Source organism: Mytilus edulis, chromosome 8 (genome assembly GCF_963676685.1).
Source record: "Mytilus edulis chromosome 8, xbMytEdul2.2, whole genome shotgun sequence".
In the NCBI taxonomy this organism is placed as follows: Eukaryota; Metazoa; Mollusca; class Bivalvia; order Mytilida; family Mytilidae; genus Mytilus; species Mytilus edulis.
In genome coordinates, this window is record NC_092351.1 from 48,784,400 (window position 1) to 48,906,295 (window position 121,896).

Below are 121,896 nucleotides of genomic sequence, written 5' to 3' on the forward strand. Positions count from 1 at the left end.
TGTTGGTTTTAATCTATTTGTACTGATTTTGTGTCCTGGATGGATACGTCATATCCTTTGTTTTTCAATTGAACATTTTCTTTAATTGTCTTCGTGATTAAAGTTTCTGTTGCTAATTCTGGCAAGCTTTCTTTTGGAAACTGTCTCATGCTTTTGAGGTTTTAAATGTCCTATTATTTTGAAAGTTTCCAAGTATGGATACACCTTTGTATGTTCGCCAAGTTTGTCCCCTTCATCTTGATATTTTTTTTCATTTAGAAATTTTTTGTTCGCATTTCAAATAGTCGTTAGTACGTTATTTTCATTTTATACACTACACTACACTACACTACACTTGTTTATACATGGCAAGTAAACATTTAGAAATAAATAATTAAAGTACTTACTTGTCATATAATCAAAGTATTTCTTGTCAGTGTAAAGCTCCTCCAATAAATTACGCCATTTACTTTCCGACCATCTAAGCCTATTTGGATCATTGCCAAGTTTTAAATCCCCACCAAATTTGGCAAGGATGTCGGACCATAGTTTCGGATTTTTCTTTCTATTTACTCTTTGGAGCGGAGGTAGGTCTTTTAATTTCGGATCTTCAAAGAAAAGCGGTAAATCCAAGTCCTGCTCTTGTGTCCAAGTATTCACCTTTGCACTCCTCATTGAGGGGAAACTCCTGAGGGACGATAACGACTTTCTCTTTGTAACAGGTGGCGCCAATGTAGATGGACCTTTTTTCTTTTTCTGAAAAGAAACATTCTTTCAATCTCCTTTATGAGTAAGGTTAAGTAGATGACGCGTGCAAACATAAATATATTTGTTAGATATCGCGTGCTTTGATATAACGATGTGTGAATTAACAAGTGGTAACCAATACATATTGGATGCCAGTGTAATCTGAAATGTCTTTTGTGAATTTATTTAATATGAAATATACAAAAGTAATGTATCTATACATAGAAGCTAAACTTACATTATCCTGATCTGTTTCTGTATTGTCAGGGCGTAAGTTTGGAAGAATTAGTCTTGGCGTAGCTATTTCCAAATCCATTTCCACCCATTGAGCATCTTCATCGTCAGTATCACATTCCTATTGGACAACAAAGTCACGTGAGAAACTGCTTCCGTGTCACGATATGACTCTTACAAAAAACTTTTTGTTTATTTTTTTTTAATCTTGTTTCAAATTAATATTACACCAACATCCAAATTCTGTGACATTGTGTATTAAAAGTGTCCAGTAGTAGATGTGAAATGAGTACTGACAAATATTTACATTAGCTTAAACGAATCATGAATGTGAAAATTAATGTGGTGTTAGACATAAAAGTTAGATTTGAAATGTTATCTATATATTGAGAATACATCATAAAACAATAGATCCAACAATTCGAGTAACACGTTTGTTTCAATTTGGCAAGGACAATTTCCATTCTCATCTACTCGACTCTGTTTCCATTTTATAACTGTTGGAAAATGGGAGCGACATCTAGGTACATGTAGGACAAACTGTAATTCTTTCAAAATGACTTATAAATGTTTTGGTGCACATTCGCTGTCATAAACAGGTGTGCATCTCATTGCAAAATCATTTTTACATGCTTTTTACATTTCATGTGCATATGTAATGCTCTTACGAAGTCAAAGCGTTTTTTTTTTACTGAGACCTCGGATAATATGTAATAAATTTGTTCCATTTCCTTAGAACAGACAGGGGCACAGTTTGTCATAATAGAAGGTTATCTCCCTTTGCAAAAAAATGGAAACCGGTCGGTAATGAAAATAGACTATTATCCTATGCCATTCGACTTCTGTGTTCTAATATGAATATCAGGATATATTGTTTCAGTAAAAAAAGACCATAGTTGGCTACCTCAACTCGACTACTTTTCCTTCTTCGTAAATGATTAAAGGAATCTATTTTACTAGTGATCTGTTTGAAAAGAAGAAATATTTGCTTGTGTATAAAACTGATTGATTGTCTATTAATCTTAAATATTTGGAATGAGAGTTAGATATTCAATGTAATTAACGTCAAAAGTATTCAATTTGAAAAACCTTTCTTTAACCTTTCAATTGATAAAATTTGAATTATTTCTATTGAATTGAAACATGAATACTTGTATATTTTTATAATATTTCAAATTATTATGTTTGTGAAAGTCCTAACTTACGCATTTATTTAAAATGTTATCAAACTATGAACGACTTATCATAGATGAATTACATCTATTCTTACCTTTTTCTTCTTTTTCTTCTTCTTCTTTTTGCCTTGTGGTTCCTGGTCCACTTTTCTGTTTGCTAAAACATTCCTCTGTGCTAACACTGGTCCAATTCCTCCATTCCCAGAAGGCATTTCTCCTTCCAAATGTTCAACTTGACCTGGTAGGTTTACATCGTCTTCGCCATTTTCGTCTCCTTCAAAATCTTCGTCAGATTCCCAATCTTCGGCATCGATAGTTCCAAGGTCAAGGACTAACCTTTTCTTCTTTTTCACAACATTGCCGTCGGCGTCCTTTTGGCTCTTTTTCTTCCCTTTACCTTTCGATTTTCCACCTTTTCGTTTCTTTCTTTTTATTCTGCTTCGTGCAAGTTCCTTGAATCTTTTCATAAAAGACGCGCTTCCTCTTTCACTGCCTTCCATCTCATCGATAGGGTCGAGGCGCTGACGCTTGTCTATGAACAAGGAAGCATCAATCTGCAAACAAAACATATTTTAGTATATAACACCTTATACATGTACAACAATTTTCGTATGTACGACTAACAAACTAAGGATAAAATTGTATTCCAATGATTAAAACCTTAGCCTTGTTATGTAACGTAAATTAAATACACAAATGTAAGCTTTTTGATCTTGTGTAATCTTCTTCTGGTATAAAATCTTTAGAAAAGTCGTGAGAGGTTAGGCTTTTTATCTTTTTTTCATAAATATAATACGTGTATTTCAAGATTGATCACTTTTTAAAGTCTCTTTTAATACTTTTTTAATAGTAGCATATGATGTCTCCGTCAATAAAATATCAACACAACAAAGTTAGTCTTGATATCGATATAGATATTGCTCTAAAATCAGTAGCGGTACCAAATTTCCTGCATTTTAAATGCGCATTTCGGCCATCAATACCTCTTCAGTGATGTCCTAATTACATTCTGAGACTAAAAGTATCTTTTTGTACCGTTTCAATCTGTAACTCTGAGTGTGACGTTTGAAATTATATTTCTTTTCGTTTCGAGATTTCTGTTGCGCAATACTGAGTAATTCGGTTTTCGGACTTTGTATACTGTTTTACGCGCCCTTTTCATTTCATCGAGATTTCACACAACAAACTTGTTCGACAACTTTATTAAAATTAGAAATGTGATATTGTGCTCTGTATGAATCCTATTTTTTTGTATTTTCTTTTTGTAGATATTAGTATGAACAGTTGAGAGGATTATTATGACGCATGTATGAAAAATATGGACTTTAATATTCAAGTGATACATATGTTTTTTGAAAACAAATGTTAAATTAAAACTGTTTGGTGTGTATCTCCTGCCATATTAGTCTTTGTTGTTTCTTTATATAGAATATAGATATAGGAAGATGTGGTGTGAGTGCCAATGAGACAACTCTCCATCCAAATAACAATTTATAAAGTAAACAATGATAGGTCAATGTACGGCCTTCAACACGGAGCCTTGGCTCATACCGAACTAAAAGCTATAAAGGGCCCCAAGATTACTAGTATAAAACCATTCAACCGGGAAAACCAACGGTCTAATGTTCGGACGAGCAAAGCGAGGTAGAACATAAGAGTATTTAATCGTGTGGCAATAGCGCCTTAGCTTTTAAACATTTGCTCAATAAAAAAATGGACAATAGCGATTTTTCTACATGACATTTGAGCTTCTGAGTTATATGGTTTTCATTTCGATGTAAAACAAAGGAGTTTTTTTTTGCATCCTACTCGTTATACGATTAAAATGAAAGTTCAAGATTAATAGCAACGTACATGACATTAAGATGAAAGAAACATTTAAAGAAAGTACTCAGTCAGTCTGTACTAACTTAAGTACAAGTATTTACATAAACGATACTTTATAAACATTTTACCATAACTTTAAGAATAATCATGACATTTATATTACCCCTTTTATTTGGTTATTACTGTTTGTATACATCCCTAAACAAACAGCGGGCTAACAGACTGCACAGATATTAAATAAATCAAGATTATGAATTTTATTTAAGTACAAATGTATTACGTTTACTCATTTACGGCAGTGACAGTTTAAACTGTCGAAGAGATATAACATCAGAAGAAAAAATCCAAAATAAAATGCAGATCGAGAATTATTTGTTGGAAAGTAAGAAAAATATATACGAAACCAATTTTACTGCCTCAGATGCGGATTTCGACAAAAAATTGTTAATTCAGGAATTCTGGGAGGCAAATTAGATTGAAAGCCTAAAACCTAAATACAAACGTTGAAAAGCTGATGTTATTAAAAGGGATATGAAGAAAATCTGGGAGCCAAATTAAATTGAAAGCCTAAAACCTAAATACAAACGTTGAAAAGCTGATGTTATTAAAAGGGATATGAAGAAAATCTGGGAGCTAAATTAAATTGAAAGCCTAAAATCTAGACTAATTAAAATACAAACGTTGAAAAGCTGATGTTATTAAAAGGGATATGAAGAAAATCTGGGAGCCAAATTAAATTGAAGGCCTAAAACCTTAATACAAACGTTGAAGAGCTGATGTTATTAAAAGGGATATGAAGAAAATCCGAAGTCCAACCTTTCTTTTAAATTAACGTCCAGTGAAAGATATTTCATAGAGGAATATGATTTATAGATTCATGCATAAGAAACAGAAGAAATTATTGAAAGGGCCCGTTTCCGAGCATACACATATATATAATATTAATTATACAATAATTGTAAGAATATATTATATTAAAAATAGATGATTAGATAACTATACTCACTACTAGATGGTGATTGAAAATAAATAAAATAGAATATTGTGGCTCTCTTATACATAGACAAATAAAAATTTAAAAAAAAAATTGCAACATTACTACATGTATATTTAGTTTTTGGGAGTGCAAATTTCCTTTTATTCAAAACAAGTACTTATACATCTTGACACTGAAATGTTAACCTTTTCAGACTCACATGACATCAACCAAATAAATTGTTCATACTTTAAAATATGAGGGAAATTTTTACATTGAAAGCTTGCTTCATTAGGAATAAAATCTAGTTCTTTTTTATATGCAGTGCATTCTATTGTTCAGGAGGATCTTACCTTTGTATTTTAGCGATTCAGTTAAATTGTGCCCTTGTTTACAAATCAACAAGTGCGCTAAGTCTTGTTTACAAGTCAACAAGTACACAATAAATGCAGCCATTTAAGGACAATTTCCACAGATTTTTTTTTTAATTTCTAGTAAAATACTCTTAAAAGCTATGTCTAATATCAAAATAGTATCAATTAAACTTCATTTTAAAAATCCTGTTGAAACATTAAAATGACAAAAATTCCTAAAAAAAAACATTTGTACATACCATATTTTGTCGAGTAAAATCGTCCATGTAATCATCATCGAACCCATCAAATCCCTGTAAATAAACAAATTATTCAAATGTAAATAAATAAATTATTTAAATAATGGTTAAGTATATTATCGCATTTGTAAACAAAGACTTTTAAACGTCACCTTTCGTTAACGTATAATAGAATTTCAATGTTAAACAACTGTCCAGAGATGTCCTTGCTGGTTTTCTTATATTTAATGGTATCAATAAAAGAAAATACGTCTGCGTGTTGACGTCATGAAAATCAACTTTTGAACAATTGTCCAGAGATAGAATTACTGATTTTCTTCCTTTTATTGGTATCAATAAAAAGATATATGTCTGCATGTGGACGTCTTGGAAATAAGATTTTAACAATTGTCCATAAATGGAATTACTGATTTTCTTCCATTGAATGATACCAATAAAAGGATAATTATTCGTCTGCATGTAGAAGTCTTGGAAATTTATCTAAACAAGGGTCAGAAGATGGGATAACTGATGTTTCCTCCCATTTCTTTATTGAATTTATAAATGGAGAAACAAGGTAGACTTCAATGGGACGGCGACCAAGAAACACGATTTAAAAAAACATAAGGAGACGTTGTAGGATTACCATTGATACAATTATCCGTTTAATACCAAAAGAACTGATGTTAACTCAACTAACGTGTACTATGAATATGGGGAATTGAAGGATATATAGCAATGAGCGAAAAATATAACAAACATAATGAAGACATTTATATTCTTAACAAGTTGAATTGGATTACGAACATGCAAAATCACAAATGCACAAAATTGATCGTTCGTCCTGAACATCAATGAAACATTTGCCACTGGACACAATGCAACTGACAATCAATCAATCGGTTAGTCGTAGCATGCAACAATAGCTCTTTGGTACAGTTTGTGTATATCTTTAAGTCTTTAACAAACTCATACGAAATCTATCTTTATTTTATTTTACCTCGAATCCTTGGGATCTCAATCTTTCAATTTCTATATTTGACGGTGTAACCATTTTATCATCGCTGTATATGAGACGATCGATGTTATATTTAGAATCGTCCGGAAGTCCTAGATCCATTTCCGGTCTCAAATCAGGGTTTTCTATCTTTTCCCGAATAGTATTCTGTCGAAGTCTTCTCTCTTCTTCTTCCAATTTCTTTCTTTTTTCTTCTTCTTTTTTCTTCTTCCACATATATATTGCAAATATGATGGCGATTATGATAATTAGAAGTAGAATTACGATGGCAATGTAGATTCCAATACTAGCTGCTGCTACCGTCTCAGGCACTAGTTGTGAGAATAAAAGACAAGGAATGAATGCATGCATGCTGAATATAATTATAAGCGTACATTCAAAGAATTATAAAGTAACTTTTTGTGGGTTTCTTTTCCACTTGTTTTTTTACTGCGATTCTTGTTCACGGCAGTCTGTTATTTTATCTATAAAAAAAACCAATTCCTACACGAAAATAAGAATGTTGCGAAACATATTTAATTCTGATTTTTACTTGAATTTTAGAACTGGAAGCTTTTTGTAACATCCAACGTTGAAATTAACAACTTTTCTGTTTTGCCCTTTTCTACAGAAAACACATTTGATTTAGCTAAATGGAAATAAGATCTATTAAAGAGATTTTACATTTTGTGACGTAAACACATGTTAACCTAAAAAATATTAAGCAATGATATTTATACCAGTTAAAATAAATAAATTTGATATAAATCCTACCACAAATAGATTCTGCTGTTAGTACAAGGTTTCCACCAGTGGCATTAACATTTGTGGCATTCTGTCCATAATGACAATCCTGTGGATACTGTGTAGCATAAACAACGCTATTAATTGTTTCAATTACCTGAAATAAATATATCGAACGAAAATATAAACAGTATAAATATGCCATTGAAAATTTATCCTCAGATAAAATATAACGACTAAAAATGCAGAATACATCGAACGAAATCATAAACAGCATGCGTATGCAATTGAAAATTCATCCTCGGATCAAATATGGCGAGATAAAACTTTGTCATTTGGTATAAATTAATGAATTGATTAAAATACATTCATGAGTTTTAAACACATTAGTACTGTACTATTGTGATTCCTGTAAATTTCCCGTGACTCAGTTGTGACTTTTGTGAATCAATGAGGTTCCTGTGACTCGATAGCGATTCCCGTTACTCGATAGCGATTCCTGTTACTCCATAGCGATTCCTGTTACTCGATAATGACTGTCGTATAATGATTTCTGTGGCTCGATGATGGTAACGGTGTAATAATTCCCATGGCTCGATGATGAGTGTCGTACAATTATTCCCGTGTGTCGATAATGATTCCCGTAGCTTGATAGTAATTCAAGTGGCTTGAAACATGTAGTTATTTCAGGTGCGTAAAAGCAATTCCCATGGATCGATAGAATGAACATGCATCTGATAAGCAATTTCGAAACAAACGATGAGACGATTATTGCGATTGTGTTCTACAGTTTGCGATATTTAATCTGATTAATTATCAATGGTATATTTACACTACTTGTATCAATGTTCAAGTGACTAACTGAAACCTATTGATAAGTTCGTTCGTAATTATTATTTGGTTAATCGACTTTCAACATCAATTAACTTCGGAAAAAATAAGTTCATGCAAAACCTTTGAAACCAGTTATATTTAAATTGTTAGAAAGAGATATTTCTATCAATATTTACTATCAGTTTAGTAAAATTCATTAAACATGCCAAACATTTAATTTCTATTTGTAGTGGAAAATTTGCCTTTTGTTTTATTTTCAAAAGTTAGAAAATTGACATGCTATGATATTTTAATAATTCGTACTGAGGAGAAAAGGCTGTTCGATTTTCAAATATTTTATAAAGAACAAAAACTATGGTGGTACCTAATTAAATTGAAGTAAACATGCAACGAAAGATTTAAGGATTAATTTTATTTTGCATTTACTAACTGCACACTGTTTATTTTTAGAAGTACCTGAAAAGAAGATCCAAAAAATGGGACAAATTAATCATTTGAAAAAGTATGATGCATTTGACGATATGACTTATTAAAGAATAGTTAATAAAAATAGTCCAAAGAATTGCACAAACAACATCATAATAAACTCATCGTAGATGCCAGGAAAGAAATTTCATATTTGCGCCAGACGAGCGTCTACAAATGACTCATCAGTGACGCTCGAATTAAGAAATGTAAAATAAATAGCTGCGCCATGAGCGCATGATACGCCCGACGTCTTGTGTGGAAGTTTTATGCAATAATCATAAATAGTTTCTGAGAAAGTTTTAAGCAATAACCATATATTGTTTTTGAGACACGGCGGGGACATGTGAAATCCCCAACCCAGTTTTTTTTTTACAAAAAACTAAATTTCACTAAAATAAAATTTTGAATCAAAACCAAAAAGTATACAGATCTTTAGATTAATATAACAAAGAAGTGTGTAAAGTTTTAAGCAATAATCATAAATGGTTTTTGAGATACGGCACAACATGTAAAAAACCCTCCCCCTTTTTTACAAAATACTCAATAACTCAAAAAAGAAATTTTGAATCATCACCAAAAAGTATACAGATCTTCAGATTAATATAACAAAGACATGTGTACAGTTTTAAGCAATAATCATAAATCGTTTTTGAGATATGGTGCGACATGTAAAAAAAACCCTCCCCCTTTTTAAAAAAAAACTCAATAACTCAAAAATAAAATTTTGAATCATCACCAAAAAATATACAGATATTAAGATTAATATAACTAAGAAGTATTTAAAGTTTTAAGCCATAATTAAGAACCGTTTTTGAGATATGGTGCGACATGTGAAAAAAATACACCCCTGTTTTAGTTACAAAGTGCCGTAACTCAAAAAGTTTTAATCTTATTTTCACCAAAAAGTATACAGATCATTTGACCATCATAAGAAACAACTATGTTAAGTTTCATGAAATTTGGATAAGTCGTTCTCAAGTTACGGTGCGACATGTTTACGCCGGACAGACAGACGGACAGACGGACGGACAGACGGACGGACAGACGGACGGACAGACAGACGGACAGACAGACGGACGGACACCGGACATTTGTATACCATAATACGTCCCGTCAAAATTTTGATGGGCGTATAAAAAGGCCAAAATAAAGTACGACGTTGAAGTGCATTAAGAATCAAATATTCCTAAAAGATTTGCCAAATACAGCTAAGGTAATCTATTGCTGAGGTAAAAAAAAAAAAAAAGCCTTAGTATTTCAAAAATTCAAAGTTTTGTAAACAGTTGAATTTATAATAATGTACATATCAATGATAACTCAAGACAACATACAAGCGATGGCATTTACCCAGTGGTTGTAAATAAACTCATCATAGATACCAAGATTGAAATTTTATATTTCCCGAATAGTATTCTGTCGCGTTTCCTATACAAAAGACTCATCAGTGATTCTCAAATCAAGAAATGTTAAAAAGTCCAAACAAAATACGAAGTTGAAGAGCATTAAGGAACAAGAACTCCTAAAAGTTTTGCCAAATACAGTTGAGGTAATCTATAACTTAGGTTTTTCTTTCAATGGAGATAACTAATTCCTACTTAAGATATTTGAAAAACAATTACAACCGAACCCATAGTAAATCATTTTCGTATATTACTTTTTTGATGCGGGTGATCATGCCTCAATTGACATAGTTTGCTTTTAGATTTATGAGTTTGACTGTCCCTTTGGTATCTTTCGTCCCTCTTGCTTTTAAAAGTATACCAAACAGAATTTTACCAAAGGATAAGCAGGATAGGATGATATTAAGTTTTTATCAAATTCATTTTATATCTTTCATAAAAATTTGCACACAATGTATGTCATGGCATTCGAAATTAAGAGGTAGTCGACTCCATCCGACGACATCAAAAGTATTTTATAGCTCTTTCGAAAAACCATAAAGGCAATAAATAATCCATTACTCTTAAATATGTGCTGTCATCTGTTTTAGAGTTTAAGTTAAAAGACGTGAAGCATCATACTTACATAACACGTGAATCTATAATATGTACTTTCATTAATTGAAGATTCTAAGTTGAAGACGTGAAGCATCATACTTACATAACACGTGAATCTATAATATGTACTTTCATCTGTTGTAGAGTCTAAGTTAAAGACGTGAAGCATCATACTTACATAACACGTGAATCTATAATATGTACTTTCATCTGTTGTAGAGTCTAAGTTAAAGACGTGAAGCATCATACTTACACAACACGTGAATCTATAATATGTACTTTCATTAATTGAAGATTCTAAGTTGAAGACGTGAATCATCATACTTACATAACACGCGTGAATCTATAATATGTACTTTCATTAATTGAAGATTCTAAGTTAAAGACGTGAAGCATTATACTTACATAACACGTGAATCTATAATATGTACTTTCATTATTGCAGATTCTAAGTTAAAGACGTGAAGCATCATACTTACATAACACGTGAATCTATAATATGTGCTTTCATCTGTTGTAGAGTCTAAGTTAAAGACGTGGAGCAATGTAGCAGACCCTGACGTAGAGGAGTACAAACAGTTTACTATTCCGCCAGCTAAAACAGGAAAACATAAGTGCGTATGGTAAATGTACTATTGCATCAATTATGGTTGCAAAATTGTCGATCATTTTTAGCTGGAATGATCTATTCCGGTTTTAAATCTCAAGTAATCAAAACATTTTGAGAAAATATTCCAATCTGGATAATACATAAATCTTAGACAAAAGAGATAATTGAAACGTCAAAGTCCTAAATAAAATATAGTCGACTCTCGTTATTGTTAAGACAGTCAAACCAGAAAAATATTTCGAGATACCCATAGTTCTGCTCATTTGACACGACTCATCGGGAATTAAAATACATATAGGAGCATGTGAAAACTTCAACTTAATATCAGAAACTTCAAGTCAACCGAGTTTTATAAAACAACGAGAGTTAACTATAGTCAGTTGTTACCTTGGTTTATGTAATAATTGTTTTATATTCAAAATTAGTATAGTATTACGTAAACAAAAGTATTGTCTATTTTTTTATACTCATTCAAATTTAAAATGCCTTCATTACCCATCATAGTTTGAAAAGCTACACATTACATGGCGTTGATAAATACCATTGAACAAATATTCATAATATATTATGATTAAACAAGATAAGAAGAAAGGAAATGTGTGAAATACGTCAATGAAACAGCAATCTAACGACGCACACATTCAAAAGGTATGTAAAGGTTACCAAAATTATCAATCTCAATCCCTCTTTTACGCCACCCACCCACACGCACAAACACACACACACACACATTTGCTTTGCGAAAGAAATAAATTAATCTAAAGTAAACAAATAAACTTATGATTTCTATACGAGACTAAATAACTCACCAGAATAAGCTTGGATCTCGGAGCATAGTGAGTAGTCAAATGTCATTGTTGATTTGTCTGTACAAACGTCTAATCCACTGCTAGCAGCACACAAATTTCCGCTTCCTGTATCGTAGGTATAATTAAACGTTCCCAAAAATGAATCTGGACATTGAATTTTTTGACTAGATATTGTGTCTGAAATATCAATACAAAATAACAATAAATTTCCTGACTAGACAATGTGTCTTTAAAATTGATACAAAATAATAATAATGTATTTCAAACAGATTGTATCATTTTCATTTCAACGTTCTCATTTTTATTATTATTATCTAGAATTTCAGTTCCGATTAACATAGCATAAAAATGATATCAACAAATATAACACACAACAGGGTTGTATTTCTAGAATGAAGGATATAAAGTCATGCATAGAACAAAAAGTCACTGACAAACAAGAAATCTAGGAAAAAAGTCAAAGCATTTTATTTTTTTTTGTATTTTCTTAGACTAGGATAAGTACTAGTAAAGCAACTCTATAAACAAAATATATTCAATTGTTATAAAATTCAATATACAATTTGTAAACGTGGCTTCAAATTGGTAATTAAATGGCTTCATGGTACCTCGAAATATCCTCTGCGTGGTAAAACTGTAAAATGAGTATACATGATAAAAGTAATTATTCCAAGAATTTTGTTTCTCTAAAATATTCAAACAATTATTATAATTAATCAAATATGTGTGACTTTTTGTCATATGAAATGTGTAACTTTCTGTCCTGCAACTTTTTTCGCGGTATTCTAAATTTAATTTCTTTACTTCAACTACTTGTCACGTGACTTTCTGTCTGCTTACCTTTTTTCCCAATGGATTTTTTTAACAAAACATAGAGGGAAAAGGGAAAGATAAACTCACTATTTTTAAGAAGCATGTGATAACTTAAAGTTGAATAGTCTGACAGCTCGCATATTGTACTGATGTCGGAGACTGTCACTGTATTATTTAGGTAGATCTTTAATCTGGCATATTCCGCGTCTTTCAGTTGTGCTGCAATTGTATAAATAAAGATTAAGATTTAATATCAGTAATATGCAAGGGAAGTTGTGTATGGTATAAATAAAAGGAGGTATGAACCATGACCTAATAAGTGAGCTCGGCAGAGACAAATATAGTTCTTACTGACAAAAAGGTCTATAAGGGTAGTCTGAACTTTTCTGCGCAAAAAAAAAAACACTTTATAATATCGATTCACATGTCGAAATTGAAATATTTGATCCAAAAAGCTGTATTTTTTGCCACTGTCTTCATTTAAATGGGCCTTAATAAGACATCGTATCGCAAAATGTTAATTAAGGAAAGGCATTGAAATGTAATGATTATATAAACGACAATAGCTGTCTGAAAATAAAATTTATTTGTGCAGTCAATACAAATTTTAATTGCTTCAAGCATGTTGAACCCTTAATACAAATAGGTTAGAAATAAATCATTAATATAAAAAATGTTATCTGACAAACGAGTGTCTCTGAATTATTTTTTTGCATGTCATTTTTAAAAGTCCCCCTTTTCCCCAAAAAAAATCATCGACCTTTTCAGTGATTGCTAGTTATACCACTTACTTGTTGCCTGGTAGTAGCGATACTTGTATCCTGAAATGGCGGTTAAATCCATACAAATATAGGCAACAAATGGGAGGGCAAACACGTAAAATACTTCTGAACTGAAAACATAAAACAAACATCCAAAAAGTACGTTAGAGGTTATATACATATATTAGTGCTTCATAAGCCTCTAAAGGCTGGCTGATATGGTATACTATTGCTAATGTATTGAAATGCAATTGTAATTTCATGTATATTGTATCAGGTTGCACTTTAAAAAAAATAAAATCTAATCATATAACCGCAACATAAATTTCACTACTGATAGGCTTTGTTTTTGAAAAAGGCCTAAAACAGAGCCGAAATCGACTGGTTCCCGTAACCATGGTAACGCACTAAATTTTTCCAATTTTTTTTTCTTGCAGTAATGTTATATGATGAGATGAATCATTTGACAAAGTATGACTGAATTCTAAGAACATTCATTTCCAAGCTCCTATTTAAATAGTATGGTCCTTACAGAGAATTGGTATTAAAATGTTCACTTTCGGGCTACGTATTTCACATTCAATTCATGTGACCACCTTCAAAATGAACAACCACCAGAATAACCTATTTAGTTCAAAATTTCTACTTTGCATTTAATGACATATTATAATTGATTTCAAGAAGAATTCTACTACCATTCCCTCGCTAGAAGTTTCTGTCGAGCTTTTGTGTTAAAAAGTATTCCTTTCAGAATCAAAATGGGAATAAGTTATTTTATATTTTTAAAATATGTAAAAATATGAATAAAATGCTACATGTTTTTGAAAATGTATACGATACGATAAGTGACTATTATTATCATTGTTTTAAAAAATATATGATGGGCACTTCCTTTCGTTTCTTATAATCAATATAAAAAACAGCATTCAGTTCTACATGTATGATAAGCCCAAAAGTGAAAGAATTTCAATCTTAAAGGGCCCATCGCAGATTTTTAAATGAAGTCACAAAGTACAGTTGTCTTTTTTGAATATGATATTCGTAATTTGGCAATCGCTTTCGTACCAAACTGATGGTGTATTTGAAAACTTTTCATATAAATAAACTCATCATAGATATCAGAACTAGATTTTGTATATACGCCAGACGCGCGTTTCGTCTACAAAAGACTCATCAGTGACGCTGGAATCCAAAAAAGTGAAAACTTATACTTAATTTATTACCCTTATCTTTCAATACATTTTATATAAAACAAGCCTTAGGAAATATATGATTGCCACTGAGACAACAGTCCACAAAAAAAATGAAATGGATGATGGCAATTAAAGGCAACCGCACGGCCTTCAACAATGAGAAAAAAAATACCGAAAAGGCCTCAAAATGAAAGTTTTGTTGACTATGAACAATACATGTAGTTCCGTTATATTTACATATATAATCGGATAGAGACAAGCATTATCTATACTCTTTGATCTATATTGATATTTTGTTGTCCTTAACTGCAATATATATTAATTCAGTGCTTTTATTCTGCGATATCTTTCGTGGTTCATTTTGGGGGTCAAACGTCGTAAAAGGGTGAAGACCCCTATATGTCAAATCCATTTTTTCATTCGTTTTTACTCGTTTAGAACTAGTTGATACTACCCAAAGCTCAGTTCTTCATTGTATATATATATATATATACAGAGAGAGTGCTTGACAAATAAATTCCACTTAAACCGATGCTTGAGTTGCGCGTTTGCATGGAGTTAAAGGCTTCCTTATATCTTTGAGACAAAACACATTCATTAATGCCCTACTTCGTTTTGGCTTATTAAAAAAATGACGTGTGTATGAGTCTCTAATATTTTACTATCTGTAATATGGTCTAGCTTGCTTACCTGCTTACATATTGTGTGCCGCTACTCAATTCACATGAAAAAGTAAAAGAACCGAATGATGCAACTTTGAAATTAGAAAATGTATTTGATGTGAATGTCAACTCTCCTCCATTACTACTATACCAATCACCAGTTAAGGCGGATGGAAATGTACAAGTGCCATCTGAAATATAGAATTCGTTCTCAAATATGTACAGAAAAGAACAATGTTTAGAATACAGTAATCAAGTTACATAACAGCATAGTCATTTATTTTGTTTTTAAGATAAAACATGTACAAATAATGATTTTTCTCTTGACTATCAATGATGTCTTTACACTAAATCAATTGGATGGTGGATGTGTACTGATTGATATTAAAGTCTAAGATACATTTTGTTTTTGTTATATGTGTTTCTACTTGTATCCCTTTGATAAGTAAACCGATTTCAACTGATTTTTTTTTTTTTTGTATTTTGTTCAAACATTGTTTGCAAGTTACCCCACTGTCCTATGTAGCGCCCACAAACATGTTTAACCCCGCCATATTCTTTAAGTGCCTGTTCCAAATCAGGAGACTGTATTTCAGTGATTGTCGTTTTTTTGGTACATGCTTGTCATATTTGTTTTTCGAAAATCGAAAAATTGTTTTGTTATGAATTAGGCCGTTACTTTTGATGTCGGTTTTTTATTGCCGACCTTACAATATGGGTTTGTCTCATTGTTGAAGGTCTTGCGATTGCCTATCATTGCTTATATCGACTTCATTTAAACTTTGGTGGATAGTTGTCTCATTTGCAATCATGTTTATAACATCTCCTTATTTTAATATATAAAAAATACAGAAATGAAGCTCCCTCATCCATACCCAAAGTAAACAACTGAAACGTCTGTGATCGATGTTATCTAGATCATTTGAAATGTAATATAGTTTGCGCAGTGAAAAAACAGGTTCACAGTCTAGAAATAAAACTATCAATTCAACAAATATGACTGGAAATTAGCTAGCACAAAAACTACGATTGCATTTATTATATAAATTGAAACTCTTATTCTATGAGTACAGAAAATCCGATATTAATGTTTTAATATGTTCAGCACAACTGCGAAATTTAATTCACGGCAAGTAATCGGCAATTTCGATTTCGTGAAAATAAGTCGACAAGAAAAAAAGTGCATAAAACATACAGTATATAACAAAAGAACGCATCATAAAAGTATCAATTAAAACTGTTACGACACTAGTTTCGGGATTTTTTTCTTAAGAATCTTACCAGTATAAACAACGGCTCCCAAAAGAATTATTACAAAATACAATCCTCCATTTTTAATATGTAGGCATTCCATATTTGTTTTATTAAATTGAAAACTTTATTTTTATCTCCATTTTAGAAGAATGTCATTCTTTCTGATGCGGAAAGTTAATTCCATGTTTTTCTGATAAATTCACATATTCAAAAAATTAATAAGAACTATAAAATAACAATTATTGTAGAATTTCAGTCCAAGTCGAGGGTAAAAACTTCCCGATCTGTATTCAGTTGGTTTCTAAGCGATTAGTGTATTGAACTAATCTTTTTAGGATTATCTTAATATTATAATTTTTAAAGCATGACCATTTTGGCAAAATTAAATATATCGGTCATTGCGTTATACGGTATGTAAAAAGGGCTAGTAAATATTTTGGAAATTTGTCAGTAAAAATTGAGTAATGTTTTAAGCCGATTCTTTTACAAAGTTCAGTTAAATGTTTTACCTCGATATGACTTAATCATTATAACATTAAGTTTTGATTCATGATATTATATGTAATTTTAGGTATTTTACTATACGTGAATCTTTCTTCATTTAATGTATTCAAATAGGTTTTTGTATACTGATTCATAAAGTGTTTCCAATTGACTCTCGGCCGTTAAAGGTCCAGTGGCCTATATTACAATAATATAATTGAGAGAGAGAGAGAGAGAGAGAGAGAGAGAGAGAGAGAGAGAGAGAGAGAGAGAGAGAGAGAGTTTGGTAATATCAATTTGACGTGAGTCTGTACTTATACATACCATCTTTGTGTAATTGTTCTATGATAATCTTTGTATTTTTGTCATTCATTTTTGCTAAATTGTGCGTTGTTTATATGCCTTTTTGTGTTTCTTCATACATGTAACGTGGCTCTGTACTTATACATCCCGTCTTTGTGTTATTGTTTTATTATATATAATCTTTGTATTCTTGTCTTTCATTTTTGCTAAATTAATGTGCTTTGCAATTGTCTATATGCCTTTTTGTGTTTCTTAATATCTGTGACGTGGCTCTGTACTTATACATCCCGTCATTATGTTATTGTGATATGGCAAATGCTTGTATATTATATTCTTGTCTATAATATTTGCGAATGTGCTTTGTCTATATGCCTTTTTGTGCTTCTGTGTTACATATTTGTTTGTCTTTATAGTGATTGAGATTATAGCAAAATGTTAACCGCTGTATTCCTATTTTTTTATTTTTTTTCCTATTGTGTCTGTTTGTTTTGTTTACACATCATTGTCAATATAATGGAATTTGATGCAACTGTCATACAGGTAAGAGGTTTAGCCAACATTAAAACCAGGTTTAATCCACCAGACGAAAATGCCTGTACCAAGTCAGGAATATGATACATGAAGTAAGATATCCATTTTTTTAAGTGTTTGTGCTTTTGATTTTGCCATTTGATTATGAATTTGTCGTTTTGAATTTACCTCGGCGCTCAGTATTTATATTTTCCCACTTGATACATGTAGTCATCTGACCATTCCGAAAGAATTTCTAAATTTATTATTAATTTCGTTGAGAGATAGAAACGATTTCCTCTATACTTTTTTTCACTAACAGGAGGAAAATCTAAAATGTGTCAAATCTTATGAGAATTTGAAAAGTTTATATCAAAAACAGTTTTAAAACAATTTATTAGTATACATTTCTTTACACTCTATTGTTTTTCGTCGCAACAAGTTACATCTTATTGTTGAGGTTATGAATATTGCATTTGCAAATTTTACATATTTTGTATATAAAATGTATATGGACAGCCATTACCAAATAAATCAAATTGGTTTGCAAAAGACTATTCACATATCATTTTCAAGTTTTAGTTTTGATTTAGGATAATCGTCTTATACTTAAAATTGATCAAAATCAGTCAAAACTGCAGTTTTTAAACTATCGTTAGGTCATAAGTTCATTATTTTGTTGTTTGTTTAAAGATAATCTATATAATGATTAGGATCTGGGTTCTAATCTTTTTTCATTTTTCGCTTAGGTGTTTTCGATGAGTGGCTTGATGAAAATATCTAGGTTTACCAAGTTCTTTATCTTGATATCTAAAAGTACATACACATACACGGTACATTTAACTGCGTTTTAACCTGCAATTGGGTGTTCTACTATACAGATACAGCCCTACAGAACTCGCATTCCAATGACGTATTTATTTCGAATTAACTATTACTTTTATACGTTCTGTTTGTTTTCAAACATTTCTTTAAAGCAATAATAATCACACCAATTTTCTGATAACATACACGCATGAACAGCAGTCTTTTCTACGATCGATGACTAATTTCGATTTCAAACTGTAATGTGTATAAACAACCATGTCTATTTCAGCATGCATGTTTAGTGAATGTCAAGTCTGAAGCGTAGGACAACTCGTACACTCCTGTTTCAAATAAGGCAATGCTTTGTTATTTGTTTTTACTGTTGAAATTAGTTCTTATGTTAAAATAGATAATTATTCACCTTGGGCGATGTATTATTGGTGACCATTCGAGATTCTTTTTTGCGAAGCCGTCTTCAGAATGTGGGATTACTGTATCGTATTCCTACACGGGCCACTAGGGGTTTCAAATCGGGAAAAAAATGCAAAACATGTGTATTTGTGTCTTTCAAAACTCAAATAATACATAGAATTAATTTCAGGATAAAGACAATAATTGTTTATTTCGTCTTCAAGCCATTGTTCAACTACTAAATTGTCTATTCTTCTTACCAGCACACTTGGTACAATTAAAAACCTGATAATAAATTGTTCAAATAAGGCCTTCGAAAATAGTGGAATAAATTACTTTTGGAGTGTCAAGAACTCGTTGGAAGTACTTGATAAATTGCATGCTTATATTGGTGATTTTGAATCTGTTCAAAGTTTTGATTTTTCTACCCTGTATACCACATTACCTCACATTCTCATTAAGAAAAAATTCACACACCTAATTAAATGGGCATTCAAAAAATCAGAATGTGAATATATATGTTCAAACTCTTTTAGGTCATTTTTTAGTAGCAATAAACAAAAAAACTATGTTAATTGGACACTTTTGATACTATATATGCCCTTGAATTTTTACTAGATAACATTTTTGTTCGCTTTGGGGATTCCATATATCGTCAGATTATCGGAATTCCAATGGGGACTAACTGTGCACCACTTATTGCGGACCTGTTTTTGTATTGTTATGAGTTACAATTTATGACAAAAATAAGCAAAGACCCATCGAAACAACATCTGATAAACAAATTTAATAATACTTTTAGATATTTGGATGATATTTTGGCTCTCAATAATGACGACTTCAGTATGTATATTAATGAAATTTATCCTGTTGAACTTACTTTAAATAAAGCTAATACTAACAATGACCACTGCCCTTTTCTCGATCTTGATATCTATATCACTAATGGAAAGCTGAATACTAAAATTTATGATAAAAGGGATGATTTTTCATTTCCTATCGTTAATTATCCGTTTTTAGATGGTGACGTTCCCTTGTCACAATCTTACGGTGTTTATATATCTCAACTTGTACGATTCGCTCGTGTATGTAACAATGTTTTAGATTTTAACGAGAGAAATTTATGTATTACTGAAAAATTATTACACCAGGGTTTTCGATATCACAAACTAGTCAAAACATTTACTAAATTTTATCATCGGTATAAAGACATTATTCGTAAATATAGCTCAACATGCAGACTTTTAATACGTTCAGGTATTTCACATCCAATTTTTTATGGTAATATTCTTTATATAGCACAAAGGTGTCAGTATTCACCTCAGAAACTTACAAAACCTTTGAATAGACTTATTAAGAAGGGATATAATTACGATACTGTTGTCAAGTCATTAAAGATTGCATATTTTGGCGTTAATATTGAGTCACTGATAAGGTCTTTGCATCGGAACTAAACACATTTATTCTAAAAACAGTTGTTGGCATGATACGGGTTATGTTCTTCTCATATATGTTATGATGGTATGATACTAAACCCCTAACGGGAAGGATTGTGCCTGATGTTCATATGATGAAATCATAATCTTTCAATCAGTTTAGTTGAAGTCTGGAGCTGGCATGTCAGTTAACTGCTAGTAGTCTGTTGTTATTTATGTATTATTGTCATTTTGTTTATTTTCTTTGGTTACATCTTCTGACATCAGACTCGGATTTCTCTTGAACTGAATTTTAATGTGCGTATTGTTATGCGTTTGCTTTACTACATTGGTTAGAGGTATAGGGGGAGGGTTGAGATCTCACAAACATGTTTAACCCCGCCGCATTTTTGCGCCTGTCCCAAGTCAGGAGCCTCTGGCCTTTCTTAGTCTTGTATTATTTTAATTTTAGTTTCTTGTGTACAATTTGGAAATTAGTATGGCGTTCATTATCACTGGACTAGTATATATTTGTTTAGGGGCCAGCTGAAGGACGCCTCCGGGTGCGGGAATTTCTCGCTACATTGAAGACCTGTTGGTGACCCTCTGCTGTTGTTTTTTATTTGGGCGGGTTGTTGTCTCTTTGACACATTCCCCATTTCCATTCTCAATTTTAGTGTCTTTAAATATCAGCTGTATTTGTACTCGGCTCGAAACAGATGTAGTAGCTCGCTAAAAGCTCGCATACACCTTGTTTCCAAGCCTCGTACAAATACAGCTGATATTTAAAGACATTAAACAGTTATTGTCTACATATTAAACAAATATAAGGTTAATAACCATATACATTAATATCCAATACGACCTAACGGTTGCTTACAATTTCTTGCATCCACTTCTTTTGAACGTTGGTGGATAGTTTCGTAGGCAATCATCCCACATTTCCTCCTTATTCTTAAAATCATAGCTTCTGTGACTTTATATCCATGATGACATTTTCATGACCTAACAAATATTTGATGTGTACATTTTCGAAACCTCAGAACAGAATGTGAATCAGAAATAGTTGAATATTAAAAATATTTTGTTGATGTAAAATTAAAATTTTCAGTTTATGATTTATTTGAATTTATACTACTTTAAATTGTGCGAGATTATGATATTTAATTTTTACAAACATTTAGATATTTAAATGTAAGACCTTTTGCTATCGGCCTGAGCAGTACGTTATATGCATATATCGTTTTAAAGATTTTAATCCCCTTAATCCAAATCACCATAGCATGCTTAAACAATAGAAATTGCATCAAAGTTGTTATCCGTTTAACTGTTTCAATATGGCAATTCAAAACAAAATGGCTTCCTATTAATATCGAAGAAAACAAAGATTGTTTAGAGAATGTGATGAAGTAGCGCGCTTTCTAGCGATGTGGATGATTTGGGTTGCTGTCCTCTCCATTTTAGAGATCTATTATGCAGGTAAGTAGTATTGAACAGCTGAATTATCATTTAGAACAATGAATAAAAGGTAGATTCAGGCCTTGTTTGGCTTTGGATAAATGTCCAGAATCTGACGAAGAAAAAGAGACCGTTTAAATCAAAAGCATAATAAAATCATATTAGAACATTAGCGTTCCTTTAAGACTACAAGTCATATAGGAGGCCGAAGGTTAAAAAATAATAACATGAAAACATACATTTTTTGTTTTGTTTTGGGGGATGTTTAGTTTAGTCTGGAATCAACAAGGAATATATTTTAGTACACTTGATCTTGAACATTAATAATCATAATTGTGTTGGGAAAGAGGACTAGATGGTATTCCGTAATGGTTTTATATCATTTCAATCAAACATTATTACCTACTGGGAATGGTAACACATCGTATATGTAAAAAAAAATGATTATTTTAAAACCTTTTTATGTCTTTTGGAAATTTGGTCTGCAAAAAAATATTCGAGACGAAAGCAAACGAAACAATCGAAAATTAACATTTACTAAGGATGCTATATGTTTTCCGTTAAAATGTTAATCTATTGGTTTGTCACGTAGTAATATTTGTTTATACATCTGATTATTTCAGAGGCGGCATGTACATTTCCGTCCCAGCTGACTGGTATATGGCATGGAAGTGATATTGGTCAGGCAGTTTTCACCAGTTCACAGTTCACACTATCAAATAAACTTATGAAAATTGACTCAAATACTCAAATAATGTCACAATTTAATGCTGTGACTTTCAACTGTGAAGATACTCTAGGAAACATCTTGTATATCAAGTAAGTTCTTATTTAAATCGTTTTGGTAAGGTTTGCATTGTACTCTCAGTGCAAATTTTACCTTAAATTATCATTCAAGGGTGAACTAGGGAATAGAACTGTTATTATCCGAGAGTCTTCCTTCGACCGGAGGTAAAATCTTTGTCTACACGTGGCATCCATGCGACTGTGCTGGATATATAAATTCGCATCCACGTACTGTCATGATGGAGACGTTAACTGTGATGCCTCTTGTTAGAGACATTACAGCAAGTCTTTGGTTGGTCCTCAGAGTCTCTACTGCAAATCTAGATGACTGTATACCTGTTCTATTTACCACTATTGTCCAGAGGCATTCCAAAGTTATAATGGTATATCAGTTATCGAATATCTTATTACAAACAAAGGGTATTTTAAAGTTTTGTTTAAACATTTGATTTCATAAGATTTAGCTTTTTTGAATGTCAGACCGGAACTTCAATTTTTCATTATCTGAGGACTACAGTAAACTCATGGTTTCCTAAGTACTTGTACCTCAAAAAGAGGGATGGAGATCAACTCAAAACGATCGAGTCGAAGCAATATACAATTCACATATTTTGGGAAAGATCTATAAGAATGAATGTTTATGCTATCAAATAAAATTTATAATTTCTTTCTATTTCAGATCCGATGAGTTCACCCAATACTTTGCACAATTCCGTATCACCATGTGTTGGAATATAGAGTCTTCAGAATCATCCAAAATTGTGTATAACAGCGCCCAGTGTAAGATTTATTACATATAAGTGTATAATTTGAACAGCAAATACATGTGTATCTGCATTTCGACTAGAAAATGCCACACCACCTCCAATTGACAAGAGAAACTTAGTTTATATGCATTTTCACCATATTTCACCATTTTGTAAAGTTTTTTTCTATGCCCTATTTTTTATTATGTTTTATGATCTTATATCAAAGTTAGGATACATATCTTTGTTCCTTCTTATGAAATATCATATGAAAAGATTTTCGTTCAAAATATCATAGTTTTAGTCAAAAGTCTTTTGCGCAAAATAGTATATGCATTTAAAGAGAGACATTGAAAGTTTATAAAAGACACACACAGATTTATATAGTTCTTCCTTTCCGTTAAATACCCATCTTTAATCAGAAATCCATATATATTTTTATCACGACAGCTGTAATGCTCAACACAACAAATGCCAGATTTAAACTACAGTCAGCCTCAGCAACATTTTCTATAGCAACAGACTGTGTACTCAACGGTCCATATGATGCCTCTGCAGTACGAGTCCTCGTAAAAGACGGTAAGCGTAGAACTAACTTCTAGCGTGCTATTCTCATATAGTCAGAGTTTGGGAAAAGGCAGTAGACACCGAAGGGACTTTTAAAATTTGTATTAGTGTAGGAAGAATCGAACAGAAAACAAAAAATACAGCTATGTCCACCAAAAGCTACATAAATATCCAGAAGACTAAGATACACGAAGCCCACTAAAATAGTCGTGATCTCAGGAGCTCATGAAAGTTAACCGGAACCTGATCCAAATTCAGTACTCGTCGTTTAAATATGATCTAGTAGATTGGGCAAATTTTATCTTAATATATATGTATTATGCAATGAAAAAAGGAAGGACCGAAATTTTACTGAACGGTCACCGTATTATCTGTATAGAACAACGGATTGTTTCTTCTAACCTTTATCCAATGTTTTTACTATCAGGAAAAGTTTAAATAACAAATCAGTCTCTCATATAAACCTGAATAAATATGGTTAGCCTATTCTAAGGGAGGGAATCATAATCTTCCAGTGCAAATGTTGTAAACATGAATGACTAGTCTCCCATATAGAATGTTTCATTTAAATAGAATTTAAAAGGAATTAAATATTTACATTGGAGACAGTAATTGAATTACTAGTATGCGTTTTCATGGGATTTTTTTTATATTGAAAGTAACATTTTCGGGATTCATTATGATTCCAGACTAGTCGATGTTATAGAAGTGAAAATGATAAATATAATCCCTTACGCATTATATATGCATCTAGCTTTGCGTGTCACCAAGAGCTTCCTGGACACAAACAATTCCAATTATAAACGATTATATATAGCCTACACTCATGTCTTACTATATAATTTAGTGTTCTATTTCTTAGACTGAGTTAAAAATCGTACAGAGAAACTTAGTAGTTTGCGCATTGGCCGATGCAAGGTTTTAATTAATTTGGACGTTTTGTGCAAGTTCCACGATTTGAGTTTGTTTGCTTTTGGTTTTTCAAAAGGAGTGTGGCTATGCTTTTGTCGTATACCCCTAATTAGTTTTTAATTACGAATCTTAATGTTTTACAGGAGGTGTGTCTTCGGCATCAATATCATGTCCTTCGGATTTCCTCGGCAAATTTACCTACGAGTTTGATGCCGGTAGTGCGACCCAGTGCACCAGTAACAGTTATATGGAATCATGTACTGAAGAAAGCCAGATTGTCTATAATTATACATTATGTTCAGCTGTTCAAGCATATTCATGTAAGCAAGCGGTAAAAGCGTTGTGATTTAGTTTTCTCAAAACCTTTACTAGGTGGGAAGGCGTTATAAAGATAGACAACTCTGCAAATCAGTAACGTCTAAGCAGTAGATAGTTTCAAAATGTTGTTTACGCCTTCAAAAGAAACAGCATTAAAAAGATATGTGTCTTTAGCTCACCGGCCCAAAGGGCCAAGTGAGTTTTTCTTAAAACACTTGGCGTCTGTCGTCCGTCGTCGTTAACTTTTACAAAAATCTTGGCCAAATTTATCAAACTTGGCCACAATCATCATTGGGGTATCTAGTTTGAATAAGGGCCCGGTTACCCGGCCAACCAACCAAGATGGTCGCCATGGCTAAAATAGAACATAGGGGTAAAATTTAGATTTTGGCTTATAACTCTGAAACCAAAGCGTTTCGAGCAAATCTGACAAGGTATAAAATTGTTTATCAGGTCAAGATATATCTGCCCTGAAATTCTAAGATGAATCAGACAATCCGTTGTTAGGTTGCTGTCCCTGTATAAGTAATTTTAAGGAAATTTTGCCGTATTTGGTTATTATCTTGAATTTTATTATAGATAGAGATAAACTGTACACAGCAATAATGTTCAGCAAAGTAAGTTCTACAAATAAGTCAAAATGAACAAAATGGTCAGTTGACCCCTATAGGAACCAAGATGGACGCCATGGCTAAGAATAGAACATAAGGGTAAAATGTAGATTGTGGCTTATAACTCTGAAACCAAAGCATTTAGATGAAATCTGACAAGATATACATTTGTTTATCAGGTCAAGATCTATCTGCCCTGAATTTTAAGATGAATCGGATAACCCGTTGTTAGGTTGCTGCCCCTGAATAAGTAATTTTAAGGAACTTTTGCCGTATTTGGTTATTATCTTGAAAATTATTATAGACAGAGATAAACTGTCAACAGCAGTAATATTCAGCAAAGTAAGTTCTATAAATAAGTCAACATGAACAAAATGGTCAGTTGATCCCTTAAGGAGTTATCGCCTTTTATAGTCATTTTTTACCAGTTTTATTTTTCGTAAATTTTTGTAATCTTTTTAAAAAAATCTTCTCCTCTGAAAGAACTGGGTCAATTTTAACCAAAATTAGCCACAATCCTTATTGGGGTATCTAGTTTTTAAAATGTGTGCGGTGACCAAGCCAACCAATCAAGATGGCCACCATGGCTAAAAATAGAACATAGGAGTAAAATGTAAATTTATGCTAATAACTCTGAAACCAAAGTACAAATGTATTTAGAGCAAATTTGACAAGAATTAAATTGTTTATCAGTCAATATCTATCTGCCCTGAAATTTTCAGATGAATTGGACAGCTGGTTATTGTTAATTTTAAGAAAATTTTGCAGCTTTTGATTATCATACAGCATAGTAAGAGCTACAAATATTTCAACTTGACCAAAGTGGTCAATTGACCCCTTAAGGAGTTATTGTCCTTTAAAGTCAATTTTTAAAATTTTTCATAATTTTTGTTAATTTTTACAAAATATTTCCACTCACTTCTGGGCCAATTTCATTATAGATAGAGATAATTGTAAGCAGGAAGCTTTTTAAATAATGTAAGATCTACAAATACTTCACCAACACCAAAGCACAATTTTGTCATGAATCCATCTGTGTTCTTTGTTTAATATGCACATAGACTAAGGTGAGCAACACAGGCTCTTTAGAGCCTCTTGTTTTTTTAAGCGTGGATTTTTTTTCATCGAACTGACGTCCACAAACTGTATTTACAAAGGAATCAGTGGTGATCTAGTTCGGTAAGTCGGTAAGTTTAAGCTTCCGATCTCCTTCTGGTGTGTCATTTCTTAATTTTCTGTTTAAACCTCCATAAATCTTGGTATTAACGTCCCTCATCGTACATGTATGTGACAGTCAGGGATTTGTACATCCAACAAAGACACACAGTTATGTTCTTATAACAAAAAAAGACTACAAGGCAAAGATTAGGAAGAATCTGGTACAATAAAACGTGACTAAACATTAACCAATCTGTGCGAATTGCGTTTACCAAATATTGTCGTTTTCAATACGTTCAATCAGCGTATATGTTAAGCGATTTTCATGGTCAATCTTATTTTGCATTCTCAATTTCGCTATTGTTGTTGTTTGTGTTTCCCCCATCGTTTATTTGCATACTCAACAATGGAACATTTTACTTGCTTCATTTACAAATGCATACAAAATGTTATGCTTAGATATACAGTACATATATATGAGAGTTCACAAAAAATCGAAAAATGAGGATGCAATGGTCCTGATCACCCACATTTTTCAAAGGACCGATACAATTTTGGTATTTTGCAATATAAGTAGAATGTAAAGGAACATCAGGGGAAATATATATGTCGATAGCTCTTGACTATATCATCGTTGTCCGACTGATTGATATTCTATTTTTATGAAGTTTCGTTTGAATTTTGATTGATGGAATGTTTCGCTGTATTGCAAATTTGTTTTTCGAAACTGACATCTCTTTTTGCACTGATGTATCTACATGTATCTTTGTTTTCAGCGGAGGGCATTCTTAATTGTGTGTATTACGTCGCAACTGAAAACAGCACGTATGTAACTGTTTACAATTCAGACAGTTCCGTACCTGATGAGTTAACAACGTTCAGATTTTCATGTTACGTAAGTAAATTCGAATTGTTTGTGTTTTCTGTTCTTAAATACACCCCTTTCACATAATCAAACATTGTATATTAGACTGGAGTCTTTTCAAAGACTTTGAAAAAGTGAAACTAATATCTTTTTATGGTTTAATAATTAAATATAATTATACATGGAACAATATGATTATGATAGACAATGGGATGAAATGCAAAGAAAACCACAAATGACATCAAATGTATGAGTATTATATTTATAGAAACATGTCGTTTCCAATGTACATATTCATGTACGACTTGATAAGAATATCGTAATATTTTTTCAGTCGATATCTTCCATAAGTAATGCAACAGCAACTGCGACACAGTATCCACAGGCCTGTATGAAGAACCAAGTCTCGACTGCTTACGCCACTCATGGAGGCTTATTAACCCTTACTCAGACATGTAAGTGTTCAAAAAATAAATTTGAAAACAATTAATTATTGATACGTTTTACTTGACGCTACAGTACCTTCATCGCGCCTAGAGCTTATTTGAGTATCATAACAAAAAGAGCAAATTTAATTTAAGCTGCGACTACGTGATAAAAATTAAAAACAATTGTATTAATTGTAACAATATAATATCATGATTTTTTAATGTGTTTACCATTCTTAAAAATGAAACAATTCTTGAGTCTGGAGTAAAACAAATAATATAAACAAAAAGATGTTAACGGCTATTAATAAACCACTTTCAAGTTCATCCGTCACCGGAAAAAACTCGTCAATTATACGCGCCTTTATGACGTCATTTACCAGATAGAGGGGGGTCGCCTGTATCCCTGCACTATTTACGTTCATCAAGCGTCTTGATGATCGTCATTGTGCAGGATAATTTAAAACTAGAAATAATGGTTGTTCTGTATGTACTCAATGACAATTCCCCAATGACAGAAATGCTGATTGTCAATTTTGAGAATTCAATTTGCCGAATAATTCGTACAATATAGAATTATAGTTTTCCAACCACTCACTCAACATTGGAATGGAAGTGACGACGCTGCTAAACGCACAAATGACGTTCACTAAAACCAGAGTTTTTGACGGAAATGCAGCGAACTCGAAAGTTGTCAGTCTATTATGACAAGGTTGACGTTGTTTGGAATGGTCTACCTTTCACTTGCTGCATTAAAATAAAAGAATGAATTGTGTGTTAAAAATACATTATAAGAACAGTCAATGACCACATTAAGTAATGCATTAACCTCTCAAAGTTTTGAATGTTACTGAGATACTATGTGTACATAGTAGCAAATGAAATAGGAGAAGATACCTATTTTTGAGAAGTGTAGCCTCTGGCCTATGTTAATCTTGTATGTTTGTTTTAATTTTTGTTCATTTATATGTTTTGGAGTTTAGTGTAACGTCCATTTCCACTGAAATAGTACTCATTTTTTATAAGAGGTTAGATGAAGCCTGCCTCTGGATGCGGGTTTTCTTTTCGCTGTGTGGAAGACCCATTAGTGGCCTCTGACTGTTTTCTAATCTTTGGTCGGGTTGTTGTCTCTTTTACTCGTTACTCATTTCCATTCTCAATTTCATTTGATTTGTGCCGCAGAGTGAAATTTCTTCTTTATTGATATTGTATCAGAGGGTCCATCATATTCCATTAGCAAATGATGATTAAACGAATTAAACAAATGACCCAACAGTTAAAATATGAAAACGGCACACCAATTTCCCTGAAAAAATCAACATTTCTTTATTAGAAAATATACACAACTAAAGGTTATTTGTTCGGTTCCTTTTTACCAAAATCTTGTGTTCAGTTTGCAGTGTGTGCATGGAAGTATTTGAAACTACTTACAATTTACAATAAAATAAACAGGATTTTTATCTTTTTCAGCAACATGTCGTAAGTATACTTAAATTCACAATGTTTCTCTAAATTTTGGATTATGTTATAAAAATCCAATCAAAATCAAATTGAATACTGATTTAATTCAGAGTTTCGTGTTTTTGAAATAAATCAGGCTAATTGAATTGTAATTAAACTTCATGTTTTCTGTACTGGAATATAATTGTGAGCCAATTTCAATGGGCGCAACATATGTGTTTCCGAAATACACTGACTTTATAAGTTCAAAACCAATAGTGTGGGAGGCATGATAATTGTATTGAGGCTTCAACAAAACCCGTATAAGGCTTATAGCTATTACAGTCTTCCGGGTGGATATTGAAGCTTAGTTTCAATATTTTTAAACTTGCTATTCAAAAAAGTTATAGAAACAAACAAAAAATTGATTTCTTGAAATAGTTAGAACCTGATTAGGGTAAATGTTGTCCTTTTGAATCGATAAGCTTTTTACACACGCAGACAACATCGTTACAATCAATTATAGAACGTTCAAAAGTAAATTTATAAAATTATCAAGTTTTATCAATATAACTTGTTAAGTTACCAAAGTGTACTCATTTTTGTTTTGCTGTAAAATGATACCAATATTTATTTATTTTATCATTAAAATATTTGTTGTCTTATTCATTACTTCGACAATTAACACCTCTTATTTGCTTATTAGATATTAATAACTAGGGAAAGCCGAAAGAAACAAGACCGAATGCGTCGTCTGTTCTATGAATGACTTGAATCCTGACGCAAACAAAATGTATTGCTTTGGAATAAGTATATAATTGGTAAAACTACACATCAGGTGACCATTCGGATACTTTTATATCTAACACTGTGAAAATATAAAAGAAGCAAACAAGACAATTTTTGTAAAAAAAAATGTCAGGATAAACTAATGAAAAAAAAAGCAGGCCCGATTGGAGTGAAAAATAAAAAGCCAGGACAGAGATTACAACAAAAATAACTCAGGACAACATTTTTCATCCTAGCCACCGCCCCGCCCCCCTCCCCATAATATATCAAATGGTAGCTCCTTAATTTTTATTGAAATTCTAGGCGCTATACGATTATGCATAGAGTTTTGAAATCGTTAACCTGTCCCTGTTTCAAATTCTACTTGCATACAATTTGTTATTTATATAAATGATAGACGTGTGTAATTTCCTTAGCGAGCTAATACACCTTTAAGTTATCGCTAATCCCGGCTGACCCGGCCGCTTGAACTTTTGACGCATACAACAATCACTTTTCCATTGTAGCGTCAGATATTTTGCTTTATGACGTCAAAATTTTACGGGAACCTGTGTGATATCCAGTAATGGCGGACAAATAGCGATAAGGTGTATTATAGGAGTACCTGGACTCATAAGTTTGGATATCCTTTTGGTATCTTTTGCCTCTCTTTTATGTTTTAACTTATTGTTTGGTTTTTTTTTTCAGCTGTTATAACTCCAGAAAACATATTCAGTGCTGCAACAGTAGTTTCTCTTTGTGTTGTCGTATTACTTATGATTGGAGTTATTTCCATTGTGTTTTATTGTTGGAAAAAGAAGAAACAGTTGAAAAAGGTCAGACCAGATTCACTGACAGTAAAAGCGCCACCTATAGACCATTTCGATAGAGTTGGCTCTTCAATGAGTCGTTGCGGTGCTGTTTCGCCGTATTCACCATATCCTACGTTGAGTGAAATCGCCGTCTTTCGATTTGGTCCTTCGCCTATACCTGATTGCGACGGAGGGACTACTCTTGGTGGTACGATAGCTCCTGGATTACCGGAAGAAGATATTGCACATGCTATTCGGCAAAGATTCCAATATGAAATGGATTTAGAATCAGAAACAGAAACATCTGGTCAGACACGGCCTGTTCATCAAGGTGATCCTGATAATATAAGTTTGCCAATGTATAGCGAAAATGGTATGACCACACCAGAACCAACTCGAATTCGTGATATATTTGACCAACTGGGAAACACTACAAATGAAGATGAACCTGATACTATGCCACAAGACGGAAGTTTAAATCCAGATAAAGGGGAGGTAATTAAAGATCATACAAAACAAAATGGAACCTTGCCCAAAGTAAATGACAACCCCAAAGAACATATAAATGAAATGAAACTTGAAAAAGACGGGACAACTTTAATGGCTGAAGATGAACATCAATTTATTGACGAGTCAACAAAGATAGAAAATGACACTGAACTGATTATAAATTCGAACTTTGACAAGGATAAGGAGAAAGTAATCAAAGATGATACAAAACAAAATGGAAGGATACCTAACGTAGCAGGTGAAAAAATTAAAAAAGCGAAATTTGAAAAAGATGAGACAATTTTAGTTGGTGAAAATGATAACTTTATTTATGAGTCGTCCAAAATTGAAGACGACACTGCACCTATTGTAAATAAGGATTCAAACTAACCCATTTTTGCTGTAAAACTCGCCTTGTTAAAACATTGCAGTGCAAACATGGAATTGCGGACTCTTTGTGTGATCATTCCTACTCTAGCTAGTCATTTATTTTTATATCATTTATTATTCATAACAGTCATAATCAGTTGTGTTTCTGTCTGTAAATATTTTTGTAAATAACAGACACTATTTTCAATTTTATTCTATGAAACCGTTCTTTTTTTCATACAATGGGCAATTGTTCTATTTGTTTTCTTAATGGATTGGTTTATTTAGGCAATTCTTATTTTTTGACCTTCTAAAATCTTTTAAGTTATCAATGTTGTCCTTCATAATTTTGCTGCTGTATTTTTAAATGGTAAAAGTACATGTAAAAGACAATTATGATTAACATGGTAATACCATGCGTATATTCACTGTATTGTAGTAGACCTATATGTAAGTTAACTTTACACAGCCAGACATGCCATCCTACGAGGACACATTATTCTGACTCCTAGCAATCAAGTATTACCTTTAAAGAATCCCTAACACCGTGTGCATTTTTGGAAATTAATGATGTTACTTGAAGTATCCGATGTTGCTTTGTTGGCCGATCGGTATATGTAGTTAAACTACTGTATCGCTCACTAGTCAACGCGAGTAGGGAGGGTATCAGTGAAACCCTGTACGTGGCAGTTGTGTTCTACTCCAATATGAACTGACTCGGATTGTCAGTTTTCCTGTCGAATGTCGATAGATTCATCTGGGCACTATTAAGCTTCCTCCACCAATAAAACGGATTTCCGGGATATAATCAATATTTCTGGAAGTGGTAGTGGTGTTAAACACCATCAACCAATCAAATTAATCAAGCATGTGTCTTTGGATTTTCATTTTCTTTCAGGGTCACACCGGTACTTTTTTTGGCATTTTTGTCTATTTGAATTAAAAGACTAACGAAAAAAATACTTGATTAAAAACCCCAAAGACAAACATATAAAAAAAAGACATCTAGAGTAATATAGTTGCATACATCAGACAAATGTCTGTTAAATACGTCAAACTAATAGAAATCGCCTCAAACTATGCGTAATTTCAAAGAAACTACCAAAGGTCTACCATTTTTGTTTATTATAGCACCGAGAAGGCATGCATAAGATAATATTGTGTTCGGTGGAATGTAGTCTATTTTTATATCATTTGGTCTCGTTTGGAGATTTGTCTCATTGGCAATCATACCACATCTTATTTGATTATTAACCAGACCATAGAAGCTTGTCTAATGTTACTGATGAAGTGATTGTACAAAGGTTAAACCATACGAGGTTATTTGTTAAACACATAGTAATACTGACAAAACCCATTTGAAAATTGTCACAAAAGCGTTAGTATAATATTAACTACATTGTACCAAAGTGAAGACTTCAAAGTCTAGAAATACCATCATGATTGCATGTAACATTAAGAAATGAAATCGTGTAGATTTATACAAAAACGAATGCATTCCTTCATGTTGTTTAAGGTGGTACCCAACATTTTAACTAAAACTAATTTGGCTCGTTTAATTTTCATAAAATTTTGACAAAGTATTTACTTTGACCCTTTGACAAAAATATAATAAAATTTCAAAAAATTTTAGCCAACCGTTTTATCAGAAAAATTACACTGGTTATATAGCAGTTTGACAAACACTTATTTTGATCATCGAGAAGCTTAATATTCCCTTAACAACACAACGTAATTAAAACGTTTAGCTGATTTTACAGAGTTATCTCCCTGTAGTGTTAGGTACCACCTTAAAACTAATGGTTATGCTTTATCTTGCAGTCCAAAAGTAAAACAGGTTCGAACGGATGGTTCAAACAACTCTTCAGAGACGCAGACGCCATGATTGTAAGAATTGTATCGCGTGCCTAGTTTGAGTTTTCATATTAAATGGATTGTTTAATTAATTGTCGGTTGCCTTATGTCCAGTGGCAAACATTTCGTGCATGTTCAGGACGATTCACATGTGGTTCCGGGTGCGGGAATGTCTCGCTACATTGAAGACCTGTTAGTGACCTTCTGCTGTTGTTTTTTCTATGGTCGGGTTGTTGTCTCTTTGACACATTCCCCATTTCCATTCTCAATTTTAGTCCTGGCCTTATGTGTACAACAATTCTAATAGAAATACTCTTGATACAGAAGCTCTTCTGGCAATAATGGTATTTTATTTTCACATTACAGTCATGAATGAAATGATGTTAATATTTACATTTAAATAATACATAATATATGTACATACATACAAACAAACAAAATATTATGTTCTGCGTTTAGCGTCCTTCATCCCTGTGAATATTCACAAACTAATCTCTGACGTCGGCGTCGGAGACAAAAATATAAATGACGTGTTTTTGTCACTCACGCTGTCATGGCGGAAATCGTCATTTATAATACCACCACTACGACCACTTATTCCTGTTCGTCTCATTAAAAGTTTTTCTCTGAATTTCATTTCTTTTTCGGCCTGATGTTTCTTATATTCTCTATAGATGAGAAACGCAACAGCACCAAGAAGCAGAGATCCTATGAGAAAACTGAAGGCTAGTAAAACGTAATTAGCTATTCCATATTCTATTGGCCCATACTGAACACTTGAACCTGAAATAACAGAATAAACATTTTCAGTTGTTAATTCGTAATCCGAAAATTCAGTTGTTAATTCGGAGTCTGAAATTTCAAATTCGGAGGTAATAATGGAAACGGTCACTTTATCATATTCCGATTCATTATTGTATTCCAAATTATCGTAAACAAGAGTTGTGTTGTCAGAATGTGTTTCGATGTTAGTTGAAGAATTTAGTTCCAGTTCTCCAGTAGTAGTTTTGTCAGTAAAGACTGCTTTATTCGTGTCAGTAGAACTAAAGATTCCATCTGTAGAAAATGGCGCCGTAACTATTTGTATACAAAAAACTTGTGTCTGGTTAAAGAGACTTATACTCAACGGGATACAATTTCGTCAAAAGTCACAAAAGAATACTTTCTAAGGAATAAAAAGCAACCATGAGAACTCTAACTAAGAACATTTATTTTACTGCACAATTATTGATGACGTCACGATTTTTTGTTTGTATACTGATTTTGTTCTCTATCAACTTAGCAAAATCTATAAGCAAACAATACACTTCATTTTGTAAATGGCTAATGAATGATATTTAAATTGAACACCAGTGGTTTTGAATCTTCTAAGTGAATATTGATTCCATGAAACTTTAATGTTTCGATTAAATTGTTAGAAATTGTTTAATTGAAAGAAGGATAAAACATGTTTTTATGCATTGCAATGAATTCTCTCCATGCATTCAAGAGTCTCTCTAGTGTTTACTTATGATTTCAAACGAAAAAATGTTCGCCTTTTGCAGTATTCAGCAGATTTTAGGTCTTAAAAACAGAACGGACAATCAAAGATCATAAAATAAAGACAGAAAGACACAGTTATTTTATTATTTTGTCATGAAAATACATGCATACTTGTACTTGAAAGGTTATTGAACTTCCTCTTCCGGTTAAAACATCACTAGTGTTACATAATATGGCAGATATGCATGTCAACCTGATCAAGCTTATATATACATGTAAGCCATATGGGAGTTGTTATATGACCGACTTCAGAGAATATTTTGATGTAAATGTCGGTTGCATCAATATCAAAAAATTTTATATAAAAAATCAAAATCGATGTTCGCTCTGTATGATTCTAGAAATGCCGTGTTTTGCAAGATTGTAAAACATAGTACACAGATTGAAAATATAGTCAATGAATGATCAATTCGTATATCATCGTAATTATAGAACACAAGAGGCAGATGTAGAGGGACCAGGGTGACCGCACTCCCCATCCCCCCTTTTGTGGGAATATTTTTGTTGATTGATAGGTTATCACTGAAGCATGAATGCGTGGCGCAGTCCTTCTCTTAGACAGTCAGTGCTCCTCCCCTCATGTCGAAATTTCTGGATCCGCCAATGAACACCGTTCTACTGGCATATTCATTGCTTTTGTATTCCTTCCCGTATTCAATCATGACGATAAGATTCGTGTAACCAAGGAGGTTATATTAGAAGGTTCTCATATAACCTCCTTGATGTAACATAAATGGAATAATACGTCGTATATTCTCATAGTCTTTTTTAGTCAAAACACTGCTCTACTGTATGTACGTTCCTTAGCGTTTGTAGATTAGAAAGAGAACACATACATGTTATTTCAATTTGTGATTTAAAGACTTGCAAAATACAATATTATCAAAAAAACCAAGTTAGTGAAGAGATATATAAAGTCAGTGGCGGATCCAGCCATTTAAAAAAGGGGGGTCCCAACCCAGAGTAAAGGGGGGGGGGGGGTTCCAACTATATGCTCCCATTCAAATGCATTGATCGGCCAAAAAAGGGGGGTCCAACCCCCGGAACCCCCCCCCCCCCCCCCCCCCCCCCGGATCCGCCACTGAAAGTAATACTTTTTTCAGTACAGTTTCATGAAATTATATATACTGATATATTTGAGAAAACGAAAAAAATCATGAGTTCACTTTTACCAACTTTGAAATGTTCTTACTTTTAGTATGTAATTAGAATTTTTGAAATTATACAACAGTTACTATATATATTTTTTTTTAAAGCTGATAAAATCGCGATACTTTTTGTAAACATTGCCTGACGCGTTTTCTAATATCCTATTCGATTTATGCAAGAAACAAAAACATTTTAATAGTGTTGTGTTTACCCAGCAACGACAATCCGAACGTGATATAACTGTTGGAATGGCTCCGTGTCACGTTAAACAAACTCGATGATTTTCTTTATTAATTCATTAATCATTAGAACTGACGTGGGAGAATAGTAAAGACCGCCTCTATTGTCGTTAAAGCGTTGGGTCAATCAGTTTTTAAGTACTTTTTCACATAAAGCATCCTTTACATAATGCCATTATAGAAAAGTTTCTTAATAGGGTGGGGGAGATACGCAACTTAAAATGAAATCTATACAAATGGTAAGCTTCCTTTGACCTAATTATAGAAGATTTGTCACTTGATTCAGTTTAAAAAAAACAAGTTAATTTAATAAGTGCTTGGAAACCAACTGACGAAGCCGTCAAAAACAACAAATCGGCATTCACCAAACAAATATCATCTGTGTCATCACAACGCTTTAATCTAGATCTATATACTAGTAATCAAAAGCATAAAATCATTGCTTATACTGAGTTTACTTATACTGAATTGCTAAATGTTTATGAATAACATAATGACAGACCGTTACATTGTGATTGATTGATGGTTCCTTACGTCCAGTGGCAAGTATTTCATGCATGTTCAGGAGGATATATACCGTTACATTGTCAATCGAATCATATTTTTCTTAGAAAATAATAATCAAGACTTAGTCACTATTTTTTTCTATTCATTATATTTCATCGGACTTGAAAAAAATGCTTTCCTTATTAGGGATAGACATTGAGGGAACAATTAAAACCTTGAACTTCAAAAAAGGATTTTTCTATAAAAAAAATATAATCTGATCCTAATTTGATGGGAAAAAATGATCTGCCCAGGCAGATGGAAAACAAATATTGTGAATCCAGATTTCCCCCATACCTTTTAGTTTTAAATATTGAGAGAGAGAGAAAATTGATTGATACATGAAGTGTTGAAAAACTGTTAAACAAAAAAATCTCTGACTTAGACAAAAAAAATAGCAACCATTAAAAACAAAACGGGGACAAGGTCTCGTTCTTTAATAAAAATGTCAATGAAATAAGCTTCCGTGTTAATTATATAACGTAATAACAAATAAAAGCACATCTGTTTTAAGATTACAAAACCGGAAACTCGATTTTCCTGGAAACTGTTATCGATGGAACAATTACTCGAGACATCGCAAATCATATGCAACTGATCAAAATAGAATAAAATTGTTCAATTAATGAAATTGAGACATTGCGTAATAGTGATTTATTTTCTTTTAATTGCACCAAAAACATAAAACAAATACATCGTGCAGTTTAAATGCTAAAAACGTGTTCAACCTTTTTACATTAAAGTGGAAACACCTTTCAAAAATGTGCGCGATTTCGATTAATTTGTCGATTGTTGTTTGCTTAATGTCCAGTGGATAATATTTCACTTTACAATTTAAAAATATATCATATAGGTAGGTTTAACAGAGTAGGACGACCGGGATTAAAGGCGGAAAGTTTAGAGTGCCACTGAAAATGGGAATATATTTGGGCCGATATTTTGTCTTACTGTATGCCACCAAGACAACGGTCCTCTAAAACTTCTACTAAACTATAACTTGCCTATATTCAAATGTGCTTCGGTATAGTATTCTTTTTACGCTGTAATAAGCCATGATCCATAAAAATAACCAAATCTAATGCCATGATGCTATTTTGAAAAGTTCTTAGTTTCGGTGCATATACTGTTTATATAGACTATTTTTAGATTGTCTATTCAAAGTGATGGATTTAATCCAAGGTTTTATTTCGAAGGTATAAAATATTGTTGGACATCGCATTGATATTTTATAAAGGTATTTTTTCTGCTATTTGTGTGCTTCATTCAATTTATTGTTCGATGTTCCATTATATTATTCAAATATTTCATGCTACCGACGCTTGGGCATTTAAGATTAGAAATAATATGACAATCGTCCCATGAAGACATATTGTTCGGTTCTATTGACTTTAAGTGCTGTTCATTGTTGTAGTGTGAGATATAACAATTATGTCATTAAATACCTGTTATGATTTGTCACAATATCCCTCATTGTACTAGAAAATTATGCAATAATCTCTTATATGATCTTATTATTAAAAATTCATAAACCTAATTTATGTATGGAAATCATTAAAAGGTACTATATAAAATGAATTATGGCGATTTGTGAATTTGACAATAAGTATTGTTTTTCTTCCGCTCTTTTGATGTACTGAATAAGAGTGACATTATCGAAACGTGTAATATCTAGGTTAGCAGTTTTAATGTTTGTTTTATGAGTACATTATGCAGCAGAAATCGTTGAATATCGAACTAAATTATTGGGGTATAGAAATTTGGTCACGGAACTTCTCTCGTTCAGAAGTTAAACATGACTTTTTTGTGCTAAAAATATGGGGGTGGACATGCTATTAGCGATACCGGACACCCAGATACATGTAGTCAATAAAGGGTCCCCCGCTAAGAGATATGATAATTGTAACACTTTTCCAATATAATAACATAAATGAGAAAGTTCCCATTTTCTTATAATAATATGGTAATTTTTTTTTTAAATAAGTGATACATGTCTATGAGGATCAAATAAGTTACAGCAGAATACATGGAGTGTGTAAGTAACTATCTTTGGGTAGCTTGTTTGCTAGCTGAACCATGAAGTCATTATATGTTAGGTAAACTACCCTCCTTTAAGAAAAGACTAGTCCGACAGACAACCATCTATCTGTCTGTAGGAATAGACTTATCCGAAAGGAGGGTAGTTTACCTAACCTAATAAGGAATTCACGATATGCTAAAAAGCAAGCTAACCAAAGATTCTACCTTTACCTACACACCCCATGCATGGTGCAGTAAGAAATTTAGTTAAATGATGCCACTACGATAATATAATATTAAAACACAGGTGAACTGTTCTGCAACTTTTAATTTTCGGAGTTTTTCGGAGTTTTTAATCTCCCCTAATATGACGTGTGTCAAAAAAGTTTAGTTGGTTGAAGTTTTTCAAAATGATCGTTTTTTTGGATGTTTGTCATGTTTTGGGTAATTTGAGTCCATCATAGAGAAATAAAATAAAATAAAATAAGAATTAAAAAAAAAATGTTAGATATTCCAACAAACCTTGTTCAATGTCAGATGACTCAGGGCTCATAACAGGAGGTGAATGAGTGAATAGTCGCATAGTTTATATTTCCATCAAACATAATATATACTTGATTGTTGGCTGCTTAACGTCCAGTGGCAAATATCAAACATATATACACAACGTCCAGTGGCAAATATCAAACATATAAACAGCCAGTGCACAGCATGTATTAACAGATCAGTATTGATGGCAACATAAATAACCTTCCACTAATCGTAGAAATATTTTCTTTACTTCAAACCTCTTTTTTCTTGCAAAATTAACTTTTTTTAAACATTTAGTCCTAGATGTATTTTGACCAATGAAAATATAAAAAGGACAAACAAACAAGTTTAATTTTGATTAAAATGACACATTCGGTATTGTAAGCCGATTAATTAAAGACATGTTAATTGACTATATTTACTATTATGTAATTATGTAATTGATTACCACAGTAATCAACAGGTATAATCACAACTTAATCTTAATCTTAGTCAAGAAATTTGTCTTACATGTAGTAACGCTATCAATACTAACAATTGCCGCTAATAAAATTAGTTGAAAAAATTCAAAACTCCTATATTGAAATGATGACATCATATATTTTTTATTTTTCTGAATCCTTCTTTTCCTAAATATCCGTATAAACTATTTGCCACTGGATTTAAAGCAAACAACAATCAATAAAAAGATAAACAAGTAAGTTCCGATTTAGCAGACACGAACATCGATCTTGCAACAGAAGATAAACTCTTCTGTAAAAATTAAAAACGACGAGCACCTACCAGTTAAGCCCTGTCCCTTTTACATTGATTATTTAGTTATATTCCAGTTCATAAAGATGCTCATATATTTTATTTTTTCAACTAGTATTTTTGGTTTGGTTTTATTTCACGATAGATTCTAATATTTTCACGATCTTTCAACGCTGTGATTGGATTACAACTTCCAAAACAATTCAAAGTCAACCAATTACGTGACTTTGTTTTCATTTTTGGATAAGAACATGAAAAATTACCAAATTGAATGGTATCTTACATTTTGAAACAGAGAATTGCCTACATAACATGCCAGTAAAAATAAAGTATGATACACTTAATCCGATGACGCGTTATCCTTACTGGGACAGGTACACGGATTGAAAAAAGCTGATTTCACTGGTATCGCTTTAATACTGGTTCCGTGCGACTTATTTCTGATCGTCTTTACCTATTATATATTTTGTCTATATCTACTTATGAATACTTACTAACGGAAGACTCCCAAAATGACATCACAAATATTAACCCGGCTATCCCATTTGAATAAGTCTCTAATTCAACATGGATGGCGTTGCTGTATGACGTCACTTCAGTATCGTACGTTCCATCTTTACACCAGTATCCTAATGGAGGTCCTCTACCGGAACTTCCTGTTTCAACAACAACAAAAAATCTACTTTACATTATATACTGTTACACATAAAGTTCATGTCTTGCTTATTACTTTGTTTATGTTTTGGTTTCGTTTTAGTCATGTTCACACATGTGTTATTTCGTCATATATATGTTAATTAAATTAAGACATTATCCTATTCAGCTTGTTACTCAAAATAGACGATCATCTATTTTTAGAATTATTGTATTGGTTCATATCATCCAAACATCGCTTGATAAAAGTAATGTATTTAAAACTTCTGAAATTAAATATGCTTTCTTAATTTCTGTAATATGTTTAAAAAAAAACTTTGAAAAAAATATATAAAATATATATGACAAAAAACAGACTAAACATAAAAGCTAAAATTTGTTGGATCAATGTTTTGGACAAGGGACAGCTTAGTGCATGCTACAAATGTAGCACGTGACAAATTTAATAATATCATGTTTCATCTAAGAGTACATAAAGCAAATGTGTCATTTGTATAACATATGTTTCGAGACGACCAACTGCAATAAAGTTTTTAGGTATAATAGTCATGATTTGATGAAAGTTGCTTGCGTGACGTCAATGTGACAACTGTTTCAGTTAATAGCACACACAAAAAAGAGACATGTTCAAAATTATAAATCTTAAAACCGTACATTATGAAGTGGAGTTTCTTTTCGTTCTTATAAAAAATGTCATACGTTATGATTAATAACAGTAACGGAACAAATCTGAAAAAAGAGATAGACAAACAGTCAGTATCAGGATATCAATAGCTGGAATGTATACTCAACATGCTTAATCTCCAAAACGAACAAATATTATCAAGCAAATTATAACAATATCATATCATATTATGTAGGTCATTGGCGGATCCAAAGGGGGGGAGGGGGGTCCGGGGGGGGGGGGGGTTGGAACCCCCCTTTTTTGTCCGATCAATGCATTTGAATGGGGGCATATAGTTGAAACCTCCCCCCCCCCCCTTTGTCCTGGGTTGGTAACCCCCCTTTTTGTAAATGGCTGGATCCACCCCTGTAGGTACATCAATGATTCAAGAAAAGATTATTTTACTTCATATGTATAAGGAAAGTTTCAATTTATTAAGATGATCAAGTGCACAATAAAGGATATAGAATAATAAGTGTCAACAAACACAAACTGACCTTCAAATTTACGTGTTTTACAATTCAGGAAGTAATGCCACTATTAACATATAACCTTGTTAAAATATTTAACAGCGTGTTCATTGACTATTGAAAATAGATTAGTCAGAAAAAACACGAACTGTATGAAGTTGACTACCGACCATTTACTCGAAGCATGATGCAGATTTACACGACATTTAAATTGTTGCAATAAAAAAATGTTTTCTAAATTTGGTTTTAAAAACTTTAGTTTCTTTTTAATTAAGGAATACCGATATCTCCCTCATGCAAAGCTTTGATTCTATGTCCGAATCTGACTATACTACCATGTCCTTTTCGTTTTAAAGATCTTTTTTACAAAGCTTAGAACTTTCCAACGTGTTTGCCTCGATTCTCACTGAAGAGACATTTATTATCGAATTGCGTATATCTGGTGCATAAAAATTGTACCGTAATGTTATTAAACGATTCCTTGTGTAATTTTGACAGTCTTAGCAAATGTTATTCACTCTTCATTTAAAACAAACAGATGCATTTAGTTGATCATAGATACTAAAATACTGTCAAGTAATTTAGTAACGTTTGGCAAATATAAAGGAACTGGATAACGTTCTGTTCTAGTCTTTTCCCCAATTAAAATAGTTTTTATCATTTAATTTCATTTTATTGACGAATGTGAAATTCATATATTAAAAAAAATTAATTGTATTATGCATTGATACTTCTTTTTATAAAGTTACTGTAATATATCATGTATATAGTAATTTAGCAAAACATTTAATTTTTATGTTTATTAAAGTCTTTCCCTGTATACATGCATCATTTTCTTTAAGAAAAGGTGTTATATTACATTACACAATTACATCATTTGACGTCATAGATTAATTTGGCCTTTTTCATGCAGACGTAAAAGGGGGAGATGCCAAGGAAACAGTAAAAAAACACAAATTGAATAAAAACAGATAGCAACATGACCTCATAGAAAAAAACGGTGAATAGACGAACAAATTCCACAACATACTATTCAGAAACAAGATACTCCTCCGAAACAAGGTATAGCTTGTTTTTCGGTGTGAGCCAAGACTCCGTGTTGAAGGCCGTACATTGACCTATAATGGTTTACTTTTTTTAAATTGTTATTTGGATGGAGAGTTGTCTCATTGGCACTCACACCACATCTTCCTATATCAATGAACTCCGGCGCTCTACAAACGATAGTTGTTTCTGCTCTGAAAGTGGTACCCGTCGTACCATTACTGTATATGATATCAACGTTAAATGTGTTTTACGTATAATCTCATCTACATTATAAGATAAAGAGATGTGATTTTATTGCTTATACGACAACTATCTAATAGATTTCAAAAAGGAGTTGATTTTCTAATAAGATCACTTCAACCCAACCCCACCATCTTACGGTTTACAGTCTTGCCATGATTTATACATATATAGATATAAGAAGATGTGGTATGAATTCCAGTTAGACAACTCTCTCATCCAAGTCATAATTTGTAAAAGTAAACCATTATACGTCAAAGTACGGTGCCTTAGCTCACCCTGAACAACAAGCTACAAAGGGCCCCCACAAATGACATGTGTAAAACCGTTCAAACGGGAAAACCAAAGGTCTAATCTATATAAAAACGAGAAACAAGAAAGTTAACATTTATGAACCACATCAACAAACGACAACTACTGAACATTAGGTTCCTGAATCAGGACAGATACAAACAAATATATACATATATATATACCTACCTTTTCACTGTGTCCAGACACAACATTTTACTTATAAATATCTCAGAACTATGAAATTATAACTAAAATAGGTTCAATCACAGCGCTTTAAACCCTAACAAAACAATATACTTGTTTATTTTAAAGTTTTGACAAAAAAAGCCATTCATAACAAAAGTAGTAGATATTTCTTACTTAATTAATTAACTGATATAAATCCCATATAACAAAAAAAAACAAAAGACGTCAAGAATGAAATAATAATTAACACAATGGGTCCTTCGTGTATTTAAGTCATCCGTTGAGGAGATCTGGTCCTCCATGACATTTGCACGCAAAGTCTCAAAAACATTTAAATACAGTAACTGTTTTGTGCGGTCTTCGGTGGCCTTCTTTCTCGTTGACAAATTCAATGTGTTTTCGTATTAAAAAGGGGGCCTTAAAAAGTGCATATATTACAACTTAACGTTAACTTTTCTGTCTTAAGGTGGTACCCAACACCTTGACTAAAATAAATTTGGCTCGTTTAATTTTCATAAAATTTTGACAAAATATTTACTTTGACCCTTTGAAAAAAATATAAAAATTTCAAAAAACTTGAACCAATCACTTTCTCGGAAAAATGGTTGTATATATAGACAAACACTCATTTTGATCATTGAGAAGCTTAATATTTCCTTAACAATACAACGTGATTAAAACGTTTGGTTGATTTTACAGAGTTACCTCCCTGTAGTGTTAGATACCACCTTAAAAGATTTGGATGATTGAGAATAGTCAAATGTCAAACAATTTTATCAAAGGATTATACATGCCTCTATTACATCTAGTCAAAGATTGAAGGTCAGAAAGGCAAACTTCGCGTATAATATTAAGAAGTTGGAGGATCACACAGGACCAACAATATAAGAAAATGCTGCGCGACCGTCAAACAAAGTTGCTATAATCTTTTCAAGTTAACTGTTTATAAACCACAATAATTCACAAGAAGTCTTGTTATATAAATATGTAATCATGTAATGTCTATAGTCCAACCGACCCAAATATTTATGAAATGTATTAAACATTAATGTTATTTCATTCAAACGTTTGACACTTATGTCAAATTATTGCACGTATTTTAAAGGTAAGTCAACATGTTTTAATCCTTCATCAAAAATGTTTCTCTAAAATTATTATTTATTATGATTTATAATTTTTTTACTATAAGTTCTTGCCTTATTCTTTTATAATACATGTTTTTACAAAAATGTTTACAGGAAACTTTCAGAGGATTAAAACATAAAATTGTATCTTGACAGTAGAATAAACCTTTTTTCACAACAAGTAAAACTTATCTTATAACGAAGTTATGATAGTTACACCTGCATGACAGCTTAGGATTATAATACACACATCAAATTCTTAATGGTATGTATACTGTGCAAGTTCAATGTATTTTGAATTTCGTTTGAAGTGGCTTGTATAAACATATCTAGTCTAAGGTTCAATATATGCATGTAATCTTAACAAATCGCAAAGAAATGGCACAGGTGTTTTATAACCAATTTAAAGCACAAAAAAAAAGTAGCAAATACGAATTGATACTTTTTTTTCCAACCAAAGAACATCAATCAGGGAATTTACGGTCTGTAATAAATGGTTATAATTTGTAGTCATGTTAACATATATACTAAACGTATAGCACATACTGGGTTCTGATATTTGTAGCCATGAAATATTGACAGATTATGGTCTGACTATACCGTATATATTTTGGTATATAAATATTGAATAACACTCACGCATTGACATTTCGCATCTCATACCATCTTACTCATACCATCTTACTCATACCAATAAGTAAACAATCACACAAAGTCGTCTCTCATATCACTTTTCCTATGATATAACTTACAAAGATATGAACAAGAACACATTCTCTTATATATTGTTTATGATTTTTTAAATTTACATTAAGTTTTGTAGACTATGAACATGGAGTTTAGTAGACGATGAACATACAGTTACTTTTATAGACAGCGAACATATAGATATTTCTTGACAGTGAACGTAGAGCAATCGTCGTGAAGCAGGCTTTAATGTGGTACCCAACACCTTCACTAAAATTAATTTGGGTCGTTTAATTTTTATTAAATTTTGACAAAATACCACTTTCGGTGCATTTAATTTGGTTTTGTTGGGATACAATTGTATTACTGGAATAATAAATAGACTACTGCGGAAAAGCAATATTACTTTTTATCATTACTGCTCTTTTGTTATAGAGTTTTAAAAAAGGTTTATAAAATATAATAATACACGAAAATTAGTCTTACCTACTTTATAAAACGGTTCCTATACTAGTATATCTATCGTTTAGGTTGGATAGTATCGTTAAATATATGTAAATCCTCCTGAATACTTACAACATTTTCTATATGTATATTATTTCATCTACAAATATTTCTTATTTGCGGACGTTTCCTTTGACAAAACTATTTCACGGTAACTGCGCTTTTTCGTAATCAGATTTAAATTTCTGATGTCGATATAAGGGCGTCTTTTGAACGAAATAATTATTTATCAAACTGATTTTTAAATATTTTTGAATAAAGTACAGACAGCCCTATGATTTATAACTGCAATTTCTATCATGAATTATAAATTAGACTTTATTTGTACTCTTTTTATTTAATGAAACCACTAAACCGGATTGACCCTAAATCAACATCTAAAATTCTTGTTGGTAAATTAGTCAAAAAGAAAAGCGCAATGAAATGTAATTTTAAATTATTATATATACTCATTGTAGACTTTAAGTATTTTGTTGAATTCTCTTCAAACAGGTTTGTGTACATTTGACATTTAAATTGTAGACATTTGATACTTTTAATAACTTTACAATGGGTTCAATAAAGAATCTCCGCTATCATCTAATTCAATCTTATGTCGAGACTCTAAAGAGGCATGATCACTTTCACCTGTTATTTTCCTTTTTGTACAAAATGTAGAAAAGGAAAGTACGTGTTTTTTAACTTCCTTAAATATTCGGGTATCAAAAGAGTGAGAATAATTTTGCTATCAGTTACTTAATTCTAATACTTAGACTCTAAAGACGCATGGTTAATTTCTACTGATCGTTTTCCTTTCCGAAGAAAAAGAAAGTTTCATTTTTACTTTATCAAATTCGAGTATCAAAAGCGCTCGAATAATTTACTAAATTAAAGATGGGAGTATACATACTGTACAATGTACATCTATGCTCAAATTATGTTTCATCAATACTAGAACACACCCGTGATATCGCGGGTCCATGACTGAATTAAAGTATATAACTATTCGCAAGCCTTATTTTAGTATTATTTTTTATCTGAAAAAGTCATGCCGATAATAAGATACACAGTTTTCTCTGCTTTCAAATATCTCTGTTTGAACCCGTCGAACTGGAACTTATCAATTATTGGTAATATTAATTATTTGGATAACAAAAGGTCCTGGAATGGAGTAATTTTTAATCAACAGCATTGTCCTATGTTAGTTATAAATAAAGTTGAATTATTCGATTCACTGTTTTATGTCATGCCCGCTAACAAATTGAAAACGGTTCCTATATACACCTTATTTTTAGTCCAGATTTTTAGTATTCGTATTGTTATCTTAGAAAGTCTTACTGATTAAAATACTACAATAGGTATCAATTTGACAGTGATTGAATTTAGTAGTGTCAACCCTGTGATTATGATCCGTGTATATAGCATAATCCTAAATACACCGTTTGGTGGTGCACCTGTCAGATGCGGAACGTACAGATAAGGTAATAGGTAACAGGTGAATATACTATTGGTATCGGTATCGGACTCGACCCGGAACTTCTTAATTATTGGCAATATTAATTACGTGGAAAACAAAAGGGCCTGGAGTGGTGTAATTTTTAATCTACACCTTTGTACTATATTAGTTATATATAAAGCTGAATTCTTTGATTCGTCGTTTTTACGTGATGACGGCTGACAAATTGGACCTCGTAATTTTAGTATTATAGATACATGATTCCATAGAAATAAAAACGTTTAGCGGTACGGTACACATCGCTTCGAAATACACTTGATAAAAATATTGAATATTTTACTATAATTTGTATAATTGGATCGAAGGACACCTTTAACCGAAACAAATAAGTTGAATCTGAAAGACAAAATTTACATTAACTAGGAAAAAAATAATTTTGAATGTCCTTCTCTAACATGTCTTATATAGATACCAAAAATTAAGAATATAAAAATCCAGTTTGTGCCATGTTCATGACATAGATTCTGAGGAAAATAACCGTGTATCTGTATTGGATAAGACTATAATAATTACAACTTTTATGCGCCATTCAAAGACATTTGTAAATTAGTTATTAACTTATACATTGACATGTATATTTGACTCTGAACCATATGTGTAGTGCTTGGTTTTGCTCGTGACAGCTATCTTATAAAAGGTATCGTATTCTTGTATTTGATAGGTGCAAAAACAAATATTCAGAAAATAGCTGCATATTTATACATCCCGTACAAAAAAAAAGAATCCCACCTCAGCATGTGTTTTGCAACCAGACAATAGAAGTACGCTATATTTTCCAATAACTAACACATCTTTATCGTTATTTTCATACAATATATATACCCCCGTATCAATATACAAGATTGTGTAAACTATGTATCTGTGAATTAAGACACTAGCGAAAATAGGTTATCTGATCTTGAGAGGGGGTATATATGTATGTATATCTTTTAGATAAAACACAAATATTTATAATACTTGTATCAATGCGTGATATGTCAAAATCTTTTAACAGTTTACATTTTTGATTCTCCATTGTTGTGTTAATCAATTGAGGAAAAATCAATCTTAAGGAATGCGGAATCCATAGATATTCATACGTTACTCTTATTATGACAGGAATTTAACATACATTAGTTACTTATGAATTATAGATAGCTGTCCTGTGTTCAAGTAAAATTGAGAATGAAAACGGGGAATATGTCAAAGAGACAACAACCAGACCAAAGAGCAGACAACAGCTGAAGGCCACCAATGGATCTTCAATGCAGCTAGAAACTCCCGCACCCGGAGGCGTGCTTCAACTGGCCCCTAAACAAAATATACTAGTTCAGTGAAAATGGACGTCATACTAAACTCCGAAATATACACAAGAAACTAAATTTCAAAATTCAAACACGACTAACAAAGGCCAGAGTACATGGTTTATGCCCCACCTACAAGGATTTTGGTGATGTTGAAGTTGTTGAGGTCCATTCGAATTGAAACTTAAGTACACATGTTCCCTGTGATATGATATTCCTTTTTTTAATGCTAAATTATAGAGTTGTGATCAAAATTTAACGGCCCACTGAGCATAGAAAATGCTGTTGCGAGTGTGGCATCCGTGCACTATATGGACTCATTCTTGTTTTATATGAATATACATGTATTTCAAAAGATTTGTTTGCTTGATTTCAAAGGTGACAGCAATACAATAATTTCTTCAGCAATTGTGACAGCTGAAAAGACATTTAACATTCAAAATGAAGGCAAAACGCCAAAAATATAAGGGTGCTCTAATTTGTTTGGAGTCTTATAAGCTGACGAAAGACATATGATCCTAACAAAATAACACAATGATTTATATGTTTCTGCTACCTTATAGATTAAGTGTCATTTGAACCCATCGTAAATTTTGTCCTTAAAATAATTGATTTAATTGATTAAATAATAACATAAACGGTACCAAATTTTCTGCACAAGATACACATTTCGACAACCAATGACTCTTCAACGATGCTCGAGGCCTAAATGTTTGAAAATCCAAAGCCTTTTAAACAGATTAAGAGCGATAAACTAAAAAAAGAACAAAACCGGACAAGGAATCAGAGCTAGGCCTTCGAATGAAGGCATACATTATGTACGACTCACCGTCTCTTATAAAAACATAATCTTCTCCACAGAATGAAGATTTGGTGGTAAGAACTTGACTCATTTTGAATGTGACGGAATGGCTACTATTCTGAGCTTTGACAACCCATGCACACTTCATCAACCTGTAAGAAATAAAACTATATTTTCATTTCGAACAAAAATAAAACCTTACGTTAACCACATGTTCTACCCTACCAGCTTGTCGATACAAACTTTAATAGTAATGGCACTGTTTCTACAATTCTAATTACAATGTTACTAGACGAGTTACAATCATCTTAAATGTTCTAAAGTGAACGATCGTATACTTAGTCAAAGCTATTTTAAGTAAATGTAAAGTATATGTAACTAAAATAGAACTTCATATTAAGATTCAATTTCAAAAATGCACATTAAGTCATGAAGTATTGTTCAATTTTTTACTTTTTTCTTTTGGAAGGAGGGGTTCTTACTTCGTAAATCATTTAGGCTCCCAACAGTTTGGTTCGAGCGTAACTGATAAGTACCTTGAAGACGAAAAGTGCTTCTGACGTACTGAATCATTTGAGCCTTGTATTTTGTGTTGAGTTTGTAAACTTGGGAATCGGAATAAGGATTATTGTTGACATTTTAATCATATTTATTTGTTAATCTGTAGAAATACACAATAATCATGTTTGATCCTTAAATTCTCTATAAATGAAGATACCCACCCTGTTGTATTTTCTGTGTACTCAGAGGATACTAAGGCAATTTTGGTGTATGATGCAACGAATTCAAAATTTTTGGCTAAACAAGAACATTTCGAACATGCTGAAATAGAAAAAAAGACACAATTAGAATTAGACGTGATACATGTAGAAACATATATTTCGGAGTTTAGTATGGCGTCCTTTATCACTGAACTGGTATGCATTTTTGTTTAGGGGCCAGCTGAAGCACACCTGTGGGTGCAGGAGCTTCTCGCTGCATTGAAGACTCATTGGTGGGCTTCTGCTGTTGTCTCCTCATTAGTCGGGTGGTTGTCTCTATGACAAATTCGCAATTCTCAATTTAATGCACAAAGTTTAATCAATGTGATAACACGTAATGTCGTTCTTCTGAATCACTGTATAAATACAAGTAATTACTGGTTACCACGAGTTACCTGCTTTTTTATATGGAATATCCGGTCTTTGCCATTTAAGACAGATGGTGAAATAACAGTTTTAGTTTGTTTTTTTAGAATTGATGCACATCAAATTATCAGAAAATAAAAAAAAGGCTGAATTAAAGCTAACGTTTAAAGAAGAAATCTATAAACTTTAAGGTGTCTGCCAATGCAGATGCATGATAGCAAGACTTATGTGGAAAAGATTGTAGTGGGCATCGTGTGTTTGGTTCTATGAGATTGATAAATAAGCATTTGACTTCCATCGGATAGAGGCGTTAATTTCGATATTAAACCAATTGAAGTGACTCAGTGTTCATAAATGCCTTGTTACCCTCGATTTATAACATTATATCTTGTTGCAGTCATAGTTTTCGATTTCCTTATGTATAGTCGACTCATGTTGCATTAAACTAAGATATGTTTATTACTTTTGTTTATCATTCTGAATGAAAATAACGCTTTCATTAACTTCTTGGGAGCGAAAAGGCTTTTCATGATTTGTTTTCACCAGATTCGCTTAAAACCTGAAGATTTGATAGCTAGGATACATGTGTGTTTCTGTTTTATGCATTCATAACTTGCATCGAGTCCAAGCGAAATTTAGCCCAACAACTTTCTATTTTGAAGACTGTATGTTGCTGCCCTATATATGTCTTTTAGCTAATTTTGTCATTGGTTCCATATCTCATTGGCGGATACCCTAATGTCCCTTCATACATATTATCATGTAAATGTAGTCGTAGTGCAAGGTTTTACTTATTAGTGTATGTTCTGTCCTCAGTAGTCTTGCGTTTATTTGTACTGCATTGCTGTCAGGTAGTGTTGTCATTTTAGCTGTATTCTTAAAATTGTCATATAAGACTAGAGTTTGGCTAGCAATAAAACCAGGTACAACCCATCATTGTGTCCTTAAGGTGTCATTTATCAAGTCACAAATACGGCAATTGATATCAAATAGTCTGTTTCTATGTATGTTTAGCGTTTGTTTTGTTGCAATTTACTGTTTCTGTTCTTCCGTTGTTTTCCTCTTATAGTTGGTGTGTTTCTTTCGGTCGCTTAATTAATTTATGAATATTCATGTATTTAACAGCGGTATACAACTGTTGCCTTCATTCATGATGTCAATTGTATTTAATCCTACACTGGAGAAAAAATTTAGTAGTGTTCGAGACACAATTTTTCGCGACATACTTCGTAATGTATTGTAATGGTACTATAGATAGCAAAGTTAATTTTGACAGGTTCGTTAATCTGTAAACACTGACTGAGGTAAACACGGGTTTTCCTCAGGCATAGATTACCTTAGCTGTATTTTACAAAACTTTTAGGAATTTTGGTCCTCGATGCTCTTCAACTTCGTACTTTATTTGGCCTTTTTATTTTTTTTGGATTCGAGCGTCACTGATGAGTCTTTTGTAGACGAAACGCGCGTCGGCGTATATACTAAATTTAGTCCTGGTGTCTATGATGAGTTTATTTACTCATAAAATACGCATTTATGAGCTTAGTATATCAGTTCCGACTTGATGCTAACTTAGTGTTTGATAGGCCATAATAAAACACCAATAAAACTCTATAAAAAAGTCTTTGTAGCTGTAGTGGAAGCATGTCTCAAAGTTGTTATTAGGCAAATACAGTTGCTAATTATATTACGGCATGTTATTTACATTATGCTAGATCAAAGTCCCTTTCCGTTTGTAATTGAAATTACATTCCGGTTAAAATGCGTGTATGTACACAAATGCATTATTGTTTTTATACTATCTTATTATTTTGAGTTCCAAACTATTATAAAGTATCTGAAAAACTATATCTTTCAAAACGCCAATAAATGACTTAATTTGAAGATTGTTCTTATAAAATAAGGACGTTAACAACGAAATCAACCAGTAACAATACGTGGATACATGTTTAAATTGTTTTCAGATACAAGTTGTTGTAGATAGTACAGTGTCATTCTACATTGCCGTTAACCCTATTTGGTTAGATTAGACTGTCCAGCCAATTTCCTTTGCCACAATTTAACGCATGCGCAATAATATAAAAGTTATCAATGTTCAGTTACTTACCCTTTGATTTTGCTATAAATAACATTTCAAGAACCATCAGTATTGTTATTGAGACACATAGTCTCATTTCGTCATTGTTAAACCTGCAATAGATGTGTTATATCGTTATTATATTTACCAAAAACACACATATAACGTATTTGAGGCTGTTTTGTTATCTGAATTAACCCTAATTTTCCTCTACAATACAGACTATTTGTTTGTTATTATTCAGTTGCTTAACTTCAGTGCTAAACATCATTTTTTTCATGTCATTAGTTTCCTTTCTATATTCGTCATTTGAAACAAATGTTAATGTCATCACGTTCTTGGGTAGTAATGATAATGTCCACAAATTATTGAAGAAAACATAGCGTTTATTTCTTATTTAAACAGCCCATCTCCTTATCTTAAATATCATCGAACAACGTATTTCCTAACATCCGTCTTAACAGGTGATCTTCAGAAACAAAGAACAATTACCAACAGCAATGCAATCATGGCCATGGCTACGTAATTTCCTGAAACCAAGAACAATCAACAACAAGAATGCAATCAAAATCAGGGATACGTGATTTCCAGAAACCAAAAATAATCAAATAATCAACAACAACAATGCAAACAAGATCATTGTCACGTAGACAGTAAACAATGATTTCTTGATTGAGAAGAATATTCTGTTTTAAGGCCGAATACGTTTTAACCTTATATAGAAGGTGTTACAACACTCTACCCCACTGCAACATTAACTATGGTATGGTTTTAGTCTTGGACTATTGTCTAGGTATGGTGTGCTAGGAGTGGTAAAAGATGATATCTACCAACACGTAATACAGGTTATCGCTATTTTGTGCATTTTTCTTTTGATCTTTTTTTGTGATAATTTTCATATCATGCTTCTCGCTTGAGATGGAAAAATTATCGCTAGAAACTAAGGAGACCACGTGGCGTTGCTAACGAAATTGACATGAAATTGACAACGTCGTCATAGGTAAAATAGCGATAAACAGATTATCATTGGTCATCTCAACTCGATTGCTTTTCTCACTTTCGCTGTACCAGCTCAAGCAAAAAAAATCAATCTCGTTGAGATGATCAACGATAATCTATAATTATTTAAAATAATTTTATTATCACTTTTAATCAACAAAGTAAATACACCATTGTTTAATTTCTTTATATATTTATATCATAGAGTTACCAGTGAGAGTATTTGATATGCTGATCTCCAAAATCTGTTCCATTGTTTAAACTCAGAACCTTCACTTGCTTAATTAATCCACCACAAAACAATATTAATGAAAAAAAGAACTAAATATTCTTTAATCTATTTATTTAAGAGCAATATTGTTTTTGACTCTGAGTCACCTTTAGTTACTTTATAAAATTGAAGAATAAAATTGATTTGAAAATCATCATGTTTAATGAATATAAGCAAGAAGAAAGAAATAGACTACACCACTCTCTAAGTCATATTGAAAGTTGTTATCTAAAGAATATTGAACTTATAGTTATTCAAAGGTCACCAAAAATCTATGATGTTTAATTGACATGATTTATTGGGCCATTGGAAATTGGCCTCGTAAAAAAAGTTTTTTTTTTTAAAAAGAACATTTTTCAATTTTGAGTACGAAAAAGAACTTTTTTCAGTTATGAGTACGAAAAAGAACATTAACATTTTGAATTATGAGTAAGCAAGAGAACATTTTAAAATTTTGAGTACGCAAAAGAACATTTTGTTTCGAGAGATTGAAAGACAAACTTATTAAAAGCTTGTATGAAGCATTGTGATAAGAAGATAGTGTTTCACATCTTTTCCTTCTTTCTCGATTGGTGCTTTCAAAACGTATATTTGCAATTATTTCATGCAATATTAGGAACTTGAACAGAAGTTATGTTCTGCAAGTAGCAATGCCCCAAATAAAGGTAGGGAAATTTGGACAGCCACTGGAGAAGGACGGTATATTAAATTTTTGCAGAAATTTTTTGCCTTGCTACAAATAAAGGCAACAGTAGTATACTGCTGTTCGAAATTCATAAATCGATTGAGAAAAAAAAACAAATCCGGGTTACATACGGATCCCTGTTGTTGTTGCAAGGACTCTTTAAATTGCTGAAAGTGTGGAACCAGGCTTTCAGATTGTATATGGCTATGAGCTCATTTGGCATGATCAGCAAAACGAACGCCTCACATGATCAAAATCATTTCGGAAAAGAAAATGTCCACGTGACAACATGTTTTAACCCCAGAAACCCTTGAGATGATTATTTTGTATCTTGAACAGACCAATGACCACGAGTGTAATCAACTGCAGGTCAACAATGGGTCTTCGACACTTATTATTGTTGATTGGAGTTTGTTAAACGTGATTTGTCTAATATTCAATTAACATTACGAACAAGAACAAATATAACATCAACACATGAGACACGTTCTGAGAAGATGATCGATTGGTATATACGGGTCAAAAAGTTCCAATGTTTGTCTATGGGGGAAATGTACAAACAGGTCACTCCTGGGTAGAACCTTAATTAAAACGTTGTTACACGGTTCCTGTAAGTTTCCAGATATGGCACTCTCCCAGTTATATGTCATAAAAAGTAAAATCACAAAAACAACTCCGAAGAAAATTCTAAACGGAAAATCCCTTATCAAATGCCAAAATCGAAAGCTCATGATCAAACACATCAAACGAATGGATAACAATTGTCATATACCTGACTTGGGATAAACATGATTGATTGATGGATTGAACCTGGTTTTATAGCTAGCTAAACCGCACACTTGTATGACAGTTGCATCAAATTCCATTATAGTGACAACTATGCGTGAACAAAACAGACATAATCGGTAAAATTGTCAAAAATAGGCATGTAAAACCTTTCAACGGGGTGAATAACTGGAACATTATTTCTGACTATATTTCGTTTAAAATGAAATATCAAACATGGCTGATTTGTTTTACATCTATGCTGTAGACTTGTTATGCCTTTTATGATTTTAAACTGCGTTTGGTGATTCAATTTTGTTTTATAGTTTAGTTATACAATGTACTCTTCAAGTGACGGAAAATTAAATTTTGAGAAATCACCGGGGATATAAATTTACTACATGATTTCAAATAACTTCTACTTATTAAAAATGATGATAGGATTTTTGTCAGAACTTCAATTTTCATACTGAAATAATTTCGTCATCCTTCTTTCTATAATTACATGTAAATCATCAATAATTGTATGTGATGATACAATTCGATATTACCAAAAAGCAAAGATGCCTCTCGAATTAAAAATATTAAGAACATAACATTAGAGAGAAATAACAGAGAAACAAATCAATGTCAATAAGATATTGCTGATGTTGTCTATATTTCTCTATAACATTTTTGGTTGGAGAGAAAACGACAAGGGTCAATTAGGTAGAAAATTTATTAATCATCATTGCATCTTGTCATTTTTCTGTTAAAGTTCCTGTACCAATTTAGTCTTGACTATGCTACTCTCTCTCTCAATATTGCAAATTGCAATTATATTCCAAAAGGCGATACAAGTAGCATTTATTAAAAAAAAAGGCTTATAAAATAAGGAATATCAATACTCCCAGTATTTTGCTTAATGTCTTCACGAAATGACTGCATGTTTACCTCAATTTGCAACAATATCCTTTATAATTTTGTTTGATTTGATAATAATATTTCATTCTACAATATGTCTTGTTACAAACAAAACTGATATGAAACGATATTGAAGCTGTAAATTAGGGTACGGTATTGTTCATGGTTCATTTATTACAGCGCAAAACTATCTGATGGTGTGAAGATTTTAGTTTCCTCGTTATACAAGTCTTTATCTTTACATAAGCCGTCGTAAATTCAAGGAACAATAAATTCGTTGATGAAAGATCGATTGTACCTTGCCAAACACGAACGGACAAACAGCAATCCTCCACCAAAGACATGACGAATCCGACCAAAATGGGAATTGAAATCATGTACGTTGGAAGTACGGGATTTCTTGAGTCTCACCCGAAAACGGGAAGGTGGCACATATGCTTTAAAACACCAATTTACTACAGGCAACATACATCCCACCAAAAATGGGATTGAACTGATGTGCTTTGGAAGTTTAGGCCGTCCTTGATCCACTACTCGCAAACGTAGGAAACATCTCTATAAAGACTTCCACTTAATTTATGAAAAATAGTCAGTTTAGTGTTTATTTCAATTTTATTTTGACTTGTTATGCAATTTATAGAATGTCATGTATAACAATTTGTCATACAATACAAACGGCATTTAAACTCAACAAAAAACATGATAGTTCTAAAATTGCTATGCTTTCTTCTTGTGGAAAAACGTTATAAGAATTTACAAGCATACAAAAAGTTGCGTGTAAATTGTTGAACATACTAATGAATATCAAATATTTAAGCTTTAAAAAAGATAAAAGAGTTTTATCAAAGTTGTCTTAAGAAAAACTGATCACTCGTGTGACCTCATATCCGGATTTGTTAATCATTGTTTCGTGATTACTTGAATGCTTCAGTTCTTTGTTTGTAAGTACTCTTACTTTATCCATTAATAGTAAAACTGAAAAAAGAAGATATGGTAAATTGCAATTAATTGTCTTTGAATTTCAAAGCAACTTTGAACTTTTCAAAGATCATAAAAGAAAATAAAACAGCTGAATTACCACAAATTTTAGTTAACATTCGTGTTTATAGCCCATCGCAAAATGATAACATAAAATCAGACCGAGGTTTGTGGAACATAAAACATCCACAATAGTTTTACTGCATTTACATGGTACGCACATTAATAAAACACCAATATTTGAACCTATTAACATATAAGATCTTTAATGAATTACGTAATCAATACAAGATAAAGAAGGAAGATTTTTTTGTGCCACAGAAATAGCTATTTACTAGTTTAATTCTTGTAACAAAGACAAGATGTTGATATACTTGGAATTGTCGAATCAATAAGTTACGTATATAATACGTAACATTAAGACAGTATATAAAACATCTTTAATTTTATGTTTATTGTCACATTTGAGTAAAAGTGACACTAATAAAGGCAATCAAAACAATGAATTACCAAACCTTAATGTAAGATAAATTTCACAAAGTTTACAAAACGTAGATGGTAAGGAACCATTTACGGAACTGTATTTTGGGTTTAATTAATTAAGCTATGCTAATTGAAGCAATAACTATAGGTCATAAAGTACATTACATAATTTGGTCTCCTAATTCAATAGTATAGAGTCATGTTTTTCTACCAATTCTTCATGGCCTATACATAGATTTGGCATAATTTTTCGAATTTCTGCTTTTCAATGCTTTTCTATTCATATTTGTTTTTGTTTATAATATAGGTCCAAACTTTCTACTCGTATTTAAGCAGCACTTACAATTGATCTTATTTAACATAATTTACCAAAGTCTAATTATGATAATTGTCTGTACATCTTTTTCTTTTTAGCCATTGCGTTGTCAGTTTATTTTCGACTTATGAGTTTGAATGCCCCTCTGGTTAAATAGGATGGTACTATCGCATACAATAACTAAAATCACATACAGGGTTTAAAACTAAAAATGGTTATTTAAAATCGCATTTAATACTCTCAAAAAATAGGCTACTTCGGCGTGAATGTGTTTTTGCTGAAGTCTACGGAGAAACCACCGAACTTCGGCAGGAAAACTGACAAACTGAATTCTCGTCAACAATGATTGGAGTCATCCGGGGTTCGAACATACAACCATCGTGTACACACGCTGGGGATACAGTAGTGAATTACGTAGATCACTCGCCACTGACGCCCCTAGATACGTGAAAATATTCGTTTAAATTATTCTTTTACTGTTTCAACACATATACAAAGTGGACACGGCAGGTTGGTGGCGAGGGAGGCATGTATGAAGTATAAAGAAAGTACACAGTCAGATAAGGGAACGAGGACGTTATGGTGGTGATTGATGATGCGCAGCCCGACCACTACCAGAATTGTGAGCATTGTTAATAGCACTTCTTTTAGAAATTTAGCCAATAAGTCATGTTGTTACGTGATTATTTTAATAAATGATTGATATGGATTGAAAATAATCACGTAAAAAAATACATAAAACTCTTAAACGTTTATAAATCATTAATTGGAAACATTGTATATCCACACAAAGCATTCAGAATGAATAGTTTTCATCTACTGTAGAATTTATCTCCTTTGATTATTTTACACTGTGTATGATTGGTTCATTTGTTCTTTAATGATGTTATACAATGTACTCTAAAAGTAACACGAACTTTAATATATAAAGTCAATTGATTTTCAATTGAGAACGAAGAAAAACAATTAATGTATCTACGCAGAAGACAATATACCAGGGGTTGAAGTCATAAAACTTTGCTCAGTGCTTGGAGCACAACAATCATGCTCGAAAAACCAAATCCTTTATTTTGATTGGTTGATTCTCGAGTCTTGAGTACAACAATCTTGCTCGAAAGTTTTATGACCGTAAGGCCAGAAGTATATAGTATATAGTATTCGCTTTAAATTGCTATCTTTAAACTTTCCATGTTTAATACAATATAGATTTGGGTGAGGTAAAAGTCTTGGTTCATATATAACGGTGCAAACAAATCTGTATGAAGATACATGAATTTTCACGTTATTTCAGTCTTATTCTTCTAATTATAAAAAACGGAGGTAATAAAGTTGTCGACAAAAGATATATTAAAGTACACTGTGTCTAAACCACACCGGCAAAATTTGCTCGGACTCGATGGTATCTAACATCCGGCACAATGACGGAACACCAATAGACAAAAGAAAGGTAGGTTTCTCCTTATTTTTTTATTTTTTTTATGATATCGAAGAATATATATACATATACAACTATTTTCTATTGTGAGATGCAATATTTTCTACAACAGTTCTATATTAATGGAGAAATAAGTCAAAATGCATGTCAAAATGACGAATTGAGTGCACCTTGCCTCGAAATTGTTTAATTTCTCGTTAAATTGTTCACATTGTACGGAAAGAAAGGTACGGGAAGATAGATATTGACACGGAGATTGCAAATTTAGTTATTATGAGCATCTCCATAATTGTATCTCTGTGTATGGAACGAAAGAAATGGGTCATGTCAAAATGGAACTGGCCGGTTTCGTCAATGTATACAACCCGGTTTCGTCATAGATTGCAAAATGCATAACCCGGTTTGGTCAAATAAAAAAAAATCATAATCGCATTACATTATAATTGATTATTTAACTTCAGCGTTCAAAAGGAGTTTTGTGGGTCGTTGGAAAACAAGTTCGTTCACCGGACAACGGCTTATTATTTATATGAGTCTCAGATTCAAATAAATAATAAGCAAACACTTGAATTCCTACTCTTATAGGACACAAATATTTTAATTTACTTTGCATTCCGAAATTTTTTAACAGCATATTGAGATTAAAGCTCTCTAAATATGCGTTTTCTATATGAGTTCAGTGGCGGATCCAGAAGTTTTCCTAAGGGGGGCCCGCTGACTGACCTAAGACGGGGCCCGCTCCAGTCATGCTTCAATGATTCCCTATATAATCAACCAAATTCTTCCCACGAAAGGGGGGCCCGGGCCCCCAGGGCCCCCCTGGATCCGCATATGGAGTTATGGGAAAATGTGTTGAACATGTTTAAACTTGAAATTAAAGTTTACGGTCTTAAAAATCGAAACACACAATTGATATGTGATTTTCTCGCACAAAAGCATGGACACCTTTATAAGTAATCTAATCATTCTATGTATGTAATCTTTTCTACAATCGTTAAGGGATAATTTTAACTATGATACAAGTTTTGGCACACATCGCGCATTTACTATACATGCTCTGTCATCGGACGAGTTAAGGTTTTTTCATCATTTTTTATTATTTGTACTTTTGTTGTACTGTTTGTATCAGCGACAACACTTTGACTCAGTCCATTCCCGAATCACACGCTTGTAATTCCATGGTTGTCTTTGGTTGCTTTATACCATATGCGTTTTGAACATAAAATAGGCAGGTAGTTTTCTTGTTTGAATTGTTTTACATTTATAATTTAGGGCCCTGTTATAGCTTGCTTTCATGTAGTTTGTGTGTTTTTCTCATTGTTTAAGGCATACGCTGACCTAAACTTGATTAATTCAGCATAATTTTTGTGTCTAAAAGAAAGTTGTCTCATTGTCAATGTTTATGGGATACGTGGTTACCGTCACTTCTTCTTAATAAGACCTAGATATAAATGACGGTCATGTTTTGCAAACCAACTTTTATTCACATTGAAAATACAAAACTGTCAGACATTGTTTTCGAAAGTTATCTTGAAGTTTCAATTGAATTTGAACTGTAAAAATAATGTGAAAAACATGCCTATGAAAATAAATGTGCCTACCAGAAACGGGGAGAAAGTTACAAATCTCACTGCTATGTTATGGATGCTTAAGTGTGAAAACTCGCTTTAGTGCGCAAGTAACACAGTATATATAGTACCAGAAAATCTTGCAGGACTGCATGCATGATTAATTTGTGCAGAACAGTATAGACTATAGTCGGTTTGGGACTGTTCGTCAATGATTGAATGCATAAATGTATTAGTAATTGATAGTAAATATTGTAAACTAAGTGTATATAATATAGTATAGTAAATTAAAATTATGGCACAATCAAAACACATCCTTTTATTTTTCATCTTTACATTTTACTATTATAAACAAAGAAAATTGATAATGTTACAAAATAATTAGATACTAGTGATTGCTATTCAGTATTTATATTCCATTTAAAATTAGTTTGAAGTTAAGTGAAATAAGGCCGGGATACGCCTTTCATATTATCATAATTAACTAAATGTATGTCCAAAAGTGCCCGTTTAAAATAGATTTTAACACGCCAAGTTTACTTTACAATAAATATATATTTAAATTCTCGAAAGACAATGTTCAGATCCGTGCCAAAGTTTTTTTTCATAAATTGTTTGTTAAAAAAAAAACAAAAAAAACCGGGTGATATACATAGACGAAACCGGGTGATTGTGTAGTAACAACATTGACGAAACCGGTTTATTTTAATTTGACATGACCCTTTTCTTTCGTTCCATACACAGAAATACAATTATTGAGATGCTCATAATAACTAAATTTGCAATCTCCGTGTCAATATCTATCTTCCCGTACCTTTCTTTCCGTACAATGTGAACAATTTAACGAGAAATTAAACAAATTCGAGGCAAGGGTCACTCAATTCGTCATTTTGACATGCATTTTGACTTATTTCTCCGTTAATATAGAACGGTTGTTGAAAATATTGCATCTCACAATAGAAAATAGTTGTATATGTATATATATTCTTCGATATCATAAAAAAAATAAAAAAATAAGGAGAAACCTACCTTTCTTTTGTCTATTGGTGTTCCGTCATTGTGCCGGATGTTAGATACCATCGAGTCCGAGCAAATTTTGCCGGTGTGGTTTAGACACAGTGAAGTATGACTAACAGATATAGGCCGAACAGACAAACAGCAATCTACCAAGGACAACATGAATTGCACAATAAAAAAGGGTTCTATGGAATGATACGTTATTCGTAAATTGACACTCGTAACCGTTGGACAAATCTCTTAGAATTCGACTTAGTTAATGAAAATATAATGATATTTGTCAGTGTTGATTTCCATTTTATTGGTTTGTTATGCAACTATTAGCACTTGGTTGACTTCATAGATTGGAATGTATGGCAACATTCCAAACAATATGTACAGCGGTTAAACAAAACAAATTGCATGACATTAAATTGCTGATTTCCACTTGTTAGAAAAAAAAGTAATGAAAAGTTAAAAACAAACAAAATGGTGCGTGTAAAATAGTTAAACATTCAAATGAAAATCAAATATTTAAGCTTTTAGAAAGTAAAAGAATTTTATTATTAAAGTTATCTAAATAAAAACTGAACATTCATGTGACCTAATATCCGGGTTTGTAAAAATTATAAATCTTTAATCATTGTTACGTGATAACACGAATGCTTTGGTCCTATGTTGCTGTTGTACTCTTAAGAATATAATTTTTTTTCTTTTAATGGTAAGATTGAAACGGGTTTGATACATTGTTTTTAATTAGTTATCAAAGGTACTAGGCTAATAATCTAATATGCCAGACGCACGTTTCGTTTTAACTGTCTTTGAATTACAGAACATCTTTAACTCTTCAAAAAGATCATCAAAGACAATAAAACTTCTTAATAACCATATATATTTGGTAACATTCGTGTTAACGCATCGCAAACATGATTACATAAAAATCATTCTAAGGTGTGTGTATCATAACATTCACAAAACATGCAAAAGACTAGAATTATATTTACAATGTACGCAATATAACAAAAGGCAAATATTTGAACCAATCAATGCTCTTCAACTTCGTCTTTATTTGGCCTTTTCAACTTTTTTGAATTCGAGCGTCACTGATGAGTCTTTTGTAGACGAAACGCACGCATGGCGTATGTACTAAATTTAGTTCTGGTATCTATGATGAGTTTATTTACTAATAAAATCTTTAAACAAGTAGTAATCAATATGAGATAAATAAGAAGTGCTATAGAAATATCTGTTTCTAGTTTAATCCTTGCATAAAAAAAAACCGGATGTTGATATTGTTGCGTCAATTAGTTACGTATTTAGTATTTTAGCATTAACACTGCAGCTAACACATCTATTATGTTATTAAATGTTTATTGGAACAGTCGAGTAATAGTGACATCAATAATATCAAACACAAATAAAAATCATAAGCCTGTTTATAAGATCATCGCGTAAAAAAAAAGATCATTTAACACACCTTGGCAGATCTTATTTATAGGAAGGATAGCAGAATCCGCCGAGTTATGTCGATTGAGAAAAAGGTATGATATGATTTCCATGCAAATTGGTAGTGTTTCTGAATAGACTTTCATCAGGTACGCTCAGGATTGGAAAGCAAATATATAAAACGGTTGAGAGAAATCTACAATACACTACAATCCTAGTTATAAAGATGGAAGATCCCTAGGAGATTATCAAAACACTCCAATGGAAAAGAGAGACAATAAAAATCGTAACGAAAGATACCAGAGGGACATTCAAAATCTCATACATCGAAAATTAATGACAACGCCATGGCTATAAAATGACCAAGACAGACACACAGCAAGTTATTTGAGGGACTTAAGGTGGCTAGGGCGTCTTAATTAAAATTGATAGAAGTTTTTGATGACTTGTCAAAATGAAGTTTTTATCATGCTTTCTTCAAAAAGATATTAAAAAGCATGTGTCACCGGACTTTTTTTCACGCTACAGGTTGTGCAAATTTGTCAGATTTTGTAAAGATTATGCATGGAAAATCATTTTTTGTGTAATAAAAAGAAAACGTACTATAAGAACTTTAAGATAAAATGTGAGAAGATTGCTCATATAACATGCTTTCAGATAAGAAAAAGAAAAAATGGGGTCACCGAACTTGTTTTCTTGCTACATATCAAAATAGGTAAACTCATAACACTTTCTCTTATAAAAATTACTTTGTTTGAGTTATCTCCCTTATTTGACAAAGTTGAAACAAATCTAATCAAACACAAACAAGGTGATTTTGAGAAATTACAGCTGTAATTATGATAAAGCACACAAATTTCAATATTTATATCAAAAGTCTTTTACATAAATTACATGCAACTCTCAAAATTTGCACATTTTATCAAATATCTAGAACAAAGTTATCTGCTTCTTTAAAATCCAAGATGGAGGAAGACCGCCGAGCCACCTTAATAGCTTTCTGTTCGGTGTGAGCCAAGGCTACGTGTTAAAGACCATACTTTGACCTTTAATGGTTTACTGTTATAAATAGTGACTTGGAAGGAGAATGGTCTCATTGGCACTCATACTACATTTTCTGATATCTATAAACAATAGTACACAAAACACAAAATAGAAAAAAATAAAAGATAAGCAAGACAAACCCCACCAAAAACTGTGGGAGATCACAGGTGCTCCGGAAGGATAAGCGGATCCTTTTGCAGAAACTATTGAACCCATATCGTTTTTTCCAACCAAACATATATTTGGATAAAATTAGACAATACGAACCCCACCTCTCACTTGTATGATAGTCGCATAAAATTCCATTACAATGCGTAAATAAATCAAACAGACATAATAGACAAAATGTAAAAAAGGGTACAGAAGTCACCATTGTGTTAATCTTATTCCCCTTCAAACAAACAAAGATGACAACATCAATAACTACGATTACATTCTGCGTGGTGTTTTTTTCTTTCAAATTCACTGATTGGGAAATTTATTTGTTATTGTGCTATGATAATTTTGTATGGTGCGTGTTAAATAGTTCAACATTCAAATGAATATCAAATATGTATGATTTTAGAAAAATAAAAAAGTTTTATCAAAGTTGTCTAAATTAGAATTGAACGTTCGTGTGACTTAATAAATGCGGGTTTGTCCAAGTAAATCTTTAATCATTATGTCGTTTTGACATGAATATTTGGTCCTTTGTTTCTGTTGTACTATAAAGAGTATAACTTTTCTTTTATGGTAAATTTTAAACACGAAAGTTTAGTAAATTATAATTAACTATCTTTGAATTCAAAAATCCATTTGAACTTTTCAAAAGTATTCAAAGAACAAGAAAACAAGTAATTGCCACATATTTTAGTTTATGTTCGTGTTAGTGCATCGCAAAAACTATAACATAAAAATCAAACCAGGGTGTATGTACCATAAAACATCTACAAATATATTTAACTGTTTTACATGGTAAGCAAAATTTTTAATTGCAAATATTTGAAACAGTTTACCAATAAAATATTTTATCAATTACATTATCAATACCAAATAAAGAAGGAAAAGCAACAGACATATCTCATTTACAGTTCAAACCTTGCAACAAAAATAAACGGATGTTGATTATTGGAATTTTTGCTTCAGCAAGTTGTGCATTTAGTGTTAGAACTAACATTGCGGGTAAAACATCTGTTAAGTTATTTTGTGTTTATTGGAACAGTCGACTTAAAAAGCTTCAAAAATGGCGACCAAAACTATAGAATGAAAATCATGTTTACTAGACAAATGTCATAAGTTTGAAAACAATTGCATTCGGCGCACCTCGGCAAGTTAGTAACATTGTAGTTTAAGGAACGCTAACAGCTGAAAATTCCAAAGCCAATGATGTATATTTACCGAAACAAGAGAATATCTATATGACCTATGGAGACATAAAAATACATTTACCAGCAACCTCAATCTAATGATGACTTTGTCGGAGGAGTTTAAACCTTAATTTCTCAATAATTTTCATATCTATAAACGAACGATTTGAGAAAACAATGATATTAATAATATGAGTACCAATGCACTTGTCAATAAAAAAAAAACAATCAATTATCAACATACTACAGGATAATATTTCCTCTATTCCTCAGCATTGAACTTTAATATTTATGCATCAAACAATTAATATTTAAAAACAAAACGATTCAATACATTATGTTCAGATGGGCAAAAGATAATGTTCCTTATATGTAATATCAATTTAGAATCAATTCAGAACCCAAACCATTAGTATGGTCGTAAATAACTATCAAAATGCCATTTAGTTTATATTTGCTGTCACAAAGCACATCCGATTTTACGCTTTTGTTGCCTAGTATCAGTAAAATACACAATTATTACGATGAAATTCTGCGCTTTTTCAAATGCACTGAACTGGAATTAACACTTTACAGAGACACATCAGAATTATATAAAGGTCTCTGTTTTTGAATGATTGTTAAACAGAAAATTGTTAGCTAATAACTCATATCAGTAATCGTAAATCAGCAAATGAATTTGTTTAGCTATTGGAAATTAAGTACTGAAATCAGTTAACTATATAAATCACACCAACAAGAAAAAACTGGGTCGATACTACTTATTTATCAACACTAACGTGGTTTATATCATTTATTTCTAAAAAATTCTTTGTTCATTAATTAAGAAAACATGAACCATTTCTGTTCCAATCCCCATAGGCAAAATTAAACTTTAATAAATTTGGCTGTTTTTATGTCCCTTTTATTCAAACAGATTCTAATTTCTATGTATTTATACATCCCTGACAGTTATAATTTTGCTTTTGTACGTGTCTGGTGAAGGCAAATTCAGAAAATTTCTCCTGTCGCACGAAAATTGTAAAATCATGATCATGAAGATACATGTTCTAACAACAATGTGTGAACAAATCAAACAGACATAATGGACAAAATGTCAAAAAAAGGTACAACAGTCACCATTGTGTTATCTTATTCACCTTCAAACAAACAAATATGACAACATCAATAACTACGATAAAATTCTGTGATAAAATTCTGTATGGTTCTTTTTTCTTTCAAATTCACCGAATTGGAAATATATTTGTTACTGTGCTATGCTAATTTTGTATGGTGCGTGTTAAATAGTTAAAATCAAATATGTATGCTTTTAGAAAGCTAACGGAGTTTTATCAAAGTTATCTGAAATAGAACTGAACGTTCGTGTGACTTAATAAGTGCGGTTTTGTCAAAGTAAATCTTTAATCGTGAAGTCGTTACGACATGAAGGCTTGGTCCTTTGTTTTTGTTGTACTATAAAGAGTATAACTTTTTTTTTAATTGTAAAATTGAAACACGAAAGTTTAGTCAATTGTCATTGAATTCAAAAACCCATTTGAACTTTTCAAAAATACTCAAAGAAAAATAAAACAAGTAATTGCCACATATTTTAGTTTATGTTCGTGTTGGCGCATCGAAAAAACTATAACATAAAAATCAAGCCAGGGTGTATGTATCATAAAACATCTACAAATATATTTAACTGTATTAACATGGTAAACAAAATAATAAATGGCAAATATTTGAACCAATTTACTAATAAAATATTTTACCAACTACGTAACCAATACAAAAAAAAGAGTGAGTGCATCAGAAATCCTTATGTCTAGTTCTATTCTTGAAACAAAAATAAACGGATGATGATTATTGGAATGTTTGCTCTAAAAAGTTGCGTATCAAGTGTTAGAACTAACATTGCAGGTAAAACAACTGTTAAGTTATTTAGTGTTTATTGGAACATTCGAATAAAAAGGCTTCATAAATGGCAATCAAAACTATAGAACGACAATCAGGTTTACTAGACAAATGTCATAAGTTTAAAAACAATTGCATTCGGCGCACCTCAGCAGATGTAAGTTAGTTTAAGGAACGCTAACAGCTGAAAATTCAAAGGCCAATGATGTATATTTACCGAAACAAGAGAATATCTATATGACCTATGGAGACATAAACAGACATTAAAAGCCACCTCAATTTAATGATAACTTTGCCAGAGGAGTTTAAACCTTAGTTTCTCAATAATTTCCATATCTATCAACGAACGATTTGAGAAAACAATGATATTAATAATGTGAGTACCAAAGCACTTGTCATTAAATAACAATTATCAACATACTAAAGGATAATATTTCCTCGATTCCTCAACATTGAACTTTAATATTAGTGTATAAAATAACTAATATTTCAAAAAATCGATCAAATACATTATGTTTGGATGGGCAAAAGATAATGTTCCTTATATGTGACATCAATTTAGAATCAATTTAGAACCCAAACAATTTACATAGTCTTAAGTTACTATCAAAATACCATTTAGTTTATATTTGCTGTCACAAAGCACATCCGATTTTACGCTTTTGTTGCTTAGTATCAGTAAACTAATAATTAATTATTACGTTGAAATTCTGCACTTTTTCAAATGTACCGAATTGGAATTAACACTTTACAGAGACACATCAGAATGATATAAAGATCTATGTTTTGTATGATTGTTACTAAAGAACTCGTATCAGTAATTGTAAATCTGAAAATGAATATGTTTTGCTATTTGGAATTAAGTACGGAAATCAATTAACTATATTTATAAATCACATCGGCAAAAGAAACTGGGTCGATACTTCTAATAAAATTGAGAATGGAAATGGGGAATGTGTCAAAGAGACAACAACCCGACCAAAAAAAAAACAACAGCAGAGGGTCACCAACAGGTCTTCAATGTAGCGAGAAATTCCCGCACCCGGAGGCGTCCTTCAGCTGGCCCCTAAACAAATATATACTAGTCCAGTGATAATGAACGCCATACTAATTTCCAAATTGTACACAAGAAACTAAAATTAAAATAATACAAGACTAACTAATGTATTGACACTGACATGATTTATAAGTTTTTTTTTTAAATTCAATGTTTATAAAATTAAGTTATCATGAAAACAACTGCTGTTTAACTCCCTCAGGCAAAGTTGACCTTTAATGAATATGGTTATATTGTTTGTGTGTCCTAGTGGTTATATGCTACATGCATTGCCCAAGCATTGGAAAATTAGAACTGACTAAACATAAGCTTTCACAATATGAAAGTTTATGATATGATTAGATTTGAACCTTTTTTCCATCAAATATATTGATGATAAGTTAAGGTCATATCCATTCTGGGAAATATAAGGCTAAACTATTGGTCATACACAGAAGTTGAATATTTTTTATTCTTCCATTGAACAGTTTGACATCTATCGCGGGAATTTTAATAGCTTACTATAGAGTAATTGGGTTTGCCTTACGATTGTTCATATCTTTGTCCTCATGTCTGAATGGATGGAAGTCTCATATGATATAATTCCTCATCTTTTTGTTAGATAGAAAAAATTCTTCAAAATAGTATTATAAAGTCGTATCCCGAATAGATGGTTAGGTCGGTGGGTTTTTCTGTTATGTTATATAATATGAATATATATAGACTCTGTATTCAAACTTTTTGGACAGCACTTAAAGGTTGGGAAAATAATCATCTATGCTAAATAATAGTAGAAATCCGGAGGTTATGGGAAATTTTAATACAGATCTAGATCAAAAGTGATATTTGTAAATTTTGTAAAACGTATGGCAGTGATATTTGTAAATTTTGTAAATAGTATGGAACTGTGTTATCTTTCAGTGAAAGCATGGTCAATCGTCTTCTGTTTCATAAAAAGCGTGCGCAGACCTAGATGATTTACATTCTGAGTGAGGAAGAAACATTTACTATCAATGATCAAAACATGTAATATAACTCGCTTTGTGAATTTTATTGATAAGATAGAAACAACAAATGGAAAGTCATGGTGCAAATACCGGTATAAATATGTGTCCTTGAAATTCTTTTGCATCTTAAAGAATTAATGTAGCATATTCCGTGATTGTTTATCTGTACAGGGTAAAGCAATTGTTGTGGACAAACAAAAACATATATAACGTCTTAGAAATAGAATAGAAATTGATTGCATATGATTTTGGTAATTCTAGACTTTGTTCATCTTAAAGTACGACATTGCTATTTAACCGATGGTTGATTCAAGGTAAGCAGAATTAGCAAGAGCCGTAGCATTTTCCTCGTTAAGAGCTTATGAATTTGTGATCTGTATGATCTGTCTAGTGTATTAAATTATAAGCCTGGTACCTTTGATACCAATTTACAAACAACTTCGTACTGAACTACGAACAACAACGAGAGTAACTTCCCGAGCACGTCGGTTATGCCCGATATTTGATTTTTTTGCGAGTTATTTTTTTTTTGTCTTTCTTCTATCAATTTGATGGTTGTCTAGCGGTTATTTTTTTTATTTATTTATTTATTACCGCTTAGTTCCTTCTCCATCGTTTTAAAGAAGCAACCAAAGAAATATGTACCATTATAGGCTTAGGGTTACGTCAACGTATAAAACTAAAAAAAATGACAGAAGAATGGACAGAATTCGATGCTGAATGTTATAGAGAATCTCTGAGGTTTTTATCGTTTTTTGTTTATTTGTTGTAACATCTTCAACTTTTCTATTACATAAGTAATTATTTGCCAATATCAGGATAGGACACATAAAGCACAGAAAGAAGTAGTAGGGTTTCTATAAACATGTTATTCTATCATATTGATATACATTTAGTACATATTAGGTACAATGTATCGAATACATGACTTTTTTACAGATAAAACCAATACATAGGACCTTTCTATCACAGTAAAAGTATATTTTTCAAAAAGCAAAAATGCTCGTATAGTACTGCTCAATTAAATTCAACATTGGAAAAAAAGAAAAACAATAACTGTTACATTGACACACCCAAAGGTGAGAAAAGTTCATTTTTAAACACATACGTTGTCACCAAATCCTTAATAAATGTAAATAGAGACAAGCTAGAGGAGAAAATTATGAGGAATATGAATAATATTGTGGACAGTGTGTACTAGTGCTTATTTCAGTAAACAAGTTGAGCTTAGATTTTAAATTTAATACTATTATTATAAATATATGTTGTTTTTTTTTAATTGTTGAAACAATTGCTTATTGTTCTTTCTTAGAAAAACTTTCTTACCTTTAAACAATCTTGGTCACTATTTATAAAAACATTCGTATATTCCAAAATTAAACTAACGAGAATTATTGTTAAAATTAGTTCTACACGGTCTATCAATTGTCCTTTTTTTAACGTCAAAACAATGCTTTTTAAATCCAATGGTAAATAAAAATCTATTGGAGTCTTAGGATCATGAACTACTGTAACCTCGGATCACTCGGAATGTATCTATAAAAATCTCCGTTACCATAATAACGAAAGAATATCCAAAGATGCGAGATTTTTGGCGATAACGAGACTTCCGTGGTCCAATGCAAACGAAGGTCATTACTCCAACTGAACATTAGATTGTTTCTTCATAACCTACAATAAAGACTGCATTTCATCTACCTTAATTGTATTGATTAAAAGATTGTCTCCATTACAATCAGTGTGAAAAGTTTTCTAGCAGGGCAATTTCCTGATTCGTGTAAAGTAATCGAATATTTCAATATAATTACCACGTACAGCAAATACTTTTAAACAACAAAACAGTAAGCAAGGCAACATCAAAAGTGTCATCTTTTGTGGAATTTGTGTTTCTATTTGTATTGTGTATATATTATTTGAAAGTAATAGATGTAGGAGGAAATATTCTTAAACAATACTTAGATATGAAAAATAAAAACTCATGTCAAAGAAATACAAACAAACCTATGGCTAATAAAATAGACATTTCAATTTAGAAATGTCACTTGCTATGTTGAATGTGATGATAACATTAACATATTTGATCTAAATTGGCCAATTTGGACAAAAGTCCTTCAAAGGTAGAACATTTATCTCGTAATAAATAAAGGCAACAGTAGTATACCGCTGTTCAAACTCATATACCTTTTAGATAAGAATCACCGTACGGCCTACAACGATAAAAAAAAAACATAATTTCTGTAAAGACGGCATTAAAAGATCACTCTTTGATAAATGGGAAATAATTCAAACGGGGGGACTAACAGCCTAATTTATAACAAAACAATTTCCAAAACTATACTAGTATACATATCAGTGCAGACAAATGTGGACTGTAGTACATTCAAGTGCATGTTCGGTACAGGGACATGTTGATTAGTATATCTTAGATATTTCATCTTATCTTATATGTATATGCACGACACATGTTCATTAAGACTCTTGTATAAATAAATGTACAAATGTGCAGTACATGCACATGTAGATTAGTATACACATATGCACAGCACATGTACATTTAGGCTAGTACAAACAACTGTACGTACATACACATGCACACTAGAGTGTACACTAGAGTGTATGGTAAAGGTACATGTAATCTGGTTACTAATTTTAGATCTCTGGTGGTGAGTTCTCTCGTTGTCAATTATACTCCCTCTGATTTCTAAATAGTATAAACATATTTAGTAGTGGCAAATATGTGCCTATATACACAACAGTATGTGATATGATATTTTAATATCGACAACTGTAACATCTCTCCCTTGCAACAAATTGGTATATGAGCCACCTTGTTGCAGCCATAAAGGAAATGGAATCAGTCTTGGAAACTACACATTCTTCATCAATGACCTCATGCTGATGTCAAAAAAATTCAGCCTTTTGAGACTGCATATCTTGAGGTGTTTAAAAAGTTTCGCCCTATTTTCGCCATTTGTTCAATGATTATGTTTGCATAGCATATTGATACCATGATCTTACTTTGATCATCCACATTTTCTTTGTTAACAAAACAATGTGTGCATATTGATATTTAATTTCATTTAAAAGTTACATTGGTTCATTAAACAAATTGAAAGTACAAAAACTAAATGCATTTAATTGGATGATAATAATGAAAGAAAATGATTGACGACCCTCAATGCAAACTATGATAATGGTTGAAGTGCAGTGATATCAACAAATACGAAATATATTAAAGTTCAATTTGCGAACTGTGTTTGTTTGATTTTATTTTTGTATCGAACTGAGCGTAATGAGTATGCTCGGTTTAATTTTTGTAAACAAATTGAAAAAATAATTTGTGATTAAATATCATCACGAAATGCAACGAACAAAATGCCCTATGAGAACATATTATCCTCATCATCTTGATAAATTTCCTTTTTTTACAAAGGTATGAAGGAACGTTACGTACAAACAATAAAATTGTTCTGCAAAAAAACAATTTAATAATATAGACTGATTGATTGATTTGTGTTAATCGCGACTCTCAGCACTATCGGTTATTTCGTGGTGTTCAGTCTTTATTTGTGCACGGTGAACCACCGACCTTCGACAGAAACACTGACAATGATTGGCAATTGGGTTTGGAGTCGAGCACACCTGCCACGTGCGGGCATTACTATGTTGACTAATTGGCGTTTAACGCCATTTTCAACACTATTGTGCTATTTCGTGCCGGTCGTTTTTGATTGGTGGAGGAAGCCATAACGCATATAGAGAAGTACCGAACTTTGGCAGGAAAAAAGAGTCCTTGCTAATTAAGATTGTAGTCGAGCTCACCTGGCGCGTGCGGGACTCCGTTTGCATCTGCATCTGTAACATACAGGAGTCAATGAATGATATTGCCATAGTCCATTAAATCTGGATACTGGTAGTTTTAAGTACGGAAATGTAAATAGTATTATTAAAGTGTCATACATGATATTATACAGGCATAGCTTTCTCACAGATATTGGTTTAGAAATAAACTTTGTAATAAAAAAAAACCTATACATAACAGTTACTATTACTGGTCTTTTACGATATTCTCAAAACTCAGTTTTCATTAACTATTAATTGACCATGATTGTCGATTTCAAGATATTAATGTATTGATTTATGTTATTAATTACTCTTATGACTAGTCTAAACCGGATATAATACTGTGAAATCAACACTCAATCAATGTAAATTAGATAGGATGAAACAACCAATAATTTCATTTCAAAAACGTAAACAAATTTTATAAGACTATCAAGTATAATCAAATTAATTAAAAAGCAATTTTACTGCATTATCCAAATATAATATAATACTTCTTGTATTTACTTTGTTTTTGTTGTCATAATAAAGGCTGAGATTTCAGTGTTGTCAGGTTCGAGTTGGATTTCTCTTGAGTCTTTTAATCAAGATGAATACACGGTATACATAATTCATAAGAATGTCAACACATTGAACATTACAAAAGGTATAAATTTATTCCTGTGTGATTTCTATTTCAACATCTCATAAAGCCATCTAACAAAAATAGAAATTACTGCCTGCCATCTCATAACCTATTCTCCTTGTGACCATTGTAAGCTATCTAACAAAAATAGAAATTACTGCCTGCCATCTCATAACCTATTCTCCTTGTGACCATTGTTAGCTTCGTTTCAAATATATTCGACCCGGATATCCACTGAAGATATTGAGAATAGTGTGCAATGTTAAGAGATAGTCCTTATATATGTGCCTGATGCCTAGTTATCTACTGAAGCCGGGTCTTGTTTTGATATACAATTGACGTGGCTCTGTACTTATACATCCTGTCATTGTGTTATTGTGCTATGGTAAAAAATGTATTGGTTTTTTTTATTTTTGCTTTTGTGCTTTGTCCGAGTCTATATGACTGTTTGTGTTTCTTGTTTCTTTTTGTTACATATTTGTTTGTTTAAATAGTGATTAAGATCATAACACAATGTTGACTTCTGTGCCAAAATCTTTGACATGTTTACCGTTTATGTCTGTTCTTTTTGTTCACACAACGTTGGCAATATGATAGATTAATGCGACTGTCATACAAGTGTGTGTTGTTGGAAAAGGGGGGGGGGGGGGGGGGGGGGGTAACCTCTAGATATAAAACCATGTTTAATCCACCATTTTCTACATAATACTGTACCAAGTCAGGAATATAACAATTGTTGTGCATTCGTTTGGTGTATTTCAGCTTTTGATTTTGACATTTGATTAGGGACTTCCCGTTTTGTATTTTCTTCGGTGTTTGGTATTTTTAAGATTTTAATTTTTTTAAGCCATGTCGTGTTGGTGTTGAGGACATCATATGCTAAAAGTATGAACTGAAACTCATCTGAAACGAGTTTATGGTCAAACCTTACCAAATATGTCGCACAATTTCTGGTTGAAACTTGTTATCACCATTGTATATATATTATATGATTACTGATGCATAACACCAATTGTTCATTGGATTCTGAATTTCCTTTTCCAGGAGTAAGATTTGTATTAATGAGGTCTTGGTTTGGCTTTGCGGAATGTGTATATAAATACGCAACGACGTTCAATCACAATGGGCCATTCCAGTTAATTTCTAAAAGGTGGGGATGGATGGGGAGATTTTTTTCATACCTATCAGAAAAAAAACAGCATGAAAACTACCTTTCAGATTTATAAATTAAGACCTATCAGATGTAGAGTTTCTGTTCATATTTGGTGGATGGGCTTTCATGGGAAAAATTGACCTATCAGAATTTTTTACTGCAAGGATTGTACCCATCAGAATTATAAATACAATACAGATAATGCATGATACGAAACTGTCTACATTCTAAAGCATCCCTAAGATCTGAAATAGGTATTTTTTGTAACCCCTAAGATGTAATTATTTTTAATTATTTACTGCTGCAAGACCCTCAGAAATTTGTGCGTATAAGTGTACGTGTCAGATGAAAAAACCAAAAATTTCACCCCTAAGATGTATAATTTTTACACCCCTCAGAAAGGACCATCCATCCCCCTTTATCAGATATTAACTGGAATGGCCCAATGGGTAGTAGATGAAATAACAGCGAATTAACTTCCCAAACAATAATATTTGAGTTGACAGTGTCAGTCATTTCCCGTTCTTTTTCTTAATCGAAGGCTTACCCTTCCGGAGCACATGAGATCACCCCTAGTTTTTGGCGGGGTTCGTGTTGTTTATTCTTTAGTTTTCTATGTTGTGTCATGTCTACTATTGTTTTTCTGTTTGTCTTTTTCATTTTTAGCCATGTGTCCCTTTGGTATCTTTCGTCCCTCTTTTGATGTATTAGTGTTGGCCTACATATACAACGATCTCAAAACTTAATTTAACCCCTCAATATGTCATTTGACTGTCCAAGTTTGGAACCTGGTCAGTGCTTTTTACAATATAATTGTTGTTCCTGTTGTAGACTAAGAGTAATTTAACTCGGCATATAGTGTAGACATGTTTTATATTTGAAGACCGTTTGTTGACATGTGGATATCTTTCATTTGTATAGTTATAACATTACTTCAATTATACGAGTATGTCTTTCGGCTAACTGTATTGTTTTGGTATCTCAAACATATCCTAAGATATACACTTTACACTTAAAATAAATGGGGAATGTATCCATGGGATACAGATGATGCTGCCGCTTGCATATCATACTAGTATTAAGTTAAAAGGGACGTATAACTGATGAACGATAAAAGTTACCTTTATGAAGGGGCATAACTCTTGAACGATTTCAGTGACGCCACCAAAATTCAAACTTAATCTGTGCTGTGGTTAAAACAGCATTGTGTATGACTTTCACAACATTTCGTTCAGGCAAACTAAAGTTAGAGATCGGAAACGAAAAATTCAGCAACTTTTTTTATTTGTAATGGGGCATTACTCTAGAACAGTTAAAGTGACGCAACAAAAATTTAAACTTAGGCTGTGATGTGTGGTAATGAGCATTGTGTATGAGTACTATAACATTTGGTTGAGGCAAACTAGTGTGTGTATGTGTAGATTAAAAAAATAATAAGACATTTTATATTATTTTTATAACTTTATATCGTAGATATTAAAAAGTATAGAGGTACTAACGTATACATGTATCATTTGATAAAAAAACATGAAATATTTTTAATAAGATAAGAAAATACAAGTTCATGTAGATGAATATATAAAAGGATTTAAACAAGATCATTATAGAAAAAAATATAATCTATCGAATGAAATGGTTTACTAAAACGTAAAGTATATATAACCTCTCGAGCAGAATGAACGAGAAGTATTTTTAGGCAAAATTGAGAGAGCACATATTTTTCTTTAATATTGATTGGCTGGCTGTTAATTCTAAACAATATAATTGATATTTAGAAAACTGAAAATAGTCAATTAAACTTATACAGACAAGAATAACAAAATAAACTGACATGTAAAATGGTGAAAAAAATAAACGGCAGTCTTTATTCTAAAACAAGTTACTTTTTCCTTCGCATGTTTCCATAAAAATACAAAGTTATCCGTAGAAGTAACAATAAACGTTTTACATAAAATTGCAAGGCAAGAAAAAATGTTCCAAGCATTAGTACATGTATCAAGATTGCATAAAAAACAACAACAATATACCAAAAAATTAGAACCGCCGTTTTCTTCTTAACTTGGAAAATTTTGTAGGCACAAAACAGTATACCTGAGTTTTAAAAAATTGATTTATTTTTCTTAATGTAATTGACAGTGGTTTACGCTTATATGAACCAAACGTCAGTGGCGAGTCGTTAACTTTTGAACCTGTTGCATCTGTGTTTGACTGGGAAATAACATTCCCTTGCTCCAATAATTACAGATCGACGTTACTTCAGAGCAAGTTAATAAAAAGTTAATTAAATGTGTGATAATTGTATATAGTCATAAAGGATTTAGGCACTGTTATAGAATTTTTAAATAAAAAAAAAATAATGCTTAGACCTTTTGAGAGGGTACAAAGCAGCTACAGATACATAATCAAACAACTTTACTACGATTGCATAGATGTACACAACACCAATGTAAGTCATGTGACTGAGCCTCATTTTGGATGTACGTCATGTGACTGAGTCTCATTTTCATATAAGGTCATTTATAACTGACAGGTCTCACATTATCCAAGTCTACTGTATTTTCCAACCATGTGTTGACAGTTTGGACACGTGTGTGTAACGTCTTTGCAGGCATCAACACAAAATGGAATAAAACAACAAATCCAAAATCTACAAAAAAAAAGTAACGTCAGACATATCAATTGTGAACTGATTACAAATGTATTTAAGATCATGCTTATCCGACCTAGGTTTGGCTGTTAATATATGATAATTTTTGGATACTTTTTAGGAAACATTGATAAATCTTTATTTAAGGACATTGATAAAGTTTTAAAATTAAGTACTTAATAATGGAAAACTGTTGAGTAAATGTATATTTTAAACTGAGGTCCTTGTGAACAGCTAATTCCATGAACGTGTACAATGTAGATTTATTTATCTCACAATAAAATGAAGTAAATTCAATTCGTGCCACTGAAAAGCTGTTTCAGTAATTCATCCGCAGTTGTTAAGTGATTTCCCTCGCGCGTCAATTATAAAGGCATCAACCGTGAATACGTCCCATGCCACTGAAGAACTTTTTCGATATTCATCCTCATTTGCAAAGCAATTTTTAGTAGCGGACTAGAAATTTTCATAAAGGGGGAGGGGCATTGACTGCCTAAGAGGGGCCCTCTTCATTCATGCTCCAGTGATTCCCTTAATATTTCAACCAAATTTTTCCCATAAAAGTTGGACCCGTGCACCCTGAACCCCCTAAATTAGCCTCTGAATTTCCCTCGCGCATCAATGTTTTGATTAAGCATTACCATGGAAAGGATAATTTCCCTTGGTCAACCGTAAATACCTTGCTCCTCAAGACATATTTCGATATTCGTCCGCAGTTATAAATGATTCGTTTCTTCAGAGAATATGACAGCGTAACAAACTATCTTGTGTATCATGGCATGGTTGCCATTGTTTTGAATCAATGATGATATAATAACTTAATAACTTCACCTACACTATGCGCTCGTTGACTTTCGAAAGAGCATTACATGGCAACCACAATCTGTTTTATACAACAATTTACTTGAAATAATATTACCATAACATAACAACAGTGTATTGTCTTGTAGTATTACGCAATCATAAATTCATAACATTACATGTCATACAAAAAAATCGCAATATAATAACCTCGTATAATGTTGATCATTATGATATAATCTAAAAGCGATACTGTATGATTATTAAAGTAGTAACCAGTGGTAAAGGGGAAACAACTCAAACTTTTCGATTGATCATTCGTATTGTTTCAATATTTATCATAAAATTGAGAATTGAAATGGGGAATGTGCCAAAGAGACAACAACCCGACCATAGAAAAAACAACAACAGAAGGTCACCCTATCATGTTTATAGAGTGACTTCATAAAAATTAATCTTTTTAAAAAAATGTTGTAGGGGTTGTGATGGAAATGGGACCGGAGTGGGCGGAGGTAGAGGATGATCGTATTTTACACATTAGGTCCAAGTGTTATTTTTTACCGCAAATGTAAAAGAACATTTCTAGAGGGCATTGAACAACCACTAGACAATAGGAACTTCTTTTTGCCTGTAACTTTCAGAAGTCTCCACACCATATATTGTGAATGAATATTTAAAGTACTGTATATCATGAACTACTCATTAAGGTTTGCTTTCAAAATATTCACACTATAACTTATAAGCTTCTTATTTTATAGAGTTATTATAGAATGTTTAAATTTCTTTTATATTGATATACTTAAATCGATCATAAATTTCATTAGAAAACAACACAGGAAGTTACATTATAGTCTGCATTATACTTTGGAAGCGAAAATAAATATATGCAAAGTAGTGGATTAGAAAATAAACTGTTCGTTAAAAAAATAATTGTCTTTCTCCTTTCTAAAAACTGATAAGAAAATCTCAAACCAGAAACACAATAATTTATAATTTAGATGCTTCACTCTCACCCCATATGGAGTTTACTGACCCCATATATATATATATACCGTATTAGGTCACTAGCACACTATGTAACCAATAATATCAATACGTTTCTATTGTGAAATCTTAATAACACAGATCGTACTGAACCTGCATGAAATATTAGCCACTGGACGTTAGGGAATAAACAAATAACAAACAATCTATAAATAGAAATTGACTGTATATCGAAAATTCATACGATACTGGTCGGTGGTTTTCAGAAAAATATATATGGGAAACTATCCCCTAGTGATTTTTGTGCTTTATTAGATGCATATTTTTGTTCTATCTCGACACAAACATGTTTAATAAGGGATACTATATTCATTAATATATGACATTTTTATATCAGAAACTAGAAAAGTAACCCAAGGGATGGCAAATCGGCATAACGTAAATTGAGGCCATCATATATGGATCTTATTTCATTTCATACGTCCTGTATTTCTGACCTTGAATATATCACCAAATTACAAAGCATTATGTAATGTTTTATGTGTACATGTCATGCTGCCCATTAAGGTCTCTTGATTGGAATAATAAATATTCTTATTCTTAGTCTTAGTCTTAGTTTTAGTCTTAGTCTTAGTCTTAGTCTTAGTCTTAGTCTTAGTCTTAGATTTAGTCTTAGTCTTAGTCTTATCACACCTATATACCAGGCTGCTGTCTGGCTCGCACAGCTCTCTATAACACATCAGAAAGAGAAGAAATGTGTGGTTTGTTAACGTTAGTCTGACATTTGCTGTAAGGCAATAAGATAAAGAGGACAAGATATATATCTTGATTAGATCCATAAAATCATAATTGTGTATAGACTGTGTATGTAATATTGATTTCCCCAATTTTGTTCTCCTACGCAGAAACAAAATAAGCGATGCATTACTACACTACAGTATTTATATAATAGTATAGTACGTATTATGATGTAAAATGAAATCCATTAACATGTCCCTAAGCAAAAATATCAAACTATACACAAGCATCTCGAAATGTGAAACCACTTTATATTAATTTTTATATAAATTTAAAATACTTGATGCATTATTATGCATCGCCCAAGATTAACGTCCTTGTGGTTAAATTTCATTCAGCGGTTTCAGATGTATTGCTGTTGAAATTAATTTCACAATTTTAAGCTTTATGAACGGAATGGTAATAGAGAAATTACGATGAGCAACAACTGTCTAAATTTAGTATACTAGGTACAAGGGAGCTACCGATTCCCACTCTCAAATATAATCAGTGACGGAGAAAAAAAGGTTTTTCGCACTCTACGGTTTATTTTAACACACATTTTAAAAGTGTAGATAAAAAAAATCTAACAATTAAAAATGTAGCTTAAGCCTTAACGTCCCGTAGGAAATAGTACAATTTTTTTTTTAAAATTTGGTTGATTATATAAAGAATCACTTAAGCATGACTGGAGCGCACCCCCTTTTTTTAAGTGAGTCAGCGAAATTTATGAAAATTCTGGATCAGCCACTGTAAACCCTGTACACGCACATAATATTATTTGTGTGACATTTGCCACTACTTTCACTTTAATAAAGAGATATGTCAATAGTTCCATTAAATATTTTTGAACAGCAGCCAACCGTGCTCGCTGGGAAAATTCACAAATTTACTGTTAAATATTCGCACCCGTCCTTTTAAACTTTGAATCTAATTAAAAGTGCAAGTAAAAAAGTTAAAGAACTTAAAGTATACTCAAAATATAGTAAACTAGCCAGTTTTTTGTATAAGGTTTGTTTGGTTTTTTGTGGGGTTTTTAGGGGGAAGAGGGGCGGGGGGTAATCGTTTCTCGGAATTTTATGATATTTCTTACAGCCTCTCCTAACAGAGTTAAACGAAGAAAATATGTTCAGTGTGTCCAAAGGATAGATATAACCAAATGTGTGTCAGAGTAAGATTGAGTGAGAGGTTACTAGCTACAGTTTACATCTGTAGATATCGACGTATTTCTTAATCTGAAACATGTATATTTTGAAATGTTGAATTGCAGTTGTGTATTTACGTCGAGAGAGAAAATCCAAATCCTATATAAATAAAATGTAATATAAAAGTAAAATTCCAGGTTGAAGTAGACAAAACCACAGCCGTTAGAACGATTTCATGACGACCTGATCTGAATTCTTACCAGCTATGGCGGATCAAGATATGTTCATAAGAGGAGGGGTCACTGACTGTCTAAGAGGGTCGCTCCAGTCATGCTTCAGTAATTCATAAAATATCAAACATTTGTTTTTCCTTAAAAGGGAATTGACCCCCCCCCCCCCTTTTTTCCCCCTTTACTTTCATAAATCCGCCTCTGCTAACAGTTTAAGTCAATATCCAACTTAAAATACGATAACATATCAAAGATACCGGGCTTTTCATTCAGCAACATAAACTTCGCCAGCGGCTATCGACACAAAACAGTTGGAAAGCTAATTCCAGCAGTAAGTTGAAAAGCATTTACTAGAAATACAAATTTCCATATACGACTTAGAGTGTCTATACATGGATAAAAAAAATCTTTAGTCTTACTATAATTCAACACTAATCTGCTACCCTACAATACCTCCCGTTAATAGGAGTTTAGTATGATACCATCGTAGATTATATGAGAAGAACATAACCCGTATCAGGCCAACAACTGGTTATATAATGAATGTGTTTATTTTCGATGCAATGACCATATGAGTGAATCAATATTAATACAAAAATATGTCATTCTATAAATGTCATGACAACAGTATCGTAAATATATCCATTCTGAATAAGGTTTTAACCTTAACTGTGTCATTCAGTAAACTTTGATTGACTGCAAGTGTATATATCCTCCACACCCGAACGGATATTAGAATGAAATTCAAAACAGTGTGGCTGTGGCTATTGATTGACACATTAAATTCATCCATTGACTGGGACAATTTACGTGAACGTTTGTCTGTAACGACCACTGTTCACGACGTACCTACGATAGACATTTAAACTATGGGGTCACCTAAGGTTTCTTAACGCCTTTAATTATAAAATAATTCGAAAAATTAATCAGGAATAACCTTTATGTTTTGATTTATATAATTGATATGAATCAAAACATCGTGTTATTTCTGATTAATTTTTCGAATTACTTTATTAAGGTGTTGAGAACCTTTGGTTACCCCATAGTTAAAGTGTCTTTAAAAAGTACATAGTGAGCAGTGGTCGTTACATACAAACGTTCACCTAAATTGTCCCAGTCAATGGATGAATTTAATGTGTCAATCAATGGCCACAGCCACACTGTTTTGAATTTCATTCTATACAAAAATCTAAATTGACAAGTTATAAGTGTCATATATTCTGTTTACATCGACTTCATTTAGAATATAATTATAGTAGATAGTTGTATCATTTGCAATCCTACCACACCTTCTTTTTGTTTTAAATAAGGCGGGAAAATATACACAACTGATTGGTAGTCCATGTACAAAATATGAAACCAGATACACAGACTAGCTCGTTTATGTGACATTGAAAAGTAGACGATTTCCGATGAGGATAAACTAATGCACCTTGGCTGCTATTGTATATAATACTTTGTCATAAAGTCTAGTTGTGTTTGCTCTAGAGAGGGTCCGAGTAAATCGATAAATGCAAAACAATTATATAGATAAACAAGATAGCAGAAATGGCATTCGTCATTACTGCAGGAATCGTCAATGATGTTAAAATAGTTGGCACTAAATGTTATTGAATTATTGTCATGCAGCACAGGGGCGTAGCTTACGTTGAGGCAACCGAGGCAGTTAACCGAGTTGCCTCGGTTTCCCTCCTCTACTTGGAAAATCCTTTACGGTAGTTTTCTGTAATTCAAGTTTGTCAGTGTAAAAGGAAATCGACAACAGATTTATTTTGTCCTACCCCATTGCAAGCGTAAACAGTGAGTAGAATAGATGAGGATCCAACTCACGAGTCAACCGATCAAATCACTTTACCATTGAATTAGGTAAATTATTTAATTTGGTGTCAGAACAATTTCTAGTATATGAGGGCCTGGGTGAGGTTTTAAGAAAACAGAAAAATCTGCCCTGAAATTAATTTAAATTTAAAAGAATATGGATTTAAAATGGTGCTAAATTATAAAATAAAGGAAAATCAAATTATGGGCGACAATGATTAAAAAATAAATATTTGGTAATCCCATTCTAAGCATTCAAACCCACATGTTCCCCTACGACCATGTTCATTGACTCTGCTACCAAACAAAATAAGATATGCATCCATATATCATAGTGCACCGAAAATAATTTATATGTTGTGGTTCTGAAGTTTCACATTAATAAGACAATTTTGGAAAAAGGGTCCATTAACATAAAAGTATACTTAACTTTTGAACTGTGGGGCTGCTCTGGCGGTCTGGACTCGCTATTTTAAATTCATAGTACGTTTTCACAAGCAGGGAATATAAAATATTTAAAGGAATCACTAATTCCAGAGAAATATGTCTGTTAGTTAATACATAATGTCAGTTTATATATATTTTTTTTTTAACCAAAAACTGTTCCTTTATAATGAAGACATTAGAATAAAGTAAATGTTAGTTATTCGCCGGTTGTCATGTTCATCGTGAATGAAAAAAAAGTTAAAAGTCACTCAATATATAATTTCAAGACATTCGAAGGAATACACCACTAAAATAAGTGCCGTGCTACACTTTATATGTAGCATATGTTTTTCTCCTGAAATTCGTTTGTTCAATCCAGCTGTCATTTTGTGGTGATTATCTATAATTCGTTGATTCGTGACCTACGACCAAATAAATGATCATCACAAAACTTATTACAAATAAACCTTAATATTTGCGTTCGTTTTTTCTGTATTGAACATTTTGTACAGGTTTCTTCTATCCACCGAGCAAGGTCATGATTTCTTGTGATATGACGTTAACTCATGTCACAGTAAGGTACAGCCAACTATATTAGAGTGTACTACGGCTTGGAAATATATTGGGAGTCATTAGGCATTTAAGCTGGCTTTCTGCTGGGAACAGTACATTGTATGTCAATATATATGTTCCTGCTTTCTGTAACTGCTACATTGGTTGTCTAATATGATACCTTCACGTATTTTGTTATTTTTATAGCTTTAAGTATAGATAGTAAGGCATATAATTAACATTATTATGATGAAATAACATTGAACAGCAACTATTTTTAACGATTTTTTCTTGTTCAAATTGTAAAAACCTCGATAGCTTCAGGGGGCCTGCGCCCCCCGGACCCCCTGCCTAGGTATAAACAGAAGGCAAGCTACGCCACTGATGCTTGTACTAATATTGCGGAATACAATTTAAATAACCATATAATATATAACCCGAATAATGTCAGTCGTTGTATTCCGCTGATCTCCGTCTAATCTCCGATTGCTACATTAGGCTATAGGTTGCATTTCTGTAAATATTGGCAATGCAATTTCTCATAGGAACTCCTTTTACGGCTAAAACTGTACCACTTTTACTATGAAGTTTTGAAAAAAATCTTATCCTAGAATTGAAAGTTCATATGCACCACAATTATTTTCAAATGTCAAAATATAGGGCTGTTGGGCATATTTTTAACGTTTATATGCCCTGAACTTCTCAGAGTTTAAACTTACGCTAATTTTCTTAACTACCCCTACCTCGAATGAAAAGTTACCACAGATTTCAATGTAAACAATATGAACGTGTTTATTTACTGGTAACATTCCCAAGTTCTGTCTCTGTGATATGGAACACAGAGAGCATAACTGGGAACCAGTATGTAAACAAAATTAATTTTCTATGAATATTCAATTTCTTCCCAAAAGAGGCGTGTTTTGAGCAACAGCTGTATTTACAAAGTGCAACCTATAGGCCGCTAGAGGACGCATAATTATTCGAGTTATATAATATACCGCTGTTATCCTAGACGTCTAAAATGTTGATTAACCAAGTTTATACTTTAAGGCAATGTGCTTAAGAATTTCACAACAGCCACCACTATAAAGCTACCGTTACCTTATTATTGTTTTAAGGTGGTACCTAACACTATAGGGAAATAACTCTGTAAAATCAGCAAAACGTTTTAATTACGTTGTGTTGTTAACATGGTTAAGGGAATATTAAGCTTCTCAATGATCAAAATTAGTGTTTGTCAAACTGCTATATAACCAGTGTAATTTTTCTGATAAAATGGTTGGTTCAATTTTTTTGAAAATTTTATATTTATGTCAAAGGGTCAAAGTAAATACTTTGTCAAAATTTTATGAAAATTAAACGAGCCAAATCAATTTTAGTGAAGGTGTTGGGTACCACCTTAATATAATATTTTTTTAATCAAAATTGATATTTAGCTAATCATATTGTTAGCAATACAGAAGCTATAAGAAATATATGAACCAAAAATTACGGACAGACAGACGGACATGGTAAATGCCGTATACATTGTAACAACTATTCATTGTTAAAAAAAACTGACATACCCAAATATACACATAACTCCAAAAAGAATCCACACCAACATCCCAGTATCATAATTTAAAGCGGTCACTATATCTGCTCTACACGCAGGACATTGCATACGGACTGGAGATTCCCTGAACACCTGATTAACAATCATAGGCTGCTGTACTACAACTGTCTGTGTCTGTGGCTGACCTTGTGGGTAACCTTGCTGCGGTTGACCTTGTGGATACATTGGTTGACCTTGCTGTCCCGGTGGAGGATAACCTAGATAATTAAAATAAGTATATAGAGGAAATTCATTCGTTCAGTGTTTCTTTACCTGTTTTGTTATTATTTCATTTTGATCGAGTTAAGCAATTTCAATTTATATTTTAGTGTGTCTTTCTATGTTGTATAATGTTATACTACTGGTCCAGGTTAGGGTGAAGGTTTAAGCCGGTTTAAACGTTGAAAACCGCTGTTTTTGTTTGCACCTGTTCTTAGTCAGTAACAACAGCGGTTGTCATTAGTTGATGTGGTACGTAGGCATGGTAAGTGTTCTCGTTGTTTATATACAGCTTAGACTATAAGTTTCATGTGTCTATTGTTTCACACTAGTCATGTTGGGACCCTTTATATCTCGCTGTTCAGTGTGAGCCAAGGCTCGATGTTGCACATTAACCTACAATGGTTTACTTTTTTAAAACAAACTGTGACTTGGATGGAGATTGTCTCATTGGCACTTATACCACATCTTCTTATACAGGGTATCTATGAACTTTAATTCATGTCACAGTCTATTTTTACAATACAGTAAATTGCTTCGCTGATCGCAGCCTGATACGACCGCAAATGTTAAACCCTGAACAGTTGGGGCAAATTTGGACAAAATGTTCAAGCTTGATACTGTCTGAATTTGGATTGTGATCAAATTTTTGACATAGTATAGGTTTCTAACACAAAATAAATGTCAAGATCTTACAAATCTATAGCGCAATCTGTGCAATTAAAAGATTCTTCTTGAAAATTTAAAAAATTGAAATTTGAAAAAATTTTGAAAAAAAACTTTGAACCCCTTAAAAAAATTAGAACCCACAAACTTTTGAATCCCCCTTTGAGCAATTACCCACACACTGAATCCCAGCCTGTCCTTTGTTGTATGGTGTTTTTTTTACCCCTAATTCCTGTATGAATTGGGCAATTACCCCACACTCAATCTCAGCTTTCCTTTTGTGATATGGAACCCTATGGTATAAATTATGTCAGAGAGATCCATAAACTTACACACAAGTTTATATTGTCTAGAAACTACAAAAATGCTACAAAAATGCTTGTTTTTTACCCCTTTTTGGTCCTTAATTCCTAAACTGTTGGCACTATAACCCCCAAAAACGGATCCAAACCTTCTACTTGATGTATTAAATATTGTGGTACAATTTCAAAGCAATTGAAATACTTAAACACAAATTATTAACCTGAAAGTAGAAAAATGCTTGTTTTGGCCCCTTTTGGGTCTCTAATTCCTAAACGGTTGGAACCATCATCCCCACAATCAATCCCAACCTTCCTTTTATGGTATTGAACCTTGTTCTAAAATTTTATCGAGGTCCATTGACTTGAACTAAAGTTATCGTCCGGAAACCAAATGTGTCTCCGGACGAATTAATACCATTATACGATCCCGGGCCAATTGCTTTTTAGTGTGTTCCTTTGTTTCAATGGTGCCAATGTGTTACCGTACACTACAGAGGTGTATCAGGGAGCTTCATAAATATGATAATTTTTACAAGTATCATTCCAAACAATGGCTTACTACAGGGCCTGAACAGGTATAGTTTACAGGTGGTTTAACACTGTTGAAGGTCTGTAAAATGGATTAATATAAATACAAAAGTTACGATTAGTCTCTGAAGAAATTTAAATCAAGACAAAGAATTAATATTAAAGTAGGTACCTCAATCTCTACAAGATCATAAAAGAAGGTGTGGATGGGGTTGACATAATGGAGAATATTGGGTCGAATCTACAGAAATAAAGAAAGAGAAAATAGGGTCAACATTTATGAATAGAGAATAAAAGGGGGGGGGGGGCTAAAATACTAGGGGTATAGAATAATGGGTCGATTAAATATAAAGAATAAAAAAACAAATGACTTAAAAATCAAGGAGAATGGAAATGAAGAGCCCCATCCAGATCCCCAATGCAGCATGTGTATTTCCTATCAATAACAACTCCTTCAAAAGGATTTTTTCCCGTGCTTCGTAAATTATGTTCATACCGGCATACTCTTTGTACAACCTTGTGTTTTGTTAATGCAATGTTTTGGTAGATGTTGGCCGATTCAATTTCAAAGTCAAAACTGAATATGATTCGACCGGTTACTGCTTGCTGTAACGTCCAGTGGCAATTATTTCATCGTATTCAGGACGATTAATATATCAACAGTTTAATATGGATAGACTTTTAATTGTAACCCGCTTTTGACGCAAAAAGCAAAGACTTGGGATTTATTCCCTGTAGAGGTTATAAAAAACAATGTTTTTGAATGTATCCTCTACAATAACATTTTTATTAACTTTTCAATTGTCCCAGGTATGTAAGTCACGTGATCTGAACAAGGAAGATGTGAAGCTTGTGTGTATTGCCCTCAAGCTGTCGCATTGAAATGTCAAGCAATTATCTTGGGTATTTTTCATTCATTCGTTCATCCATGATCGTATCAGAGTAATAAAAGGTCATATAAAGTTGAAAGAAATTAAGGAAAGACTTCTAATTATAAACATGATAAAGATATGATAAATGTGTGTATCGATTTATGAATTGATAACTTGGTATAAATGTTCGACATGATACCATTTCCCTGGCATAATATCAGCTACAGGCTGATTAACAATATGTAAATAACCCGTCCCCGTTATATTTATACTAAAAACGGGTTGTTTAATTGCACGTAATGTTCTTAACATTTTCGTTTCTCAATAATGTGAAGATATGAAAACTTGTATCTTTGTACAAAATGTTGTAAAAATTAACCAACTTCTTGATACGCTACAATAAATATTTCACCTACTAATAGATGTAAGTTCGTAGACATCTGTTTCTTATCAAAGTCTCGCCGCATAGCAGGTCAAACAATTAAGAATTATATGTTATAAAAATTAATTAAATAAATTACCTGGTTGTCCCTGCTGGGGGTACGGTCCTTGTCCTTGCATTGTGAATCGTTAACGCCCTGCACTACAGAAATGTTCAATTGATAAATTAACGCACGCTCTGTTGATACACAGGCGGCTAACCTACAGTTAGGGTCTGTGGTTGATAAGTGTTGTTCGCACGATAGTTTCTGAAGCAAACAGGCATACAGTAGTGGGGTAATTGACTTATTATAATATTTGATCAAAACACTTTTTTTTAAATAAGTAATTGCGTGTTCATGTATTATAAAGATGGTGTGATTTGACAAATGTCATTATGAGATAACGAACATTAAAAATATATTTTAATTCATCGATTTAAAAATTTAGATATCAAAACAAATTTGATGCATAAAATTCCCCGGAAAAGTGAATTTAAATCTTATTTGAAGAGTTTTAATAGATTTAAATGTTCCCTTGCTAGATGCACACGGATACAATTAGCATATTATATTGCCTAACAGGACACGAACGGAGGAATAAATGTTTAAAATGTATCTTAGTTTTAAAATGCTTCTTTTCTGTACATGTCACATGTGTGATTAAAATAAAGAAAGCTGTTTTCATTCGATAATAAAACTGAAAAAATGATAACATCTTTTATAAATTGTAACTTGGATGGAGAGTTGTCTCATTAGCACTCACACCACATCTTCCTATATCTATTTATATAAAAAAGAAGATGTGTTATGATTGCCAATGAGACAACTGTCCACAAGAGACCAAAATAACACAGCCATTAACAACTATAGGTCACTGTACGGCCTTTAACAATGAGCAAAGCCCATACCGCATATAGTCAGCTATAAAAGGCTTAGATAAGACAATGTTAAACAATTCAAACGAGAAAACTAACGGCCTTATTTATATAAAAAAAAAATGAACGAAAAACAAATATGTAACACATAAACAAACGACCACCACTGAATTACAGGCTCCTGACTTGGGACAGGCACATACATAAATAATGTGGCGGGGTTAAACATGTTAGCGGGATCCCAACCCTCCCCCTAACCTGAGACAGTGATATAACAGTACAACATAAGAATGAACTATAAAAATCAGTTGAAAAAGGCTTAACTCATCAGATGGACAAAAATGCAAGTGAACGTGGCCGGGTACTTATACATCCCGACACAAAAAGACACAATGAACAGATCCGAGAGTACTCTCACAGCTAGTTCAAAACAACTAACAAAAAAATCATGCATCTAAGACTAAACCTGTTTCCAAAGCGCTTTCTGGATTTACCTTCATCAGCTAGGAACATTCAAAGCCAAATATTTAAAAGCCAAAAATTTGTCAGTCAACCAGCTGAAGAGCTATATGAACAAAACGGACCTAAAATCATAGCTACATTTGAAAATGCAATTATCTAAGATCTACTGTAGTTTCCCGATGGTGCTAAAATCTTGGTTTCTTAAAAACTTCTGTCGTTTGTCGTATTTTCTTTATACTCTGATTCGCTAGCGAATGATTACGATTCAGTCTATTCGTAACGAGGAAAGGACTGGATTGAAACCCTAAGCTATCGAAGATGCTTAACATTTTAGCGATATCACCCAATGGTAGAAGTATCACAACTCAGTTTCATTATGATAATTCTATATATATATATATACCGAAAGCTTTATTATTGTGAAGCCCAGGTGGTCGTGTGGTCTAGCGGGACGGCTACAGTGCAGGCGATTTGGTGTCACGATAGCTCAGTAGCATGGGTTCGAATCCCGACGAGGGAAGAACAAAAAATTTGCGAAAGCAAATTTACAGATCTAACATTGTTGGGTTTATGTTTAGACGAGTTGTATATACATAATGTACACAGCCATGTATCACCATCATTGCTGGTGATCCAATGGATAAATCTGTTGTAGAGTTGTCACTGACTCAAACGTACTTATAAATATAATTATTTTCTGTGACTGTATCTCGCATTAATTTGTAGGATCCTTTACTATAGATAATTGAGCTGATCTGTAACAATAACATCTCCATGCCTTATATATCATGTACTGTAGTGCGACGCTAGATTAAAACTGACGAGGAAAGGTAACACACGGCCACCGAAAGCTTTATTATTGTGAAGCCCAGGTGGTCGTGTGGTCTAGCGGGACGGCTACAGTGCAGGCAATTTGGTGTCATGATAGCTCAGTAGCATGGGTTAGAATCCCGGCGAGGGAAGAACAAAAAAATTGCGAAAGCAAATTTACAGATCTAACATTGTTGGGTTGATGTTTAGACGAGTTATATATATATATATATATATATATATATATATATATATATATATGTGAGGTTCATATACTTTCCTGTTGGTAATGGGTGATGGACACTAGACACCGGAATTTGCATTTAATTCGAAAACTTTGGTGATTCGAACTTGACTTGATTGAAAACTTTCGGGAAAAAGCACGTTTCTTGAATATACTTTTAAATATAAACATGTCTTACTGGTGCAGCAGAATTTAAAAAAAAGCTTTAGCGTTATTACTTCAACTTGGTCGATACTTTTGCTGGTCGGCTGTTTTCAACGCGGGAATCGACACTCCACCCAGTAGCGACTACTTCAGTTGTGGCATGAACATACGGATATTGTTAGATTGAAATTGACTATTATAAAGTATCGAAATCATTTTAAATTAAGGGAAATCAACACACACCCCTTCGGGTATATCTTTAGTTCTTTTCAAAATTGCTGCTACTTTGGTTCCTCTTGATTTTGTCATCTCTTCAACGTATATAGTTCATTGTGTTTATTACACTAAGTGAGTTGACTGCGATATACCGTGAGCGACATTATGAAATGAGGATACTATGTTAGACAGGGCAGATGTGGCGTCATAACTACCTTTAATTTCTAATTATTTCGAATGTAGCTGAGTATCTACATATCCCACACAGCCAAACGGACGATAAAGGAAGAAGACCATAGTTATATACCCTAGTCAGCCCACGGTGTTCAAATGTGTGAAAATACCCCCAAAAAAAACAAGAAACGAATAACATTTCAAATTATGTATATTTCTGTTTGTTTTCCTATGCAGTGTTGTTACGATGTCACAGGAAGCAGATCATGTGCTGTCATGAATTTGAAATTTACCCAACTAAAATTACAATAATATATAGAATTGAAAATAGAAAAGACGAATGTATCAAAGAGACAACAACCCGACCAAAGAGCAGATAAAAGATCTAGGCCACCAACGAGTCTTCATTTCTGGCGATAAAATCCCACACAAGGAGGCGATCTTCAGCTGACCCCTAAGCCGTAACGTATACTGATACCATTTTCTTATTTATAGTTCAGTAAAACGGACTTCCGGAGTCTGTGCACTTGACGTCACAACAGAATATCATGTTAGGGAACGACCATTTAACTTCAGTGGCGGATCCAGGAGGGGGGGGGGGGGGTTCCGGGGGTGCGCACCCCCCCTTTATTTTTGCCGATCAATGCATTTGTATCGGGACATATGTTTTGCACCCTTTGCACCCCCCCCCCCCCTTTGCCCTGGGTTAGCACCCCCCCCCCCCCCTTTCGAAAATTCCTGCATCCGCCACTGAACTTCAAGGAGGGGTATGGATTTTTCTTTAAGAAAATAGTCTGATCCCTTAATAGACTATATGACTGACTTATAAAGTAAGTGTGTCATAATAAACTGCACATCTGTGCAGACTAAAGGGACATTAATCAAGTTGTTCAATTGTACGGCATAAAAAGTATGAATAATTATTACAGCAATGCAGGTGTATCACATAGTAAATAATTATTATCAATTTATTCCCTACGGCTTACAGTGAAGACATGCAAACACTTTATGGGAAAATGATAGTAGTGTTATTTTCAAGACAAATAATATTGACTTTATTCGAAAGCAAACTATGGTTTTAATAGCATACATGACCAATAATGTGTTGTTGAAACCCAATAAATTTCATGCCCATTATGCCTACCCCCACAATGAAGATGAATGTTCGATACTTTAAGGATGTACTTAGGTGAGGTTAAGGAATTTGTGCCGACTCCTTAGTTTTTTCCCTTCAATACAGGGTAAATTAGTTTGCCCCATAACACCCTTTTTTTTTTATAAAAGACTGCAATAGCTCTTAAAAGGTTATTTACAAAAGTTAAAGCATATTCTGCTCATTTTGTTCCTGAACTAATGAATGCTCTTCCGATTCATAGTATCAATTTTTAAATTCCGTAGATTTTTTTAATTTTACCTATGTAAATCCTTTTAAAGTATGAAGAAAAGATGTATAAAAGATGATTGGATCGCTTTACATAAGTGTTAGTGTCAACTGTTAGGGTTAACATGCAGTTATCACATTCGGCTAAACTTCCCCACAACATGTCTACAGTTCGGGCACGTGTTATTACATTCGACTAAACTTCCCAACAACATGTCTACAGTTCGGGCACGTGTGTGTTACATCTTTACAGGAATCAATACAGAGCGGGATAACACAGCATAACCAGAACCTGAAACGATATAATATAGACATGTGTTAACAAGGTCAAATACTCGGATTAAAAAGGTCAAATACAAGGTCAAATAATAAAGTTAACAAGGTCAAATACATGTTTTCACATTGACAAGGTCAGATATTTACATTAACTAACAAGGTCAAATATAGCCACACAAACAAGGTCAAACTATAATCACACAAACAATAAGGATCAGTATTGTTTACTAGTAAGCTTATCCGAGTGTAATTCACTGACAGAGACTGGGCTCCTTACTTGTTTGTTACGTTTAGAGGATGTATTTTCAACAAACAATCGGCATTCGCGTGAGAACAAACTGTGTCCCTCTTCTTGCTAGCTTGTTCCTTATTCGTTTAAAGCTGACTTCGTACATGAGTTTCTTAGGAAGAAAGAAAATAAGTGAGCATGCAGTATCCATTAAATTGATTTTCCACTATTAATATAGATGATGTCTCACTAAATAATTAAAACAAATGGTGACTATGTTGAACATATCTATCACATCGAACTTCAGGTAAAGGATACAACAGATCCAGATACAGTTACAGTGGATTCCATTGAGTGTGTAGCCAAAGGTAATATCTTTGGATAGCTTGCTTGTTAGCTGATCCGTGAATTTATTGTTAGGTCAGGTAAACTACCCTACTTTAAGAATAGACTAGTCCAACAGAAAACCCATCGATCTGTCTGTTGGACTATGATACTTCGAAAGGAGGGTAGTATACCTGACCTTATAATGACTTCACGGTTCAGCTAACAAGCAAGCTAACCAAAGATATTACCTTTCGCTACACACTCAATGGAATCTGCTGTAATTCTGTCTCATACCTTGACTCCCATCTAGAAATTGACAATGAGGGTCGTTTGAAAGTAAAACTTTACGACAAAGGAAGTGATTTCATCTTCACAATTCTGAACTTTCCATTTTTATGAAGCGACATTCCAGCAGTGTATACGGAGTATATATCTCGTAGTTGATACAATATTCCAGAGCCTGCATTCCATATCATGATTACTTTGAGGATTGTTGATCACTACGAAACTAACTACAAAGAGTTTCAAGTGCTGCAGTTGAAATTATCCCTTCGTAAGTTTTACGGACATCATCACGAGTTGGTTGACAGTTATGGAATAACACTCACATATAATGGCGGATATGTTCATAATGTTGTAACTTTACACTCATATCATGTTTACCCATGCCTTAGACTTGCATCGACTTTTATTAACATGAGCAACACGAAGGGTTTTATAAACATGAGCAACACGAAGGGTGTCACTTGTAAAGCATGATTTGCTTACCTTTCCGAATAACCGGAACAACCCTCCCTCTCCCCCTTTTTGTGGGGTTGTTTTGCTCAGTCATTAGTTTTCTGTGTTGTGTTTTGTGTACTTTTGTTTATCTGTTGCAATGTCTTTTCTTTTCTATACTTAGCAATGATGGCGGATCACGCAATTTTAAAAAGGGGGGGTTCCCAACCCAGAGTAAAGGGAGGGTTCCAGCTATATGCTCCCATTCAAATGCATTGATCGGCCAAAAAAAAGGGGGGTTCCAACCCCCGGAACCCCCCCCCCCCCCCCCATATGGATCCGCGCCTGGCAATGATGTTGTCTATTTATTATTGACGTTTGAACTTGAATGTCTCTCTGGTATCTTTTGCTTCTCTTTTACTGGTATTCATATATTCATTACTTTTACCATGGAATAAGCACAAGTGTCACAATTTTTAGCATAGTTATGAATGAACAATCACATTTTTTAATACACTTTTTTCTACTCATGTTAGTTGACTATAATCTTCTAGCTAATATTACTTTTTATTATTGATTAATTTAAACATATCAACTTAATATGCAATAATTCAAATGCAGTTTTGAGCACTTACGGTTCAACATCCTGAGGGAGTTGTATCTATTAACTATAGTATACGTAATAATCACATAAATAATTTATAGAACTGAAATGTTAAATCAGAATAAGTTCATTTCATGATCAATATAAAAAAAAATGCTTTTGAGCGGCATTTTATTATTTTATATTGTAATCAGAGTAAAGGTGCTTAAATCACATCATGAAAAATGTAATGTTCTTAAAATACACATTGATTAAATAATTATGTACTACCGGGTAATTCCAATGCCATTTTGAACACTTATACGGTCAAACATCTTGTCGATACTAATAGTTTGTCAATGAACGAGGTTATTTGAAATTCAAGAAAGTCTCGCGTATTACATTTGATGGAATTATTTCTTAGATATGCATGCACTTGTCTCTGCAAAAAATCGTATATATAAACTAAAATATAACACGTTATCATATTAAGGTATATGGGGTTTTTACCACAAAAATGCCCTTGCAAAAAAATTGTATTTTACCTTCCCTGAAATCGCAATAATCAAATCGGATTTGTGTCCAATATTCAACAATCGCAATAATAAATGCGCGCAATAATTTCTAAATTTACAGCATACCCAATGAAAAATAAAACCAAACAAATAACCCACGCCAGCATCCCAGGTTCACAAGAAGTTGAAGTCATCACATCTGCTTTACATGCCGGACACTGTATTCTCACCGGAGAGTCGCCGTACTGTGGGGACACCAATACCGTTGGTTGTGCTAAAACCACCGTCGTCTGTTGTGTCTGGCCTTGTGGGTAGCTTTGCGGACTATAAGGAGGCGGGGCTACAACATATAAATATGTCTTTGATTATAACAACAATATATTAAATTTGAAAAAAATACCAAAAACATATGTAATGCTTTTTTTCTGCTAATTAGTGTGTTAAATAACCTGCAAAGCTCGATTAATTCAAAATGCTTAGGAATAAAATTGAGAATGGAAATGGGGAATGTGTCAAAGAGACAACAACCTGCCCAAATAAAAAACAACAGCAGAGGGTCACCAACAGGTCTTCAATGTAGCGAGAAATTCCCGCACCCGGAGGCGTCCTTCAGCTGGCCCCTAAACAAATATATACTAGTCCAGTGATAATGAACGCCATACTAATTTCCAAATTGTACACAAGAAACTAAAATTAAAATAATACAAGACTAACAAAGGCCAGAGGCTCCTGACTTGGGACAGGCGCAAAAATGCGGCGGGGTTAAACATGTTTGTGAGATCTCAACCCTCCCCCTATACCTCTAACCAATGTAGTAAAGTAAACGCATAACAATACGCACATTAAAATTCAGTTCAAGAGAAATCCGAGTCTGATGTCAGAAGATGTAACCAAAGAAAATAAACAAAATGACAATAATACATAAATAACAACAGACTACTAGCAGTTAACTGACATGCCAGCTCCAGACTTCAACTAAACTGACTGAAAGATTATGATTTCATCATATGAACATCAGGCACAATCCTTCCCGTTAGGGGTTTAGTATCATACCATCATAACATATATGAGAAGAACATAACCCGTGTCATGCCAACAACTGTTTTTAGAATAAATGTGTTTAGTTCCGATGCAAAGACCTTATCAGTGACTCAATATTAATGCCAAAATATGCAATCTTTAATGACTTGACAACAGTATCGTAATTATATCCCTTCTTAATAAGTCTATTCAAAGGTTTTGTAAGTTTCTGAGGTGAATACTGACACCTTTGTGCTTTATAAAGAATATTACCATAAAAAATTGGATGTGAAATACCTGAACGTATTAGAAGTCTGCATGTTGAGCTATATTTACGAATGATGTCTTCATACCGATGATAAAATTTAGTAAATGTTTTGACTAGTTTGTGATATCGAAAACCCTGGTGTAATAATTTTTCAGTAATACATAAATTTCTCTCGTTAAAATCTAAAACATTGTTACATACACGAGCGAATCGTACAAGTTGAGATATATAAACACCGTAAGATGGTGACAAGGGAACGTCACCATCTAAAAACGGATAATTAACGATAGGAAATGAAAAATCATCCCTTTTATCATAAATTTTAGTATTCAGCTTTCCATTAGTGATATAGATATCAAGATCGAGAAAAGGGCAGTGGTCATTGTTAGTATTAGCTTTATTTAAAGTAAGTTCAACAGGATAAATTTCATCAATATACATACTGAAGTCGTCATTATTGAGAGCCAAAATATCATCCAAATATCTAAAAGTGTTATTAAATTTGTTTATCAGATGTTGTTTCGATGGGTCTTTGCTTATTTTTGTCATAAATTGTAACTCATAACAATACAAAAACAGGTCCGCAATAAGTGGTGCACAGTTAGTCCCCATTGGAATTCCGATAATCTGACGATATACGGAATCCCCAAAGCGAACAAAAATGTTATCTAGTAAAAATTCAAGGGCATATATAGTATCAAAGCATGTCCAATTAACATAGTTTTTTTGTTTATTGCTACTAAAAAATGACCTAAAAGAGTTTGAACATATATATTCACATTCTGATTTTTTGAATGCCCATTTAATTAGGTGTGTGAATTTTTTCTTAATGAGAATGTGAGGCAATGTGGTATACAGGGTAGAAAAATCAAAACTTTGAACAGATTCAAAATCACCAATATAAGCATGCAATTTATCAAGTACTTCCAACGAGTTCTTGACACTCCAAAAGTAATTTATTCCACTATTTTCGAAGGCCTTATTTGAACAATTTATTATCAGGTTTTTAATTGTACCAAGTGTGCTGGTAAGAAGAATAGACAATTTAGTAGTTGAACAATGGCTTGAAGACGAAATAAATCTATATTTGTAAGGGGTTTTGTGTAGCTTCGGAAGCCAATACATAGTTGGGACTTTCATTGTATTTGGCTCTGCTTGTAAAGCGGTGCCTAAAAGTTTATGTTTGTTACAGATTTCGTTTTCTGAAAATGGAGTCAGTTGGAATGTTGGTGAATTGGTGATTTCCTTTTTCAGAACCTCAATGTAAAATTTACGTCAAACAATAATAATATTATTAGCAGCTTTATCTGCCGGGACAAAAACAAATTCCTTGGCTAGTTCTTATAGTTTATGTTTGATACGAGAAATAGGTTTATTGTTGTTATTGTTTATAGTAAAATGTTCTTTAAAATGTTGAATATGTATATCAACTATCTTCATTACTGAATTAAAAAAAGAGTCCAAAGATTTTTTGTCAGCTTTTTCCCGTTTTATCCATTTCATACAGTAAGTATGGAGTGAGTCGTGGATGATATTACGACACTCATTCCAATTAATAATTGACGGGGGACGATATTTAGGTCCTTTACTGAGGAATGATTTTAACTCTCGGTCTTGAACGATGTTAAGATCTCCTGTTATAACATGGGAAATGGGTCCATAAATATATTCGGAATTACTGCAATTACATGAAGTAGGTGTATTTTCACTGATATTAACATCTTTACACAATTGACTATAATTAAACTCAAATTTCCGGGTAGATTTCTGGTAGCTCAGTATTGTCAAAATATCCAGGAATTTGTTCTTTAACAGAATGGTCGTTAAATATACCGGCAATATTTACAAAATCAAAGCCTTTATTGACATACTTAATTTTAATAAAATGTTTTTATTATCTTCAGGGCGATCAATTTTGGGAAATAATTTAGAATAACAATATGCCATAATAATTTGAACAATTTCATACTTAGGACTGCTATATGAAATTGTGTTGCAATCCTCCATTTCATAAATATTTGAATTATGTGTATTTAAATCAAATTTTATAATAGAAAAAAAACAAAATATGTCTTATATAAAAATAAGAAGACGTGGTATGATTGTCAATAAGGCATCTCTACACAAGAGACCAAATGATACAGAAATAAACACCTATGGATCACCTTACAGTCTTCAGCAATGAGTAAAGCCAATACCGCATAGTAAAATGCAAAAGGCCTCGAAATGACAAATGTAAAATCATTCAAACGAAAAACTAAAGGCCTTATTTATGTACAAAATAACGAACGATTATATTCAAATATGCTACACAGCAACCAACGAAAACCACTGAATTACATGGTCCTCATTAGGGACGACAGGTACATTCAGAATTAGGGACAACAGGCACATGCGGCAGTGTTAAACTTGTTAGCGAGCGCCCATATCCATTCCTCTAACTTGGGACAGTAATTTCTTTTCTTGATTGGACTTGCATCTATTAGTTATAGTCAAAAATTAAATACTTATATACAATTTATAAAACTGTGATGTGTTATCAGAATAATTCATTTTACATGCCAAAGCAACTGAATTTGGAAGCAAATAAAAAAATTGCCATGCACAATTCTCGACATGTTGAAAATTACCAAGACACATGTGCATCCACACCGATTTTTAAAAAAAAATATATATTTCAAAGAAAGCATCAACCACAGACGATTTCCTTGACTTGGAACAGAACAACTGCAGACATTTTTATCTGTAGCTTTGCATCCTTTTTTCACTTTTGTTTCCTGCATTTTGCCTCGCTGAATATCATTGATCAAGTATCATTCATTTATAAATTTTGTTTAAGGTCTGTTGCTGTGTTATAATACCTCACCTTTCACACTGACAACCACATGTTGACCGCTTTTTACCTTTTTCTATATAATAGTTTAATTTCAGTGTAGTCTTCCAGCGCATGTGTAGTAAACTTAAAATTCATACTTTTATTGAAACTGCATAATGTTCTTTCAAATATCATTGACATCGATAAATGAAATTAAGTTGCAGTTATTTAGTACATAGCACACAGATTTAAATAGTTTTGTATACACTTAACGGCTATGATATGTAAATTCATATTGAAAAAAATCTTTTTTTTTTTACATCTTTTTTAAAAATGCACGTGATACCAATATTTTTTTTAATCACGAGGTGCATAGTCACAATCATATGACGAAGCATCGATGTATATTTTGAGATGTTCCCTCTTTAAGATTCAGATTGAATGTTGAATACTATAATAAAATGAAACATGTTAAAGTACTTTTGACAGTTTTTATGAATCGTGCAGTTCTAAATATGTATATATAATGCGAAATTCGATGAGACTTTATCTGAAGAGAGTATAAGAGAAAACAAAACTTCTTTTCAAATATGACGATGATGCATCAAGAAATTTGTTTTCCTATTCGCTTCCTACTAAATATAAAAAAATGTAAAGTAAAAAGACGTATAATTTTCACAATTGACGAAGTTAGTTAACGATAAAATTGCAAAAAGATCAAGTTTTGATTTGAATTTGCTTCTTTATGGCAGGTAATCAGTTAGCAATGAAATAGACCAATTAAATCACAAGATGTTGAACATGTATACCACAAGGAAAAGCTATATCTTTTTTTTAAATTTGTCATTTGTACTCGTCTGATATTATTCCGTCATTGCACATTCGGTATGTAAATTTTTGTGGTGAACCAATAATACATTGAACGTTATTTTCACTTTCGTCCCGAACATGCATGAATATTTGCCACTGGACGTTAAGAAACCATCAATCAATCAATACATTTTCACTTATAATAGTTGGACAAAATCTTGATCAAAATTTGATCCTACATATAGTAATGTACCGTGAGAAGAAGAACATAATGGAAAACCTTTTTAAAATGTAGCGATTGGTGGATAAATATAAAAAAGAAGATGTGGTATTATTGCCAATGAGACAACTATCCACAAAAGACCAAAATGACACAGACATTAACAACTATAGGTTACCGTACGGCCTTCAACAATGAGCAAAGCCCATACCGCATAGTCAGCTATAAAAGGCCCCGATAAGACAATGTAAAACAATTCAAACGAAAAAACTAACGGCCTTATTCATATTTAGTCCAGTGGCAAATTCTAAATTCATAGTCAGATCGAGACCACGCTATATATGGGGAAGATCATTTGATTGCGGAGGAAATGAATATGCCAACTTGATTACAATTGCACATCTTAAATTTTACTCAATTGTAGTAATGGAATCATTGTGCCCTGTAAATTTTATTTGTAACTGTTAAGCTTCCCTGTATTGGAAATTGGTTCAGAGATTTACTTTGGAGAATCAAATTTACTAGAAAACAGTAACATTTAAACATGTTAAGGTTAAATATATAATACAATTACGTGCGGACATATATTATAACATGACATGGACGAAACAGACATAACAAATTAAAGTCAATACATGTGGCCTTTAACATCAAACAGTGTGAATAATTATGCAAATACTGAGAGCTTAAGATAATTTTTTTGATGATTTTGCCGGACTTTTGCTTATTTTTTTCCTTTTCATCTAGTTTTATGGTTAAGGATTTTCTGTTTTTTTCTTTGGATTTGGTGTCATGTGTTATTTCTTTTTTTTCTGTTTATCTTTTTCATAGTGAAAGGCGAAGATGACAAACCATTGGAAGGTAATGATATCTTGTCACCAATTTTGAAGACTCGAAGCGTTCTGTATGGAAACTAATGTATGGAAACATGTTAATGTTGAAGATTCCGTGTTTTAAATTGTTGTTTTCGGTTTTAAAGTTGTCTTGTGTTGTTCTCATTTGTTAACTCTCCACTTAGCATTTTATTCTTGTTAAAAGGAGACTCAGTGTAAATCAAACATGGATTTTTATAAAACTAGCTATTTGGATACAAACGAAAGAAGCTACATTATATACATGTCGGAGTCAGACCACCAATTAAAAATCCCAATCTGTTCAACCTTATTTTGCAATTTTCACAGCTTTAATTTCATATAAAGTTTAACTTCTTAGAAACCATGTATATCGATTCTGAATTGTACATGTATCACCTGTCTAAATGCCTAATTTTCTGGAAATGTTAAATTAGTATACAATGGAGCGCATTAATTGATTTTTTTTTTAATGCAAACTCATTGACAAGAAAATTTTGGCTGGAAATTTTCACCAAAAGTTTCATTTCTACATAAACATGTAGGTTGGTTACTTTAAGTTAACAAAGAAATCAAAAGCACTGTTTTGTATCAGAGTAGGGCTACTTTTACTTTTTAAAGGAGTAGGTCCGGTAAGGGTCGATTTTGGCCTCAAATTTCAAGTTCATCTGACGAAAGATTTTATACACTTTTTAAACACTTAAGTGTCTATTTTAGTTGATTCAATAAGCAATGTAAAATATTTTAACTGATTCACTCGTTAAAAACGCTCCTATTCTAGCAAAAATATGAAAAATCTGTCAAACATGCCAAAAATTAACACTTTTCAGACGGTTTTTGTCAAAAATGGAAGTGGCCGCATCCGTGTTCATCCTCAACTTTTATATATGTTATGTAATATCATCAAATACAACTAACATTTCAATATTAAGAATGAACACGAATGCGGCAACTTTCATTTAAGACAGAAACCGTCTAAAATATAACTAAAATGCTAAAATTGTGAAGATTTCAGTAATTTAGCATGACTTAATGATGCTAGTACCCGATATATTGTCAAACACAGCCCATATTTATTTAGCAGAAGCATTCTACTGTCTAATAAATAACTAAAAGTATACATTTTAACAATCTTTCAAAACTGCTATATTTTGGGGCCAAAAAGGGGTCTTACTGAACCTACTCCTTTCAGGGAGTAATTGGTGGTCTGACACCTGCATGAAGAAATATCCGGGTTCACCGAAACTATACAAACACGGTCATCAGGGGCGGATCCAGCCATTTTAAAAAGGGGGGTCCTTACCCAGGAAAAAGGGGGGTTCCAACTATATTTCCCCATTCAAATGCATTGAAAAAAGGGGGTCCAACACCCGAAAGCCCCCCCCCCCCTTGGATCCGCCACTGGTCAAACATGTAACTTTATCATATGTGATAATTTGAAATTATATGAAAACTAATTCCATTATACAGGGACATTATATCATGAACGCAGAGACATTTGTACATGTATCTATTTAATTTGCCTCTATAAACGAGATCACCTTAAAGTTAATTGATTCAACAAATCATTAACTGAAAAATTGGAGAAGCTACATATGGGAACTAAGGGAGCTACCATTTGATTTTTATGGGGGGGCTAGGATGAAATTTGAAAAAAATAGGCAGGACAGGAGTTTTGAGTAAAAAAAAAAGGCAGGATGTGACACTTGCAAAAAAAAAAAGTCAGGACGACAATTAAGGTAAAAAAAAGTCAGGATAAACTAAAAAAAAAAGGCAGGACCGATTAGAGTGAAAAATAAAAAGGCAGGACAGAGATTACAGCTAAAACAAAATGCAGGACAAAATTTTTCATCCTAGTCCCCCCATAAAAATCAAATGGTAGCTCCCTAAGAATAGTACAAGTGTGTGGTTTTTATTCTCTTTCTCCCTTTTTTGACACGTCCTGGAACGTTTGTGATTGACACTTGATCAAGATAGTTTGACACACAATTTTTCGAAAGTAAAGAAAAGGTACATGGAGAGCTATGTTACAAGAGAGATTGATAGTCCTGGAGAACAAGATTACTCTTTGGAATTTAGATAGTCCTGGTGAACAAGATTACTCTTTGGAATTTAGTAAGTTTACAGTAGCTGCTGTATGTATAATAGTACTTTTAAGGGCATACGATACAGTAGAGATCCCTCGTTGGTTTTTTCTTAAAATTTTGATAGAAGGTCAATTTCAATGTGTACTTTTCAAATATGCAAAGAAAAAAGTATCTTCATGACTTACTTTTTGAGATAATTTGGTTTGAAATTTGCATATTTGGAAGAAAAATCCATGAAATTTCATAAATTACAGAAAGTAACAATACTTTTGAACGAAAAGTCATAACTTAACCGGGTTTTTTTTTTTGTAAAATATTACCTTGATCTATGGCATCAACATGCTGAAACAAGTTTAAGGTTAAATCAAATCATCATGTTCCGGATTTAGATTGCTATATCCGAAATAAAGGACATCTTTATTCCCACCACATGCTGTAAGTGCATTCCCCAATCCAGAAGCCTGTACATGCAATCAAGCAGTTGTGACTTGTCGTTGATTGCTGTCCGTGAAATATGTTTTTGTATAGTTTGAAATAGGCCGTTTGCTCTCATTTATAAAATTGTTTCAGATTTTTGAGAAGCGAAATATTTCAGTTGACTGTACAACTTACAGTTTTTACTGAATCAAATAGTGTTTATTTTTTTTATTGTCAAAAACTTTTACGTGCATGTCTACTGGAGAAGATTGTAAAAACTTATGTCGTTTATCATCAGGTAATTACTATGAATAAGGTAATACTTACTATATAGGTGTTACTAAAATTATTTAAAAAAACAACGCTTAAAAAGTGAAAACAAAACTTTATAAAAGTAGGGGAAAGCCGAAAAAAACGATGAAGAAAAAGAAGATGAAAAAAACGTATATCACTTAAGCTTATTGTCATATTTCCTTATATTTAGAAAAATAAATATACAGTGTTTGTAACATTTAAGTGCTTTTTATTGACGAATACTATTTTATTCCGTTTATTTCTTTATATTCTATGACTGCAGAAAACAAATTATGACAACTGATCTTAACTAGAAGAAACGTCTTACCTTGCGCTGCCATTCTGTTGAAGGAAATACTTCGTTAAATGCGGATGCGTATGAATTAGTCAGGTAAACGTGTACTAAGATGAGCACTGGCACGTATTTACAAAGTCCAGGGGAAATTACAAAATACAGAAGTATTTTTATTGTTATATTGTTGATTTACAACCAGAGAGTTGAAGGAACCGTTTAAGAAAATGTGAAGACATGCACAATAAGGAAGCAGGATGAGATATTCCTTGTAAAGGTAGACGAAAAATTACCGGTAAAAGGGTAACGCGAAACATGCAATGAAAATCAAACCTTTCTGTAGACTTCTGCCGTTTTTTTATTTTTTATTTTATTCATTGATTTACCAGGGGCCGATTTAGGAGAAGGGCAGGGCTTTGTGAGAAACTATTTGGTTGATTATATAGGGGATCACTAAAGCATGCTTTTTACATTGTAAATAAATTGTGTACTTTAAGCACAGACAATTATACGTTCCATTGTCATATTATTTTGTATATGCATATGTAATAGTTTTTGCATGTATATGCAAATTTGATTATCAAATTAGTCTAACAAAAATATTCTACATGTCTTTAGTTGTGTTATCAGAATTTGACTCTCTTGCTAGATGCGGATCTCGTTTCGTGTAAAGGAAGGCGTATATATCTGTTCGAAATAGTTCAAATAATACCGTCGAGCGTAGAGAGACGAAATTATCTAAAACGGTTTTCAGCAATGCAATAATTTCTCCTAAAAAATGGGTAGCATACACATATCAATACCCGTCTTAAGCAGCTACTGTTCTTCATTATTGTACACATAATTGGAGTCTACAATAACTTTGATGGAACATTTGCTTTTACCTACGAATATAATCTCCATTTTTACAGCGAATGACCATGATATTTTTTTCGATTATACGTTATGGATTGAAGTTGGTGTAAAATAATGGCACTCATGACTAAATTTAGTATAATTATTTGAATGCTATAATTTCTTTAACATTATTATAATTAGAACTCGTTTCATACGAATTTAAAGAATATATTTCATAGTCACAGACAAAAAGCATTATTACAAAAAAATCATAAATTCTTGATTTGAAGTTTTCTTTCGCTTTTAACAGCATTTGTGTATCAGTTCTTTTCTTGATCTAGCCATGCACATGTCAATATCCCGTGCGACATTAGTTACCCGTGTATATCCAAAGTAGGGGTGGATCCAGTCATTTTAAAAAGCGGGGGTTTCCAACCGAGGACAAAAGGGGGTTCCAACTATATGTTCCCATTCAAATGCATTGATCGTTTTAAAAAAAAGGGGGCCCAACTCCCGGAACCCTCCCCCTGGATCCACCACTGCAAAGCAACACGTACAGCTGACTCATTTTTCTTTCGCCGTTTTATATTCTGATACTTGCCAGTTTTAAATATGATCAGTCAGGTTCTGTAATACAACAATTTTTAATAAGAGCATTTTAATTTTATATATTGACGTCTTTAAACAGTGAAGACATATGTATACATATACTTCTAATATTTCCGTGATTATTATCAAAAAAATGTCAGGTATTATCATATATTATTATCCTATGAAAGACAATTATACTGGTTGAGGAACACTTCCGAGGTTTTTATAACATTTAAATATTTGTATTGCATTTGTTCCTCCGAACAGATTTCTGAAGTTCCTCTGGAAGTTTTATTATATAACAATGCTGTAATATTTAGTCCCTGTTATAATAAATATTCAATATACTCCCTTTAGTTCATCAAGAAAAAATACTTTATAATTATATTTTTTTCCCAGTGGAAATACTGAGTATTTCAGAATATTTCATCCATTTAGAACTAATTTTATAACTTCACTATTTCATGACAACACCATTGTGGGCAATATCATTTCCTTTGGAGTGTTTTTATATACCCGAGTTTATATCGCACTTTATATTCTTTTTAAATAATACAGAACCATTAGTTAAAAATGTCGCACGCTTATTTGTTCTGCAGTGTACTAGCTGCCAGAACTGTCAACAACGGTCACCGCTTCTGTCAGAAACTGCTCGAAAAGTGTTCGGAGAACTGTACAGTTCTCCAGACTATCCGCAATCAGTTCTGACGGTTACTAACAGATTTGAAGAGAACTTAGAACCGATTTCAAATGCAGTCTACTAGCCTATCAGACAAATTTGACGACTGCTGGTTCCTCTGGTGTTTTTTCCTGTTTACTTGTGTATAGGCTGTAGGTTTGATAACTATTTTATTTACAAATACTTGTCATAGTTTTTGACATATGATCCATTGTATGGAAGAATGCAAAAAAAAAAAAAAAAAATAGAAATAATTCAATGTCGTAAAAAGGGGGTCCAACTATATGTTCCTATTCAGATGCATTGATCGTCAAAAAATGAAGGTTCCAACCACTTGTGCTCATTGTTTAATGCCGTACAGTGACATATTTGCTAACTTTTCACGTCGGTGCCTTTCATTGCTGAAGGCCTAGATGTATACTTGCCATTTGAACTCTGGTGGATAGTTGTTCAATCGACAATCGTACCATATATGTCCATATGTATATTCATTTTACCATGTAGAAAGGAAAATATCTTTTTGTGATATCATACAACAGCTAAAGGATGCTCGCTTGTCATGATTTGGAATTTTGGTCAGATTTTCGGAATCCTCTGGTTTTATCCATTTGAATGCCTTAACAAATTTTGCCCGGTGAGCCCCATTTTTCTTTTTATAATTGTTTTACATGTATAATGATAAGCTGTCTGTTAAAGTCTTATAAAATTTTAATTATTTTTTAATAGTTTTTGAGGACTTAAACTTGTCAATGATAAAGCTATGAAAAGTCAAGAGAGAAAATTTTCCCGCTAAAATTTCTATGGCTACTATCTCGAAAACAAGCACGGTGACCTATATATTTTTTTTTTTTTTTGCTCTTTAGATTCGTTTATTAATCCCCTATTAATATATGCTAGTGTTTTGAAAAGTTAATTACTTTGAAACTGAGAAACCAACTCCCTTAAGGTCGAATGACCGCTTATCCTAATTCCAAACATATAGTCGATAAACGGTATTGAACTACGTCAGTACTTGTAACTATAAACATCGGTACGTTGATGTATTCTTTACTTCATGTAGGTTTCTCTGCACGGCTCATTAAACAGTATGAACGGTTTTCTAAAGATGTATAGGTTGCAAGTAAAAATGAAAAGTAAATTGGTTCATATAAAAAGTAATATGAAATCATTTACATTTTGAATAACCGATGGCGCATGTGTATTCAAGTATATAAGGTTAACAATAATAGTTGCTCATTTGTATGCATTGATGATAGTAAACGTACACAATTTTCAAGCCGTATGTTTTATCTCAAACATTCGTGATTAACTAGAGTTTTCTATGAATGGTAAAAAATAAAGAAGACCTAGACCTAAAAAGAATATAATTTTGGTATCTGTATTAAGAATGATTGGTATAACTACCCCTGTGTTCTTTGTGGGACTATATGGGATAATGGTCAATTGAAAATCCCATGTTTTTATAAATTAAATTGTAGAATAAATAAATTGGAAACAGTAGAAAACTAATAAAATTATTGAATCCCATGTAATTCCGCACATTTTGGTTATATACACGACACTGTAGCTCTAATTTGAGGCGGCGCGGGCGGATTTGCAAATAAGTGTTTTGCAAATTAAAAGTGTCCAGTGTTAATAGTTGAAGACTCGGTCGGACTCATAAACTCTGTCAGGAAAGGTTCCTAGAAGCAACTTCGTCAAGTACAATCCCTTGATGTATAAATAGTAGTGACGCATTTTCATGTGTTGTTCAACCTGTGCAGGGTGTTTGAAAAGGTTTCTTTTAAATATATACTATAAAAAAAAAAATAACCAAAAAAGTCGCGCAGATGCATATAAGAGAGCGGCACAATCTCCGTACGTTACTGGAAAATGAAGCCATATGATAACAATGGGGCCGGGTGGGGGGAGGGGGGGGGGGTTGTGTTGTTAGTCTTATAGGGATCTATTTTAAAGAAACAATTCAGACCCAGCCTACAAAGCCATCTTTCCCAAATGACAGACCACATACCTTCCCTAAACAACAAACAAATTCTACAGAACCTACCTAGTTGATTGATTGCTTCAATTGTTCTTAAAATATGCATGAAATACTTGCCACTGAACGCTAATCAAACGGCAACAAAATAATCACCTTGGGACATTGTTTACTATCAATGTTGACATCAAAATGACCGTCCTCTTTGTTAAATGTTCATAAAACACACAATACCTTTTTGTTGGATTTGTCGCCGCTTTTAATTTAATAAAATTTGCAATATTTTGAATATTTACAAGGGAGGTTACAAATTGTGACTTTAATAGATATATGTAATTTTTTCGATTGTTACCTCCCTTTCTACTAAAACGTCCTGTACACGTTATCTTTACTTTATTTACATTGTAGGTGTTTTCAAGTTGTCTGACCTTACAAACAAGTATTTATCTTGTATTAACAAACTTTTTATCTGTCGATTACTGATTTTGATAACCAAATATTTATTTAAATCAAATATGTATCATTTTCGAAAGTACGTTTATGAAGTTTCTTGATATAAAAAATTCTCAATTTGAATAACTGTGAATGACTGAGGAGGGACCGTGACTTCAAATACTCAACTTTGTACACATTTGTCACCAATTTTATACAATCTTATAGAACAAAACATGTTTCGACGTCAATAAATGCAACTGAGACACAATTGACAATCTAATTCTGTACATGTTTTGTGCGATATTATGCCCAACACAGAGCTAAATGGGAGGGTGTAGTCAAACGGGTGAACCTACTTTTTTTCTAAAATTTGTGATTAAGATTACAGAGAACTTGTTATTATGAAACATATCGAGCCTCGTGACAAATTTAAGATTAAAATTCCAGGAACAGAAATGCAAATTTTCAATATGAGACGGATGCTGGTCTTTGTCGAAGGAAACATTTAGTTATATATCGTTAATACCTTATTTATCATTACGAAATAAAATATGCTCTACATTGTCATTTTAATTTCATTTCACTGCCTCCCATGTTTTTCATTGTCCAATGTAAAAAATCTCACTCTAAACAAAATAGTGCAAACATTTTTGAGATCATGCGAACACTAGTTGCGCAGATAAGACACGAAAAGATCCGTTTTAGTATAAAAGTGGGTTTTTTTCACTGCGAGATGTGCTTAAATGAAGATATGACAAAGGAATTCCATATACTATAGTACTACCTCGTTAACAATAATTTACAAATGGTAAGGTGGTCAAATCAATTTGGGATTTTTTTTTTAAAGATTTGGGTGAGTTAGTATACCAGCTGTGTTGTGTGTATGTATCCCTACACCTTCCCTAATTTTCTATGTTAACAGAGGTATGGAAAAATATTGTCAATACAGGTTTTCTTCCGACCGGCAGTTAAAACCATGCTGAAAAGTGGGCCACTGAAAATGAGGTTGAATCGACTCAATTTTGGACAGAAATTTTGCCTTTCAACAGACCAAAAAACGTACACCCCCCTCCCCACAACATCCCAGTGTTGTTGGTATTCTTGACATGCAGACAGCGTGGAACCTTTCTGCACGAGACAAACATCGGATTTAACGTCCCCATTCTGAAAGCACGTGGCTGCGTACTTGTACATCTAACACAGCCAAAATTAACGTACGTCAAATTTCCCCGACTTTCAACCCGGACGTCCCCTAATGCAGGGCCTATTTCGAAACGAACAATCAATCTATATCGACCTATAAGTCTGTTTTTTTAATTGTTATGATTCAATCTAATTAAAATTCATATCTAATAATCTCATAATAAGGATCTATATTTAAATTAAATAGACCACTTTCGAGTTCATCCGTCACCGGAAAAAACTCGTCAATTATACGCGCCTTTATGACGTCATTTACCAGATAGAGGGGGTCGCCTGTATCCCTGCACTATTTACGTTCACCAAGCGTCTTAGTGATCGTCATTGTGCAGGATAAACTAGAAATAATGGATGTTCTGTAGGTACTTAATGACAATTCCCTAATGACAGCAATGCTGATTGTCAATTTTGAGAATTCAATTTGCCGAATAATTCGTACAATATAGAATTATAGTTTTCCAACCACTCGCTCAACATTGGAATGGAAGTGACGACGCCCCTAAACGCACAAATGACGTTCACTAAAACCAGAGTTTTTGACGGAAATGCATCGAACTCGAAAGTTGTCTATTGGCTAAGGATGGTTATGTTACTGTCTAATTGACATATACCCCATACCCTTTTTAATCTAAAAATAAAGTGTTTTAATAATCGCTAAACTATATACATGCAGGCTAGATAAGAATAATGTTGAAGTCTTTAAAATTCACCAACAAAGTATAAGATATTGTGTGTAATGCCTGAATTGATGAAAGCACACTTGGTGAAATAAAAATTACGAAAAGATGATAAAATACTTTATTATAATCACATTTTTTTATAAACAATTAAAAACATAAAACAATAAAACTAATCAGATAACTTACACAATAATAAAAGAAAATGAAAGATAAAAAATAAATGGTAAAATGGTAAAAGGCTTGAAAACAAAAAATAAATACAGTATCAAGGCACTTACTATATTATTTCAAGATCAAACCATTGTATTTTAAAAATGAAATTCTAAATCTTTTTAAAAGTAGTTTATAATTATAAAGTTGGTAGAGAATTTGGAAATGATATTTTTCATTTTTGTTTCAGTTATAATTCACAAGATCCCCGTTTTTACTAAAATAGATTTTTGTTATTATATATTTACTATGAGATGTTGACAAAAATATGAAAATTTCAAGCAATGTGAACTACACAAATACAGGAATAATTTGATTGAATGTTTATCTGGTTTCAGTACATCAACAGAAACTTCATATACTTATGGCGTTCTAGTCATATTTTAGGGATTCATTAAAAAAGAATGGGACTTTCAAAATGAAAAAGTGAACAATGAATTATATAATGTTTGTTACATATAATTGCACAAAAGTTATAAAGGATATATAGGTTGACAACAAAAGTTAAAATTAAGGCGTCCTATATCGGCTTACAAAAATCTTGCCGTTTTGATGGAGTTCCTTGTCAAGGAAATTTTTCCAAAGTATGAAATATTCACAACATATAGAATGAATAACTTAGTTCAAAGAACATTAAAGTTTGATATTTTTTTAAGTGTTTTAATGGTTAGACAAATTTATGCAGGTTATATTCGCAAAAGTTAAAATTTACAGGCCTACTTGCAGTATTAATATACTTATAGCCATCTTGTGTCCTTAAAAATATTATGTTTTAAAAAATAACGTGTATTTTTACCTAACAGCTATACAAAACATTATTAAAACATTATTGAAACTTTCATAATAACTTTTGTAAAATTTTAAAACATTTAAAAAAAGTTAGGTTGATCTCCAGCCACTTCCGGTTCTATTGTCTCTATGACAATCTGTTGTACTTTCCAACCATTTGTTTACAGTTTGGACAAGTGTGAACAACATCCTTACAGGCGTCAATACAGAATGGAATCAGACAACATCCGAGCCACCCTCTGTAAAGATCAATAAAAAAATTAAAAGTTGCCAACTTAACACACACATATAAAGAGATTAGTATATACAAAAATAATATTGCTGAAAATGATATTTCATGTGCATATCCAAGAACTTTCTCTGTTATGGTACATATTTCTTTAATAACATGCATGAAATATTTGCCACTGGACGTTAAACAATCAACAATCAATCTAAGTTACATAATATTTAGATAATGTCAAAATTACAGATATACTTCGATCAGCCGATGATGCTGAGACTACTATAACATAGTAGTCTAAGGATGATGACACAGTTTTAAGTGGTACTCAGTTTGTACAGAGATCTACTTTTGATTCTCGGTCAAAAAAATATTCTAAAATCCGACAATTTTATATTTCACCATTAATTATTAGCCATTACTATAGTATTATGTTATGCAGTCTGCTTCAAGACATTATCACATACTATGACAATGTGTTCGCCACCGACGGCACAGTACGCTCATATAAGAAAGCAGAGAGCTTCCGAAAGGAGGTACCACTAAAAATAACCCCTGGTTTTCTGGAAATCTTAAATTAGTATACTATGAAGCGCATTAATCCTCAATTTTTAATGCAAACTCATAGACAGGTAAATTTTGGCTCAAAATGGTCTTAATATATTTCTCTTTCAACAAAACTTTCATTTCTGCAAATTTGTTGGTTAGTTTAGGTGACCAATGACATCAAATGCACTTTTTTTTGTCCGAGTAGGCCTACTTTCACATACGTTCTAAATTTGAGGGAGTAATTGGTGGTATGACACCTTTAATGCACCTGAAACCAAAATCGGCGTTGTTGGTACTGCTCATAAAACTGCATAACAGATCGAATACTGTTGATTGATGACACTGTTACCTGATGAAAAAACAATAACCTACCCAAACAGGCAGATAATGCCGACCGCCATCCATGTTAACATTCCAGTTTCATAACTTGTTGCTGTCATGATATCCGCCTGACATGACTGACAATTCAGTCGTACTGGTACCTCACGGAATGTCTGGCGGAGCAATACATGTGGTTGTTGTATTACAACGGTGGCTGCGGTCTGTTGACCGGGAGGTGCATAGGCTAAAACAATAAGAGATAGATTTGATAAAATATATGAATGCACAATAATTATCGCAGGGTTTTCATCAAAAGCTTCAAGATGTAATAAAGCTAGAGCCTAGAGGACTCAAATTCAGAAGTCTTACAGTTTATATTTCGGTAATGATTTGAAGTGTATTCAACGAATTCGGTATATCAGTGTTTATTTCAAGAGTATGATCATCATGGTTTCATTCCAGTGGTTAAAACTCTATTATAAGAATAATGCATTTCAAGTACGCCCTTTTTCTGCTAAAAGGATGGTCAATTTCTGGTCCTAGTTTGCATTGATGTCCGGCGACCCGTTTGGACGGGCAATACTACCTATTGGACCCCGAGCAAGCTCATGGCCTTTTGTTCTATTTTGAAGATTGAAGTTTCAAACCATCTTCAGTTGGTGGAATAAATTAACTAGTATGCACATATTTTTTTTTTCCCCAATCTAACATAAAGACCGAACCCGTGTCCAAAATTTGTATAAAATAAATGAGGAATGTGTCCATAGGGACACAGATGATGCCCCCGCTAGCATATAACGTTATACAGGGACATAACGCAAGAACTATAAAAGTGAAGCTGCCAAAATTTGAACTTAAACTGAGATTAGTGGTAATAAGCATTATATATAAATTTTATAAATTTAGTTGAGACAAACTTGAGTTATAAGAGAACGGACATCAGCAATTTTTCTATTTGTAAAGGGGTATAACCCTAGAATGGTAACCAAAGTGCTTGTAAGCACTGAATGATAACGATTGCTTTAACTTATTAGTGGGAACAAAAATTGAATATTGCATTGTATAAAGCATAATGATTGGTTGTAGTTGATTCAATTACCAATCTGGACAAAGAAAGATAACTCAATATTTCCAAAGAAGACTTTAAAATTGAGATAATTTATATTTTTAGAACAGCATTTTCTTTTTGTAAAAGGCATAACTCTTGAACTATAAAAATGACAACAAAATTCAAACTTAAACTGTGTTTTGTGGTAATAAGCATTGTGTATAGCATTTGGTTGAGGCAAACAAAAGTTAGAGAACAGAAACCAATTTTGGAACGTATGGACACGTACATACGGACAGACGGACAAGGGTAAAACTTAATGCCCCTCTAAGATACGGCGGGAGCATAAAAAAAATGTAGCATAATTGTAAATGGGAAAGCTTTCCACAATGTTTCACTAGCTAGAAACCATATTAAAGAAGAAACTATAGAGCAGTTGCAGAAAAGTTTATCCGAGTGTAAAATCCGTATTTCTGACCGTTTGAAGACTACAAAATCCACGGCTGTCCAGCTTGAGCAAGGGATGATAAAGTTTAATAGTCCTGTTGTGTAATTGCCCTGTAGTTCTTAGGGGTTTCCCCAGTCTGTCACAAGGTTACTGGTACAGCACCAAGGAATCCGAAGGGACACATGACTCAAGATGAACAGTTGGGTACTTCCAGCCTCTACTTTGAGTGCATCCCTCTTAATACCGCGGAACAATCAATGCAAGGAGCCTGGTATCTAGGACATGACGAGGTTAGCAGGGACTGACTAGTAGGAAGGTAAGGGCACTCTCACACTAAGCATAGCTTGTATTAATCCCTGGGGTAGCCGTAGAGCTCAACGAGACCGGCCAAATAACACTTGTCCTTCTATAAGGTAAAATCATTTATAAAATTCAACTTCGATTTTTTTTTATAGTTTCTTTATGCTCTTCATTGAGCCGTGACATTTAATCCCCTCGAATGAAAATGGAGTCGAAATACCTAAAAGTCTTATCGCTAGAATCAAAACTGATCAACAAAAGATATGTAGCCACCATACGTTCGACGTAAGGCATTAGTCAGATAACAAAGTCTGACCTCATTAGATCGCCACTAAGCACACAACGAACTAATAGTAAAGCCATAAAACAACTAGAAACACGTCAAAAACTGATTAAAGAGTACTCGTAGTTTTGGATAACTACATTTTGTAATTGAAGACCAAATTTCAACTACTAATTATATAAATAAATCATGTTTTTTAAAACTTCTGTATATCATTCAATACTCATCAAAAGGATTTTTTTGTAAAGACGTCATAGGGGGAAAAAAGTATGTACCTGCCCTAATTTTTATCCCCTACATTAATTTTTTTTGACATTTGTGATTAAGGACTGTTAAAGTCACATTGTTGCTCCGATAGACTCAATTTTAAAACTAGAGGCTCTCAATAGCCTGTATCGCTCACCTAACTCTACTTGGGTTTTTGAAATCATATAAAAAAAGATAAAATTTGGCTACAAAGTTACAAAACTTGTTCAGCACCTCATAAGGAACATTCATGCTATGTTGGGTTCCATTCCATTCAGTGGTTCTCTAAAAGAAGACTTTTGTATGCATTTCCCATAGGGTCCTATGTTAAACTAAACCCACCGCTGGCGGCCATCTTGGGTGATGGATCGGCTACAAAGTAACAACACTTGGTCAGCATCTCATAAGAAACATTTATGCTATGTTTGATTTCATTCCATTCAGGGTCCTATGTTAAACTTACCCCCCCCCCCCCCCCCCCCACTGGCGACCATCTTGGATGATGGATCGGCGACATAGTAACAACACTTGGTCAGCATCTCATTAGGAACATTGTTTCATTCCATTCAGTGGTTCACTAAAAGAAGTCATTTGTATGTATTTCCCATATTGTCCTACGTTAAACTAAGTCCCCTGCTGGCAGACATCTTGAAAAGTGGATCGGCCTCAAAGTAACAACACTTGGTCAGCACCTAATAAGGATCATTCATGCCATGTTTGGTTTCATTCCATTCAGTGGTTCTCTAGAAGTTCAAAATGTAAAATGTTAACGACGACGACGACGGACCACGACGACAGACGCCAAGTGATGAGAAATAAAAATCCCTACCTACCTACCATGTTTTTTTCAGCATGTGACAGTAAATACACATACTTTTTTGTTTGGCCTAAACAGTCTGCAAGAAGCCTGACCTTGTGCAGTAGTTTTCAGTTCATTTGAAGTGCATGTTTGAGCTTTTGATTTTGTCATTTGATAAAGTTTTAACATGTTTAAAGGACTTTCCCTTTGACTGTAAGAAGAGGGGATATGTTGGATGGGAAAAGAAATTATGCCAAAATGTCAGCTACGATGGTCTAGTTTGGGGAGGAGGTTCTTCATTTCAGTATTTTAAATTTTGGGAAGTTACTTTTTTTCTATGCTTATTATTTTTGCCCTTTATTCTCTTTTTTGTATATATCTCAGCATTTTGCTCAGCACCCAATTATTATCTGTTATTTATATATTTTGCTCTTTGATGAATTTTCTCCCAACTTGGTGCTTAATCTCTCAAGTTTCTATAAGCGGACGACCATTTGATACTCTGGGGGGCCAGGAGGATTTGTTTTTGATCTAAGAGGACATATTATTCATTTTCTGCACTATTGAAGCAAGATTTTTCATTTTCATTAAAGCAAGGGACTGATTATTCATTTTCACAACTATCATGACTATATTTATGGTATTCGAAAACATACAATTTTTAAATGATTTTTTATTATAAATAATACATGTATAGTCAAGTCATTATATACCATTTAATCAGAATTAATCATCATCCTCTGCAAAAGTGAATCTTTTATATTCCCAACTGCATATACATGTATTGCATACATCATGTACAAACATAGTATTAAAGTTTGGTTGTAACTAGCCTCTTTTAAAAGTATTGGGAAACATATTTCGCTCAGCGGAGCGAGGCAAAAAAAAATTTGAAGGGTTTTGGAGCCACTGAAGGCCCAAGAAGCTATAGAACAAATGATGCAAAATCATGCTTTCTGGGTGTTCCAAGGACCCTTTCTTAATCTGAAAATGCAAGTTTTGTTTTAATAAATTTTTGACAATATTTTGGTCTCAAAGCAAAATGTATAAATTCAGTTTAAGATTTAAGTTTCTAGGGACAACATCAAAAGAACAATGTGCATGATAAAGCAAAAATGGAATTCACATAGTTTAGTCTGTGGCTGCTGTTGTTTTTTTTTAAACTCATGATCAAGTTCATAACAAAATTACTAGATTACAAAAGGAATGCAAAACTAGCAGAATACAGAAGGGCAATCAATGAACAAAAGACCAAAAAATAAGAAACATTGATCCAGAAAAATCTGGGCCCAGTTTCACGAAGCTGTCTTAGGACTAAGACATGTCTTAGGATGGTCTTACGACATATCTTAGTCCTAAGTGGGTTTCACAAAGCGGTCCTATATTAGGACATCTCTTAAAGTTGGTCATAAAGTTAGGACAACGCGAGAGGTGTCTTATGATGGTCTTAGGATAGTTATACGTTTATTTATATAAATTACACTCATTTTTTATATCAATTTTGAAAAAAAATATCTTATTATTATCTAATTATCTATTCTCCAGTTCCTGCTTAAAACATATATACATTGACGGATTATCAGGATTTGTCAACAATGAAAATTCGATGTATTGATATAAAAATTGCACGATTTTATCTCTGAACCTTTTATAACCAATAAAGTCGAAATTGAATTCAACTCACTTATACCAAAACAATGTCATAATTTTATATTCTTTTTTCTTAATTTTGCATTGAAAATTTCATATTTATATTGATGTATTGTTTAAAGATAATTTTTATATAAATTACTTTTATTTTTTTTATATTTATTTTGCAAATTATGTCATTATATTAATCAATACAATACGTTTAGAATAATTTATGGTAAGACATACTACATTTACATGATTTTTTTCCGTAGATCATATTTATATTTGAAAATTTAAAGAACTTGCGACAGGTTTAGGATGTCTTAGCTAAGATGATCCTAAGACAGCTTCGAGACGAGGTCTGAGATATGTCCTAGGATAGTCATAAGAGGATCATAAGACATGTCCTAAGATATGTCTTATGACATGTCTTAGGATAGCTTCGTGAAACCGGCCCCAGGGCTACGTCTGAGGGAAAACAGAACTTGCTTCTTGCAAGGATCTTGCTGTGAACACAATTTGATATGGAGACAAGCGTTTGGTTTTGAACAAATGTTGAAATTTCCTACATGTACATGAGGCATTTGCCTCAATGTAGTTACGGCCCTGTTAAAATAAAAGAGAGGTAAGGTTTCCTGATCGAGACAATTTACCTCAAGTTAAATGAAACCAATTTTCAGACATTTCAAGTATATTTAAATAATATTTATATATGTTATATTATTAAAAAAAAAAATTGGAAGTGTTTCCCGATTTTTTTTTTGGAAAAAAAGATGAATTTATGAAGAATCTGGTGCTATCTCATACTTTCGATTAGACCTGCTGAGTTATTTATTTTCAATACTTTGCAAGTCAGGTAATTTATTTTCAAACTACCACAGAACAAACCATTTATTTTTGTGATTATCAAGGCTGAGTTATCCAAGTTTATTTTCAAAATCCTCCTCCCCCTCCCCCCTTCGGAATATCAAATGGTCGTCCCCTAAACACCATATAAATATCATCGATGAACGCCTCGTAGTTGTTGAGCCAGTTCTTAAAAAAGAGCTTTAGTTGGCGTAAATATAGGCAACAGTAGTATACCGCTTTTCGAAACTCATAATATTATAAAACATGTTAAAAGATAATTGATGAGCATACGTGTAAAACTGTATGACTTTGTTATTTTGCGTGTTTCTTACTTCCTGACTTAGGTTTTTTTATTAAATGACGCAGATAGACGCGGTCTAATGATTTTTTTAGTTTATTTTTCATTTATATTATACGGGTGTGCCAAATTAGATATAGATGATTTAATTTCACATTTTACAGTATATAAATTACAAAATGAATTAAGGTACTCTGTACTATACAGAGAGTCAGACGTACACTAACGAGATGTACACATAACAAATTGACAAAACTATGATGTCTAGGTTCTTTACATAATATTTCATACATGTCTTTATATATATATATAAATTTAAATGTTCCAAACAAGCACACTTCGAATTCCTTTATCAGTGTGTTTACACAAAGTACTAAGGGCAGTAATCGATCCATAAATCTTTAAATGTAAACAAATCAGCCAAAACTATTCCTACGGACTTACCTGGTGGAGGTTGGTTGTACTGAGGGGGTGGGGGTTGTTGTGCAGGGTACGGTGATCCTTTCTCCATGTCTTCTTTTAATCCACTCTTTAAATATTTCAAAATCAAAATAAACTGGTGTTTCGCAACACTGTGACTGTAACGTAAAAACAATATGTCGATTACCTGGAGTCAAGAACTAGGTCGCTACAGTTGAGACCTGTTGTCACTGTATCCTTGGCGCGTGAAAACGTTTTCGTTTTGTGTTGTGAATTTTGTTTGATGATATTATGATTAGATACACTGAGGCTGCCGATTCATACATTTGTGTTTATTTATGGATATTTACTCTGTGAAATATTTGATGTTGAATCTATCTTCCTTTTTACTTTAAAATCAGTATGGCAATGCGGGATGTATAATTTAAGGGACATCAAAAGATCAATGTAAGATAAAAAAAACTTAATTCAAATAGTTTGGGGGTGGGGGTTGAACTGCTGCAAGATTTGGTTATCCGACATTGATTTTTACATATATCCATATGGGTCAATCAATTTTTCCCAAATTAAGTTAATAGGGGGGTAGGGGGGTTAGTGAAATTCAAAAAACTATTTGAATTAAGTTTTTTATCCTTCATTGAACTTTTGATGTCATCCCTAAGTACCGTCG

The 121,896-nt window shown here is 32.6% G+C and overlaps 6 protein-coding genes across 9 annotated transcripts in view; 1 reads left to right on the top strand and 5 right to left on the bottom strand.

Moving 5' to 3' along the window:
• The window catches only part of LOC139485787 (eukaryotic translation initiation factor 5B-like), a 19,294-nt gene extending 2,326 nt beyond the window's left edge, over positions 1–16,968 (bottom strand). Inside the window, exons 1-12 of one of the 2 annotated variants that reach the window (XM_071270434.1) lie at positions 16,700–16,968; positions 15,447–15,609; positions 13,594–13,694; positions 12,890–13,021; positions 11,990–12,166; positions 11,050–11,165; positions 7,302–7,428; positions 6,531–6,859; positions 5,552–5,605; positions 2,231–2,689; positions 965–1,081; positions 387–735 (exon numbers count right to left, since the gene is read on the bottom strand). In XM_071270434.1, the coding sequence (XP_071126535.1) occupies positions 387–735; positions 965–1,081; positions 2,231–2,689; positions 5,552–5,605; positions 6,531–6,859; positions 7,302–7,428; positions 11,050–11,165; positions 11,990–12,166; positions 12,890–13,021; positions 13,594–13,694; positions 15,447–15,609; positions 16,700–16,772 (2,197 nt within the window). In that variant the 5' untranslated portion in view covers positions 16,773–16,968. The remainder of the gene's footprint in view (positions 1–386; positions 736–964; positions 1,082–2,230; positions 2,690–5,551; positions 5,606–6,530; positions 6,860–7,301; positions 7,429–11,049; positions 11,166–11,989; positions 12,167–12,889; positions 13,022–13,593; positions 13,695–15,446; positions 15,610–16,699) is intronic. The other variant, XM_071270435.1, reaches the window with a different exon arrangement.
• A 4,978-nt stretch (positions 16,969–21,946) lies between these two features.
• LOC139484155 (uncharacterized) lies at positions 21,947–32,613 on the top strand. The gene is made up of 8 exons (XM_071267887.1): positions 21,947–22,080; positions 22,683–22,878; positions 23,525–23,625; positions 24,042–24,170; positions 25,214–25,390; positions 27,934–28,052; positions 28,357–28,477; positions 31,367–32,613. The coding sequence occupies exons 1-8, from the start codon at positions 22,029–22,031 to the stop codon at positions 32,347–32,349; spliced, it is 1,878 nt and encodes a 625-aa protein (XP_071123988.1). The 5' UTR covers positions 21,947–22,028; the 3' UTR covers positions 32,350–32,613.
• Positions 32,614–34,509: 1,896 nt separating this feature from the next.
• Positions 34,510–72,439, bottom strand: LOC139485788 (uncharacterized). The gene is made up of 6 exons (XM_071270436.1): positions 72,107–72,439; positions 53,640–53,722; positions 51,131–51,230; positions 50,436–50,560; positions 41,453–41,614; positions 34,510–34,965 (listed from the first exon to the last, which is right to left on the bottom strand). Exons 2-6 carry the CDS (start codon positions 53,704–53,706, stop codon positions 34,664–34,666), a joined length of 756 nt encoding a protein of 251 aa, XP_071126537.1. The 5' UTR covers positions 53,707–53,722; positions 72,107–72,439; the 3' UTR covers positions 34,510–34,663.
• Positions 72,440–77,842: 5,403 nt separating this feature from the next.
• LOC139485789 (LITAF domain-containing protein-like) lies at positions 77,843–90,668 on the bottom strand. Its single transcript, XM_071270437.1, has 3 exons — positions 90,484–90,668; positions 87,347–87,593; positions 77,843–79,048 (listed from the first exon to the last, which is right to left on the bottom strand). The coding sequence occupies exons 1-3, from the start codon at positions 90,521–90,523 to the stop codon at positions 78,940–78,942; spliced, it is 396 nt and encodes a 131-aa protein (XP_071126538.1). The 5' UTR covers positions 90,524–90,668; the 3' UTR covers positions 77,843–78,939.
• Positions 90,669–94,337: 3,669 nt separating this feature from the next.
• On the bottom strand, positions 94,338–106,648 carry LOC139485790 (LITAF domain-containing protein-like). 3 transcript variants are annotated; one of them, XR_011655398.1, is made up of 3 exons: positions 106,153–106,167; positions 97,464–97,677; positions 94,338–94,982 (listed from the first exon to the last, which is right to left on the bottom strand). XR_011655398.1 is itself a non-coding variant. In XM_071270439.1 (3 exons), exons 1-3 carry the CDS (start codon positions 106,458–106,460, stop codon positions 94,877–94,879), a joined length of 333 nt encoding a protein of 110 aa, XP_071126540.1. In that variant the 5' UTR covers positions 106,461–106,648; the 3' UTR covers positions 94,338–94,876. The 3 variants fall into 3 exon arrangements, 1 of the variants encoding a protein (XP_071126540.1); XR_011655399.1 differs by lacking the exon at positions 106,153–106,167 and adding an exon at positions 101,492–101,511; XM_071270439.1 differs by lacking the exon at positions 106,153–106,167 and adding an exon at positions 106,448–106,648.
• A 6,267-nt stretch (positions 106,649–112,915) lies between these two features.
• LOC139485792 (lipopolysaccharide-induced tumor necrosis factor-alpha factor homolog) lies at positions 112,916–121,566 on the bottom strand. The gene is made up of 3 exons (XM_071270441.1): positions 121,251–121,566; positions 114,955–115,147; positions 112,916–114,049 (listed from the first exon to the last, which is right to left on the bottom strand). The coding sequence occupies exons 1-3, from the start codon at positions 121,315–121,317 to the stop codon at positions 113,938–113,940; spliced, it is 372 nt and encodes a 123-aa protein (XP_071126542.1). The 5' UTR covers positions 121,318–121,566; the 3' UTR covers positions 112,916–113,937.
• Between the last annotated feature and the right edge of the window lie 330 nt (positions 121,567–121,896).

What these genes read in the sequence shown, in the direction of transcription:
- LOC139485790 (XM_071270439.1), bottom strand. An exon ending in TTGGTTTTATTTTTCATTGG is followed by an intron (nt 94,983 to 97,463) that starts GTATGCTGTAAA and finishes ATATCGTTTCAG; the next exon opens with GTTCTGGTTATGCTGTGTTA.
- LOC139485788 (XM_071270436.1), bottom strand. Translation starts at nt 53,706, where the DNA reads ATGAGACTATGTGTCTCAATAACAATACTGATGGTTCTTGAAATGTTA. An exon ending in TTATGTTTTTATAAGAGACG is followed by an intron (nt 41,615 to 50,435) that starts GTGAGTCGTACA and finishes TTGTTGAAACAG; the next exon opens with GAAGTTCCGGTAGAGGACCT. An exon ending in ATTTTGGGAGTCTTCCGTTA is followed by an intron (nt 34,966 to 41,452) that starts GTAAGTATTCAT and finishes CTGTTATTTCAG; the next exon opens with GTTCAAGTGTTCAGTATGGG.
- LOC139484155 (XM_071267887.1), top strand. Translation starts at nt 22,029, where the DNA reads ATGTGGATGATTTGGGTTGCTGTCCTCTCCATTTTAGAGATCTATTAT. An exon ending in GGAAACATCTTGTATATCAA is followed by an intron (nt 22,879 to 23,524) that starts GTAAGTTCTTAT and finishes TTTCTATTTCAG; the next exon opens with ATCCGATGAGTTCACCCAAT. An exon ending in CGTTCAGATTTTCATGTTAC is followed by an intron (nt 28,053 to 28,356) that starts GTAAGTAAATTC and finishes ATATTTTTTCAG; the next exon opens with TCGATATCTTCCATAAGTAA.
- LOC139485792 (XM_071270441.1), bottom strand. Translation starts at nt 121,317, where the DNA reads ATGGAGAAAGGATCACCGTACCCTGCACAACAACCCCCACCCCCTCAG. An exon ending in GTACAACCAACCTCCACCAG is followed by an intron (nt 115,148 to 121,250) that starts GTAAGTCCGTAG and finishes TTATTGTTTTAG; the next exon opens with CCTATGCACCTCCCGGTCAA. An exon ending in GGCATTATCTGCCTGTTTGG is followed by an intron (nt 114,050 to 114,954) that starts GTAGGTTATTGT and finishes TGATCTTTACAG; the next exon opens with AGGGTGGCTCGGATGTTGTC.
- LOC139485789 (XM_071270437.1), bottom strand. Translation starts at nt 90,523, where the DNA reads ATGCAAGGACAAGGACCGTACCCCCAGCAGGGACAACCAG. An exon ending in CCCCCAGCAGGGACAACCAG is followed by an intron (nt 87,594 to 90,483) that starts GTAATTTATTTA and finishes TTAATTATCTAG; the next exon opens with GTTATCCTCCACCGGGACAG. An exon ending in GGAGTTATGTGTATATTTGG is followed by an intron (nt 79,049 to 87,346) that starts GTATGTCAGTTT and finishes TTTTTTTTGTAG; the next exon opens with ATTTTGGATTTGTTGTTTTA.